At 33.0% G+C, this 120,529-nt stretch overlaps 8 protein-coding genes and 1 long non-coding RNA gene across 9 annotated transcripts; 4 read left to right on the top strand and 5 right to left on the bottom strand.

Moving 5' to 3' along the window:
- Window positions 1-2,831: 2,831 nt before the first annotated feature.
- Window positions 2,832-7,840, bottom strand: LOC105345807 (hypothetical protein). Its single transcript, XM_011454113.4, has 4 exons — window positions 7,734-7,840; window positions 7,385-7,627; window positions 3,395-3,581; window positions 2,832-3,256 (listed from the first exon to the last, which is right to left on the bottom strand). The coding sequence occupies exons 1-4, from the start codon at window positions 7,767-7,769 to the stop codon at window positions 3,144-3,146; spliced, it is 579 nt and encodes a 192-aa protein (XP_011452415.4). The 5' UTR covers window positions 7,770-7,840; the 3' UTR covers window positions 2,832-3,143.
- Window positions 7,841-25,884: 18,044 nt separating this feature from the next.
- LOC117680386 (uncharacterized) lies at window positions 25,885-28,934 on the bottom strand. Its single transcript, XM_034452921.2, has 3 exons — window positions 28,669-28,934; window positions 26,438-26,624; window positions 25,885-26,308 (listed from the first exon to the last, which is right to left on the bottom strand). The coding sequence occupies exons 1-3, from the start codon at window positions 28,870-28,872 to the stop codon at window positions 26,196-26,198; spliced, it is 504 nt and encodes a 167-aa protein (XP_034308812.1). The 5' UTR covers window positions 28,873-28,934; the 3' UTR covers window positions 25,885-26,195.
- Window positions 28,935-30,782: 1,848 nt separating this feature from the next.
- LOC105346066 (lanC-like protein 2) lies at window positions 30,783-38,333 on the top strand. Its single transcript, XM_066073425.1, is given in 12 exon segments — window positions 30,783-30,808; window positions 31,697-31,755; window positions 32,696-32,912; window positions 34,185-34,341; window positions 34,682-34,822; window positions 35,405-35,449; window positions 35,452-35,598; window positions 36,240-36,390; window positions 36,393-36,421; window positions 37,827-37,875; window positions 37,878-37,898; window positions 38,192-38,333. Coding segments are annotated over 12 exon segments (1,122 nt in total). The 3' UTR covers window positions 38,272-38,333.
- Window positions 38,334-44,517: 6,184 nt separating this feature from the next.
- LOC105345818 (uncharacterized) lies at window positions 44,518-51,014 on the top strand. Its single transcript, XR_903123.4, has 4 exons — window positions 44,518-44,675; window positions 46,435-46,555; window positions 46,767-46,941; window positions 50,382-51,014. It is a non-coding gene; the product is annotated as an uncharacterized lncRNA (long non-coding RNA).
- Window positions 51,015-53,387: 2,373 nt separating this feature from the next.
- On the top strand, window positions 53,388-56,946 carry LOC105345825 (Protein yellow). Its single transcript, XM_011454145.4, has one exon. It carries the CDS (start codon window positions 53,701-53,703, stop codon window positions 56,083-56,085), a length of 2,385 nt encoding a protein of 794 aa, XP_011452447.3. The 5' UTR covers window positions 53,388-53,700; the 3' UTR covers window positions 56,086-56,946.
- Window positions 56,947-57,101: 155 nt separating this feature from the next.
- Window positions 57,102-73,372, bottom strand: LOC105345835 (transmembrane channel-like protein 7). The gene is given in 19 exon segments (XM_034452922.2): window positions 57,102-57,275; window positions 57,986-58,064; window positions 58,738-58,905; window positions 59,463-59,668; window positions 60,770-60,883; window positions 62,746-62,820; window positions 63,144-63,220; window positions 63,222-63,243; window positions 65,255-65,341; window positions 65,718-65,799; window positions 69,525-69,622; window positions 69,894-70,041; window positions 71,120-71,256; window positions 71,421-71,593; window positions 71,716-71,788; window positions 71,982-72,057; window positions 72,379-72,566; window positions 72,963-73,061; window positions 73,240-73,372. Coding segments are annotated over 18 exon segments (1,878 nt in total). The 5' UTR covers window positions 72,978-73,061; window positions 73,240-73,372; the 3' UTR covers window positions 57,102-57,215.
- A 23-nt stretch (window positions 73,373-73,395) lies between these two features.
- On the top strand, window positions 73,396-77,351 carry LOC105342337 (probable DNA double-strand break repair Rad50 ATPase). The gene is made up of 8 exons (XM_011449254.4): window positions 73,396-73,544; window positions 73,773-73,866; window positions 74,371-74,634; window positions 75,111-75,292; window positions 75,428-75,574; window positions 76,131-76,215; window positions 76,438-76,772; window positions 76,897-77,351. Exons 1-8 carry the CDS (start codon window positions 73,479-73,481, stop codon window positions 76,918-76,920), a joined length of 1,197 nt encoding a protein of 398 aa, XP_011447556.3. The 5' UTR covers window positions 73,396-73,478; the 3' UTR covers window positions 76,921-77,351.
- A 657-nt stretch (window positions 77,352-78,008) lies between these two features.
- On the bottom strand, window positions 78,009-82,613 carry LOC105342336 (uncharacterized). The gene is made up of 2 exons (XM_011449252.4): window positions 82,456-82,613; window positions 78,009-79,221 (listed from the first exon to the last, which is right to left on the bottom strand). The coding sequence occupies exons 1-2, from the start codon at window positions 82,505-82,507 to the stop codon at window positions 78,245-78,247; spliced, it is 1,029 nt and encodes a 342-aa protein (XP_011447554.3). The 5' UTR covers window positions 82,508-82,613; the 3' UTR covers window positions 78,009-78,244.
- Window positions 82,614-88,849: 6,236 nt separating this feature from the next.
- LOC105324148 (uncharacterized) lies at window positions 88,850-113,531 on the bottom strand. Its single transcript, XM_020065389.3, has 7 exons — window positions 113,226-113,531; window positions 103,340-103,409; window positions 100,006-100,186; window positions 98,009-98,220; window positions 94,533-94,775; window positions 90,632-90,700; window positions 88,850-90,253 (listed from the first exon to the last, which is right to left on the bottom strand). The coding sequence occupies exons 1-7, from the start codon at window positions 113,226-113,228 to the stop codon at window positions 90,006-90,008; spliced, it is 1,026 nt and encodes a 341-aa protein (XP_019920948.3). The 5' UTR covers window positions 113,229-113,531; the 3' UTR covers window positions 88,850-90,005.
- Window positions 113,532-120,529: the final 6,998 nt, after the last annotated feature.

Genomic DNA, 120,529 nt, shown 5'->3' with positions numbered 1-120,529 from the left:
TCAAAAAATAATGATTCAATGCTTAAATAAAAGCAGTAAAATTTTCTTAAAAATTAAGACATTCAGAATAACAAAATAAATAGTGCCTGTTTGGGAGGATAACAGTTGAAATTGACACCCCGAGAAAACCATTGTCAACCTCCGCTTCGGTTGGCAATGGTTTTCTCGGAGTGTCAATTTGAACTGTTACCCTCCCAAACAGGCACTATTTATATAGTGTTACCCATTGCCAAGTATGCTGCTAACGCTGAGGGTAATAGAACGAATTATTAACTGCGTCTTAACCAATCAGATTCCAGTATTAAACATAAAAGTGTAATAAAAAAAATATGTGATCTAATTGTTTAAACAAAGATATAGCCACAGAGGTGGAATTTCCTCAGGCTTTAAAAGTGAACTGCTCCATAACATTTGCAAGCATTTGAAGTTTTCAACTGCACTTAAAAATGTCGACTGTAACAAATGTTTTATTTTTAGTCTGTAAACATGCACAAATGCCAGCATAAAAAAGGCAGACGAGTTCTGCAAGAAGTGTGATACGGATCCGTAGGGCTGATAACCTGTATCAGACACGGATGCCGATAGTAGTTGTGTGATGTCATCTGTATCACATATGCCAAAAACCAGTATTTATTACTATATGTATGTAATAAAGAGTATCTAATTTACCAAACATCATATACACTTGTCTAATTTTTAAAATAATTGAACCGTTTCCAAACAACTTTTTAGAATTGCAACAGCCTTAAAACCGCGCTTTGGCAAATTTTTAACTATGGAAATTTTATTATTATTCTTTCATGTTTAATACTAACGCGGGTTTTGTATTTTTCTGCAGTATCGCCACCTTAATTTCCCGCATGGGTCACCAAAGAAAGCATTTTACTTTTCAACTCAATTATAATGTTGTAAATCATATTATTCGTTCACTTTTTACGCATGCACTGTACTTAGGTGCATATGTCCTCTTCGTCAGCATTAACTTCCATGACTTGTCATTGCAGTACAAAAGAACTAAATATTGGTTATGGATTTTAACTTACATGTTCATTGTTTTATTTTACATGTACAAAATTATAAACAGAATAGCAATATTCTTTGAATGAAATCAGAGCAATGTAAAATGCCGGTATATTGTGTACTCTTGATCAGTAATATACATATATACATATTTATCGTTTTGATTTTCTGGTGAGAATTATGATTAAATAATTGTACATGTAAAATGGCGACGTTTACTCAGGTCTCGTTATCACTTGGATTTTTGGACCAACTATTTTTAACAACAGAATAAATATGACTTAGCAGACATACAGTTGCACATCGATAAAAGGCAAACTGTTCCATTTTTGTCTAAAATATCAAAAATGCTATTTCTTAAAATTATTCAAACCGTAATTTATATTTTAGCATCCAAACCGGAATATTTCGTTAATCCAAACCGTACTTTTTATTTAGCAGAGGCATGAAGTTATTGCTATTTTTATACATAATAGTGTATCAAAAATATATTGAAATGATTTCATTTGGTTAGAGTAATCTTTCAAATTCATTTTGGCTGCTTCGGATATATGGTATGTGTTTTATTATCTACGTAATCTCAAATAGTTCTTGGTTTTTAGCGTTAAATGACACGTTAACGATTGGTATTTCTACAAATAAGTCGTTTTTATTTCCGATGAACATAAATAACACTCACATTTTTTTCAACTGCAAAACCGTAAGAAAAATATGAACGACTATAACAATGTTTTAATTAATATTTACCTCATTGTCGATAGAAAAAAGAACACAACATGCATTGTTTTTACAATAGATACGCCATTTTCACGTAATCCAAACATGTCACTACCGGCGCGGATACACGACAGTGATAAACGGAGACAGTCGACGTTTGGTTGAACAAAACTAGAGTTCAATCTTGCCTGGATCCATACAATTTCTCAGAAATATTTCGATTACTGATACTACTTGCCATGCAAAATCACATATCGCTGATTTTAAATTGAATGATTAATCGATAAAATTAACTCCCGTCAGTACTTTGATTTTATAGGGTGGAAAAGTTTCAATGTAATGTAATTACAGGTATGTGAAAGCTATAACTTTACCATCGTCGCAAGCCACGGATTTTGTGCCCATTCTATGAATAGAATGGACACAAAACCCGTGGCTTGCGACGTAACTTTACACGTTTTTATCAATGATTCGTGTAAGAGTTTTTTCCGCAAGTTTAATCCGTTCTGATACGTCAGGCCCGCAAATTGTACATGTGTTCTGGTTTAAAGGGCTCTAGACGAAATTTTCAAATTTTGTTTTTCAATTTTTAATGTCTAGAATGGTTAGCATGGGTATTTTTAATGCTTCGTTAAAATTTTGACGTCAAATATCCAGTTAGGCCTACAAGCAACCCAGTTTAAAATTCTTTGCTTTGATTATTTTTAATGAAAAGGCAGATCACTCTAAAATAGTATCACGGAATTCAATTACAACCGCGAGTTCTCTCACGGAAACCGCTCCTTTACCAAAGGATCTAATGATACTAGTAATCAGATTGAATTTGATAGTTTGGATTTTCGGTTGGACGTAGCTATCTATTTCATTCATCAAAACAAGTTAAAAATGACGCGATTTCAGGCAAAATCTGCACTGATTGCGTACTCTTAGCTCAAAAGCCAGACAAATCTTGTTGATTTCAAAGAGCCATGGCTGAGTGGCCAGCAGTGAAATAGGCCTACGTCACATTGCTGTTTGACACAACTACCCCAAGTCCAAGCTCTTGTTAAAATGGTTCTAATGTCCTTACGTCAAGAATAAAAATACAACAAAAATTTCATCCATCAGTTTTATTCAATCTACATGTACTTGCGTTCTTTAAGATCTATGGTTTCTCAATGGAGGTTTCTTATATTGCTGCTTTGTGTAAATCCATTTCATAAATTTGTAAAAGGCACATTAAATACACAAATATTGTATGGAACATAAAAGTAAAAAAAAAACCAACCATACATATACATAAAAAGTTAAACTCATCAGAAAGGAAAGCGAACGCCCCACCCACCCCACCCAACTACTTTTTAACACTAATATGCACAGTGATATGTAAAAAATGACATCCATACAATCGATGCTGTTATAAACGTTTAGGATTTCACAGTAGCGAAGAGAACCAGCACAAATGCGACCCAGACGAGGACTGCCCGGATGTAATGGCGGGAGATCCAGCGTTCCACGGCCTCCTTCACCCACTGATTCCCTGTCAACAGAACACGGTCAAACATTTCAATAGTCATCGTCACATGTATAAATCAAAACTAGGTTTATTAAATCGAATATATTATTAAAGAGAACATTAAAAAGAAACCTGCAGGGTTATTGTAAGTGCCATTTTTACCTTTCTTTGTAATGACATCTTTCTCCAAAAGAATATTAGTTTCCGGACGCATGACGATGAGGGTATAGACAAACGAGAAGAGAGAGAAGGCCACTGGAGCCAGCCAAAGATTCCGCAGCTCATCAGAGGCGGGGCTTAGGTAGAACACGCCCCCAGAGGACGCAGCCATACACAGCAACATCACAGGCTGTAATATGAGGCAAAATTCAACATAAATACATGACTTTTGTACATTGCAATGAAGTGTAATTTATTTTTTAGTGGGCTGCTCTTTCCAGTGCAGTGTACAATTTTGTGATTTCACCTTAAACATAAAAATATATGCTTCGTGTGATTTTAGTCATCAATTAAAAAACCACCTAATTCAATTTACAAAATAAAATCGCAAAAATAAATTTTAAAAGATTTAACGGCATAAACAAATCAAAGTACTGAGAGTACTGAAAGACGGGGTCTTGAAAGTTTGAATTTGTAATTGTACTTGATTTTCTCGAATATGCTTTCAAAAATTATGAGTTTGAATTAGTTACTTCAATTTATGTTAATTCGGCTTTTTTTGCAATTGTCTGATACTTTGTACTTTGCCTAAATTTTACTCAATCCCGGCCTTCATAATTGTAGAAAATTGACACAACGGTATTTTATGTAAAATAAGACCCCAAGGAAAATTTTTAAGAATTACTACTAACCGGGAAAATCAAAACAACTATATCAAGGAAGATAATTTAAATCATTAGATTTATTCAATTTTGTGATACAAGAGAATATCCACAAGTCGGACGGTATCCGTTTTACAAGGTTTATGAAAACCTCTAAAACTCTCAAACTGCTGAATTAACAAACAAAGTGAACATTTGTATACCGATAACAAACACAGGAACCTGACGTTAGAAATATTTCATTTTACAATAGGATCCCAAGTACTCTAACAATAAAAAGGTTTATCACGGTCGCCATTTTGATTTTTAAGACCGACTTATCTGACACAATTTTCTTGCAAAATTAATAGGTAAAAATAAATCCGTTCGCCACTTACTACTTTTTGTGTAAACTCGAACATCACCTACACGAATTACGATACAACCGCTCCGTTCATTAAAAATCATTCTACGAAAATCAGAGACATAAATAACAGAGATTGGCAACTCCGCAATTAGCGTGTAAATGTTACGGGACCAGCCTTACTTTGGGCACTACAAGTGCAACAGGAATCTTATATAAGTCATTAAATTTGAACCTGATATTAAACATGAACCTGTCAATATGTTAAAGCATGTTTTATTTATGAAACATCTACAAACACTCTTTTTTTAGCTTTTAATTTACTTTTTTAAAACTTATCGACTTTTCACAAAGTAATGGTAATGGCAATGTATTACTTTACTCATGTAATGGTAATGCAGTGCATTACTTCAAGAAAATGAAGTAATGGTAATGGTAATTTAATGCCCTAATTCATGAAAAATGGTAATTTAATGCATTACTTTACAATGTAATTCACCCCAAGCCTGATTCCAACTAAACCGGACAACATCAACATAAACAGTTTACTTGGTTCTTCAATCGATAAGACTGTATATATTATTTGATGTATTGGTCGCCCAAAACGTATAATGGTACAAGTATATAGATTTTGCTTACAGTCCATTGTTCCAAATTTGCGCGAAGGCAAATTCAGACTTGTTTTTATTTTCTGTGTACAAAATTCCTTCAAAGACGAGCAGCAGTCATACCGCAAGTAGACTGGAAGCCAATGAAACACCTATTTAATATGTAAGACATTTTTGTATAATCCGTCCTGATTTTAACTTCGGCTTGCGCATGAAATTCGGTAGTATTCAGGTGAAAGATTGTCAAAATAAAATTCACGACTTTTCAAAAATGGCACATTGCGTTTGGGAACTTTACTTTCGATTCAACCTTCAACATCCTCTATTGATTAATGAACTTATACACCAACTGAATCGTCAACGGCGTTGTGCATTCAGTTACGTAACTCATTCCACATTTGAACCCGAGCAAGAATATTTTGATCAATAAAACTATTTGTTTAATTTCTAAATAAAATTTGGTTTATACACAGAGGACTTAAAGATTTAATGCGTGGTTTTATAATATATATTTACTGAAATGCATGAAAACTTTCTGCACTATTTTCGCAGACTCAATTCATGTGTTCTACGCGTGCATTCCGGTTTGAGACTTCGGCTGACAGTAAACTAATAGACGGGGTCACGTGACCCCGTCTAAAAACTTATATTGAAAAGTAATTTAAAACTCTCTTTAAAAAAGATGTACAAAATTAAGTTTTAACATTCTTGTAGCTGGAAATATGTCATCAAATATATATTTATTTATATTTATTTATTCACCAATCAAGGGCCCTCGGGGGGCATATGCATTAAAACAATCAAACAACATGGTTATAACAAATAAAGAATGTCGGATATGTCATTAAATATAAAGAATGTCGGATATGTCATCAAATATAAAGAATGTCGGATATGTAATCAAATATATAGAATGTCGGATATGTAATCAAATATATAGAATGTCGGATATATAAACAAATATAAAGAATGTCGGATATGTCATCAAATATATAGAATGTCAGATATGTAATCAAATATATAGAATGTCGGATATGTAATCAAATATATAGAATGTCGGATCATTAATAAAATTAAGAAACGTGCGTCTATTGTTTACTAAGTTGCATTGCATGGACAAAATTTTTTTAATGTACAGGTTTGCAATTTTCAGTAAGATAAAAATTTAAATAAAATATCATTTGAATGTTTGCATACTCTAATGTTTTTTTATTTTCATATATTTACATCATCCAGGGTCTTTGTCTGTGATAACACTACGTATCGATTTTGTACTATATAACCCATAATACAAATGACGCCAAATTGAGGCGCCGGCGGGGTTTGCTTATTTATAGTTAAAGATTTAATTGTACGATGGCTTAAAATTATATAAATATAAGTAATAAGGAATCATTCTCTGAATATTATGAGGTGATAATTTCGGTCGGGGCGTGATCAAATCTATCATAAAGCCCTTTGGGCTTTATTGGATTTGATCACGCCCCAACCAAAATTATCACCTCATAATACTCAAAGAATGATTCCTTATTCCTTATTTATACATGTTTATTTCAAATAATACTTTGGTGGTTCTTAAGGGTACGAACAGAAACAGTATTGTGGACATTTCAGGGAAATACAAACCCGTTTGAACGACAAAGGTTTTTTTAAACACATTTTAAAAAAATAAAATTTTATATTGAAAAACTCACTGACACTTGATGTGACTTCAGTAAATTATAGCATACTGCATGGTCCATATCACAGGTTCTAAAAAAATCTTCCTACTTTAAATAACGATCAACACCAATCTCTTCATACACATTCAGGGGTTTAATCAGGTACTAGCTCTATTTATAGTCATATATATGTATCATAATTTACATTTTTTCTATGTGATATTTTATCCTTGTATATCAATACCACAGGGAAAAAGTCCGTTTTAATATTACAAGTAATATTAGGATTTACATTGAAATTAATGTTATAAGCGGGCTTGGCCCTTGTGATCAATACACCAAATATTGTTCAATGATCCGCCCCTTTACAAAAAGAAAGAAAGATCGTATGCACTCTACCATGACATTTATTCAGCGTTGTTTACAGTTGATTTAGGCCTATTCTCTTTTGAGAAGTGGACAGGCATAGCCTACATGTACATCCAGGCTATGCCTGTCCACTTCTTAAAAGAGAATAGATTTAGGCCCATTTCTCATGTTAATGCATGTAGTAAACACCAATAAATAATTCGTCAAATAACACATATTTATCCATCTTCGCTAGCCAAGGGTTTTCGGTCCACTTTGCTCCCCATTTATGGGCCGAAAACCATTGGCTAGCGAAGATGATATTTATCAGCCCGATTCCGTGTTTACAGATTTGCGAGAATGTGACTTACGATAACTTTGGCTGCTCTGGTAAGGCTAGTGGACCATTGTTCCCACAGAGAATGCAGGGGGAGGTCGGATCGACTGGGAGCTTCTATCACTGCTGCATACACACTGCAGCCCGTGTAAATTCCCGCTAACATGCACGTGAAAACCTTTAACAGTTCCACGGGGGATATCGGCATAATCATGATACTTTTAACAATATCATCCATTTTTCCTGGGTTTACTTTCGTTTCCGTCTTTCGTTCCTCCTGCAATGATGTAAATAGAAGGCGTATAGAAAATCTATATAAATTTAGATTATTCGTGTTATTATATGGGGGCGGGGAAAGCCGTATCTCTAAAGAACAATCTTACCGTGACCAGGCAACGGGTCCGTAGGACATCCGTCATTCGTTGAATATTGAAAAATTTAAATAAAATAATAATAATAATAATAACTAGACGCTCGTTGCGATCAACAAGCGGTCTTCCGTTTGAATACAATAAATAATAAAATTTAATCAATATCAAATTATCAATATTAATGAGAAAAACGTTCAAATTATGGTATGAAAGGATTTTAATGATGTAATGGCGAGTGTCTATATTGTCAAAACTTAAGATAAGCATGGTACAGTTTACACAAATGAATGTCGATATCGATACAATATGGCCGATATTGACAATAAATATGAACAGCTTTTGTTGTGTACATATGCCAATCGATATCGATTCGATATCATCGATATCGACATTAAAATATGGTAAGTTTTAGTATTGACGACATCTACATGAAATATGGACAACTTCAGTTGTAAACAAAGGAAAACGATACCGTCGATATTGATGTCAAATTAGTCATGTACATATCCAAATGGATATCGACACGATATTGTCGATATCGACGTTAAATACGGACAACTGTAGTTGTGATCTAAGCGATTCGACATCGATACGATATCGTCGATATCGACAATATCGACATTAATCTTGACAACTTCAGATCTGAACAAAGAGAAATCGATATCGATACGATATCGACGTTAAATATGGACCGCTGTAGTTGTGTATATGCATTTAAGTTCTATAATATTGAAAGTAGTGAATCGATAACGAAGCAACATCGTCGATATCATCGATATCGATACTACATCGTGTATTGGACATAACTCTTGAATAAGTATAAGTCTAGGTGTAGTGTGGTTCCTTAAAATAATCGGATTAAGAATTTAAAATATATAAATAATTAAAATCATTTAAACAATTGCAGTTAAACTGATATCTCAAATACAATAGATATGTCGAAGTGATTTGAAAGACCCAGCCCCTTATTCTTTAAGAATTTTCCTCTGGATATCTGAGTTATGTTGAATATCGTCATAGCTCAATGGATAAATAATGGGCTTATAAACCTAGATCTAAATCATTCTAGATCTAAAACCTGTATCATCATATTGATAAAAAACCAGCAAAATTTTTTTTGAAATAAGATTCAATGATGAATTGATACAGACATTTATCAAGCAAAGATTTTAGTTTGAACCCATACGAAAAAAATTGAGAAACGCAATATTTCATTAGACGATCTATTTTTAGTCCAATGTAGAGAAAATAAAATGTTTTCACTGGCGTCGGAAGCAAATTGAAAGTAGGGGGGGGGGGCTAGACTAATCCTCAGAGATATTGAGGAAAAAAAACTAATTTCCAAAATCATGGAAATCCGAATCCGTGTGTGTGTGGGGGGGGGGGGGGGGGGAGTATACCTATACTTCACAAATTTTTTTTTTACCTACCAAACCATCCCCCCCCCCACCCCCAACTCATCAAATCAAATTCCTAATCCGTGGGGGGGGGGGGGGGGGGGGGCTAGTATGCCTATTACTCCAACTTCTCAATCTTTCAAGGTAAATTTAGGAACAATTATCTTTGCTGCGAGAAAAAGTGTGGGGGGGGGGGAGGGGCTGAACCCTCTTTTATGCTATGTCCATGATGGTTAGGTCTAACTTTGCAAAAAAAAGTGGGGGGGGGGGGGGGGGCTTAGGCTTAGCCCCCCCCCCCCGGTTCCGACGCCTATGGTTTTATTATACTTTCATGTTAAATACTGACACCTGATTGGTTTAGACGCAGTCGATAATCCGTTCTATTACCCCCAGGGTTAGCAACACACTTGGCAACGGGTAACACAACGAATTGTTGCATGCGCGTTAATTATATGCGTACGGTTCGCCGTAGAGTTCATGTCATTTCTATATCAAAGTAGTAAATAATTCTCTAAAATTAAGACATTCAGTATAATAAAATAAATAGTGCCTGTTTGGGAGATTAACAGTTGAAATTGACACCCCTCGAAAACCATTCAGGTTGGTTGACAATGGTTTCCTCGGGGTGTCAAGTTCAACTGTTACCCTCCCAAACAGACACTATTTATATAATATTAACCTCCTGGGTCACCTGCATTTTTACTAGATTGCCTGATTTAAGCCAATCGGAGAGATAAAAAATGATTAATGATATATAAATGCTTTTTATATTACAATAATCATATCACTTCATGATTATCGTTCGTTAGTTATCACACAATCTTTTGAAATTATCTAATGTGTATGAGTGTGTATGTTTATTTTATATTATTTATTAACAGAATCGTTCAATATGCAACAATTGCATCATATTTCTAAACACTTGTGTGGACTCTGTTTAAAGGATGTGTGCACAATTTTATAGGGAGCAAGACTGGTTGCAGTATTCATAGGCCTCGGAACCGGAGGGGGGGGGGGGCTGGGGGGGGGGGTCTTGGGTCTTAGCCCCCAAATTTTTATGGGAAAGTAAGACCTAACCATTAGGCACATAGCATCATAGAGGGTTCACCCACCCCCAAACATTTTTCCGCAGGAAAGATAATTGTTCCGAAATTTACCTTGAAAAGATGGAAGTATAGAGATGTTGGAGTCACAGGTAAACTAGTAAACTCTACCCAACCCCACGGATTAGGAATTTATGATTTGTGAGAAAAAAAATTGGTAGTTAAGATTTTTGTGTTTTTTGAACTATTTGTTTTAACATCCCCCCCCCCAACGTAGTAGGAATTTCCAACTTTAAAGTTGATTTTTCCAACTTTAAAGTTGATTTTTCCAACTTTAATCTTGGAATTTCCAACTTTAATCTTGGAATTTCCAACTTTAATCTTGGAATTTCCAACTTTAAAGTTGGAAAAGCAACTTTAAAGTTGATTTTTATTATATTTGTATATATAGATAGATATATACTATGATTTTTTGTTCAGTGTGAATTAGGCTTTACTCATAAAAAGAAGAACTCAATATAATAATACAACAACTCGAACTCACTGGAATTAATAGAACATGTCATAATTATAATTTCAATTTTATTTTTTGAATTCCATGAAAACAATAACTACTGCTTTGTCATAATCAATATATATATGTGTATAAAAGGTTGCTTGATTGTATCATATACATATAAAATAAATTTAAAAAATCCTCAATAAATAAAAGAGTTAAAAGGAGTAAGCATAATGAAGCATAGTACTGAAAAACATTAAGGAAAGTAATTATATGTAAACAATAATCTATTCTGCAAGTTTCAGTTAACACATACATATACGGTAGTATGTGCATGATAATCTTGAACAATTAATAAATATGTTGAATTGAATCCCAAGATTAAAGTTGGAAATTCCAAGATTAAAGTTGGAAATTCCAACTTTAAAGTTGGAAATTCCAAGATTAAAGTTGGAAATTCCAAGATTAAAGTTGGAAATTCCAACTTTAAAGTTGGAAAAATCAACTTTAAAGTTGATTTTTCCAAGATTAAAGTTGGAAATTCCAAGATTGAAGTTGGAAATTCCAAAATTCCAACTTTAAAGTTGGAAATTCCAACTTTAAAGTTTGAAAAATCAACTTTAAAGTTGGAAATTCCAACTTTAAAGTTGGAAATTCCAAGATTAAAGTTGGAAATTCCAACTTTAAAGTTGGAATTTTAAAAAATAAAAAAATATTTAGAGTGGCACTAATACGCTTCCGTACCATTTCATGATTTGTGGATTTTCAATTGAATGATTCGGGGATTTTCAATTCAAAAAGCACAAACGAAAAAAAATGGACGATAGGCAGATTGGGTTTGATCCTAAGATCTCAAACTTTGCTCGTCTTTTGTTGAATATTTCCCTGCGCTTGACTCCTGAGGACTTGTCTAATATCAAATTATTCCTAGAAGTGGATGGAGTTCTTAAACAGAAAACTCTAGACTCTCTACCGAATACAGCAGATTTGTTCAGGTTACTCCATTCAAGGAAGATAATTAATGAGGACAACCTTAACCTACTGCGGAAAATTCTCAAACAAATCAATCGCCATGACTGTGTGAAGCTTATCAAGGAGTTTACAGAACCCAGAACAAGCAGGATTATACTCCACACTACCGAAAGTTTTGGTAGTGTGGATTTTACAGTGTTGTCAAAATATTCCTCAAGATCTGAAAGAGAGGAAACTCTGACGAACATTTTGCGGGGCAGCAACTGTAGCGATGATGACAAAATACTGTATGAAAAACCCATATATTATTTTGAATATTCATATAGGAAGCCCAATAGCATGACAGACAAGTACGACGGCACTAGTAAGAAACCTTATAACACTAAAGACAAGTACGAGGATACTAGTGAGAAGCCCTATAGAATGACAGACAAGTACGAAAATACCATTGGGAGAAAGGTACGAAGGGAAGCCCTGTTGCTTGAAACACCAGTATGAAGATACTGGTAAGAAGCCCTATAGCATGAAAGACAAGTACTTGTATTAATAAAGAGATTGATGCAACAATTCCATTTATTTTTATTGTAGTTGAATTCTTTGTTGGAAATTTTTAAGCATTTCTAGATATATTTAGAAATCATTCATTCTCAATATTAAACTTAATGACTTAACATCCAAAAATGTTTCAATTGTAAGAATATCAATAGCATTGTTACAAAACAGCTTCATTTCAGAATAAAATATTCTAAAAATCATACCAATTGTTTAATTTTTTTGTAAGAGCAACATACGAAATTGTGATGTTAAACCAGTTTACAAAAATATCTTGTGAATCTAAATATCTGAAGTTTAGTTAAATAGCAACTAATTTCTGTTCAAGTTTATGCTTCCACCACTGTTTGCTTAATGTTTTAATAATAATAAATATTTTTGTGCCCAACCTACTTTCATTCACTTCAACAAACAAGGGACCAATGGGGCACATCACTCACATAGTGAGCATCAATAGCCATGACTAGACGCTCGTTGCGAGCAATAAGAGGTCTTCCGTTTGAATACACATTTACATTGTAATAAGCTATCGGGACAGCTGCTTTCATTTATCAACACCTTCTCGTATTCCAGGCAGCCTCTCTAAGGATTTCAACAGAATATCATAAGATTAGGAAAGGGCGCTGTTACTGCGATTTGTGATAAAATTCAAACAAAACATATCAAAATTCATCATTTCAGGGATAACATTCTGAATCGAAACACAATTAAGGAAGAAAAAGGAGTCGGCACTCGGGGATTGAACCCGGGTCGCCTAAACAAATGTCTACCACTCTAATGTGGATCAATTTGAGAACAAAAATACAAATCCTGCATTCATTAAAGCGTCTGTATTGTAACGTCGCAAAAAATTATTTTAAAACAAGAAAAGTTGAAAAAAAACCGGTTTCTGCTTTCTTCCGGTGACGATCGGAAGTGACGGCGGACGTTCGGATGTGCGAAGTGCACTCAAGTTAAAGAATAACAATCATCACTTATATTTTGAGAAACAGAGAGATATAAGCTAGTAGGCTTAGCGAAGTTAGATAACTGAATTCAAAATCCAATTATATTCCGCAAAATTGAGAGAGATTTCATAGTGTTTTATAGTGCTCAGGAAATCAATACATATGTCAATAAACGCATGTATACATGCATGTGTGTATCTATACATGTGTAGGGAATAAATACTAATCACTCCTCCTTTTTAAGCCGTGTAGAATAAGGTGGGTGCATTGCTAAATATTGTGTACATACAGTCATGGAGATGGCAGCATTTCTTTGATGCCGGCAAAGCGACCCAGTGAACTCTAATGCAATCGTACTGCAGGGGCGCTTTTGCGGCATGTCTTTGATTAAGGGATTTAGAAAATTAGGGAAGACCTTAATAATAGTGAAAAAGAAAGAAGGTCTTCCGTTGGAAATGGAAGACCTTAATGATAACTAGACGCTCGTTGCGACCAACAAGAGGTCTTCCGTTTGAATACACCTAACGCTATTTAGATACTTCTGGCAAGATTGGAAATATACAATTTACGTCAATTTAACCTCATACAGTAAATACATTTGATATGGACGGGAACTGATTGACGCGGACGTCTGAGAAAACGTTGGATTGGAACTGTTGTTATAGGAAGTGTACTTTCAATTTACCTCAGCGTTCCTAACTTGCTATATGTATATAAGTAATGCGATCAAAACACATCTTATTTAGTATCAACAAACCAATGGAAAACATTTATTATTTTCATCAATAGGTATATAATCAGCAAAATGAGAAGATCACAAGACAAAACATTCGCCACTGATACATTTCCTATAGCTACAGTTCCAATTCCATGTTTTCTCAGACGTCCGCATCAGTTTGTTCAATTTGTTGTTTCAAATGTTTTGCATTTGACTGTAACCATTGAAATTAATGTGTGAATTTCAAATTTTGCCAGTTAACGTTCCGCAGTCTTAATAATACAATAAAATGTCGGGTTTTAATTTAACATTATAACACCTACGGCAGTATACATTAGAAATTTTGAACATAATCAGTGAAACATTAAGCGGCGTAATTTTTTGCATAATTTCCACAAATAATAAAAGGATCGAAATTAAGGACTGATGTAAGAGGCGCAGTCGTTTTCTTAAAACATCGTTAATTTATGGATTTACTTTTTACTTCTAAAGGTTTCAGAAATAAGATATATAAAATGCAATACGCTAAAAACTACATATGTATGATGAGAGAGAGAGAGAGAGAGAGAGAGAGAGAGAGAGAGAGAGAGAGAGAGAGAGAGAGAGAGAGAGAGAGAGAGAGAGAGAGAGAGAGAGAGAAGAGAGAGAGAGAGAGAGAGAGAGAGAGATATGGATTAATCAGAAATCGATTTGATCAAGAAATTTATAATTGTTTTGCAGAATTTTTTATCACACAGTAGTGGTCGGCAAGGATAAACTTACTAAAATTACTAATTTCTTTACCGAATCGATTTTTGATCAGCTTAATTTCTTTTATAATTTCAACATATTCTAATAATTTAAATATTGTGACCACTAACCAATCTTGTGGTTGGCTATTTGAACACTCCCTCTTTTCTCTTGATGACAGCTGTACAATTTATCAAGAAACATTAAACTGAAAGAATATTGCTTAATTGTGAATCTACTTGCCTTAAAATTACTATAACTTTTAGTTTAATTTATGTCCAATACTTCTTTTCTTGAATGACGATAGGCTGGTTCTTAATTTCCTTACAATAAATCAATGTCAATAGTTTCCATCTTATTGAGCAAATATGCTTGACTTAACGTCGTAATAAAGGACTATGTGCGGTTTTATGCATTTTTTGCCCCCCAAATCAAAGTTTTAAAAAGAGCTTTAAAAATAAGGTGAAAGATAGTTAAAATCATATTGGAAATAAAGGTGTAAAAGGTTATCACCACAATGACGTCATAATGTAGAAATGACGTCATGAAGATTGCATTATTTTGATAAATTGTTGTTTTGTAGCAAAATATGGGTGTTTCCGATGGTTTTTCGACTGGGAAACATCGAGCGCAGGCTTGCTAAAGTACCATTTTTTAGTATAATGTGTATAACTATCTGAAGAAAACTTTATGTTAAAATTGCACTTGAGCAGACCTGCGCTCTATACTTCAGAATGCAAAATATAGAGCAAAAATGAGAATATTTCATTTGTTTTCAAAGGACTATATATGATAAAGGCCTAAAATGGCCCCCTAAAATGAACATCATCATTTTACTATCATTCTTTGTTTTCTTAGTACAGATATGTATGTGATGTGTTTACATAATATTCATTTTGGTTCAAGTGCTCACAATTTAGAAATGCGACATTGTAAAGACAACCTTTTCCCGCCATTTTTGCATTTTTAGTGTAAAACAGCTTGTTTTCAAGCAATTTTTCCTTCCGAAAACATAGAGCGCATTCTTGAACAAATAAAATATTTTAATCAGAGATGTATCTAGCCAAGACTAATAAGTGAGAAAAAAATTTTCCTTGTTCAAGCATGCGCTCTATATTTCCCATTCGTAAATAGATAAGAAAAATGTCAATTTTTGGCTGATTTTGATTGAATTTTAGAAATGGCGTCACTTTTGACGTCATATACTGCCAGTGAGTGCAAATAAATCAAATAAATAGATGAAAAATATATTTTATATCATCTCTTCTAAAAAATTAATTAACATTTTATTGTATCCGAAGCACTTAAAAAATGGCCAATTATGGGGGCCAAAATTAACTCTTATCATATATAGTTCTTTGCGGGAATTAGGTCATTTAGATGACGTCATAGATAAACAGCGAACGAGCAATGATGACTAAAATTAAGATTAAAGTTATAGGCATCCTCTATACAATGATTTGTGAAGATTTGATTTTTATACGACACTATTTAAAAATTGGTTGAAATCGGGGGCAGATATTTGACCATACCGCACATAGTCCTTTTGATCATATTCGACCAAACTGTTCTCATTACATGTAAATGATTTTGAAATGGGAATACTGTGTAAAGGTAATATACCAATACAAATTCAAGAGTTAAATCTATTTGTTTTAATGTACGCAGATGACATGGTAATTTTCTCAGAAACTGCACATGGACTTCAGGAAATGTTAAATACATTATATATTTATACGTCTGTTTGGGATCTTACTGTAAATGTACAGAAACCCCTCAAAATTGTCATTTTTAGAAACGGTGATAAAATTCACAATAGTGAAAAGTGGCATTTAAATGGCGAGCTAATTGTGAGGGCCTTGTGATGTACTGTCTGAATGTTTTGGCGTTTATAAACCTCTTTTTCTCTCTCTTTCAGAATGAAAGAGTAAGAATAGCTTACATACCAAGCCCCAGGATTATAAAGCACACTAAGACTTATGTCAAAACTTGTACACTGCCTTGATGTCTCATGATTGAAAACACTGACAAATTTGACTGTTATTAAAAGTGTCTTGATATAATGTTTTTTTAATACAAATTTAAATTGACATATTAGGAAAAAGAATTATTTTATAACTTAATAATTTAATTCTGGTTGTAACGCGCTTTTTGATTGGCTAAAAATAATTATTTTATATCGTATAAAGAATGTTGCCTACGTCATAGTAAGTCGTATGTCAAAAATGTATCAATACGCCTGACGTTACGTGTGAATTTTGTGCAATTTTACGTCATTTTAAAGGTCAAATGAAATGATCGTTTTTATCTAGAATGAAGAGTAGAAAAATTAAATTATAATCAATAAATTCAATTTTTATTAGTTTTATACCATATAAAATGGTTTGAAACAGTTTACGCTTTTTTATAAACCGATTCGCGGTTTATAAAGCGTAAACTGCTCCAAACCTTTTTTAATTATATCGTATACAACACACAAATATTGAATTCATTCCTTAATTAAAAGTTTAACTTTAGTCTGAAATTGTTTTACGACCCTGAGGCCTGGTCCCTTTGTTACAATATAATGGAACGTTTAACGATACACAGAAACATTCGGCGAGTGAGAAAAGAAATGTTTTCTTTGAAGTCAAAAAGTCAATTGTATCGGAACACAGAAACAATTTTGTCAATGATACTTATTTTGCTAGTACATGTATATTAAATTATAGCTGTGAGATATATGGGGCATGCAAGCATGCTGCAAATGATACAGAAAAAATACACATAGATTACATTATAATGTGTTGAGTGTAAAGAAGAAATATACAAAGACTGCAATTGCAAATTTTGAAACTGGGAGGCTACCTATGAAAATTATACAAATGTTTTGTATTAAAAATTTGATTCAAATTGTTACAAAGTCAGAATCGTAATTTAATTGCAGTCCTGTTAAAAATGCTGTATAATGAGAGTGAATTGTTTTTGGCACATGATAAAAATTGAGTTAGTATAATTCAAAACAAGAGATGATTGTGAAACACGTTTGCCCCATTCCTTGAAGACATCTGTGAAGAAAATGACCGGAAGGGGCATAACTCTGTCAAAACTTGCTCAATCGTACCCCAAATCGAACTTACCAGGGCAAATATGGTATGAGCAAGATTATATACATTGTGCAACTTATTTTCTTACAATTAAGCAAAGATTCATTGATCATTTTATTCAATTACTTGTAGAAAAGATTTATTCCTCATCTCGATGTTTTTATACGCATTTTAATGAGACCGAAAGTAATGGTATTCACACCGATGCTCTATCTTGCTCTCTACGAAGATCAGAAAAAAAAAACCCACGAGAACAAGAAACTAACGACTGACAAAACTGGGGCATTCATACATGAGACTTAAAAAAACAGGTACTACACGGTCAGACTAAAAGACCCTAAACTCAGAAAAAACCCCATATCGACAACATACACTAACACTACTCATCACAAATTTTCAACAATTAAAAGGAGTTAATGCTGGTGGTTCTTATCTAAAATGTGAAACTTAAAGTGATTGCATGTGTATTTACTTAAATTACAATGTTTTTAAGCATCTGATATAGTATGCATAATTACCGAAAACTAATTAACTACTGATAAGGTCCATTTGCAGCAAAAGTACATTAGTAAAAGGGTGAACCATGTAAAAGGCAAAAACATAGAGTTCATATTGCTTTATAAAAGAGATTGACACTCTTTCACTATTTGATTCGTGCGAATTAAGAAGAGTTCATTTCATGTATAAAGGCCAGACTTTGGGATTGTTTAGAAATTACTTCTCTAGAGACCGATTTCACATTCAATCTAAGCTCAAGAAGAACATTGCTCTAAATAAATCCATTACTAAACTTGCAATTGGTTAGATTTATGCAAGTCCAATTCATTAATTAAATCATATTAACATACTAGATATGATCTCGTTGCGAGCAACGAGGAGGTCTTCCGTGCGATTTTTTAAGGGTAATATGACCCCGACCTTGATATTTGACCCTATATCTCCTTATCGGGGCAACATAACAAAATTTTGATGGTTGAATATTGTTAGGAATATCATTCTCAGCATTTTTTTTTATTCTACATTGATTTTCAAAATAATGCTTTTTACAATACTTGTTCTGTTTGATATATGTTTTGGATTTCTGGTCCCTTAAAACCCCTAATTACGGAACGCATGACAGAATAATTATAATTTATTGTTAAATAAAAGTGAGATAAACATTTTTGCTACCTAAACATATAACAAAATATTTTTCAGTTAAGTTCTATTGAATAAATCCTTTAGAGCTATTTTGGACCCTTATTTGAGGGATCAGCCCTTTTTTCTTGATATCAAATGAAAGGTCTTTTCATATTTAACAACTTTTGTTCAACAAGTGTTTAAAATTTGTTACCGGTCTTTTGTAAAGACCGTTTTTGGGGCTGACCCTTTATTGTGGCCATATGACAAAATTTCGATGGTTGAATAAGCATTTATTATTCCATATTGCTTTTCAAAATATTTGACCTTTTTGGGATATGATTGATAACGTAATAACGTAACGCATGATCAAGTTTTTATAATGTATAGTTCAATATGTGTAAGATGAACATTTTTGCTTCTTAAACATATAACAAAATATTTCTCAGAAAAGTGCTATGGATGAAAGACTTTAGAGCCCCTTTGACCCCTTAAAAAAGGACCAGCCCCTTTTTCCTGACATAATATGAAAGATCTTTTGATATTAAACATATTTTATTCAATAAGCGTTTAGACATTTGTTACCGTTTTTTTTTAGCTATCTGGGAAAGGACATTTTAGGGGCTGACCCCTTATCTCCTTAATGGGGCCAGATAACGAAACTTTTATAATTGAATATTATTTAAAACATCATTCTATGCATCTTTTATTCTATATTGCTTTTAAAAAAATTTGTCCTTTTTTGAGATATAATTGATCGAAGTTTTAGACTTCTGGCCCCTTCAAACACCTCATTACGTAACGCATGATAAAGTTTTTATAATGTAAAGTTTTAAGGTGCCAGCCCCTTTTTCTTGATGTCCAATGAAAGATCTTTTTTTAAAAAAAATTGAATTGTTCTACATGTCTTAACAAAATATTTTCGATAAAAAAGATACATAAAGAAAACCAAGAAAAATCACCACATTTTTTATATCTCAATTTTCGGATCCAGGCGAGCTTCGGCGCCTTTTGTGCCAAACATAAATGATTCACTTTAGACAAAACTACAATTATTCGTCTATAATTCCTGAAAATTTGAATTTGATATCTTAAATTGTCATTAAGGAGTAGTACGGCGGACAAGCTGACACTCTAAAAATCGCTTAAACGTCAATATCTCTAAAACGGAAATGAAATCATTAAAATAAAAATTTTCCAACGAGGTTCAGATCAATATCTATCAGATCTGAAAGTTTTATGAAAATCGGCCGAGCCATTTCCGAGAACTCGCGTGCACAAAATTTGTAAGAAAACAAAAATAACTAGATCGTTCTCGTTGCGAGCAACGAGTGGGTCTTCCGTCTGATTTTTGTGTAGATAAGACGACTTTTAATACGAAATTGTTAATCTACGCAAAAAATAAGAAAAAAAAATTTGGACACTCGGGGCTTGAACCCGGGTCGCCTGGGCCATGTCCACGACTCTATCGACTGAGGTACTCGGACTCTCGCTCCAGGACTTTGATGCTTTATTTTTGGAGAATGCCTTGATCGATTTTAAAATAAATTACATATTCTGAATCAGTAAATGGGTCTCTATCAACTGTAAAAATATAAAAACGAAATATTAAAAAAAAAAAAAAAAAAAGTAAAAAAAAATAATTTTTGAAATTTTCTTCTTTTGACGAGAGGAAGTAACGGCGGACATTTTCTTGAGTGTGTTGCACCAGAAAAATGGAAGATCTATCATCTCTGAAAATTTCAGCCTTGTATCTTTACTTGTTTTCGAGAAACGTCGCAGAAAAAAATCACTTTTAAAAATCGTTTATCGACGATAACTTCCGACCGGAAGTGATTTTTTGAAAATTTAAAAAACCAATAAACTTTAGTAACTAACGCGTTACTGGGGAAAATTTGAATGAAATCTATTGAGCCATCTCCGAGAAATCGTCTGCACAAAATCAGTAAGAAAAAAAAGGAAAAAATAATAACAACTAGAGCAAAGCTCGTTGTAAAGCAACGAGTGGGTCTTCCGTTGATGTCGAGAGTAAAGCTTGATGCTCCTGCAAGAAGCATAGTTGTTATGGAATCATTTATTATGTTCAGTTATAATCCGGATTTATATTTATCTCATACGTGTGGTGTATATTACCCGTGTGATAAACCTTTGCTATATCACACGGGTGATGCTATATCAAATACTTCCGGTCGGAACTACTTTTGACACAACCCCTCGCTTCAACGACCTATTTTCGAAGATTTGCTAGTACTTTCAACATAACTATATCTACTACAAAAATTAATTTAAAATTGATTTTGTCAAAGATTTAAATTACAAATATGAAGGAAAACACATAACTGCGTAGCACAGGCGTCGGAACCGGGGGCCTATTGTGAGGTGGGGGGGGGGGGGGGGAGCCCCCCCCCCCCCCCACACCTTTTGTGCAAAGTTATTCATAACTGTAACCACAAGACCCTTTTTTCGTGTTTGTCAAGATTTTTGATAAATTTAGCCCACTTCCAACTTTCAATTTGCTTTGTGAAGTTTATAAAACTACAAGTTACGTTAACTAGCATGGAGTTTATCCTGACGACGCGATGAAAACAGAGCGCTCTGGTTGTGTTTATATACAAGAACTTACCGAAATAATGTTTCATGAGACTTTTATTCCACCACCAGTAAGCATCCTTATTCACTATTTTCAATTTTGAATCATAAGGCTAGCCTAGTGTTTGTTTTATTAAACATCATGCATCAACAACTGTTCCTCGTTCGAGTCAATTCAAACTAACGAGCATTCGCAACTTTGTGTAGGCCCCCTATGTCAACAAAGACTGATTATTCAAGTCTTCTAATCGGAATTTCCATTTAATCAAGTGAATAAGCTATAAGAAAAATTATCTAGAGCTAAAAAATTATTTTAAGGTTTATTTAAGTGAAACTTTACATTAAAACAGTTAGATTTATATCAGGAATGACGTACTAAATTGTATTGCGCAAGGTCACAATAGCCGCATAACACAACGTTGCATCATCGTTTTTAATCTTTGGAAAAAAAAACAATTTGGGTCACACAAGGGACTGTCTCAAAAGCTTCATAATATAAATCAAATTGTATGAGATAAATAGAACATCTATAATTGTGTGATTTTATATTTGCTTTATCCAACGAGTTGAAATGGTGTATATATTCGCGAGGCTTGCCGAGCGAATATAACCATTTCAACGATATCCTCTATATACATAACCGGTTCAGAGTTTATAGTAGTACCTCCGCTCCACGAGCGCCATGCACAAATTCTCGGAACCACGTTCCTTCAGTTTTTTGGTGACGTAGAGACCCCACAGTGTATGTATTTTTGTATTTTTTATATAACATATAGAGTTATGAACAGTATATTTCTTTCTTCTGCACTTTGACTTGTATAAAATTCCATTAAGGTATATTTTACGATTTGAATGGGCTATGTGTACTTCGTGCAGTAAACAAACATGTTTTGCATATCTACGATATGTATTGGAGCCTTTACTAGATTTAATGTCAGTTAATTCACATGACGTTCAGGGCATACTTGTTTACTTTCATGCTTACTGGTTTATATATATTGTGACAAGAAAATGAATAGAGTTAAATAGATAGACCTTTTTACATATGTGTAACGGTCTCCCCAACCTATATTATGTAATGACAAGTTTATGCAATTGTGTAATAAGTGATTTTGTTTATATTGTAGTATCTACAGTTTATTCCTAGTGAATAAATGATGTTTACTAGCTGTCTGTGACTCATTTCTGAACATGGGACAGCAAAATAGTGTTTAAATCAATAACAAGTGCAATTTAACTAAAAGATTAAAAAATCGAATAATTCTTGGCACGACTTAACAAGATACGAATGATAATATGTATGAATTAACATCTAAACGATTCCAAGAATGACTTAACAAAAAAATTCCGAATGTATCAAAGTACCTAACAAAAATCGAATTATTTTTGGAACGAGTTAATTTCACTTTGACCTTTACGCTATTTTTGAAACCAAGAACGCGGAATCAAAATTTCCGAAAAAATCAACTTTTAAACCCCGATATCTCTGTAATGCATCGTCCCATTTAAAAACGGATTTTAGTTTCGTACTCAGCATGAAAATAACCGTAAGATACATATGTTTAATTTTTAATAATGAAAAACATGAAAACTAAAAAAAAAATGGTTTTACTTTCGGTTTCGACTGGAAATGTCCGAATTTACTTTCCAAAGTAAAATGATAGTTCTATCTTCTCTTTTAATCTCATAGCTTTATCATTAATCAAAATGAGATTTTTAGATCCGGACAAAATCACTTTTTAAAACGTGAAAAACGTCAATATGTGACGAATGTGATGACGTCATCAAATAAATCTTTTCATATCATAGAGATCTTTTAAATACAAATATAACCTGTGAATTTTAAAGCAATCGATGCAAGCGTTTTTGAAATATTTATATATATATATATATATATATATATATATATATATATATATATATATATATATATATATATATATATATATATATATATATATATTTAAATAAAAAGACAAGGATTTGATACATAACTCTGCGATTACCTTAACCTTATACCTGTGAATATGGTTCAAGGTCACTGCAAACCCTTTACCTAACGGCACTATGTGGGTGAAGTATGAGCCAGATTGAGCCAAAGGGAGAGAAGCTATGCTCCGGATAAGTGATCTTGGACGGAGAGACGGACAGATGGACAGACGGACAAACTTATCACTATAGGGTACCCGCATAAATATGTTTTTCTATCTTACCGTGAAATAGTTTCTGTGCTATCTGTCCATGGTATATAGTCATCAAAACCATTCACAAGCAGCATTCATTCAATTTCCCTCATTTTCAAACTCGGAACACCTCTGATGTAATCCGATCGCTGCATTAAATTCTTAGTCCGATAACTCTAATTTATTTATCATAAAAAAAAATTCTGCATTGCCGACAAATAAAGTTTTTTTTTTATAATAAAAATTAATACATATTTACTATTTGGACAATAGTAAGTTTATTGTCCCCCTCGACAGCAACTTTATCCCTCGGCTTGGCCTCATGATATAGTTGCTGTCTTGGTGGAAAATAAACTTGCTACATCCTCATAACCAGTAAAAAGGTATATAATGTCCCATTCACCTACATTCCGAGTTATATAACCTCCCATTTGTAAACTGCAATATCACTGTGCAGTCAACACAACAGTCATAGCCAAAAGTTTCAAAATTTACTCCTGCTTCTCATGCACTTAACATTAGGAGCCTTCATATTGCATACCAATTCAAACAGGAGACATCCCGATAACTAAAGATAATCATAAAATTCATTTCATGAATCATTAATCACAACACTCATAAGCCTTTAAGTACAGCAACTCTCAATTTTACAAAATTATTTACGGGTACTTTATTCGAAACTGTGCCTTGCTACCTTTAACTTAGTACATTATCATTCAATGAAAAAATGTTTTGTCTTAGACTTAGAAAGCTAACGCAATTCTGAGAAAAAGTATACCCCATATTCCCAATTCCATTGAGGTTTCAGAAAAATATGGCCATTGAAGTGAACCCACCATTTCCACTTTCCTCTATTTAACACAGATTCATAGGGCTCTCCATAGTAAAACATCTTTGCCAAACCTTTTAGAGGTCAATTGATTCTCAACCTCCTTCAATATAAGAATTTTTTTTCAATACAACATACATCTACATCTACATGATATTATCATGATAAAAGCATCACACTACTTAGAAATGCCCTTACATGTACACTGTATACCCCCCCTCCCCCCCCCCCCCCCCCCACACCCTACCCCCGCCAATCTTTGATTTTCATGATCGAATACTAGTAACTCAAAAAACAGGATACTAGTAAATGAGAATACAGAGTCTCTTTAATGTTTTTTTTTAAAGGTAGAAGTTGACATATCTCGTTTGAAAAACTATTATAATTATATAACAGACGCAATGATGGAAGAGGAAGACGTCAAAGTGAACAGCAAATATACTGGTACAAATATTTATACACATTTTGAAAACCCGTTTGAAGATTGGGATTCGACTCAAGAAAAGGACAGTGAAAGGGTGAATAGAAGTAACTTCCTTAGATAAATTATGCAAGAGAGAGAGAGAGAGAGAGAGAGAGAGAGAGAGAGAGAGAGAGAGAGAGAGAGAGAGAGAGAGAGTTTGTGTAGAAGTTAATTAAATTATTAAATTGCAAGATATTTTTATAGGGTGGAAAAGTTTCAATGTAATGTAATGTAATTACGTGTATGTGAAAGCTATAACTTTACCATCGTCGCAAGCCACGGATTTTGTGTCCATTCTATTTCCACAAATAAAATAGGGAATGTGGAAGTAGAATGGACAAAAAACCCGTGGCTTGCGACGTAACTTTACACGTTTTTATCAATGATCCGTGTATATATAAGAGTTTTCTCCGTAAGCCGTTCTGATACGTCAGGCCCACACATTGTACATGTGTTCTGGTTTAAAGGGCCCTAGACGAAATTTGAGCTGAACATTTTCAAATTTTTTTCTTCAATTTTTAATGTCTAGAATGGTTAGCATGGGTATTTTTAATGCTTCGTTAAAATTTGAACGTCAAATATCCAGTTAGGCATACAAGCAACCCAGTTTAAAATTCTTTGCTTATTTTTACTGAAAAGGCAGATCACTCTAAAATAGTATCACGAAATTCAATTACACCCGCGAGTTCTCTCACGAAGATCGCTACTTCACCAAAGGATCTAATGGTAATCATATTGAATTTGATATCATAGAACCTTAACAAGACTTTGGACTTTCGGTTGCACGTAGCTATCTATTTCTTGCGTCAAAACAAGTTAAAAATGACGCGATTTCAGGCGAAACCTGCACTGATTGCGTAGTCTTAGCTCAAAAGCCAGACAAATCTTGTTGATTTCAAAGAGCCATGGCTGTGTGCCCAACAGTGAAATAGACAGGCCTACGTTACATTCCTGTTTGACACAACAACCCCAAGTCCAAGCTCTTATATTAAAATGGTTCTAATGTCCTTACGTCAAGAATAAAAATGCAACAAAAATTTCATTCAAAAGTTTTATTCAATCTACATGTACTTGCGTTCTTTAAGACCTATGGTTTCTCAATGGAGGTTTCTTATATTGCTGCTTTGTGTAAATCCATTTCATAAATTTGTAAAAGGCACATCAAATACACAAATATTGTATGGAACATAAAAGTAAAAAAAAAACACAACCATACATACATAAAAAGTTAAACTCATAAGAAAGGAAAACGAACCCCCTACCCACCCTACCCCACTACTTTTTAACACTGATATGCACAGTGATATGTAAAAAATGACATCCATACAATCGATGCTGTTATAAACGTTTAGGATTTCACAGTAGCGAAGAGAACCAGCACAAATGCGACCCAGACGAGGACTGCCCGGATGTAATGACGGGAGATCCAGCGTTCCACGGCCTCCCTCACCCACTGATTCCCTGTCAACATGACACGGTCAAACATTTCAGTAGTCATCGTCACATGTATAAATCAAAATTACGTTTATTTAAACGAATATATTATTAAAGAGAACATTAAAAAGAAACCTGCAGGGGTATTAATTTTACCTTTCTTTGTAATGACATCTTTCTCCAACAGAATCTTAATTTCCGGACGCATGACGATAATGGTATAGACAAACGAGAAGAGAGAGAAGGCCACTGGAGCCAGCCAAAGATTCCGCAGCTCATCAGAGGCGGGGCTTAGGTAGAACACGCCTCCAGAGGACGCTGCCATACACAGCGACATCACAGGCTGTAATATGGGGCAAAACTCAACATAAATACATTGCAATGAAGTATAATTTACTAGTATATGTTTTTTAGTGGGCTGCTCTTTCCAGTGTAGTTTCAAATTTTTTATTTCACCTGAATCCTAAAAAATAAATATGCAATAAAAAAAAATCACCGTAATTCAATTTAGCAAATAAAATCACAAAATTAAATTTAAGAATCTAAACGTATAAAGGTGTAACGGCATAAAAACACTTGTATTGAACCGCTTTAAGAAAAGATGAGTATACAGAATTAAGTTTTAACACTCTTGTAGCTAGAAATATGTCATCAAATATATAGAATGTCGGATCATTAATAAAATTAAGAAACGTGCGTCTATTGTTTACTATGTTGCATTGCATGGACAATTTTTTTTAAATCAGGATTTTAAGAATAAGTAATGTCTGTACAATGTAATGTACAAGTTTGCAAATTTCAGTAAGATGGAAATTTAAATAAAAAATTATTTGAATGCTTGTATGCTCTAATGTTATTTTATTTTCATTTATACATGTTGATTTGAAATAATGCTTTGGTGGTTCTTTAGGGTACAAACAGAAACAAGTTTGTGGACATTTCAGAAAAAAAACCCACAAACCTGCTTGAACAACGAAGGTTTATTATTACAAACTTTCAATATAAACACATTTAAAAAAAAATAATTTCATATTGAAAATAAGAAAAACTCTAGCTCTGACACTTGATATGACTTCAGTAAATTTATAGCATATAATATACTGCATGGTCCATATCACGTTACCTGGTTTTATATTTTTATCCTAATAAACAATCTCCCTAAATAAACGATCAACATCAATCTCTCCATACCATACACATTCAGGCTATACATGTATGTACAGGGGTTTAATCAGGTACTAATTAACATGCTCTATTTGTTCTGATGGGCTCTGCTATTATATAAATAGTGCCTGTTTAAGAGGGCAACTGCATTGACACCCCGAGACAACCATTGTCATCCGACGCAAATCGGAGGTTTTCGAGGGGTGTCAATTTCACCAGTTACCCTCCCAAAAAGGCACTATTTATTTTATTAGACTGAATGTCTTTTTTAAAATTTTAAAGAAATGAAGTGAATTCTACAGCAAACCGTACGCGCATAATTTACGCTCATATAACAATTTTTTGTGTTACCCGTTGCCAAGTGTGTTGCTAACGCTGGAGGTAATAGAACGGATTACCAATTGCGTCTAAACCATTTAACATGAAAGTATAATAAAACTATACTCGACAAATTTAAAAATATTTATATCTTCAATATATTTTTAGTCATATATAATATTATATAAATAGTGCCTGTTTGGGAGGGTAACAGTTGAAATTGACACCCCGAGAAAACCATTGTCAACCGACGCGAAGCAGAGGTTGACAATGGTTTTCGAGGGGTGTCAATTTCAACTGTTATCCTCCCAAACAGGCACTATTTATTTTGTTATACTGAATGTCTTTTTTAAAATTTTTAAGAAAATTTTACTGCTTTTATATAGGAATAACGTGAATTCTACAGCGAACCGTACGCGCATAATTTTCGCGCATGTAACATTTTTTAATGTTACCCGTTGCCAAGTGCGTTGCTAACGCTGAGGGTAATAGTAAATATTATTAACTGCGTCTTAACCAATCAGATTTCAGTATTTAACATGAAAGTATAACAAATAATTATATAATTTACATTTATTTATTTTACTGTGTGATATTTCATCTTTTTATATCCATACCACAGGGACAAAACCCGTTATGATTACATTGAAATTAATGTTAAAACGGGCATAGCCCCTGTGATCAAATACACCAAATATTGTTCAATGATCCGCCCCTTTACAAAAAGAAAGAGAGATCGTGTGCACTCTACCGTGACATTTATTCAGCTTTGTTTACAGTTTTGAGTTTATCTAGGCCCATTTCTCCTGATAATGCATGTAGTAAACATCAAGAAATAATTCGTCAAATAACACATATTTATCAGCCCGATTCCTTGTTTACAGATTTGCGAGAATGTGACTTACGATAACTTTGGCTGCCCTGGTGAAGCTGCCGGACCATTGTTCCCACAGAGAATGCAGGGGGAGGTTGGATCGACTGGGGGCCTCTATAACTGAGGCATACACACTGCAGCCCGTGTAAATTCCCGCTAACATGCACGTGAAAACCTTTAAGAGTTCCACGAGGGATATCTCCACACTCATGATACTTTTAACAATACCATCCATTTTCCCTTGGTTTACTTTCGTTTCCGTCTTTCGTTCCTCCTGCAATGATGTAAATGTAAATAGAAAATCTATATTTAGATTATTCGTGTTATTAGGTTATATGGGGGCGGGGAAAGCCATTGATCAATATGGAAAAATAATAAATAAAAAATTTATGTATATAGTGGCGCGACAAACACTATGAATAAGTGATAAATATTTCATTTTCTTGATCGAATGACTCAAAAACAGGATAAATGAATAAATTTTTAAAAAATTATCCGGAGAATATTGAGTCTCTTTAATGTTTTTTTCTTTTAGGTAGAAGTTGACATATCTCGTTTGAAAAACTAACTATAAAATAATAACAGACGCAATGATGGATAAACATGTTAAAGTTAACAGCAAATATTCTTGTACAAATATTTCTACACATTTTGGAAACCCGTTTGAAGATTTGGATTCGACTCAAGAAAAGGACGGTGGAAAGGTGAATACCTGCCATTTCGTTCATTAATTGACATTTTATTGATAAGAGATATGGACGTTGGCACGGGCCCTGGAAGTTATTGTAGATATATTGCATGTGCATGTATAAAAAAGTAAGGGTAGGACACTCTTTTCGGGGCGATATCGGGTTTGACGAAGTCTGGGCGTTCCACAAACGAAATTGCGCGATAAATCGTTCAAGTATACTTTACTTACGACATATGTATACAATCGTTCTGCTCCAATGCTGTTCCGTCGGAGAAAAATGTGTTTTTATACATCCAAGTGCCTAAGAATTTCGCTAGACTGGTTTACATCCGGTTAATCACAGTGAATCAAAAGGTAAGTTTATTTTTTCAGTGTAGACTGACAATTTTAAATTATCTTCTCCAGACTATCGATCCACTTCATAGCAAGTGCTCGTTAAATTGCCAGTCTCCATTGAAGTACAATTTCAATTTTTCAATTTCTTTATTTACCAATTAAGGGCCCCCAAGGGCAACATGAAGATTGTACATACAGCATCCAATGTACATAAAACATTCAATAAACATATACAAGAGGGAAAGAGTTGGATGATTGAAAGAGCTAGGACAGACATGAATTAATTAATATATATGTATGTTTCTATACACTCAATACAATGTCTTCTGTATATTTATGATAAACACCATACATAAATATGTCAAAATACAAATGTACATACAAATCTGAAATAGTTTATCATATGATTGAAAAGTTAAAAAACCAATATTTGACTAGGAAATACAAATTAAGGCAATGCTTTTTGTAAAAATTTACCAAGAGAGTACATTCTCTATGGTAGCAAGGGACAGTTTCGGATAAAGAACCCGTCAATATTTTTGTAAAATTGAGAGTTGCTGTACTTATAAGTGTTGCTGAAATTCATCAAATGATTTTTAATGATTATCGTTAGTTAGAGCAGGGACGTATATACTAGTATATACGTCCCTGGTTAGAGGGGTGTCTCTTGTTGAAATTGATATGCAATATGTAGGCCCCATGTGTTAGGTACATGAGAATCTGAAGTAAAATGTGAAACCTGTGAGACATCTCAGGATGAAACAAAATAAGAATGATCGAGACACTTCAGGGGGAACTAAAATAGTAAATAAACAAATTAAAAGTGGACCATCTCAATGTGAAAAAAAAATAAGAGTGACCCATCTCAAGTGGAAATAAAATAGTAAACCCTCTCAGTATAATACAAAATAAGAGTAAAGCACTCAGGGTGAAACAATATTCATGTAGTAATTAATATATTATTTAAGGATAAAACAAAATAAAAGTGAGTCATCTCTGGGTGAAAAAAGAGAAGAGCGATCCATCTCAGACTAAATACTATAGTCTCTATGAGCCAACTCACAACAAGCCATTAATTCTACTTACTAAACTTTCATGTTGTTTGACTGTAATAGAACATGATCTACATGTACAATGGACTTAGGTAGTCCATCCATAACTATCATATTTCATATCTAATAAATTGCAAGTTTGATCACTAAATTCTTAGTGTTATTTTAAGGAGTTTATTAAATAACAAAGATTCACCTTTGAAGTGTTTAAAAAAAATCAATATTAATAACTTTATCATATGTTGAAGTTAACATTGAAGTCTATGGGAAAAATGCATTTTTAAATATATTTCTTATATACTAATAGTTTTCTCACATTTCTCTTGGTAAAAAGTTGCAAAAGCGTTCCCTCTCTTCGAATATGCTAAAAACTTTCATAGTTTACCATAAATATTTTCAGAAAATGATTTTTTAAAAATTTTCCCAAAGGGCAGATAACTCTTTTAAAAAGTTTTAAGTGCAAAATGTTCATTTAACTGACTACATACATACGCACGAGTTTGGTTCATGTCAGCCTCATAATAGCTTTAAAATACATATTTGATGCAGTATAGATCAATCAAAAGCGTTAAATTTGCCTTAGTTATGGATGGACTAGCTACCTTAATGCTATAACACAACTTCATGCAACTTGGCATGGAACAGTCATGAACTTATGATAGTGTTGTGATAGCTTGATGGAAATTTTAATGAAATGGTGTTAATAAGATGGTTAGTTAAGTAAAAATATGATAGACATATATAAAGAGTCTTTGTCTTAAGGCGTTTTTTTTCATAAATTAAATAAAAAATGCTACAAAATGCATGCATTTGATAAAAAAAAAACTTATTTGAGAAAATTTTGACATTGCAGATTATCAAAATAGTTAATTGTATATATAATAATCAGTGAAAATATTTTTATATTAAATTTTCATTGTTTCAGCTACTTGAACCATATAAAGATAAATTTACAAAAACATATGAGGCAATGCTTGAAGAACTGGAAGAGCAAACGCCAGCGATGACAGAAATTACGATGTGTACTCCGGAACTGCAGGTTTGTCTATCTCATTAACAGTATGTTGAACCATTTTCATTTCATAGAATGAGGGTTGACAAAGGGGAACAAACAGCTCTTGTGAATTGTTTCAAACACATGTTTATTACAATGGTCATTCATGAATATGACTTCGATATATACTATTAAAATGTATGAATGTTGGAGCATAGAGATTGTTTGATAACTCTTAAAGACAGAGAAATGGGCTCTTTGTATGAATTAATTATACCCCTGACAAAGACAGAAAAATGTGCCCTGTCTGTGAGTTCTACCCCTGACAAAAGCAGAGAAATATGCTTTGTCTTTGAATTCTACCCTTGTTGACAAAGGCCGAGAAAATGCGTTCTGTCTTTGAATTCTACCCTTATTGACAAAGACCGAGAAAATGCGCTCTGTCTTTGAATTCTACCCTTATTGACAAAGACCGAGAAAATGCACTCTGTCTTTGAATTCTACCCTTATTGACAAAGACCGAGAAAATGCGCTCTGTCTTTGAATTCTACCCCAGGGCTGATAAAGACTGAGAAAATGGGCACTGTCTATAAATTCTACCCCCAACAATCATGTGAACTTCGTTTCCAGATTAGCGAGGGGATTGGATTGGGTAGGGTAATGCATGGATTGACACTGTGGCTCATTTATCTACCTATATAACGTTCAAAAAGATTTATTGATGCATACTGTATCTTTGAACCACCAAATGTACCACTACCAGTAATAATACACTATTCTTGAAAATTAAATTATATAGATTAAAAATGTTATTTTGTTAGTGAGATAGTAGTAGTAGTAAAAATATGAATTAAAAATGTTTTTTTTGTTACATAAGATAGTAGTCGGAGTAAAAGTTTTATTGCTTGCCAATTCATAGTCAATGAAAATTTCTGTTTTGATGAGAAGTTATGGAGACTTGTATTATATTTGTATTCCTTTACAGGTTATGCCCTACTTTACTTGCATCTCTATGAAATCAATCCTGACAAGGGAGACCACTCGTATCTACACAAGCCACTGGATTTTATCAAGGGACCCATTGATAACTTGAAGGAACAAAAAGCTGGCTTCCTCTGTGGAGATTCTGGCCCATATGCCCTTGCTGTTGTCATATACTCACTTCTTGGTGATGCCCAAAATTACCAAAAATATCTGAAAAAGTATGTGAAATCTTCATTTAAAATGTAAATGTTGTACATGTATTAGACAATCTCATCTGAAAATAATGATTTAATTTAAGGAATGAATTCAACATTTATTTGTTTTATACAATATAAATGGTTTAGGGCAGTTTACCCTTTTAAAAAAGCGTAAACTGTTTCAAACCATTCTATATCGTATAAAACTAAATAATATTGAATTCATTGCTTATAATTTAATTTTTTTACTCTTCAATGTAGATAAAAACGGTCATTTGACCTTTGAATTGACGTAAAATTGTACAAAATTCAAACGCAACCTCAGGCGTATTGATGCGTTTTTGACGTTAGTCTTACTATGACGTAGGCAACATTCTTTATACGATATAGAATAATTTTTTAGCCAATCAGCGCGTTACAACCAGAATTAAATTATATATGTATAATTTATTATATAATTAAAGGACTATATTTGATATTGTCAAATATCTGCCCCGAATTATAACCAATATTTAAATAGTATTGTTGTATGAATATCAAATCTTCATAAAACAGTATACAGAGGATGTCTATTGCATTAATCATGATATTAGTCAGCATTGTCCAATAAATAGCGCTGTTCATCTATGACGTCACAAAAATGGGCAAATTCCCGCAATTTTGTGAACAATTGAAAATATTTGCAATTTTTCCTTTGAAAGCAAAGACCACAGGTCTGTTCAAATACGATTTTGACATATGTTTTTGTTCTTATTGTTATACACATCATAGTTAAAAATGTTACTTGAGCAAGCATGTGCTAGACGTTTCCCAGTTGAAAAACCTTGGAAAAACACCCATTTTTTGCTCCAAAACATTAATATTTCAAAATAAGACAATCTTCATTATGTCATTTACACATTATGATGTCAATGGGGTGATTATTTTTTACATACATGTACTTATTTTTATTATGATTTCAACTATCTTCAATCTTATTTTTAAGGCTTTTTCTGGCAGTTTAATTATGGGGGTGGGAAATGCGTAATACCGCATAGAGTCCTTTCCTAGTACTTAGGTAGATAAAGTTAGCGGATATTAATGGATTACAGAATCCCCCAAGCTGAATGTTATGCTTGATTTAAAATAAGTGCTTGTCTTTCTTTGATGACCTAAACATGCTAAATTCTCATGCTTTTTGTGATTTCATTGCTACATGTTTCAAAAATGTGAAACAAAAATTAAGTAATCAGATAATTATCCAAAACTTTTCAATTGATTATACAGTAATTATTCCATGTTCCTTAATTCTAGATTAATTGACATGACTGAAAGAGTCATATGGGCACGTCTCTTTTTTTTCCCGGCGGGGGATCAACTTTCAAATGGCAGAATGGGACTTCTGTATTCTCTGTTGTTTATTCAAAGAAAACTGGGAGAAGATACCATTAGAAAAGATCGAATTTTTAAGGTATAAACATGTAAGCAGTGGTAGGTGATGATGGACATCAATCATTATGACATCAGTCATATCATGATGTTATGCTATTAATGATATCATGATGTTATGCTATTAATGATATCATGATGTTATGCTATTAATGATATCATGATGTTATGCTATTAATGATATCATGATGTAATGATGAAAATGATATCATGATGAGGGGGGTTTTGGGTTATTTTACTATGTGAATTTAACAAGTGTGAATTTTCCCCGACCCCCTCTAGATCAGTGCATAAGTTACATGTAATATATGTGAAGTGTATATCACCTTCTTGCTTTACTTGATATTATTTTAAACATTTAGATAGTGGATATAACTTTAGATTCAGGAAACCATCTAGCCAAAGAACAGAAATGGAAGCATCCTTTGATGTTCTTTACCCATGAAATTTATGACCTTGGGGCAAAGCATGGAATGGCTGGCATCCTATATATGCTCCTGACAGTAAGTGTATATTTATACATGTTATATAATGTGTAAGATGAATTTTCTATGCAGCTATGAAATAAATGCATTAAGAATACGTGCTTGCATAGTTTTTGCACTATAGATGCATGTTCATTGTTTTCAGTATTTTACACCCATAAATTTTTTTTTGCAATGTTTCTCTACTTTGCCAAACAATGTCCCATGAAAGAAAAGTAATAAACTCCAATGATAAAAGATAAAAGAGTTCAATTAATCTAACTGCTGGTCTGTAGCTCCTGATCTAAAAAAAAAATCGGATGAACGACATGGGAGCTACAGTGCCCCCCATTGAAAAAATTGTGTATTTATTGCGCACAAAAACGTACACTAATTTTTTTTTGTTTTTTTTCAATGGGTGCCACTGTAGCTCCAAGGTCCAAAAAAAAATTTAAATGGAGATCAATTCATACTATAATTTCATTCTTTCCATATTTATTGAAAATGTTATAGTTGTTGATGTAAAACTGGTAAATATGTGTCCTAACTAATTAAAAAGGATAATATATATTCACTATCTTCAGCTGTTCTCAATACTAAAGAGATGCTCTCATGTTTGAGGTCAAGGAACCCTCTCTTGAGAAGAAGATTTATGACCTTGTGAAGCGCACAGTTGTTTCATGATGTCCCTTCAGTTCACCTCGGGAAATTGTCCAATGGCAATGTGTTGGGAAGCTAAAAAGTTAAAACACCCAGGAGACAAAATAGTTCGTTGGAGTCAGGGGGCCCCCGGCTGGATATATATATATGTTCAGGTACAACAGTACACTATTATGGTAATGAAATCATTCTTGTACATGTGTTGCTAATGCAGTTTCTCTATATTTTTTTCAGGTATTTTTTCAAATACATGTATAAAGGTCGTAGTGTATAAATGTGTGTTACACAGGATAGACAAAAAACATAGTCTGCTGTATATAGCTATGGTATAGATGTTGTCTTTCAGGCACTTCATGAAAATCAATGTAAATATAAGTACATGTACTAGATTTAACCTTCATATAATCATGCCATATATCATTTACTTAGTTTTCCAATTTTGATCAATACTTTACTTAAAAATGGAAAAATGTTCCTTTGATAAGATCATCTCATGGTTGTTACATGCAGTGCTATCAGAAGCAAAATCCAAAAATGGGATTAAAATATATATATATTTTTCTGTCCTTGATTTGAATTATTTAGTATTGAAGCTATATTTGCACGGTATTCAATTTTTATGCATGGTGTGTTACAGGACCGACGACATTCAATTAATAAGCATTCAATGCTTGCATTCAAAAGATCATACATGCATATGAAAATTTAAAGTATATATCTGATCAATGATGATGGCTAATTTGTTGACCACCGACCCTCCATAACTTTTATTTATTTTGCAGAGAAGTCCTAATAACAACAACAAGACCAAGTAACCGAGTACCTAGAAGCCGCCAAGCGGTGTGCAGAGGTGATATGGAAACGCGGGATCCTCCAGAATGGTTACAGCTTGAGCGATGGCACCGCAGGAAATGCCTATGCATTCCTAGCCATGTATAAACTGACAAAAAAGAATCTCTACTACACAGGGCTATCAAGGTATGGATGCTATATATAAACAAGGTGTTTTTTTTTTATGATAACTGACTTTATTCCATGAAAATAGGAAGTTGTTGAAGGACTTTTGTAAAATATCATTAAAGAAACAATATGACACAAACTATTAAAAAGCTTATAATAATAAGCTTGGTGTTTGATAATAATAAATTATATTTTTGAAAATTTTTCTATTATTGCTGGTTTAGTGTGATACTTAGTATAAAAAAAATCTTAATCTCTCATTTTATTCTAATGTTAAAAAAACTGTTCATATTGTATGTACCATGACAAACAATGCAGTCCAAATACACCTTAGAAATGTATAATTATTTGAAATGTCACTAATGATGAAAGTACTTGTATATGTAACATGTAAAGCTTTCTCAAACATGGCATAAAACTTCTAGTGTATTAAATCATACAAAAGATAAGATCATCATTATAAACTGCTGTAAGCATAGCTGCGCTAACTAATAACTAATAATAATTTGTGATATGACCTCCAGTAGTGTTGCAGTTTGTGCTATGATTAGCATTAAACATGTAATCTCTGATAATGTTGCAGTTTGTATTATAATCTCTGGTAATGTTGCAGTTTGTGTTATAATCTCTGGTAATGTTGCAGTTAATGTTATAATCTCTGATAATGTTGCTGTTTGTGTTATAATCTCTGGTAATGTTGCAGTTAATGTTATAATCTCTGGTAATGTTGCAGTTTGTGTTATAATCTCTGGTAATGTTGCAGTTTGTGTTATAATCTCTGGTAATGTTGCAGTTAATGTTATAATCTCTGATAATGTTGCAGTTAATGTTATAATCTCTGATAATGTTGCAGTTTGTGTTATAATCTCTGGTAATGTTGCAGTTTGTGTTATAATCTCTGGTAATGTTGCAGTTTGTGTTATAATCTCTGGTAATGTTGCAGTTAATGTTATAATCTCTGATAATGTTGCAGTTTGTGTTATGATCTCTGGTAATGTTGCAGTTTGTGTTATAATCTCTGGTAATGTTGCAGTTAATGTTATAATCTCTGATAATGTTGCTGTTTGTGTTATAATCTCTGGTAATGTTGCAGTTAATGTTATAATCTCTGGTAATGTTGCAGTTTGTGTTATAATCTCTGGTAATGTTGCAGTTTGTGTTATAATCTCTGGTAATGTTGCAGTTTGTGTTATAATCTCTGGTAATGTTGCAGTTAATGTTATAATCTCTGATAATGTTGCTGTTTGTGTTATAATCTCTGATAATGTTGCAGTTTGTGTTATAATCTCTGGTAATGTTGCAGTTTGTGTTATAATCTCTGGTAATGTTGCAGTTTGTGTTATTATCTCTGGTAATGTTGCAGTTAATGTTATAATCTCTGATAATGTTGCAGTTAATGTTATAATCTCTGGTAATGTTGCAGTTTGCAGAATGGTGCTGTGACTTTGGTGAACATGGCTGTCCAAAGCCTGAATTCCATGCTCTCTTTTTAAAGGTTAGTAAAACATCCATATTAAGTGTTTCTCTTTTTGTGGTGAATTTCTGATGCTATATTCTACGATTGTTACCAGGTATTTCGAACCAAAATAGAATGGTAAAACAATTAGAATAGAATAACATGTTCCATGATTTCAAGATGTGTTTTACAGTGAATACAATGATTGTGCCTGAATGATAGTATTTGTCATGTTTCAAATAACATCATAATTATTCAAATATTAATAAATATACTTGCATGAGTTTACTGTTGTCTTTTATCTCTGTTTATACAAGTATATGCTTTTTCAGGTTTGGCTGGAGTTATATATTTTTTGTCTGATATCCTCAATCCAGAAACGGCATGTTTCCCAGCTTTTGATTTCACATGAGTGGACATAATCACACAGCTTCTTTGGAATATCCCAATTCTGTGTGTCGGAGTAAACGTCACGAACAGGTATAGACGTTTATCAAAGTACCTGTACAGACGTGGCCAATCAAAACCCCAGTGTTAATCACGTGGGTACATTGACACTTGCTTACAGAACACAATTTGTTTGATTTGAGTTTATTTACTACAAAATTGTAGAATTTGTAATATTTTTACAAGTGCGTTGAATATCAGTTTTTGTATTATTCTAATAAATATTTTTACATTCTGCAATGCTTCTGTGGTTTTTGCTCAAGGACCTTGAGGGTTAACTAATACCAAATGACTGTTGGCATAAACACTAGTCCATCGGTCAAGAACCTTGAAGGTTTACTAATACCTAACAACTGTTGGCATGTACTCTAGTCCATCGTCAATGCACAAATCTAAAAGCCGAGGTATGTGGATGGGGGTGGAAGGTGGGGGTAATCAATTGGTCGTATCTTTCAGTTTGATTTTTACGTTAAGTCTGTTGACTCAAAACCGCAGTCTCCCACTATGCATAAAATATTGACTGTGTTCTCTAGAAGTAGATACTTACATTGATTCAGTTTTGTATCGTATTATGATAAACGATATTTTGTCAAACCACACTACAATATCCACTATTTTGATATAGATCATTGGCTATGAGTTTCATATAATATGATAGAGGTGGTCTCATAAAGGTGATGCCTCGCCTCGTTGAGCACTGTCATCTTTGATTACCTATGTTTCTTTTATGGAATATATTTCCCCGGCGACCATGAAAGACAACGTCAATATAATCCAGATGATACCGTTCAAGGACTGCTATAAAACTAATCAGCTTATCAGCATTTAATTACCCTCTGATGTATCATGTAATATGACTGCCCTGTTGTTCAGCTGACATTATTTTAAAAGCTCTGTAGGAATGAACTTACTCATCAGTAACATCCTTCTGATATCCGTGTCTGAGGGCTTTTTGGGGTACAATCGATACAAGATGTGAACGAAAGCTTCTAGTCTCTCCATAGAGATATTTTATTCGCGTTTTCTTAAGGTTTAATTGATAACAATATCAGTCCAAGAATTACCCTCACCTTTAATATTACTAAATAACGTTACATTTCACCTCTAGTAGTTAATTACTAATTAATGTTACAACTCGCCTGTTACAAATGCGTGTAAATGAAACAGTCAAATTGAATGCGGATTGGGGAGGCATTTGTTAGAATTCCGAAGGTATAGGGAACCATATCAAAGTCGATGCTTCATAGACATAATACCTAAAATCTTGCTAAGTATACTCTGTCCCAAGATATCATGGATTCACATTTGGCTTAATTGCTTGATATTTATATAAACCTCAGGGTTCAAACGATGTTCATTGAAAAGTGTGAAAAATTTCCAAGATTTCTCAGTCGAAACGCCCCTGTTAGCTTATCAGGTTTCAATAAAATGCTAAAAAATGTTATGTCTACGGAGAATTTGTATTGCAGCAGGCCCGGATGATAACGTTGAAAAATTACGCGATGTATTCCGAGTGTATTCCGAATGGAGAAAAGATGTAAACATTCCCCATTATAAATCTCCGTAAGGAATCTGTTTTCGTTCCTGTGAATTTTTCCGAGTGAAAGATGATAATGTGTCAATGAAATTATCTTGGAAAATATCCCTTTAAACTATTTCAATTGCACTTCTTTCACAGGTAGTTGTATTTTTATTAAAAATCGTCTAAATGTGCTGCATAAATATCTTGGGACAGACTATAGTATCGCCCTTTTGAAATGTATTTCTCCTAGTTTTAATCTGAAAGATTCAAGCATAAATTTTTTTAGATGAAAAAACTTTTTTTTTAGAACGGTAACAAAATTCGGAATATGGAATGACATATCTAGATTCGAAGGAAAAGTATTTATGCAGATAATATGCATGCTAATGCGATTCAAGCCAACAAACAATATACAAAACAATGATGGCAAGTTTAGTCAATGAGAAATCTGTTATAACGGATTTACACGTGATTTGTCTTGGACAAGAGAACTGTCAATTTAGATAGAAGATGTCTTATCTCAGCGCCACTGATGAAGGAGCATCACGGTAATTGTTTATGGCAAGCAGAATCGTGGCGACACCTTTTGCAATCTGTAATTACGTAGATTTGCTTTTAAGACGTATTTTGTCTTTTGTGAGATAATTGAAGTCTCCAAAGAATATTTCGGTTTTTTGTGGGTACAACATGTCCGACGATCAAGAAAATCAAACTAAAATGTCCTTGTAGATGATTTTTTGTTAAACTTCTTTATAGAAGTTCAAGTGAGGCAAATATGTCCTATGTAAAATCGTACGTAAATTCATTTTGTTATAATTTTGTGATTATTTAATTGATTGCAAAGTACATGTGTTGGATTACAAGAAAAAAGTCCAACGAATCTGGAAAGTCTGTCGGCCAGTAAAGATAACAAATGAGCAGCTACTGAAGCATGCCCCCCCCCCCCCCAAAGAAAACAAAACACCCCCCCCCAATAAAAAAACCATCAGCATGGATTAGCCACATGACATAGAGAAAACCCCAAAAGGATTGGCCACGTGACATGGAGAAATCCGCAAAAACAATAAAAGCAGAGATGCATTGGACTCGAACCCACAATTAAGGTCATAGAAAACAGGGCGACCACTGCATGCATAGCTGAAGAAGAATAAGAATAAAAGAGCTGGAATGAGCCAAAAAAAAACAACCATACACTGAGTAAGATGGAGGGCTGCTGTAGCAAACCCATACCCACAACGAATGACGGGGACTAAGTAATTCATGTATTTACATGTAATTTCTCTATGAAATGTAATATACACCGTGTCTAACAGATTTAACACACCTATACAGTTCTGTAAGGATGGTTTGATGCGTTGTATCAGTAGTGATATTAAATCAAATTATAACAAGCCTATAAATTCACGATATTCGACGCCGTAATCCTATTTCAGTGCGGTAGTTTTTAAAGGTGAAGTAGCAACTTTTTGGTATTCACAGATTTAAAAGATATGGACACTTGTCAGAGTTATCAAAAAGTATCAAATGTTCGAAAAAGCATGAAAGCGTAACCTACATAAATCTATTTCTTATTTATTGCCTGTTATGCTTATAATCATACATATCATTGACAGAGTGGCCTTTAATCTAGATTAAAACTATGTTAAAAGACATAAAAACTTGTCAAATACGAAATCAATACCCGGCAAATTAGGAAAGGTCTCAGTCCACCCGATTAAGTTACGGATGGCGAGTTTTTGGATTGTATTTGGATGCGTATTTTGTCCTTTTTCATTCGATATAGATCCGTTTATTTGGTTTATTCGCCGCTTGCTCTAGATGCAAGAGGTTCGTTCTATGCGGTAAAAAGATTTGAGCCTTTTCAAAACCACAGTGACCGAGTGTCCGATTTTCCCAATAGCTGCAATGTCCGTTGGACCAGAGATACAGTACGTCGGACATTCGTTTGTGAAAAGGGTAACAATTTTTCAAAAATCGTTATAATAGTTTCTTATGCTTTTTGCATTTGCAGGGGTGGATCCAAGATTTGAAGTAAGAGGAGCGTCAGTTTTAAGCAGGGGGCCTGGGCCGCATTGAGGCCCCCAGTGGGTCCCGGACAAAGCGCTGGTTGGGGCTGGGGGGGGGGGGCGAAGCCCCCAGAAGCCCCTGGGTTCTAGAGATTTTGTAGAGTAAAAATAAAGTATTCAAAATATTTCTTCTCGTGATTATACTTATAAAGTACTGAAATTATTTACAATATTTAAAGGTTTGTAGATTTACAACCTGCAGTATCCATTCAAAGCTATCAAATCCCATCAGAAATATATGAAATATTGTTGTAAATGAAGTTTAAAAGAAAATGACCATGCCAGCTTGTATTATGATAACATGGAAGAGTCGTTAAAAACACTAGCTAGTATAATCAATTACTTAAAGGTGGGTGACTGGTCACATTTAAACCCAAGCACAGCGTAACCGAAATGGGCATTTTATGTACATGTACATGGACGTCACACCATTAAACCCACGGTTTTTTTTCATACTACACCATTGAAATCAGTCTAATGTTGAGAAATCCCGAGTTTCCAAAAAGTTGAAAATTATAAGACTCGCAAGTTGTACGTTTTCTTTACCATACGGAGTATAATTTAACTTAACTTTGACAATGTTAGGGGAGAGGGCGCCAGGTGCCCCCCTTAGAATACACCACTGATTTTATTTTAATATATTGTTTATTACCCAAACATTGTAATCTTTAGGTTGACAATGTCTTGAACGATGTCGTCCAAGACGTTGTCAACCTAAAGATTATACCGTTTGGTAATCGCACGGTTGATAACTTGATACACTAAAGTACCTGATCGCTAAGGCCTCCAACAACGGTTTAACGGACAATCATTATAACGGGCACCATTTTGATTAAATTTTTAAGTTGTAGTTTTCCCCATTGGAAGTCCGTTAATGTTATTCGGAGAGGTATCACCGGGGCATTTAAGAGATATGAGATCTCATTCATTTTTAACTTGCTTTCGTTGTAGTATTATGGGTTTTTTTTTTCTTAAACCAATAAATTGTCATTTCAATTTTTATATTCAATTCTTTATTCACTCAAGACCAGTTCACTGGTATTTGAGGTTCAAAATCAGTATATACAAATGTACACGAATACAGTCAAGGATCACATGTACAGTAGGAGTAATAATGACAAAAAAAAGGTTAAAATCCCAATACAATAGGTTGTTAAAGTTGGTTTCTGGAGGAACAGACTTTGAAAATTTTCTTAATAAATATTGACAAGTTTTTTAGTTTTTCTACATTAAAAGTATTCATTAGCTCGTTAAATTTTATAATATTTGGGTTTTCATAATATCTCTTGGGTAAAAACATTTTTCTGTCGTTTACAAAATGTGTACATTCTAAAACATAATGAAATTCATCCCCAATACTATTATTTTCATTTTATTGAAAAAAAGAGTGAACTCTAAAATGAAAGAGAACGTAGATCCTCTTTACATTAATAAATCGAATCAAAAGGACATGTTTATTATATAAACAAAATTCCTACATATACAATTATCTATTAATATTAATCCCCAGAAGACAAAAAATGGTGTTGTTGTTGACAGTTATCAAGCTGTCATTTAGACACGTGTGTGAGCGCATGCTCTTCTGTAGAGTCCAAGATTACTCGGTGCATTTAAAAACCGATTTTATTTATGGATATTCAATGGACATGTAATCTTAACCAAGTTTACACTGGATTAGAAAAACAGCTCAGAAACGCTCAAGTTCGTTCGCAAAGTGCATTGTCACATATAAGAAAAAAATGTTTGGTAATTATTATCTTAAAAACGAAACACCTTAAAATTTAAGCACTTATGTCATCTTCAAACCATGTAATTCTTATGAAAATTTGTACATCAATTAGAAAAATATTTGATTTGGTTGGTCATCCTATACATAACAACTACAAAAAAAATCATTGTTTACTATTTTCTGTTTCTCTTTTGTAAATCCTGCTTTTCTTATACTTTTGAATAATTCTTCTGCACCTCATATATACAGGAATAACATTATATGTTACTAGACTTTGACCCGTGCGTGCACGGGTTGACATTGCATATGATATTGCATGGACATTTGCGGAATAGATACATGCACTGAGTTACAGTTATCTCCCGTATTTCCTATGATGATCAGAATATATGACAAATTTTCAATGAAAATTTACATGTATTTGTAATATCGTTTCTGAGTTTATCCATGCAAATGTGATGTTGTAGAAACATAAACTAAAGAGCATCCCGTGATTTAGCGTTAATGTAATGCGCATGCGCAAGATTGTAAAATCCAAAAAATCCAGATGATTTCCGGATTTTTCAAAGAAATTTTCGTTGATTATTAATTAGCGAAGCTTGATTAAGAAAAAATAAAAACAAATTGGTAATCTTCAAGTACCAATGATGTTTATAATGTATAAAACAAAAGACAGTGCTCTTCCAATTTCTCGGTATTAAAGCCTAAAAATACGAGTCTATTATTTTAATATAGTAGTAAAGATGAGTAAAAATAAATGAACTTGAAGTATGTTAGGGGTAAGCGAGTGACGTAAGCAATTTTATTATCGATAAGTGATTAATAATTGCGATAACGACAGTAAATATCATCACCTAATTATCACAATTTACGGCTGCCACCTCTGACGACACGCTCTCCTCACCTACCTATGGATACCAATCGTCGCAGAGTCGGTGCGTAGTAGCAGAGGCTGAGGAATCAACAGGACTCGCGTGTCTACTTATTGACTTTAGGCTTTGAAAACTCGCACTGGATTTACATTGCAAGGACTTGGACACATCTTAAGACAGGTAAGGTTACAATAAAGAAAACTTAAAATAATTTAAAAAAAACAACAACATTTAGTTATTTGCTATTAGATATCGGCTTGATTTTCATCGCGGAGAAATTAATCTAGTATCTAGAGTACAAGTAAGTAAACGATTTATCTATTTAATCAGCTTATAAATGTTTTCATCAAATAAAAGAAAAAAAAGTACTGTGATTTTACATTGATTAACATAAATATGTAAACAATTTACATTTTGTTTTAACCTCACTGATTAAAGCAATCACATCAGTTAATGCACGCAAGTCACTCGGTTATTTGGTTGATAAGCTTTATAATAAAAAAAGAGACGTGTGTAATTATTTCATGTACACATATCAATATCATTCATTTTTGCATAAGAACGGCTATATATATATATATATATATATATATATATATATATATATATATATATATATATATATATATATATATATATATATATATATATATATATATATATATATATATATATATATATATATATATACACACACACACACACACACACACACACACACACACACACACACACACACACACCGGTATTTGGAACAATATATATATAAGCATTTTTACAAAACACCTATAGCATTGTAATAGATTGTCTATAGTGGCTTTTGTGAACATATAATCAAAAAGACTAAACAGTTTCATTGTCTATCTAATAAATAGAGATGAGAGAATTAAAAAAATATGATACAGAAAATAAAGTGAGATGAAGTCACAGTATTTTTATATCTTATGTCATTTAAATCAAGAGAAAAGACTTGTCAGGGGAATATTTTTCTACTAAATACTAATCTATCACATTCATGACGTATCTAAGACCTTTGACCAGTTCATTGCAGTAATTTTATCTTAGGCTTCTAACTAGTCAAGTAACCTTATATTATCTTACGTACATGTTTATGATTCAAGTGTATTTTACCATTAATTAATGGTCATAATCGGTTTTTCCGGAATCTGAGACGGACTGGATCTGTATTTTTTTTCCGGTTTACAAAGAAGTAAATCTCCATTAATTGATAGGTGCGTTTTGAATAGGTCTAATGTTCTTGATGACTTTAAATCAACTTTCAATCACTGCTGTGTATCGTATCTTAAAAGCCTTTTACGAGGACAAACTAATTCGATATAAAGAATAGTGTTGTAAATTATTCAAGGTAAAAGGATTAACTGTGTTAGAATACGCAGACGACAACGTCTATGTAAATGTACTGTATTAACCCAAAGGGAAAGCTTTTTAACAGCCTGTTTTTAGTTTCCATAGTTATGCGTGTGATTTAAATTCAAGTATAGAAGGGTCATATTTTTTTTTTATGTAAAGTGATTAAGGTTCTCAATGAAAAAAAAAAACCCTAGAAAGTTTGAGACTTTTTCACATTAGTTGTTGATTTTCCCCGAGAGAGTCGGATCTTGTATGAAGAATATTAGTACTGCAACTGATATTAAAAGTAAAGTCATGTATCCAAATAAATAGGCTTACACTGGGTTTGAACTAGATTTGTGGGTTTTTTTTTAATATGAGTTTGTAAACATCGATTTCTTGAAAATCGTTTTTTATCATGATAACTCCCTTTAGTTAAGGCTTTTTTATATTCTAATCCATTGAAAAGACGAGGATATTAGAGTAAATTCGTGTCTTTTGATTTATGTCCATTGAACGTCATATCATATGTGTTGCATATATGGTTTTCTTCGTAGACTATATTCATTGAGTTAACGTACTTCTACAGGACAATAATGAGAACTGAGACGTGTGTCACATGGGTGGTTTGTAGTCTCTGTCTAATCACCTTGTCTGTCTGCCGACCAATCAAAGACGACGAAAGAGAAGCTTTTGCATCAGACAATGAGGTATTTAGAAAAAAATGATAATAAAAAAATAGTATAAAATTGTACTTTTTTGTATTTTTGTGACTTTATATCCTTTAAATTCAAAATGTTCTACAAATTAGTATTTTAGACATTATCTCCCCCTAAATAGAAAATATTTTTTTGAGTTAAAAGTTATAATTCATCACTTTTTTGCGGGAAACGTAAAGAGCAATGGATGTCATATTTGTAGGAACGTCTCCTGTTAGCAGCCAAACTTTTACAACAGAGGCCACAGAGGCAGTATGGCATACGATACTATCCCAACATCCCAACACACAAAAGGAACCTAGGGACAGTCGATTCCTTGTACAATTTACCAGATCTCCTCTACAGAGGGAAAAGATAGTCAGACAGAGAAGCTTAAGGTAAGAACAGACTTTTGATCTTCAGCTCTTCGTGAAAAGAGTTTATTGGGTACATGCTGTCAAAGACTGTACTTAAGTAGAATTTAATTAAGTACATTCATAGACTTTTGACCGTAACTAAAGAACCTTGTTTAGCGAGGACAAGTTAAGCAAAACGTGGATGGCCGTCAAAGCTGTCTTTAGGAAGTATTCAATACGTAATATACAGTTTATACAGTTATTAACCTCGGTATTAATATCTATGTCATCATTCAACTTAAAAGTTTAATACATGTAAGTAAAATACTTAAATACCCATAATAAGCTAAGTAACATTTTCGCTAAGGAATTTCAAAGCATGTAATCATCGATTTTCTTTGTAAAAGGGCTAGTTTGCTAGTCCTGTTAACATTGTTATGAATATATATAATTTGATACACAAACAAAATGTCTGTTAGCACCAAAGGAATAGACGTCGGAACCGGCGGTTCCCACTTTTTTGCAAAGTTAGACTTAACCATTAGGCAAATAGCATCATAGAGAGTTCACCCCCACCACTTTTTCTCGCAGCAAAGATAATTGTTCCTAAATTTACCTTGAAAAGATGGTATACTACTATATACTACTAGCCCCCCCCCCTCCCCCACGGATTAGGAATTTCATGATTTTGGGAATTAGGTTTTTTTTTTTTTTGCTTGTTAAGATTTCTGAGGATTAGTCTATGCCCCCCCCCCCTCCCCACTTTCAATTTGCTTCCGACGCCACTGAAATGCACACCTACTTGTAAAATGTGTTTGATAAATGCATCATTTATTGAATCTTTGGTTGAATTAAAATCAAAGGCCCAATTTGATGCACTTTTAGTGTGCAAGTGAAGATTTTAAAATGATTAAATAGATTTTAAAATGGCAAGAATACGCTTAATGCCGTGTTTGTGCAATATCGAGAGGAGCCAAATAAACATTCGTCAAAACATCAACTCTCCAGGTCACGTGTTTTACCCATTGACAATGAAAAAACTCAACACTCTGCAAGACACTAGTTACTTTTTTGGTGAAGGATTAAGTCATATTATCACAGTACCTATAGTACTAAAACTTTGGGTTTTTTCTCTATGTATACGTATATATTTTGTTGGAATAACTTTTGAAGACTTTGAAGGGGATCTTCGGTCGACCAAAGAGGTCTATAAGGCTGTGTCTTCCTATGTTTTTTTTGGGTCAAAACTCGTTTTTCTTTATGTTCAGACATGATCCTGAAAACTGAGTATATATGTGTAAAGATATACCCTGAAATAGATTTTATTAAACATTATAATTATTCCTATTGCCACAATTTACGACACCATGAATATTATTAATTACCTATGCCCACATTTTATAGTAAAAACCCTGTATTATTATCTAAATAACCAACCAACGGTGTCAGAGACTAAAGGACCTTGTGAACAATAATGTTATTTTGATTGATTGAAAACCGCGAAAATAGTCAGCTGCTCCCATTGTGTAAGCATTTTTCAAAATAATTTGATTTTAATCAAACCATGACCATGGCCTTTTGATTCCATATTCTCATATAAACTGAGTAAATTAATGCGGTAATATTGCACTTTCTAGAAAGAACTACTTCGAGGTATGTTAAGTCAACATTGGGCTGACTTGCATTGTAGCTACATGTAGTACTAGTTTATCCAATTTAATCAATTTAAGAAAGTACACTTTTATCAAAAGTAGCAAAAAAGAATGGTATTTTTTCTCTAAATTTACTTTTCGATGATTGGCAGAATTACCTTAATAGTGTAATGAATGGGAGGACTTTTCGCCATGTTTAATGAATCCCGGTGAAGAAAGCCTTCCCATATCTTTTGTATACACATACTACAAAACTATGCTGAAACAATATGTATGCACCTTTAATATACTAGTAAATGAATTTGATATGCATTGTGTACACAAGTACATGTACCAAAATTAAGCAGTTGCGCTATAAATAGGATAAGAATAAGAATTTTAAAAAAATGACTTTAAAGAATGAACATTTAAGTATATAGATCCAGTGTTCTTTGATGGCACACTTTTTTGTAAAACTTTGCATTCTTTAAAACTTGTGCAAGATAGTTTAATATATTTCTATGTAAATATGATCACTTGGTATTATTGAGAAGTTAATGAAAGATATTTTCGCAGTTAAATTTTAACCTAAAGTTTTAATTCTTTATGTACAATAAATCTATGCTAAGTGGAAATAACTCTTTTTCTGACTTACCTCCCAGTTGTTTGACTAAATACTATAAGTTTACTTATCCGAACTATCAAATTGAATTTTATAAAATGATTGTAGTTTTAGTTTTCTGATACAGTTGACAATAAAATTAAACATGATAAACAAGTTTCTGCCTACAAAGATTTTACTTTTAACAAAAAGTACGATTTTCTGATGCAAAAATGTGCTTTAGTTTGTTTATCTGACATCTCGAAAAGTGGAATGACAGGTAAATTTTCCCTAATAATTGATGAAATTCAAGTCTATTTAGTTGAAAACAGTTCTGTTTTCAATCTTTCATCAGAAAATTTTACGAGCACCTTAGAGTTACCTTAAGGTGCAGTGACAGAAAACAAAAAAAAATTGTCCGATCCTGTCCTCTATTGATCCATACATATACTGTATGTCAATACTTGCAATCATTTTACAGTAAACAACTACTTACATCAATCTACATCTAATCAAGCAAACCCACGTTATTATGTTTTATGCGGCACAGTAAATAAAAGTAATGGATACATGCATTTGTAATAGGTTAATCAAATCGTATTATTCTAGATTTAAAGTAATACAGAATCAGGACTACATGTATATTGGTATAACCGTAGCTATCATAAATATAATTATAAAGCGTAAACAAACAGCATGATTAGATAACTAACTATGCTTGTAATGATTAGATAACTAACTATGCTTGTACATCATGATTTACCTACTTAAGACGAATATTCACGTAACATTTAAAGGTCACGAGTACCATGTTCATTATACAGCCTCTTTCTGCAGAAATACATTTCCTTTCATATATCATTATGCAATTACTAAAATTTAGTTTCTTGACAATCAAAATCAAAACAGTCATATAATTTTGATTATCAGGAATCTAAAGTTTAGCATGACAATACGTAATTTAGTATTTTAATCAGCTGTAAGCTTTTTTTTTTTTAGAGTGATAACAGGTTGAATATGTTATTATATATTTTATTTAAAAAAGATGTAATCTAGACATAAGCTAATTAAACTGCAGTTGTATATGAAATGAAGTCTTCTATTCCTAATGCTTATTTGTCAATCGGACTAACGTTCTGCAGCATCATATAATCATTTACAGTAACATCTTTCGGCTGTATGGAACAAAGTAACATTGTTTTAAAACAACTATTTTATATGGATATCATCATCGTTTTTATTTACTTCAGAACAAATCGTTACGGAGAAGATGGATGAGACCCCAACAGATGGAATACTCGCTTTTCAAAGCTTACGCAATAACCTTCGATGGCCATGCTATCTAACGAAGTGGAGATGATTCAACTGCTTTTCACTTCTTTATTTTAGAAATACGGAAAATTATATATAAATGAATCTTTTAAAAACTTACATTGAAATAATTCGCTGTACTTTAGATACGGAATTTGTAAACGCGTTTAGAAATTTCTTTCATAATGAATACATTGTAGATTGTATATGATATTTCATGTTACATTTTGTACATGTACCAATTATGTGAAAGAAATTATATATGATACGTAATCCATTATATGACAATTAAATCAAAAGTTAAAAAAAAAATGCAAAAAAATGCAAAAGCTTAGACAAAGTTTCCTTTAAACTTTCAATGGAATATTCAACTGATGGAAAACTTAATTGTCCTTTTTAATGTTAGAAGGAAAATAGTATTTTTTTTTAAAATTATAAATCAGTTATATTCGATATTGCGTAGGACGTGTTATATTTCAATGAATAATTCACTTTTGTAATTTTTAAACTTGATTTGGACCAATGATATACATTGCAACCATATAATTGACAGGGTTGCTATGATTAAACAGATATTAAATTTTCTTTGTTGGGTTTGTTTTATTGTTTGGTTATTTATATTTAAGAAATACAATTGTAAACACTTTTAATGGTCTCTTGATTAAGAGTAAATATTTCATTTACCACGGCCATCAAAATAAATTTTGATTATTTTATAATACGAAATATGTTTTGTTGATTTAGATACCAGAACGTAAGCAAATATTTAACTAGCGAATAAGCAAAAAATAAAAAGATTTAAAACAATACATCATATACACCTATTAATTGTTCAAAGATTAACATATCATATGCCATATATATCTGTAAATTAAAATCAAGATGGTCTGTGTTATATTTTTATATAAAGAAGAATTCTGTTTCTTTTCGCTATTAGAGAGGTTAAGCATTTAAACATGTACGTCTACGGGTACGTGTGAAGATACAAGTCTGTTTAGACGTACACGTTATATAACTGGAAGTGTACGCGTACGTGTAAAATAATTAGATTCAACGTTTTCAACATGTTTAGTCTACTCTCATTGTTTATGAAATAATTCTATGACTTTGATGAAACCGAAAACATATGATAGTTGTCCTTAATTTATCGTCTGCTTGACATTACACAACATCTGTTAAACACTTAGTCTATATTCTTATCAAAAAATGCTACAAGTTTCTTCTACGTGTACTTTTGATTCTACACGTTTTGTACAACTTGTAGAATTACGCGGTATACGGAAAATGTGACGTAATACACATAAAATTAGAGGATTCCCCTAGTTACACGTACTCGTACACGTTGAAATGCTTAACCTCTCTATTATTTGATTTGAAACAAATCTGCAATATGTTCTTGCTTGGCAAGACTTGACACTTTTATAGCATACACTTTTTATTTGTTAATAAGTTCACGTATTACTTAAGTTTGAAATGAAACGATCCACGCAAAATTAGTTTTTTTTATGGCTGTGGCAAATAAAAATTAACCTTAAATTTTTGGAAATGTGCAAGATCTTTTCAACCAGTGATCAAATAATTTAAATAAAAAAAAAAGAACGCATAGAAAAAATATATATCTATATTACATTTTGTAATGTTTAGGTTGGTATCGATCCGGCTTACGGACTGATAAAAGTCTTCTTGTTTACTTTTACCTGTTACACCGAAGGTCGTAAAACTTATATTAGGCCTACTTCATTCTCTTTTTTTGTCGATGTTTGCTAAAGATGAAAAGTTCAATAGTGCGATAAGTTTGAATATGTAAAATCAATATCTCGAATAATAATAGAATATTAAATAAATTTTCAATAACTATAAGTAACATGTAATATTACATGTACTATGACAATTGTATATATTGTATGTATTATCATTAGGAGAGGAACTTGTAAGATGTAAGAACTTGTTTCCGATCCTTTTGTGTTACTTACACAATAAAATATGTTCAAATCAAATGATTCGGCAAATGCGAAATGATTTATATCATCATCAATGAAGCAATAAGTTAAGTGTAACTAAATTCATTTTTTAAGTTCTCTAGTGTATCATATAATGATATTACATGATAAGATTAGGGGACTAAAATTTCAGACAAAATTGGTACTGGTTAACACTAACAGTGATGTTATTGATGGGAAAATATAAAGATTATAACAAGGCCAGCCGTACCTTTTTCATAATAAAAATGTTTGCTTACATCATGCCAGGTAATACTTAATCACTGTCCATTTCGACTGTAATTTAAGTCACATAGTATACAATTTCTAGTTTTGACACCGTCATCCCAATATTCACATTGTTATCTATAACCTCCATTGACACTATTGAATAATGACACTACAAAATAATTTTTAATCTACCCCCCCCCCTACCCCCCAAAAAGTACTAGTACTTTAGTTATGAGACAAAGAATGATAAAGGTAATACGTACTTGAATTCCACCTGTATGTACATTTGCCAAATAATTTGGTTCTTTCCAAAAATCACTTGTCATTCAAAATGCCTTAGTAGATCGAAGCTGAACAATTCAAAGTTACACATAAAAAATTAAATGTATACAGATAAGACTGTTTTACTACACTTACCGGATATTAACGGCCTCTCAAATTTATAGTTAGCCTTAAAGACATTAACACGAATAATATATTGTAAAGTACAAACGATTTAAATTTTATAAAGATACATTGAACAGATAATGCAACAAGATCTCCCTCTAGCTGCAGAACAAATAAAGTGTCACCAAAAAACTCACAACTTTTTGTTCATTATTCAATCAGTTTATGTGTTGTTCTTAGTTTATTTCTGTACCTAAAAGCAACGTATTATGATGTAAAATTGTCGATATGTATTGATAATGTGTCATTTGCATGAAAACTCGGCTAACGAATTCTGTGATCTCGAACTAGACTGTCTCCCAGCGGTTCCTGTTGTTCTGATTATTCGTTTCACCGTCATTTCCAGCGATTACTTCACCAGTTCTGCTGACAGTCCACAGAGCAGAATGCAGGAATTTGCTCGACTTTTCAAGTAGTTTACAACGCGTTCGTTCATTCGTGGGATATTTAAACCTACTTTTTCCCTTTTATGACCAGATACTATTGTTACTCAAACTTAGTCGACAATTACACGTCTGACGGTGAATCAGCTGTTTCTTCATGCCTTAGTGAATAGTTTTTTAAACGGACATTCCAGAGGAATAAACAAAATTGGATTAAGATGGCGTACAAAAATATCGTTTTTGGTTTGAGTTTGATTTGGAGTTTTATCGCATGCGTTTCTTGCAAATGTTTGCATCATGAGGAACAGCTGGTGTACCAGTGGGTGGCTGTAGAATTCAAATGGCCGAATGATACCATGAAGCAGGAATACATCAACTCTAGTAAATACATATTAGAAAATAACGCCATCAACGGAATAAAACTGTATAAAGATGATGTTTACTTGACAATTCCCAGGCTGAAGGATGGGGTCGCCGCATCGCTAGTAATTATTGATAAAAACGACAACAGCGAATCTCCGATGGTTGATGCATATCCCAGCTGGGAAATGCATATTTTAGGAGACTGTAATACACTGCAATTAGTACAAAGCATGGAAATAGATCCGGAGAGTGGGTTGATGTGGATTTTAGACACAGCTTACGTCCCAAGTTCATCAATTGAAGTGGCTAAAAGATGCCTCCCTAAGATCGTGGTATGGGACATTAACCAGAATAAAGAAGTTTATCGGTATGTTTTTTCTAAAGAAGTCATAGAGGACCCGTTTTATCTTAACGACCTCGTCTTAGATTACGGCGGTCAGAAAGAGGTTGAATTCGTGTACATAAGTGACACCCTTGGAAGAAAAATGGTTGTTTATAACCACATAAACAAAACAGCTTACACATTCGTTCATTCCAGTTTTGAAAGAAAAATGCAGTATGGAAACATTACCATTAATGGTGAAAGCGAGATGGTTCCATTGAGTGTTAACGGCATAGCGATGTCAGATGATTTCCGATACGTGTACTATTGTCCGATGGCCTCATTGAGTTTGTACCGAGTCCCCACCTCTGCCCTTAGAAATAAAGACGCCAATATGGACGCGGTGGTCGAAAGCCTCGGTAGCAAAGGGATTCAGTCAGACGGTCTCTATCACGGAAGAGGAAGCTCACTATATTATTCCACCTTAGGACAGAATGGAGTTTACCGTTGGGATACGTTAAAAAATACAAAAGAAGTCTTGGTTAAAAACACCACAATTGAATGGGTAGACTCTCTAGGAATGGACGGAAAAGGGTACTTGTGGTTCACATCTAATGATTTACACAAGTATTTTAGAAACGGAACTATACCCGGCAAATCCAATTATTTTGTATGGAAAGTTTACGTTGGAGAAAAAGGATACCTGGACACCCCTAAGGGAGGTCCTGTTTTTGGTTGTAAAGAAACGGGATCAAAATCAGCATCTATCGCTGAAAAGTGGGTTACAGTTGACTTTGAATGGCCAACATGCAAACAGCGAGAAAATGCACTAGCTTCGAACAATTATATTCCTGAAAATAATGAAATAAATGGAATAAGTGTTTACAAGGATAAAATTTATCTAACAATTCCCAGAACCAAAAATGGAGTCGTTAGTACGGTTGGGATCTTAACCGAACACTCGATTCAACCTTACCCGTCACCTGAGATGAACACCATTGGTGACTGTAATGCTTTGCAATCTGTACAAAGCATGGAAATTGATGTTAACACGGGCTTCCTTTGGATGTTGGACTCGCCATCTGGAAATTCATGCAAACCTAAACTAGTTGTACATGATTTAAACAAAAATACTGAAGTCTTCAGGTACGTGTTTACTGAGAGTCTGCTGGGTCAGAAATATTTTCTTGAAGATATTGTTTTAGATTACATTCATCAAACCGCTTCGTTTGCGTACATATCCGACTCTTCGGGTGGAAAGCTTATCATTTTTGACGTCGGTAATAAATCCGCTTGGAGCATAACGCATCTATCAATGACCCATAATACCCAATACGAAAATATAATGGTATCAGGAATACAAACAAGTACTCATCAGAAGGGAATCAGAGGAATTGCTTTATCTCCAAATTTCAAATATTTGTATTATTCGCCGCTAGCTGGCGTTAAACTGTACCAGATCGAGACCTCCATTATAAGAAACAAGGACAGTACCGCCACGAACATTAATACATCTGTCAGAGAAATAGGAAATAAAGATTTCCCGACATCAGGGATGTACAGTACCAAAACCGGTCTCTACCTGACTGATCTGAGCACCGGCTCTATTGTGAAATATAGTTACTCGGCGACAGGGAATCTAGTGAACGGCAGCAAAACGGAAGTGACGAAGAACTGCTTGATCCAGTGGCTAGACAGTCCAACTGTTGATGCAAATGAAAACCTTTGGTTTACCTCACGCAATGTCGAGCCTTTCTTTGGCAATTCTACGATGACTGAACATTTCAATTTCTTTATATGGAAGCTTAACATCGGTCAAAGTAAGGATACCTCTGCCGGCACAATTTTATCCGGCAGTACGTCTGTTTATTTGTTACAGTTTTGTTTGATCATGATGCTGTATTTCCATATTGTTTAAACCAGCAATAACTGCTTAACGATGAGGAACGATTTGAAGGAATGTTTTTAAACTGTACCTCTACGTGAGATTTTAATGTTAACACAGCATTCCTTTTGTATGTCAAATGAATGATGTGATTTAAAAAAAATTTTACAAGCTAAATTACAGTCAACAACACGCAATGGGCTAGTGTACAGAAGAATTTTCTTTATATCAAATGTACAGAATAGGTATAAAGTCTCACGATTTATAAGTAAAGTATATCGTTTACAGCTGACTCCTCCACGGTTTATAAACTTAAAAAGACAAGTTATTCAAAACCAAAACCACCTGAGTGAATTTTGGCCATTGTTCTTCTTCAGTTCGTTGTTCGCAGATACAAAATTTAAACTATTATGAGGACACAAAAAATATTTCATTTTCAAGACACGTTGAGTGCCTCTTGATATTTGACGTACACGTAACGTGTTGTAAATTTAGTCTCATTGCGAACAATTTAAAATATATAAACCTTGAACTTGAACTCAGCCTGATGTAAATAACCATTGATAGCCTTTTACTGGGTCGCAGATAAGCAGCTTTACAAGTAATGTTCAGGACACCGCAACAAGTGAACCATACATTTCATTCAAACATAGACACGATAAAGAACGACAAAGACTGGGCTTTGTTAAATTGTATGCCTTATTCCCTTATCATATATTGAATACACAAATTATATTTCTGTAAATATGTTATCATTAATACGCCATTAGTCTAATGTTTGTAGATATCTAAATCATGAAATAACGCATAAATCATTGCTGCATTTTGTTGTATTAAATAATATTAATGTCGTTGTATGTTTTTTGAATGTGTAATAAATAAACAGCTTACTAAACCATATAACTGGTGCTTCTATCTATCTATCTATCTATCTATCTATCTATCTATCTATCTATCTATCTATCTATCTATCTATCTATCTATTGTAATATAAATACTATTATAGAATTTTGTACGTATTCTCTATTAGCTCAAGATAAATAGCTGTGAATCGCTAAAATCTTTATTAATATGTCCCTCTTGTAATATATTAATTTGACAAAACCATGGAAATAATTTCTTTCAAAGTTTGTCTAAAACTTTGTTTTAGAATTAATTTTAATTCAGGAGTAACTCGGGTGGCCTTGTATTTTCCCAAGAAGTTCTGCATTGTCCTCAGTTTCCTGTAATACAGAAAATGTCCTTGATATTAATAATAGGAAAAAACCGTGTGACAAAAGTGTATACATGTATCTGCGTGAGATAAGAATTTCGTCATCTACAGAGTTGCAAAAAGCTCTACATTATTTTAGAAATAACTGAAATGATATTGCATCAATACAGGTAGCAACATGATGTGTTTTGGACTTAATACCTAAGAAGGTTTTGATCGTAACTGCATTGTTTAGGTAATAAATTGCAATTAATTAAAAAAATTCAACTTGTTTGGTCACGTGATCAGATTCTGTGCAGCCCGAACTGTTTCTCTAAAGTCTCTTGTAAATGTTTAATGTTAATCTTATTATCATAAAAAATGAAATTCGACGCTACAGTTCTAAAAAACCTGGTTCTAACTAATGATTCTATCAATTCTACAGATTGTGTTATATAAAACGGAAGAATCTGAAAAGAAGCACAAGGCTCTGCATTTTGATTAATATCAACAAAAAATATCGTATGTCAGGAAAATGCGATATAATATCATCATGTATCTATAACTATAGGCAACCAACTGAATTGTCAGCACTTCGAATTCCGAAATCAAAGCTATTTATGTAAAAAAAAAAGCGTTATTTTCACTTAAATATACATGTAATTAAAAGTGGAATACAAAGAGATATAATCTGAAAGGAAATGAATCTTCCTCCGATAATGAATCAGAAAAACGGTTTACCTGTAACAGCTCCGCTTGGAGTACCAATCGATGTCTTTTCTCTCCAGAAATCAGCACTCTTTGGTAAAATATATAGGCCCTAAAGTAAGCATGTTCTAATTATAACGATTCTTATTCAATGATGGATTCCAAATTAAATATATATAATTATGCATAAAATGTTCTACAATGTTGCTCGCTACTTAGAATAAGATAAGCTTATGTAACACTGAAAAATCTCTCCTATAAGATAAATATACTTTTCCAATTATAATGCAAACGTTATTTTTGCCTTTTTGTTTGTGATAAAGCTATTTTTTTAAAGAAAACTTTTTCTATTATAAGGTGTCATTCATCGGTTATTTTCTCTTGATTATCATAAATTTACTTTTTTTTTCAAATACATGTATACATGAAATCAAGATATGAATGCGAAAATAGCATAACTGTATTTGTGTTTTATTAAAACATGTCGATAAACCAAAGTTTATTCTTGATATTGACCTTCGTGGAATTCTATATATAGACAAAGAAAGGGATATTAGTATAAACTTTCAGGTGAGTGACAATAACAAAACATTACAAAACAGCAGTAAAGCATTAATGGTGTAATGTACTTGAACATAAAACACGTTGCTGAAATTTAAAAAAAAATTAAAGAAGAAATAAAATAATCATTTTTCTGATCAAAACGGTTTAAGATAAAAAAAAATCAACAACAAAACATTGCATAAAATCCAAAAAGTACGAAAAAGGGGGGGGGGGGGGCTCACAGAAGTAAAAGAAACAAGGGAAGTAAAACGCTATCCGACACTGCCCATTGCATTATCTGTTGTAAAAGTATTGGTTGTTGCTGTTGGAACTTGGTGTAGACTGAGGTCGGCTTCTCCTGTCCAAAGGGTCCACAGTCAGAGCTCTGGCCCAAGTTAATAACCTGCTGACTACAACATTACAGGAATATTAATACCACACAGCAACTGTTTATGTCAATGTAAACCGGGGGCTAAGGGTTACAATGATCACCTAAATACATGTACGACAAATTTTTCCTAAATTATAAAAATGGCATTTTTTTTTGGGATGAGGCGGCACCACACCCAACTACTTTCAAAACGATGCTACGTGACTAATATAACATAATTATATGAAAATCAAAGTATTGTGACTTTAATTAGAATATAAAATTCCTATTGAAAAGTTTTATCTAGTATATTATTTGTACTCTCTATGTTAAAATCCGACTTATTTCAAACTTGTGTGTTAAACAATGTTTAGATTTAGGTCACACAGTATGTAAATGTAAATGAACTGCTCGTTCGGTGTTTGCAGCAGTCCCAGAAATAATTTGTCGACACATTTTCTCCCAGTTGACAAAATTAGCCGTCTCGAACTCCATCGCCTGAGTGCGGTATGTTACACGTACATATTTATTTAATTGATTTTTATCGTTTGGGATTAAAAAAGGCCGATGTACGTGTGTTCAGTGATATATACTTACCTTCCAATAACAACAGATATTGGGATTATGATCAGGATAAGTGTAACCAGCAGGAAGGCTGTGAGGAATGCGGTGTTCCTGGACTGGCTCCAGCGCTTCAGGGGCGGGCGACATGTATCGCAAACAATGCGGTAGTTGACATGGAAGAAGACTAGGTTAGAGAGAACCCCGACCAACGGAAGAAGTGGACAAGCCAGTGTTCCAACCTGAAACCGGACACTGGTTGAGAGATAGGTCCAATAAAGTTTCATTACTGAAAGCCTATTATATTTTGCGTGTACAATATACATTTAGTGCATGATGGTGAGGGAGATATGTGGATTTATTCGACAAAGAAAAATAATATTTTCCGAGGGCATCGCCCGTAGGGAATTTAAATTTTCATGGAGAAATAAATCTTCATATCTCCCGAATATTTATTGTACCGAACAACAAAATATTATACAAAATACATCGTGTCATAATAGTTTTTCAACTTTGAAAAAGCAAAAACTTTCTTGATCCGGGCAAGAAAAAAATCCCCCGTAAGCCCCTCCCCCACCCCCGGATCAGCACAGGTAAGCACACGTAAATAATTCGTCCATATATTTTGTATTATTTTAAAGACTCAAATAAAACTAAAGCAAATAGGTAAAAGCTAGGTATATTAAGTCATGCAATTCACAAATGCTGTATCTTCACATGATATCCAAATGCCCTACATATTCTGTCTGTGTGCGTATTTACAATCCAAATTACTTTGACATGATCTAGATATCGGTTTCCCGTTCTTCTTTTTTTAGAAGTGGCGGTTCACAACCTACATGTTTACTGTTGAGTTTAATGAGGATAAGACAGCTATTTGGATGTCTTAAGAGTTTAGATGATTTTTAAGAGGCATCGTAAATTTGAACTTCTCAAGAAACTGTCTCAAGATAAAGATGTGTCCTAAGATAAATCCGAGACATATCTTAGTCTAAGACAGCTTCAGGAACATGCCCAAAGTTCATAATGTCTACTCACAATTTAGTTTTAACTAAAAAAAATCTTTAAATTGTTATTCCAGTTAAAAGCAAAATTTCAATACTTAGATGGTTTAATTGATATCATTTCTTGTAAACAATAAACATAACTTATATGAGTATGAACTAAAAAGATGTGATTTTTATCCAGTTTATACAAGTCAGTTTGTGCCCTGTGGTATGTATGACACTACGGTATGTCTTGACTTACACATAGCAAAAAACATTTTTTTTTTGGTTTGTCTCTGAAACAAAAAAAAACCCAATACAACTGAATCATATGACAAAAGCACTAAACGTAATTACCCAAATAAGTCCTTGTCGATAAATCAAAACCAATGCCGGGCCCGACATTACAAATTCCGATTTCTCCTGAGTCCAGAAATATCTAATGTAGTTGATGCCTAGTTGCCCTATTAGCTAGAAGAATAGAAAATATAACTTAATCAGACAAATGACACATCTTCTACGATTGTTTACAAAGGTGTGTGTGAATTATCGTCATCACTTTACAGTTTCTTGAGGACGTGCAATTCTATAAGATAATATATGACGTGATTTGACATGAACATTGTTGGGTACGTATACAAAGTTCCCATGATAACAACACAACATCCTCACGAAATATAATGATATTTTCATCATAAAGCTTTCAGTTTGATAACCTTTTTTTTTCTTACTGGAAACTCAAAACTTCCAGAGTCTATCAAGAAATATGTAACAAGGTCAGTTCTTTTTTATCTCCAAAATGAGAAGAGTTTGATGAACTTAACAGTATAGGGTGTGGACTAAAACCAGTACTCTAAGAGTAAAAGAAAGCAGACGATTATAATTTCAATAAAAGAAGCAGACTTCGTGATGTAGTTCATATAAAGAACGCGGTACATGTACATGTACCATACTTACCATACTGAGTCGCTGTAAGAAGATTAGGAGGCAGTCCAGTAATAAAACGCGAAACCTTCGCTTAATATATACATATAATTTATACATGAACGAGAGAGAGAGAGAGAGAGAGAGAGAGAGAGAGAGAGAGAGAGAGAGAGAGAGAGAGAGAGAGAGAGAGAGTACTACATGTATACAACAACCCTACAAGCTTATTATTAAAAAAAACGATTTCCCCTATTTACCGAACAGTGAAAAGCGATTATCGCTTTGTGTTTGTACTGAGCGCTATTGACATCATTCTAATTGGTTGTACATGTAACTAAATTTATACATTTCCTCCTTAGAAGTCACGGAATACCAATACTCTTCTATTTTGCCATAACAAATTAGGAGGTAGATAAATAGAAAAAAACAATTGATTGTTTCAACAAGTGCGTCATGACGACTACCAGTTCGCGTGGCAGTACATGCATTATTTTTGTGGCATCCCATTTACATGTATTAATATGTTTGCTGAGGTACTTAAATATGCCAATATATTTGTACATGTTTAACAAAGCATTTTTATGCGTAAGTAAAGAAAAAAACCCGTTACGACATATAGGCTCTTTATTATAATGACAGTTTAATTCACTTTGACAACATGATGTATTTATGTATTACATCGATAGTTCTTGATTTCTATAAATTTTGTATTCACAATACAACCATGCTCATTTCACCATGACACTCTGTTATTCGTCTTTGATTGACAATTACATCCAAATGCAATAACCATTCCCGTTTGTATGTCCCGTTGAGGCGCTTTTTTTTAAGTTTTGAGTTTTGAGCACTAACAATTAAATACTTCAAAACTCCGATGCTTAAAATACTGGAAACCTCATTAAACACTCATTAATTAACGTATAAAATTTAACAAAACTTTTTGCACATTTTTGAATTAGAAATCCGTTTACAATTTTTTGAAATCATAATAAAATTAAACTTATCCATCTAGAAAAATGATATTCTGTGTAGGCATGTGCGTTTGAACTAAAGACAAGCGTTTAGTGCACCAAGAGCGATGGCTATGAAGCAAAAAGGGATCCCAGAGTACTGAACGGACAGCACTTAATTTCCGGGCAATGTCCAGAGCTAATAATCTGACCCTTGACCTTAGTTTGTTCTTTAAAAAAGGCCGTCTCTCCTTTATTTTACCAAGTTTGATATCTGACCAAGCAAAGAGGGTCTAAAGATATTGATCGAAAACACAAGTAGTTTGGTGTACCAGAAGTTTATAAACACAGGGTCCTTGTGTACACAATCTTTTAACTTTGAAACAAACGTCAATGATCTTTTAACACCCAGTGTATAATCAGTATGCAGGTGTGCTTGCAGCTGACATTGAGACTTACGTGAACAAGCGTATCCATGACAACCAGTTTATAGAGCTCTTGTCCAATAACAGTTCCTGTGCAGTCATACGGTAACTGGAAAAAACAACATATTGATGGAAACAGGGTGTATGTTGCTATCTATTCTCAAGAGAATGTTTTTAATAATGTTCAATCATTAAAAATAATAGGATCATTAGATCAAAATTATACATGCGTTAGTGATGACGGCAACCAAAATGATTTTTCTCCATCCTTTGTCTGTGATTATATTTTTACACTGACTCATCATAAAACCTGGCATGTCACCCAACACAGCATCTTAACAGTATTTGAAGCCATTTATTGTCTCTCATTATCATTTAGATATGAGAGAACTATTCCTGATGAGATTTGAAACAACAGATGTGGAGATGTACCTTTGTGAGACGACTGTATAGAGTAACTATCAGAGCAAACAGGTTGGCCATTCGTAGGCAGAAGACCCGGGCCACTGGGATACCTCTCCATCGATGGTAACTGAAGTCAGACAGATTTAATATAGGTACAAAGTACAAAATTCACATCATCATATACTTGCAAATGGGGGGGGGGGGGGGGGTGTCTAAGGAGACATCACTAAATTTTGTATTATCGGATTATTTCGCTATTAATCTACACTCAGGAACATTGACAGCACCGACAAATAAAAGGACCTACTTCAGACTTCCTAATGCAAGTACATGTAGCTGTAGCATTAAATTCATATATTGACAATAAAGGAAGCGAAGTTAGGATAATGTATTTTTCCCGCAAATATTGCTACCTTTGTAGTCACTAGAATCACTAGTAATTTATCTTATTTATAATTATCAAGTTAATCCCAATGCGCATACTTTTCAGGAGGGCAATCTTTTAAATGGATATATATTTTCATGTGATTTATTCATTTGAAAGTCGTTTCACGGAAAATTAATGGGTAGTTCGTGACCTCCACGGCAAATTATTGAAAATCTTATATGCAAGATTTCAGGGGGAAATAGTTAATATTAAAACATGTGTATCTAATTTCAATAATAGTTACACTGGTTATGGAATTAAAACAGAGATTGAAAAATAGCTACAGTCTCTTAAGTCAACCAAACTGAAACTCTCTCCACATTTTTTTCTACAACCTTATAATTTTCTGGAAATTGTGCATAATGGTTGAATCCTCTATACAAACTGGGGTGATAATTCAGTGATACAGTATGTATAAATGGTAATTTTGTTTATTTTAGTCTTGGTGAGACCCACGTAGATAGGGAATAATATGCAAATTGAATCGCACCCAGAGCTGTAAATGATGATATACAGTTCATCACAAAGTTACAAGGACAACGGTCATTTTTTTTCAGCAACAGGGCAGCAGTACTTGCTAGAGGGTTTACAAAATATTTTTAGCGCTAAAACAACACCGTTATCAGCTTTACTTAAAGCTAACACTGACGATAACATCAAACAATGTGATTCTATTTCCTATCAAAGTCGGTTATAATGATCTGCGTTGAAGTATTTTAATTGAAATGCAACCAATATCAGTATACCCGGTGCCAAGGAAGCCGATTTGAAACTTTTTAGAAAATGTTTTTGAACTAAAAAGTGGATTCAATTTTCTTAAAGTTTAGACAATTCGTACGAAAACGTATACATAATTCAATCAAATTCGTTAAAATAATAAATTCAAAAATAATTCATTAAATAATAAGTCTTAAATCTTCCTCCTAATTGTGTTTCTTTTAAGTGAAATCAACGAAGTCATGTAGGCTTTATCAGTGCATTTTCGTAAATAAATTTTTATATGGTATAAGATACTACGTATCTGTTTGCATAAATGTAGATTAAAATTAAAGAAATAAGCGAGTAAAAAAATCCCCAAATTTTATTTAACATGGCAGAAATTAATCAGTGAAGATTGCATCAATGTCTACAAAATAATTGGTTTTTATTATCAAATTGAAAAATTCAGTAAATGAAGATATAAAATGAAGAAAATAAATGGCATGTTGGAATTTTTTATTCTACCTTATTGAGAAAGTTGGGGTGGGGTTACATGGACTTGTCAAGAAAATTGATTAGGGCATACAGCCGCATACTAAATATTTACATACCGATAGTTTTAAGTAATTGAACATGTCTGTTGTGCATTCTATTTTTTTTTTTATAATAAGCGTCATTAACATTACATTTCTTTTAATTGGTTGGATGACTTCAGGGAACTATATTACGATTGGTTGATCTAGTATTTTCTAGTAATTGTCTAGACGCTAGCATTTCTTTTGATTTTTGGTTGGGTTATAAGTATCTATGATGTGATTGGCTGGATGCTTACCTTTGTTATGATTGGCGGTGCATTTACAGGTAAAAATGATGTGATTGGCCAGACACTGAGTCTGTGTTATGGTTGTTAAGTGTTCATATGTAAATATATTGCGATTGGCTGAAAGCTTACATTTGTTATGATTGGTGAAACGTTTACGTGTAATCATGTTGTGATTGGCTGGTCGCTTACCTTTGTTATGATTGGAGGAACAAGCATATTGATGAGACTGAATACGATTGTGGTGCCGTATACATGAACAAAATCACTCTCTTTTTCCTGGATAAAACAATTCAAATGTTAATAACAAGAACCATAGCTATATGAATGCCAGTCAATTTTAAATTAATAAATTGTTCATTAATCTTTCTCAATAATAAAACATGTTTTACATTAAATTGTAGAAGGGGTGATTAATCAGGTTTATATTAAGTTACAATACTAATAAACCAACATCCAAGTCAACTTGATTTTAACAATATTTGCATCAAGTGGATTCAATTTGTATAATTATGATTATCATATGGAGACATATTTGAGGCGACTTTTTTTTTGGAATCCATTTTAGAGAACATTCATGAGCAATGCTCATCAATTACAGAAGTCTAAGTGAACTTGAATTAAAGATTAGAACCATTAGATAGAGGTGTAATACCCTTGATCCTGTTGACTGGTCCGAGAAATTGACATAGACGACCAGAAACACAATTGTTGTACACGCTCCACCGATTATCAGTCTGCAAAAATATCAAAGTTGGGGAAAATAAAATATAACATCCAGCTACATGTAGTTTATTTATATGTTCTAAATAAGGTTGATCAATAAACACGCGATATTGTTTGTTTACAAAATATTTACAGAACATAAACATGTGTATCAAATAAACATTTTCTCAATTTAAACAAGAGGCCCATGGGGCCACATCGCTCACCTGAGCAACAATGGGCGTTCAAACCATATTGTGTCATATGGTCCCTCGGTAGAATAACAAAAAATAAATATTGTAAAGTATTCGAATTTTACACTTATTTTTGTATACACGTAATCTTTGACATTGTACCTTCATGAAATACGATTTTTTACCAGAATAAGAAAATCCTACGCAAGATATAAAACTAAACATTTGGTAGTGGTACACTGTTAAGTTGTTAACTTCCAATTCCCTATATTTTCGTTCTGCCCCCCCCCCTCCCACTTTGTAAAGCGATCAAAATATATGAGAGCATATAGGTACATTTTTTCCATTAACTACTTACTAGTTATTGTATTTAAAAAAATATATAATTGTTATTGTTTTTTATTTAAAAAATCCTACATGTATAGATGTGAAGAAGAAAATTGTACCTCAATGTGCTCAATTCCTCAAATTAAAAACATTCAAAAATTTTATTTGTGTTCTCCATTATAATTAAATGACTGTTATTTACTTCGCGTACAAACCAGGATAATTTTCCGCTGTGATATTCTTAGGAATAGCGATAATTACATTATCCCCGCAACAGAAATGTGTCAGAAATATGGAAACTGTTTTAAAGATGTCGTTTTTATTTACTCATGTCTGAAAAACATTCAAAATTGATATAGATTTCACATTATTTATTGTCTAAAGAGGGGGCCCCAGAGAGTAGTTATATACAGAATATCATTCTTTTATTTTGTTTGTACAAGTATTTATCGTACTCTAATTCATAGAGAATTTCTAATGTTCAACCAAAATTTCAGCGTCAATCGTAGAATTATAAGCAAGATACAGAGCTCACAGTTCGCCTAGGTTTGAGTCATATTTTGTTCACATGAGTTTATTACATTCAGCTTATGATTTTTAACTTGGTATTTCCTATTCAGCATTAAAAATGGGGAAAAAAATGGCCTAAGATTTTATATTCTTTTATTCACTCAAGACCAGTTCACTGGTATTTTAGGTTCAAAATCAGTTTATACAATGTACACAAACACAGTGAAGGATCACATGTACAGTAGGAGTAATAATGACGAAAAAATGTTAAGTTTACAATACAATAAGTTGTTAAAGTTGGTTTCTGGAAGAACAGACTTTGAAAATTTTCTTAATAAATATTGACAAATTTTTTACTTTTTAATCTTTAGTTTTTAAGATCTGTGTACAAACATAGAATTGTGAGCAAATCTCTGTATCTTGCTTATAATTTGAAGCTTAACACTCAAATATGGTTAGTAAATAGAAATTGAAAACAATTAAACACAAGAAACATTCACTATAACAAATAAAGAACACAATTTATTTTTTCGAAATGAATCATACATATACATGTATATACCTACATATTTCCGTCAGCGATATCAAACTCTATTTAAACTGAATAAACTCGAGAAAATGCCGAGCATCGCAACAAAACCTATTGCATTAATCTACCATTACGCAAAAGATAATGGCAATGCCGATCGAATTACCGATAGAATGAATTGTATTTCAGTACTTTTTTGATACATCAGATTTTGCTTAATTTGCACAGGTAAACAGTTAACTGTTTGATTTACCGAAGTCTCTGTTTGATTTGATACGTAAAAATCACGAAATACAGACGATAGTTCCAAAGTTACAAAGCAGAAATAATGAAAACGAAACGAAAATCAGAACAAGCTAACACCAACGTCAGGTGTGAAAACTGTCAACGCATTGAAATTTTTAGCCTCAATTTACTTCACAAAATCGGCAACAATATATTTTGCATGTTTCAAAAATTTCCCTTCATACGCGAACTGTTGCACAACAAGCAAATTCATCATAGTCAGATCGACCCTTTTTCGTATAATGTCATGGCTGCTTTAAACAAAGAACCTCGTTTTAGAAGTATGGAATACGAGTCTTGGTAAAATGGGTATATGCAAACCCGGGCCGTGGCAAAATAAAAGCCAAGGCAGATCGACAATCGTCAATTCCAAATACGCATTTTTTTGCAGCAATATTTACAGCGAATACAAATATACTGGTCCATCAAATATCCTGAAATTTTAAAGAAATTGGCAGATTGATAACTGCCAATCTTTGTTTTGCCCAGGCCAAGTCTTGCCTACCCATTTTACCGGATGCCGAACCCGAAGCTATTTTAAAACTGATTGAAACACGCCTTTCCTTTATCATTATTTTCGTAATAACTCAGATTTGAAACAGAATTAGCACTTAATTTTTGCAATTTATATTTTCCTTCCCATAAGGATAATTTATGCTAAACTACGTTGAATTGGAATCAGTAGTTCTTGAGAAGAAGATTTTTAAAAATGCACCCCCCCTTTTTCTACAGTTTCAAAGTTTTCTCTGCTTTGAATGCAGATCGGACTTTATTTTTGCAATTTATATTCACCCTCCCATAAGGATGCTTTGTGCCAAATTTGGTTGAAATTGGATAAGCAGTTTTAGAGAATAAGTTCAAAATGTAAAAAGTTTACAGACGGACAGACGGACGGACGGACAGACGGACGACTGACAAAATGTGATCAGAATAGCTCACTTGAGCTTTCAGCTCAGGTAAGCTAATAAATACTAGACTAAGTATTATTTAATGATAATATATTCACAAAACAAAGGTTTCAGACCCTAAAGATAATCCGTCGTACTGTAAAGATGAATCAAGACATGGAAAGCGAACTGCATCTGTGTGCCTTATTGAGGCATGGAACGCCATCATATTATGACGTATTATTCTTAATATTTTTCTTGTCAAAAATAAGCAATGGGATAAACTATTAATACTATAAACAAGCTTATCTTTTAAAAAGATTGGTGAGCTCGCGCTGTAGACATCATAAACACAGAAGCAGATTTCTAAAACATTGGCTTAAATTAATTAACAATAGTAAGGCACGGTGTTATACTGAAATTATGCTGGAGTAGGATCTCAATTTAGAATTGTGAAATTAGAGTGGGCTTCACATCGGCAATGGCATAGCTCATTGCCAGTGCCCTAATCATTATGTATCTACTGTACAGAATTTCATTTCGAGGTGAAATTTTAAAGAACTTTTGGTACTCTTTCGTAGCAATCGTATCTTCTCGGGCCTTTCCGGCAAGCTCGGAAAACATGTATCCGAGGTTGTTTTCTGAGCTTGAAGGAATTTAAGATAAAGCTAGCTATTCATTACAATATTTAAAATAACTTTGCAATATAAGACCTGGGCTACTTTTACTTTTTGACATTTACAATAGAAAACAAAACTTCATGTGAAGATGATAAAACGAAATTCAAATGGTACAGTTTATCTACAGTAGTACAGTATTCCTAGAATCCCCTACTATGGAGTCGAGCATGCGTATTCCAGTGAAAAAGAGCGCTTGCAATAGTCTTAACGAAAAATGCGCCAAATTACAGTGAATATATAGAGCAATAGTTTGCTTTGCAGATTACAACTGTTTAAAATCGGTGTTTTAACAAGCCTAGTATAGAGAGTATGGTCTTCCACTAGTCTAATCTACTAATGACTTACATGGTAATGATCCAAGCGAGGACTCTCAGGGCATATATCTTGGTTTTATTTGTAAATTTATCCGCTGCTTCTTTAGCCTTAACTTCATATATGTGATCCTGAAATGTACAATTCACCATCAATAAAGGTATGGTTTACTGTAACAGGAGAGGTAACTCTTACTATTGTTATACTTAAGATATATAAAATTATCATTCTTGGGTATTTTTAATCTATCATACGCGAAACTTTAACCTTATCCTTACCGGTTTTAGAATTATTATGAAAATATTTTCAGGGATATGCCAAAATATTCTCGAGGAATGTTAATAAATTTAAGGTTTGAAATTAATAGAATTTGATCTCATCCATAACTTGATCTGCACGTACCTTGAACATACTGACAATTCCTTTAGACAAATTGATACTAGCTTCCGGTGACGTCACAGAGTAGTCCCACGAAGACAGCGTCATGAGGGAGAACTTAAATCGACTTTCGGCAGCTGTACTGGACTGTGGGGACGCGGCTCGTGCTACACTAAAAAAGCAGCATTTGTTTAAAATTTCAAACTGTTATAAATCAAGATATTTCGTATGTAGTTGATATTTAATGAATGTAGTAGTTCGGGCTATATGGACCATGTGGACCGTGGTCCAATCGCAACTTCTTGGGCTTCTGAAAAACACGAGCAAGAAGTTGCGATTGGACCGTGGATATCGGCCTGGGTAGTTCAGTAGTAGAGCAATTGACTAGAGTTGCAGCACTTGCAGGGGTCCCGGGCACAGGTGCTTGTTTCAAATAGGAGGTCTATTTAAAACTATACACAATATGTATAGTTAATAGACCTCCTGTATGAAACAAGCGCCTGTGATCCCGGGTCCGATTCCTGGTCCAGCCATACGTTTTCAATGTACATGTACATGTATTTATATGTTCATTCCTCCTTTCCTACTATATGAGTACATGTATTACCTATAGCAATACAAGTAGTATATATACTTGGTTTCTACATGAGTTATATTTTTTCAAAATACAACAATGAGGACGCGTTCTTGTTCTCCTTTTCATTCATTGTGGAGTTTAGTTAAATTTTGTATCATAAGATTAAATAGTTCAGTTTCCGCAATATTTCCATAACGTAAACCTTGTGCAAAACTCGTGCTAAAATACCCACAATATGGAAAAAGTTTATAGATAAAAGACTGAGTCATCATTTTTAATTCCTTGTAGTGGTCTGAAAAAATTTCCATGCAGGTTGTGAAAAATGTAAATTAGCTAGTTTTGATATAAATGCGGTTGTTTATTCACTGGTAAAACAGGCCTCCCTTTTGTCAATTTCAGTTACACTTTTTATCGCACTAAGTAGTAACTATGGATGTAATGGAACGTTCTTATAGTTTATCGCGTTTTCATTTATTCCGGAATTGCCCAGTTTGTTTAATATTCCATACTATCCAGTCATATCTTTGTTTATCCGTTAACACTGAAATCTTATACTATATCACGAACACGTTCGTTAAGCTCAGTCTACTTTTGCAATAACTGATGGTAACTTTGTCATTATTTTTTTTTTTTTTGTGTGTGTGAATGAGTATATTATATATATTATACATACCTTTTCATAATAACAAAAAGCGTGCCAAAGTAAGTGAGGATGATAAGGAACAGGTAGGCAAGGGCGAGGGGGTACAGGCCCCCCAGGGCGCGGTACTGATAGCCCCCGTAAAACATCCACACCTCTCCCAGCACTCCCTGCAATCAAATCAATTGGTTTTTAAAAAACTATCCTTCTTACTAAAGCGGCATATTTGGCTCTATATGTTTTATATTAATGTATAAACGTTTTAATTTGTACGTGTAAAAAATAGATTTCTACAAAGTAAATACAAAACACGTCAATGAAATCATATAATTACCTGACCATCCACTATATTTCCCAAAGCAAACCCTTGTGTGACATTACTATAGGGGAATGATATTGCCATGGGAACGACAACTAGACTGATCCAGAAAACAGACAGCACCAGATTTGTCATCAAAACCCATCTTGTGAAGACAAAGAGGGCTCCAATACTGGAACCAAAGTTACCTAAAACATAGAAGAACGAACAACACACGCTTCGCAAACGCAACAATAACTATTCATTCAATGCTATAACATACACCATACTAGTGTAATCTTCATATCTGATACAATTTATTTTGACTTACTCTCGATTTCTTTTATTTCTCGTCTGAAAAACGGATCCTCTATTTGTTTATTTTTCCATCGCTTTTTCCAGATCTGGAAAAAGAAAGTCTGATTTTGTCAGTTTGAAAAAAAAAACATTCATGCTAGAATATTATTCAAATTTTTTTTTGTTTTGTTTTGTTTTGTTTTGTTTTGTTTTGTTTTTTTTGTTTTTTTTTTTCAAAATATGTAATTTCAGCCTTTTCTACCACTGGATTCGTCGAGAAGGGATAAGCATACTTCTAACCTTGAAATCATGGAGAAGGAGTCCAAAAAATCCCAGGTTAGCTCTTATGTTCGTCTTCTTTTTAGTTGAATTAGAACTTTCATAAAAAAAATATTATGTGTTATGTTTTTGGTATAATTTGATTGATTTTATGTATTTTACAAAGTTATTACATCCTGGAAGCTGTCTTTCCGAGACATAAGCTGCACAAAATCTGCCAGAAATTAAATATGGCAATAGAAAAAGATGTGTAAAATGATCGACTTAAAAAAAACAACAACCAGTAATCACTGGAATGAACTTGTGTCAATTCTTACAAGTATAATTTGAATGTATGACATTATGCAACCATAACAACAGACGAGTAGGAAGTCATAAACGCTGGCTCGAATGGTCCGTCCATAAACATCCGGGTTACCTGCTCTCCGCGGGGTGCATCAATTCCTCCAGGTACATATCGTCCACCAACTCTCCCTCGGGGGACTGGGGCTGGATAAGTCGACCTTGACCTCTCATAAGTGACGTAGTTGAGGGTTTGGACGCCTTGCCCATGATAAGAGTGTTTGACACTATTTGGGCGATAGAGGACCGTCTTCGTTCAACCCCCTAAACAAAATGCAGTATACGATTTGTGAAAAATTTACTATACATGCGATAAAAATCCACAAAACACGGACTGTGTTAAATTCAAGACTTATCCCAAACATCCACGGGGTGGGGGGTACCTTTATATCTATAACTTCAATTTCACTCAGTTTCCTTTTCATTTCATTTTTATATGCTCCTAAAAAGGAGGGAGAGGGGGTAGGGTACTACAGGATAAATCAATTATATGTTAATTTAACAAAAATGTTTGCTGCTAAATAAAAGCGGATCCTAACGTGTCCAAAATGTAAATATACTTATGTGAATATACTATAATTTAGAATTTTCCATAGAGTGGTAGGTTCTGATCCCCGCATGTGCATTTTAAACATTTATAACAAAACTCATGGAACTTACCAGTTGACTAATCATTCTTGATGGGTAGTTTTGCATATTTTGTCCTGTCGAATACTAAACAATGTGGTTTTTGTTGATTGTTGAATTTGGAATATTGAGCTGAAGTCAGAGTAAAATTTTAATTTTTTATATTATGCATACAATTCAAAACTGGAAAGCAAATTAAATGATCAAGGCGTGTTCAGTTCTTATTTCATTTAACAGTTACTTGAAAACAATGAATGAATAAACGTCTAATATTTTAAAATCTAGTTTCTAAGACATAAATAAAACATACCCTTTCAAGCCAACTTTGTTATTTCATTTGCATAGTCCTTTTCGGATAGCTTTTGTATGAATGAGTGTACACAATACAGAAAAATGTTTTAAAGGCATCGGGATCGGACTTCTCGTCAAAATCCGGTTTACCTCCCTTCGAAGCTCTTCAGTAAATGTTTTTATTGACAACGAAGTCGAAGGCCAGATAAACTATTTGTTTTCTTTTTATCTTTAGTTCTTATTGATAAATTCACGAGAATGGCTTCAGCTGGTAGAGGAAAAGCAAGAACAAAACAGGCAACAAAACATGAAATAGCGGAAAGGGTGAGATAACTAATACATTTGTACATTCATCATGATCAGGTGATTTGCAAATGTAACAAAATAGGTTTTTTTTTAAATTCCTGGATAAGGAGCATTATGAAATCTACGAAAATTAAGCAACCACAAATTCTTTAAATTTCAGTGGAGTTTGAAAATACTGTAAACATGTGAACATTTATTTTTATTAAGTTGCAAACAACAATTTTATTCCTAATTTTATTAAATCAGGTTCAAGAGATACAAATGAGGCAGAAGAATTGGATGGAACAAAGAGAAGTAGCTTTGAAGACAAAAGTGAACTCTGAAGGGAAATCAGCAACAAGTACAATTAATTTATTGATAAGTTTTTCTCTTTGTGGATGGCTATATCACTAAACCACTAGGCTAGTTAAACTTAAAACTGACATTAATTCATAAATACGCATAACTTCCCTTTGATCCCTAACTTTTGCCATCTATTGTAATGCTCATGCATGTGGCTACTTGTAAAAATACAGGTTCATAAGCCACTATTGTTGCGTCACAGTAAAAACATTTAGTGCCACTGACAGTAAAATTCCCAAAGTAAAATCAACCTCTTTTAACATTGTTTAATACAAAGATAATTATGTTCTAAAGTAACTGCCTAACTGGTAATTTTAATATGAAAAGAATACAGTTATGTAGATGTAATACTAATAGGTATTTAATGCTTGCATGTATAAATGATAACTTTGCTTTCACTCTGCCAGGTAAATTTCACGTCAAACACTTGGTTTAATTTGTCTCAGTTATTAAAACAAAAATGAGAACTTTTGAGTAAAGTTTTAATATTTAAAATCTTCAGTTGAAAAGAAACCTGAAACTAGATTTGCACCATCACCAAAACCAACTAAAACCAGAGCAGAAAACATTACATCTACCTCAAACCATCAAATGTCTAAAGAAAGGTTCAAATCTTGGATGGTTGCCAGAGAAAGAAAAGGCAAGATGGATCATGGAGACTATGAGGAGGAAGACAGTGCAGATGTACTTAAAGTCTCAAGTTCAAGGACACCTGGTTATGCGAGTCCAGAGCCAGAGTGGGAAGAAGAAGAAACAAGTTACAAAAGTTAGTACAATGTACAAAATGTCTTCAGTTGATAAAAAATGCAAAGGTACAGTGTATTGCTGCATTGATTAGGATTTGATGAGTTATTTTGATTTAGTGGAAATTTTAAATCCTTTAGAAAGCTAAGCAAAGATTCTGAATTAATTGAAGAACTTAACAATTTTGACAATTTGATGACACTTTATGTCAGTTATTCACTAAAGACAGGCTAGTATAGTTCATGATTCTTTCATCTTGAGAATTTTTTTATTTATAATATAACATTTATTCATGAAAAAGATATATGGATAAAGGGCCTGGTGCGTATACTGATTGCTAATGTCAGTTCAACAGTATAATTGAAGCAAATGCTGCGCTGATTGTAATATTTTACTGGAAGGGCTTAAATGACAAAATTTATCTGTAAACAATAATTACTTAAAAGAATATACAGTATGTTAACGACTGATTATAGAGTGCCGGTATCTTAATTACAGACTACCAACAGTCTCAGATCATGAATCAGATGATGTCAGCAGAGGACTTTGATGCCAGAGCAGACAGCATTCTGACACGTGTAAAATATGGATTGGACAAACAGGACAGTTCAAGCAACAATAACAATTCAGGTGCCTCGGATCTATCAGGTCACTACTGCCCAGTGTGCAGAAAACTCATGGTATACATCATAAAACATTAATTTCTATATTATTCTTGAATGGGAATTCCATTGAACTAAATGATGTTAAACTGTGTTTTAATTAGCTTTAATTCAAAAAGTTACAGAAGGTTTAATTTCCAGTTCTGTTTGTAGAGAGGAGATCAGAACTCTCCACTGATTTATGTGCCATGTGGACACAACACCTGCATTTCCTGTTCAAAGGGAAGAGAACTCTGTCCGTGCTGTGGATCCCAGGCTTCCTCCAAAACTAGAAATATTATGTTGATGCAGATTATAGAGGTCAGCAAAAACAAAAACAAAACAAAACAAAAAAACATTATGGATAGAGATTACCAAATGTCAGGTCCTAGTGTTTTGCTTTCTCTCTTGTTCAGAAAATATTTTCATTTTTTTTTCTAATTCAGTTGTAAAAATTATATAGCCTTCCACAGTTAATGTTATTCTAACAAAATTCATTTCACTGGTACTTTTATCATACATGTTATGATGAATACATGTATTTAGTTTCCAAAAACTGCTACCAGTATGTATACATGTTATTCTATGTGTGATTTACACAACTGCTGTTTAATAAGCCATTTCAATTCAAACATATGGAAGCTGATAGAAAACCTGAGCTGACTTTTTGCTACATGCAGAAAATTTATTATGAACAGTAAACACATGCATGGTCAACACACACCTGTAAACAAATCTTCACGTGACTAACAAAATCTCATTCCTACACTCACGCTCACGCTCGATTGGCAATGCGAGCCAAATGTAAATACACAAAATATGAAACTTTTAAATAACTGTGCCAATGATCTAGCTTTCAAAATCTTTTTCATTGCAGGACTATCACAAAAATTTACATAGGGTCAAGGAGAGACAAAATCCAGAGCTTTCTAATGCATCTGAAAAAAATCAAAAGAGGAATAGTATGTTTTATTTTATTATTACCTTATCATAAACACCTGACATTTATGTATCAAATTCAGAATAAAATGAAGTGAATTAATTCTTAAAGTTGTCCCATATTCAGCCACAGGCATGTAAAATCATGAATAAAAAATCATTGTTACTAAAAAGAGTACATGTATTAGTTTATGTTCAATTTAATTTATATTGATATGTTAGACTAATTTCAAATTAATTTTTAGGAGGAATCAACAAAACAAAATACAGAGAAGAATATGAAAATCTGAAAATGAGACAAGAAGTTCTGAAAGTTGAAATAAAAAATATTCAGGGTGAAATAAACTCTTACGTCAAAGAGATTTCTGATGGAGAAAAACAGATTTCAAAGATAAGACATGAAGAAAATAAGGTCATAGGTCAGATCCAGAGCCTCCAAGAAAAGCTTCATGCACTTGAACAACATCGAGCTCAGTACGAGACTGAGTGCGAGAGTACTCGGCAAACTCAGAAGGAGGCCAGAGGAAAGCTGCACCAGACGCAGGATATCTTACTAACAGTTGAAATACAGATGGAGAAGGTACGCCCAGTACAGATTGATAAATTTACAGAGCATAAAAGTTCAGTAGGCTTCAACATACAATGTGAATCTGACACAAAGTAAAGGCACGCTGACTGATTTATATCATTTTACTATGTTTCAGGCAAGGTTATTGGCCGAACAGTAAGCCTAGAATACACAAGACACTAGTCATGTCCGAACTGAAGTCGAACAAGAAATAATCAGCTGATAAAGACATCACTCGTATTGTAACTGAGTGAGTTCCAACGAGGAATACCGGTGGCTCAGATTACTACTTGACCATTGAAAATGCTGAATACATGTATTAAGAGAGACTATTAACAAATACTGAGTATCCAGACATTATTAGAAAATGTAGAATATCTAGCTTACTCTCCGTCCCTATACATGGTCACTTAAAGTGTCAAAAGGGAAAAAATCAAGTATTCCTCATGTTAATGCTGCCAAACATTTTCCTAGAGCAGTTACTAAGCAATGACTGAATGAGTTGTACACATTTTGATTTGAAGGAATCTTAATTTTTGTAAACTTAAGGACAATAGCCTCTTCATCGGCCAATAAAACGAGACGGGAACATATTTTAGTGTCATTCATTCATGTCAAAGCTGCAAAACAAAAATTACAAACTAACTAAAGGTTATTGTAAGTGACCTTTGGCTTTTCCTCAAAGATGGCGGCCAGGGGACATGAAGGGAAAGTGGGGGTCAAACTGTACAAGTACCTTGATTGTTCTCAGTCTATGGATCTATTTATTGAATCATTATTAACTCTACGCACATGCTGATCGATGTCATATTCCAAGAAAAGAGCGTGAGTGACTGACCGCGGTACTCCATGCGTGAAAAGAGACATTGCCTGATTTAAATTAAATGGCATCGCAAGAACAGCACAGAACTGCAAGACAACATAAATACTGTATAGGTTTGACAGGTGCGATAACTTGGTCAAAAAACTAATATTGCGTTATTTAATGTCAATTTATCGTTATTTTGAGTCTCCGAAAGTAAATTAGTCAGCATTAAAATACACTATAAGTATTTCCTGATGATAATTATAATCATGTTGATTCAAACATATTGTCTGAGATGCTATGTATAATTACATAAACCTAAAACAAAACATGACAATGTTAAAACCCCCCAGTATTGCGTAACATAAAATTATCATAATGTTACATGTATTCATTTGTCTGCTCAGTCATCCTTCTCAATGCTCGAGCACGTTTACAAAGTATCAGTTTTTGTTGTCAATTTGCATTTGTACATTTATTTGTAGCTGCCGTCTGTTACATTCATAAAAAAGAGAAGTCACATTCACATGGCATTTCTAATAAGCTTATATTTAAGAATCGTTCTTTGTCTGGTGTCTCTTCATTTATAAATGCCATATGTTTTCCAATTATACAACATGTACAGTTTAATTATAATAAATGTCATTCTAGGGGCGTCATAATTCAAGTAAATAGTTTTTCAAGGTCCAAAGGTTTCAAAATTCCAAAATGGTATTTCCGTGGTTGTTTTTGGGACCCCTTTTGAATTAACATTGTCCTCTTCCTGTCCTGTTGCTGGCCGGTTGATAGCGAGCGCCAGTTTTGGCGGTTCCTTGCCCCCAGCGTTAAGAACGACATCTAGCGGTGCATGATCGTGAAGTTTCCCGCTTCCCGCCATGTCGTTCGGTTCTAAGCACCAATCAAATGGACACATTTTACATTCGCCGTCCAATGCGGGAATAATAGGAGATTCGATACAGTTAGGCTGAATTTTACTAACATCCGGGCATTTGTGGGGATCTATCCAAGAACAGTAAGGAATGGTGTGAATCGGTTTTGGCGTTCCTACTGATTTCATTGTCACCGTGACTCCTGTGTAAGATGTTCGTGAATCAAAGTCTGTTTGGAATGTCGAGGGTTTAGTGGAGACTGTTGAAGAGTCCAGATGAGCATGCATTTCGTGAGTCTCTCTTGTGGAAGGAAGAGGGTCTAATTTTAGTTCATTTCTCCACATTTCATCATTATTCAGTTGAAGCGATTCCTGCCATCTAGGATATTTATTGTCGATTTTTAAGAACGTATTTTTCATTTGAATATTTTTCACTGCACTTTTCGTCGTCGACAGTTGATTTGTGTGTAACGGTATGATTTCGGATTTCTGTAGTAACTTTTTTTCGTTTTTTCTGTCTTTTGATGCATCGAACTGAGGTGTGTTCGAATTGCCTTTCTTGTTCAGAAACAGATGCTTTGGGGTTCTAAATGTCTTTGGTGTATCAGTGACTTGTTGAAACTGTAATATTTTTGAGATATTTAATTTCTGGACACTGGCTCCGTTAGGGTCTTTGTTTGTTTCTTTTAGAAGCTTTTCAGCTGTAAATGTTCTAAATGTTTTTTCGTTGTTTCTTCCTGGGGGTTTCTTGAAGCTGAATTCTGGTAACATTGGCTTTCTTCCTCCAACTTCAAAACAAACAAATAAAAAGTGATAATTCATTATTCATCAAGTAATCCAAATCATGGAAATTGTCTTTGAAATACACATACATGCACCTGTAGGTTTAGTATACAACGCGTCCTGTAAAACGGTTGAGAGTAGTTTAGCGAACTTTTTACATGTAAACAAACAATTAAAAAGAATGATAGATATTTCATAATTTTGAAGTTTTTTTTTTTTTTTTACATTTATTTATTCAAAATGACAATTGTTTTCCTGTGTATTATCAAAGTATTTAAACGGTTTAATTAAGTCCTTCCAATTTATATGACGGGTCCCAAACATTCGCGTACTGCGATTTTTATGTTTGTACCATAGCTGTCGGTGTATACACCACGTTTTCTTTGTTTAAAAACGTGGTGTATATATGGCAAACCCACAGTTCTCTATAGCGGGTATATACACCTATAAGAGAGCTTGAAGCTCCGCCCTCTTATAGTCTAGGGAAAAAAAACCACAATCATAAATAATTACTCTTTATTACTGTACAGAAATAAGAATAACTGAGAATTAATAAAGTTGAATAAATAATTCAATATATACTCTCTCTCTCTCTCTCTCTCTCTCTCTCTCTCAACCGTTTTTATGGCACAAGAACAAAACTCAAAATTAATTATATTTCCCCCTCTATCTCCCCCTCTCTCTCTCTCCCTTTCTCTAAGTATAACAAATCGTTCACAATGTAATTATTACGAACACATATTACTTGAATAACCATCATCTTAAAATCCACCGAAGTTAAATGTGCAGTTGGTGAATATTGGTTTAGTGGCTGAGTTGGCAACATCCATGGAGCGTGGTGAATCAAGGGAAGTTGTAGTAATCGTAGAGGTAGGCTCATCACTTTTCCTGAAGCGCTTAGGTTCTAACACGGCGGACACTTCCTTCATCATGTTGTCTGACGCCCTTTTGTATTGGCGAACAGATTTGATGGAACGGTGACCCGTGCGGGCCATAATCTCATGCTCCTCTACCCCCGCCTGATACCAAATAATAACCACCCGAACACGTGTCTTTTTGTGCGATACCTCATGCCAGTTTAATCGTGCGTGACAAATCGATTGGCAATTGTCAACATCGGCTTCTTTGTCTTATTTGTTATATAGGTCAGAAAAATACTAGTAACTAATGTGAATGTCTTGAGAAAATTAAAAAAGAAATTGATTGTATTTATAATTGTTACGCAAAATAATAAAATCTCTCTCTCTCTCTCCTCTCTCTTTCTCTCTCTCTCTCTTTCTCTCTCTCTCTGACCCGCTATATTTAGTAACAACATTTTGGCGTAGCTATGGTACAAGCAAGTTACCGATATACTTTTCTATTGGTTTGCTTTAGATACCCGATGACATTTTGAAACGCCCACTCGGGGCGTTGCCCCTCGTGGGCGTTTCAAAATTGTCATCGGGTATCTAAAGCAAACCAATAGAAAAGTATACGGTAACTATAACTTACACCCACCAATTGACAATAATATGACACATGAATGGAGAATCCCATGCTTCAGAGCAGTCTCTTGTGTTGAATGACAAATGAAAGCTAGCGTTCGCTTTTATATAAGAGAGAATTCAATATCAACTCAGTTAAGAAAATGGTCATGAGTTGCGTTCAGCTTGCGACCCCCCCCCCAAAAAAAAAAATTCTTAGACGATATTTTTCTATTTACATGTATATGAACCAACCCCCCCCCCCCCCATCCCATAAAATTACACCAACCAACAACATCATGTGTGAGCGACAGATAAACACGACTGACGATGACGTTGGAATATACATATTGTACGAGGGTTGTCCCAAATTAGCGTAATCAGAACACATAACTTAAAATCTGTTCATTGCAATTTCATTAGATTTCTCTGTTGGAGACCCTTTGGCAAACAATACTGAAAAATTCAAATCTGTACTTTATTAATTTCTTGAGAAAAAACAAGTTTTGTATGGCGGCGCAATGTGCGACGTCAAAAATTTCCAGTCTTAACGTAGTTGCTTCACCCTCCCCATCATTTACGATAACATCTAGGTTTTATTTTCCAAAAATATCTTTAAAAAAATATTTTCTTTGAACATGTACCCTGAGTGCACATTCAACATACATTTCTAGTTTCGTTTTTTTTTTAAATATTTACTAATTACAAACGATATTCTGACTCCAAACGTGCCCTGTATTACTTGTCGTCTAACGTTTGTCCTACCGAAATGTGTTATTCAGCATTTTCACGTCCATTTCTATCGGTCTGGGTTTCTTTTTTCTCTAACTGTCATCATACTCGTCCAAATATGTTCAATGTTGTTGGACTACTAACTCACAAATTGCATTTCTAAGCGATTTTGTTAATTTCATTTACTTCAAAACCCGCTTATGATTTGTTTCAAGGTCTATAAAAAAAAAATTCCCTTACCGCTGCGCCGCCTCAAACGCTGACGTCGTCATTTCATTACGAGTCAACAATTCAATTTGTCACAGAATGCGCTATAAAATCTTTAAACGCTTTGTTATAGCCAAAACAAATTCTGGGTATATAATTGAATTATTAACAAATATAAATATAATTTTTATTTGAAGTTTTTCATTCGAAAGATACTTTTCCTCGTAATTTTCATTTCATCATGTTGATTTTAACTTTTCGTTTTTGACATTGCGCCGCTTGTCGAATTTAAGATTTAACATTCTTTTATTTCACTTATTTAATCTCAAACAATATTTAATTTTAAAAAATAATTTAAATCCAAATCCTAAGACCCTTTGTGGCACAAGTTTTATCTTTCTGTGTCTTCGATTAACTGAATAACGCCACTTGTCTACGTTATTTTGGGACAACCCTCGTACTATGTAGTTATTGACATCTAACTGACGGACGACGCGGCAATAGAATGCCAAAAAATAAACATGAAATGATCTGACAATTTGTTTAGGGTCTATTAAAAGTAAATGAGAAAAACACTTTAAAAAATGTTAAAAACAGGACTAGGATTTGATCAAAAATTACAAAGTCAATTACATGTATGTTCATATGCTTGAAAAATTCGCCGTGAATTGAATTTCTCTTCTGACTTTAACATCTACAACTGTTAACAATATAGACACTGGTCCTATATTCACGCTGTAGTAATGAATTATAAAGTGACACGTTTGTTTAAATGACTCTAAATTCTTTAACAGAAAAAATGAAGAAGGTTTAATTGAAAAAAAAATCAAGACTTACCAACAGGACAGAGTATCCAGATAATCAAAGCCGCCAAAATACCTGGTTTCATTTTTAGAGGAATCCGAACACTTTCATGTAACACGGCAGTCTAGAGATGCTGTATCGTGTTTACACTTGTGAACGGTGGCCTCGGGCCAACAGAAGTGAAAGAATTTAACAGGTAATTTATTTAGGTAATTAATTTATCTGGGTTAATTAACACGCAGTATAATGAAGTCGGTGTTCGCGTTATGATCGTCGCACAACTTACATGTATATCTGTCTCCAATAACAATGCCTTAGGATCTACATGTAACTGAGCTGTGATAATTATATTGTTTATATACTGTTATATAAAGGTGATATTCTTCTCTATGTTGTAATAACAACCAAAGAGATAAGTTCAAGTTCTTTATTCCGAGAGACAAATGTCACATAGGTTATACATATGAACATATACATATTAAATAAACAGTAAGAAAAACAAAGTGTACATAATCAATTTGGATAATTCACACGGAGAGTTCGTTGCTTGTTTGCATAATATAAATATTTACCTAAATTACACAGTTCCTTAGTATTAGAGGTAGAAAATAACTGTATAACTTTATAGACAATTGGTTTTCGGGAGTAGTATTTTTTAATATACTTATAATAATAGATAATATTCAGCTATTTTAAAACTTTTATAAAATTAAAGGGTAATTAAACATCGAGCAACTACAACCAGTTTGAAAATTTCTCTAAAAAATGTGATTCTTTCGCTACCTGCCATTTAGTGTTCATTGCCAATTGGGCAATTAAAAAAACCATGACATAAAGAAAAGATGTACAGTCAAAACAATAAGATTGAAAAATAATGTTTGGAATGGTATGGTGTTCGAAGTGGCCCCATCGTTGATTTCAGCAGGTTAAGGAGGCTCGGTGGTAAACATTAACCATCAGATCTACCTTAAAGCTTAAGATATGATTTGTTAAGCTATAAAGTTTCATTTGGTAATTAAAAGAAAAAAAATCTATAAAATTCAGCTTTAAATAAGTATTTTCCTCTAAGACTATCTTTATATAGAGCTCTTCTGATGAAGGAGATCAATACAGTCCAAATACGTCCACAACTATTCAGCCCTCTTAATAGATTCTATGTTAGAAACATAAATAAAACTTCTATTGTTTTTTTTTCAACCTTTGGAATTTAAAAAAAAATTAACATAATTTCATAACAAATATCTATATCCAGCATATTTTAGAAAACTTACCCATATAGATTTCTCATCATGATGCCTTTCTAATAAAGTTAACATTTAATTTTAAAATGATTCAAGTTATTGGGGCCCTACCACCCCCTTCTAATAAATCAAAATGTTTTAAGGGGGTCTTTTCAACATTCATTTTTATATCATTTTAATTAAAAAACAATGTACATCATTTAAACGTACAAATTATAAACAATTTTAATTCACCGACAAGAATTTTGATAATCAATTCTCCCAAAATCCTAATGGGAATTTAAAATGAGGAAATGTAGCAACACTACAATACATTCAAAACTTGTCGAAACTCACATGTTCAAATTTTTATTATCATGGTTATTACATCGAATGAAAAGTGGCAATAGAGTTTTTTCATCAATATGCTGCTTTTTGTTTTGAACAAATTTTATTGCCTTAAATTATCAAAAGGGTCGAAAACAAGTTCTTGTTAATTGCTAGTTCCTCTCCATTAATAATTCAAATGGCTGTCGATCGTCTATTCAAAAGAACTTCATTTTGTGCTCGAGTCATCGTTACGACCTGAGGAGTCACACTGCAATAATGTTTATGATCGGGACAATGTTTGAAATAATTAATATAAAATTTTGTTGCACTCTATAATATCTTCTTTTTGCTCTCTTTAATTTATATGATTATATGATTTACAATAGGCAATTTAAAAAACCCTATCCTGATAGTTAACCGTCGTTCGTAGATATAACACTGTTTTTCCCCCCAGGTTTTTCTTATTCCTAATAGTTAACCTTCCTGTTTAGTGCATCGACAATTCCATAAATTCATGCATTACCATACCTCCCAGCTATCTTTGTTTAACCTTGTTGGGCGGAGACAATATTTAATGACTGAAAAATAAATAATATACCAACTCATCAAACCAACAGTAAACGGACTTTTTAGGTTGTGATATTTGTTTCATCTGAATTAATATATTATTTACAAATACAAATTCTTATAAAAATGTATAATTGTAAAAAATGTTCTCGATTTCTTCCCCTTTATTCAATACGTAATTTTTGCCATATTTCATTTGAAAATGATCATATATTTGAAGATTAGAATGTTATTTCATAACATACTTGCATGTACATGTACAAAAATAAATATTCATATAAAGTATATTAACATGTTCAGTTTAGTTTACCATATTTATAGCATTGTTATACCAAGATAATAATCTCTAGCTGTATTTTACTACGTAGAAATGTTTTGTTTTTGTTTTCCTTTTACAAAATCGTAGCATGGTCCATCACAGCCGAGGTCACGGTGTTTTAAATAAGCAATATATATAAGGTACGGTATATTATTGTTGTTGTTGTTTGCATTGTTAGCGTGTGTCGTTTAAGAACATGTGCCAAACTTAATATTTCCTCCCAGGAACAATAAATTGTCAATTAGAGCATTTATTAGACTAAGTCAAATGTCACTTCCATGTAAGTTGTTACTGTCACAAAGTGATGGGACACCACTATATATATCATGTTAAAGCAATATGAGCTGTATTTGTTTAGAATTTTACTTTGCTGCAAAAACCTGCTAGTATGATAAGTCTGCATTTAACTTAAACTTTCATGATAAATAAGGTTTGAAAAAAATCATTAATTTTTGTCAAAGGAAATACTTCTCTTCTAAGGAATACAATGTACATGTATATAACAAATCAATTTATGAACAGGACGACAATACTTCAATTTTGCTCCAAATAAGGCTTCTTTACGGCCTTTTCCACAAAAATATGGCTAACAGAAATTTAAAAACCATGATATTTTTGTCATTTTAGTAGAAAATGACATTTTAGTAAAAGAAAAAAAATTCAACATGATAAATGCAGCTCATATTGCTTTAACTTCTGATTGTTTGACCATTATTTGCCGTTTAATGTTTGTTCTCATAAGACTTCGAAAAAATTTCTATGTGTAATGGAAGAAAACTAAAATATGAACATTTAGCAAGGATTGATCGATATATAGTTTGCGTTGACATTTTGTTGAAAGTTGATGATTTCATTTTGTTTCAATCTCATCTTGCAATACTGCATTACAATTCATAATTAAACACTTTTTCAATGATCAACTATTGCCATTGTTAGAATCTGGTAAATTATTCAAATGATGTCTTAAAATCTAGGAATAAAACTAATAATCAAGAAAATTCAGCTGCTTGTTCGCTTGCACTTGTAGAACAAACCACGTAATTGTGTTTATCAATAAATCGACCAGAAGATAATAATAATGATATTTAAAACTCAAATCCGTTGTTTTCAAATTCTAGGGATTGAAATTGGGAATAAGCCAATGTGTTTTTGATCTTATAACACTGCAAAAATTATCTATGGAAGAAAAAATCGGTTTCAATATTAAATTACGTTTAAAATGGTACATGTATCTGTATGCAAGTAAGTTTCCTTTAAGGAATGAAATTAAATTCGACCTTTATACAATATATCAAACAACTGACCGTCTACAGAAATGTGTCGAGTTAGACAGGCCCATAGACGCCAGGCCCATAGACGGCAAGGCTTTCCGTAGTCAGTTAGAAATAATGATTATCATCGTCTACATCACGGTATTTTTGGAACTGTGTAATATTAATTAACCTTCTTGTGTACATGCAAAATAATTGTTTACTTTTTAATTTGTATTATATATGTAACTTTCCTACATTTGATTATGCAATGCTTTTCATAGAAAAACTGCTTGTATTTACATTGTATAAATGTTTTCGTTGTGAACAAAAAATCGTTGTCTATTAAAATGATCTCATTTTTAATTGATTTATTTGTCGGTAGGATTTGATCAATTCAGATCATCATATTACCATCGAAAACAGAGTGGGTCATAACTGAAGCCTGTGTTGTCTCAATACTATACAAAAATTGATGTTTTTGAGGCCAGTAAGATGATTAAGCTACCCGAGAAGTACAGTATTCACCGAGCCGGAGGCGAGTTAAACATTGTACTCTAGGGTAGCTTAACCATCATATTGATCGAAAAAACAGCAATTATATAATTATTTTATTATATGATCCAGCGACGATTTTATACAGACATATCAAACTGCGTTGTTATCAAGCGAAAATTTTAGTTTGAAGCCATAGCCGAACAGATTGAGAAACGTGGTATTTCACTGGACGTTCTATTTTTAGTCCTATGTAGAGAAAATCAAATGTTATATTGACCTCCTAAGTCACGTGCAGGTGAACATAACGTTCTGTTTTTTCTAGATAGTTGGATATGAGCCAATCAGAGAGCGGAGTTAATCAATCTTATAATAAAACACAATAACATTCATTTGTATATTAAACCATTGTCTGCTTTAATACCAAAATAATAACAACGATAGATATATATTCAAAAACATGATATTTTTTCAAATATTTATATACATGTACATGTATTAACATGGCATTTAATCATAATAAAGTGCAATTACAAAAAAACACTTACTGAAAAATGAGAAATGAAACTATTTTGATATTGTATCGTGTAAATATAACACATGATAAATGGAAGTAAAAATATTAAATATCACAGTAAAAGATATATATATATATATATATATATATATATATATATATATATATATATATATATATATATATATATATATATATATATATATATATTCTGATATAAAAGATATCCAGGTCATAGACTGTTTGTCAAGAATGTTATTCAACAGTTTGTTTAAGTTTCTAGACATTTTTATTTATTTTAAGAAGGCTGTGCTGTCAGTAAATTACCAGCCAGACTCACCTTAACAGATAAAAATTGATTGCACCCCCCCCCCCCCCCCCCTTACACTATGAAACTGTGGGAATGTAATAATCTTATATCTTTCAATTTCCACTTTATTAAAAAGGTTCCTGTAAAATAGAGGGTTAAAGAGTAAAGAAAAATTATTAATTTTGATGATATTGCAATCATTGTACATGTCGAATTAATAATAAAGAAGTTACAGCGTATATGAGTTCGTCGAATAATTAAAAAAATATAATTTTGTTGTTATTTTCTAGTTAGGCAATAAGAGATATATATTTATTTTGATGTCATACGCCTACAGTTCACACTAAGTACCTCTCAATCTTAAAGTTATACAATGACATATTAACATATTGAAAACGAGTTGCCTCAACCTACAATGCAATTTTTAATGTAAATTATATGATTCAACAAAGTAAAAAAAATCAATTTCTCATCAATAGCTTGTAAAAAATGAAACAATGTTTCATGAAATAAAAAACTCTCAAATTTTATACTGCAATTCACACTCCAGAATGAGCGATCATTTCAACATGGAAAAACAATATTGTAACAATATTGTAACAAATATTATGTAGATCTCTATGAAAGGATTCAAATTTTATTAAAATTTCAATTCAAATTTAAATAACAATTATACACTGTCGTGTTCAACTCGTAACATTTCAAATCTAGAGGAAAAACTGCAATATTTGGTAAGTAAATCATGCTCACAAAAGAGTTCAGTATGATAGATAATCCAAAAAAGACAAATATTTTTTGAGTTTCACGGAAAAAATCAGCCAGTTGACCATGTTCAATATATTCAATCAAATGCAATACTGACCATGTGCTATCAACAATCCGTAATTGTTTATTATTTAAATCAAGTTAAACGTCACTTCCGTTTTCAAGAAACTGGTAGAGAAACTGGACGTTATCCCCATTATGTACGTATTTTTACAAGAATGGTATCGTTTTGGGTAAATTTGATACACATAAATGATAACATAATGTAGAATTATTTATATACATCTGTATAATAAATATACTAACAAGAGGCCCTTGGGGCCACATCGCTCACCAGAGCAAGAATGACTTTAAATGGGCGTTCAAAAGATATTGTGCCATATGGCCCCTCGGTATTCGAATTTTACACTTATTTTTGCATACGCGTAATCTTTGACATTGTAACTTTATGGAATACTTTTTTATTTACCGAGAATAAGAAAATCCTACGCAAGATATAAAACTAACCATTTGGTAGGGGTACAATGTTAACTTCCTATTTCCTATATTTTTGTTCTGCCCCCCCCCCTCCCCCACTTCATAAAGCGATCAAAATATATGAGAGCATATAAGTACATTTTCTTCCTGAACTACTTAATAGTTATTGTTTTAAAAAAAAACCACAAGAGATGTTTGTGAAACACTTATGCCCCCTCCCTTGGAAACACCTACAAAGAAAATGAACGTTAACTGCAAATAATTGGATTTTTTTAAGTCAAAGGGGCATAACTGTGTCGAAAATTGCTCAATCGTACCCCATATCTATCTTAAACTAGATATTATCATAATTAATCCGTATACCAAATTTCACTTCAATATGTGCAACTTCTGCGAAGAAAATGAACGAAAACTGCAAATAAACAGAATTTATTTACGTCCAAGGGGCATTACTCTGTCGAAAATTGACTTGGTTATGATAAATATATTGATGCATAAGAAGTATATAAATGGGTGAAAAAGTATGCAATTTTGGATAAAACAATATTTTTTTCCACAAAATTAAATTCAGTAAATATAAACAAATGCTCGGAGTTGATTCGAACTCATGATCTGCAGTTCATAAGCTTAATACCATAACCAATTAGCTAAAACAATATTCAACTACATCTATTGATACAATTTAACAAAACGTCGTTCATTAAATTTCCCTTTTGTGACGTAGTGTCTTAAAAAGTATCTATAATGAATAATAAATTCGGTTAATTTTATACGTTCTATATAGAGGACATTAATGTTAAATCGATGTGTTTTGTATCAATACATCGTAGGCACAAAATAACATTGCAATGTATAAACACATGTACATCTAAAATGGGGCAGGGAAAAACGATAAATGCAAGTGCCTATTCTCCCACCTTCTGCCATCAGTTTGTATTATAAAAAAATTACTTATGTGTTTGAATGAATAGTTTATCTTGTATAATATTCTGCTCTACATATTATATGTTGAAGTTGGTTTTAACATATGCTTTTTACAGTAACGGTTACAGTATTTTGATTTTTGTTCTACTTGACTTATTGGTATGTACTAGATATAATGTACATCAATGTTTATATTTTTTGATCAGGATATAATCATATTCTGATCAATAAAAATTTTCAACACATTTGTGAGTTTGTTTGATGTGTACACTGTAGGTAAGAGAATGAGGAGGCATAAAATGATACAATTGTATAATGTAACACGTAAGAACTTGTCGGACCTTTTTGTTAGGATCCTAATCCTAATGTAGACGGCTGCAACCAATGCATTGGAACCTGTTTGAAATATTCAGCTGTCCTCCGACCTTTTACATTTGTTTTGGATTCCTCTGACGACGTTGATACAGTCGGATAACATGATGACTCCAAACACGACAGAGATGACCGTCACCCCGACGATGCCGATGTTCTTGGCCGACTGCCGCTCGTCGGGGGCGCTGGTTAACGTCCGGATATACTGGTTGGTCTCCTTCTTGTTCACCGTCAAGTTTTTTTGAATGTTTTCTATTTTTTCTTGTATGATTTCTTGGGTAATCTCTATTCAAAGAAAAAAAACCTAGCAATATAACTATAAGCCCTTCCACCACAGCTTTGGTATTGCTCAATATGCGAATTAATGCACCGGTGAATCAATAGTTTTGTTCGCTGGCAAATAGTTAAATTACCACAGTTTATTATGTTAATAGCATACTTAATATTTTGGCAATCATTTCAAAAACCCTACAAATACCCAACCCCATCTTATCAATCTGTCCCTCAAAAGAGGAGATATCGTCAAACGGCAGTGGGCGATTGCTCTCTTTACCCAATTAATTTAAAATATTTTATAAGCTCCAATAACATTTTTTAGCATTTATTAATGCATAATGTAGATAAGCACTTTAATAGGGACAAACAGATCAGTTTTCGTATTACCTGGACACCATTCTTTAAATGGTTTAGCAGCGGCCGGCGATGGTGGGGTTGGATGGTAAATGAAGAGTCCTTAAAAAGAAAGAAAAATTGACATATTTTGTGCCAAGATATGTTTAAAATGATTCACATATTTAGAAAAGTGGAATATTTATAATGTCTCAATCCTCGTACATTGTACATGTATCAACATTCAGACACATGAACTTCAAAAAGCGTGTGCTGATAAGTTCCTTGACAGATTGTTGAATCTGAAACTGTTTTATATGTATTTACTTCATAATTTTAACGAGGGAGTGAAAAAAAACTTAGTTAAAATGTATATGGTTATGTCATTCAGAAAAAAGGAGCAATATGTCACATTAGTCGGTACCAAGTTGACATTTTTACGAGACATTTTCCAAATAATCATATATTAGGCCAATTGATAGAACACTGCTATGAGAGTTAATATCTACTTCTGTTTTTAGTGTGTCTAACAGACAGTTGAGAAATCTACATTAAAATATATATACCCATTACTTTAAAAGCAATATAATTCTCCTAACGCATGAATAAAAAATGACAATAACAAACTGTCAACCATCTCGAAAATCCAGAAAGCAAGATACAAATTCAAAGCAGAGCAACACGGGCCTCTGAAAAGATAGAGATGGGATCAGGTGCCAAGGAGGACTAAGCATGCTCTGCCGAACGGTCGCACCCGCCGTGTGCTCATTGTCAAGGGCATAAAAATCGGAAGAAACCGTAGTCTGTTCGGTGAATAAATAATGGTTTAACAAAGATGGACAACGTCAGTCAGGATGTGTCTTATTGAAACATTAAACTAGCTGACAAGGTCATTGTATCGACCATAGAAATTACGTAAAGATGAGTTTAGTTGAGGTTCTTGATATTCTTGTTTCAACAACTTGTTTGTTAGTAGCTTACCTCGTTTAAGAAACTCTTCGTATTTAGAGCACGTTCTTGCATAACAAATAGGCTGAGAGACATAAACCCCATAAGCAGGTGATGATGGTAAATGTCTACATAAGTAAAGGAAGTTGACGATGGAAAATCTAAAATCATCACGTTTATCATATACAGTTCTGTTTTAGGTAACTTTTAGCGTCTTTTTCTACCAAAATATCAAAGTATAAAACTTGTGGTATCTTTTAATATTTCAAGGTCACTGGGATATATTGAGTTAACAACTGTACATATCCGTACATATTTTATCTACATATTGCTTCATAACCGATTCATACTTTCAACAACCTGTACATGAATCTGAATGCCCGGTTATTTCATAAAAAGGGGAACAAACAATTTTCTACATTAATGCGAACATTGTTTTGAACTCCCTTGTTCAGAAGAACATATTTTATCACAATACAAGTTTATAATTAGTTCATAGCTCTACAGAAACAGCCAGACTGAAATCTACACACCCTGTTTATGGATTGATCGAAACCTAAAACGACCTAAAAAAAAATAACGGGCTGCACGAAATACTCGGTAATCATAATGATGTCAGACTCAAAGTCTCCCAGGAGACGATTTGGCTGTATCTTTTAGCTAACGCTCTTATGTACATTTACAGTAATTAAGTGAATTTTGCTTATTTTTACACTCACTTCTATTACTTAGTGTAAAGAAAGACGTTTATATAGACAATAAAATGCTTTCTTTAATAATTTATGCAGGTTATGAGGGTAGCGATCATTGCAGAAAAAAATTACAAAACCAGCTTATGTGGGTAATGTATTTTCTCTGAAATTTCGCTACCTTCATATCCCGAATTAATCACCAAAGAAAGCATTTTATTGTTTAAATGAATTGTACTGGTGAAATTTAACACAGCATTCTTAGATTTCCAAGGTATTAGTGATTTTTTTTATAAATAATATTTATCGAAAATGGCGGTTTTCAAGAAATTGCCTGATTCTAAACGTTTAGATTAAATTCATTCTGTTTTAAAAAGGCAGTTTTTTTAACTACATGCAATGAGGAATTCTTTTTTTTCATAAAGCGTGAAGTCCGCCACATTTGTATGTGGAACCATTATCAAAATTATTTCATGGTCGTATAAAAGTTACTACATACTTTCCTGATAAAATTCTACACTGCTTTATGTACAATGATGCATGCAAAATAAGATTTACACCGAACTCTTTAACTTCGAATTTTTCCATTTTATGTTCAACAATTTTAGGAAAAATAGCATAGGAGCTAAAACACCTTCTTTAATATAGATTCCAAAATTCTTAAAGCTAAGTTAAAGTCTGTTAAAACAGAGACTAACTTTAAATGACACCAGATATTTTAATGACAATGAGAATCAGAGAGAATGCTAACTCGTCGCATATTTTTTCTTTGTGCTACCTATTTCCCGTATAGCAAATGTTACATTATCCTCTTTGACATTCCATTTCATTCTTTAAACTTCAACAACAGCGTCCTTGTCTAACACCTCATATTTTCTGGCATATTCCTTAAGGACTTATTTAGTTTGAGCCCCATGTTTAAACGTTGAATCCAGCCTTGGCAAATATAGATCGAGTCTGACTGTAGGAAGAATTAAGCACTTCTTTTTTCCGAAAGCCTGAACTAATGTTGTCAACATATAGATCTTCTGTTTTCTTTGGTGTCAATATAGATGTTTTCCTTTAAATTCTTCAGCATATCATTCAAGATAAATGGAGAACAAATTGCTCCAAATATACAGATCTAAATCTGTAGTCCAATAACTATCCATTAGGATTTGTTGTGGGGGGGGGGGGCATCAACCCAAAAGAATCTTGTAACGTCTCTGTCTTCTTGTGGTTCTACATTAAAAAATGCTTTTTAATGTCCGTTATCACTGCGTATTTGCTGAGACGAAATCTTAGTAATATTGAAGCAATATTGATGAATTGGTGAGGAAAGTTCATCAAACATGCATTCAGAGTGCAGCGTATCACTGCAGCGTATCACTACAGCTACAGTCGTATTGTCCTTCTGACATATTTTGATTTTAGCATTAAAAATATATATCGAAAGGTTCATTTCATACCACACTTACCAGTGGAAAAGGATCCAGTCACTACTTCCATACGAATAGCATACTGCCCGTCTAACATATTTTAGTTTTAGCAAAAAAAATGCATTATGATTATTTAACTATGCATTATGACTACTCTAGTATGATTATTTAACTATGCATTATGACTACTCTAGTAGTCATAATTCATATATATATATATATATATATATATATATATATATATATATATATATATATATATATATATATATATATATATAGTCATATCAGATCTTTTGAGTTAATCTTTTAAATAAATCCACATCTCTACTTTTCAGCAATTATTTCTCCATGTTGGAACAACAAATCTGGTTCTTTCTTAGGGCGATCTATAATATTGATTGTTCTTTGATACGCCTTGTTTTTTTGTAGGCAATGTAGGCTGTGTTATAGGCCTCTTGATCACTGTAATGGATGATATTTACATTTTCCAGTGTCTTTGTCTGTAAAAGCACTGCAAATCAATCTTTGTAACGAATTTTCAAATACATTTACATTTCATCATTTCTGACGTATAGTTGGGCACAAGCGTGGCTAGCATAATCATACGAAAAGTAAAGCTTTCAATACATTGAAATTTAATATTTGATTGAACAAGTGTTATAAAATATATAGATGTAATAATATGGCACCATTTTTTAATATTAGGTTATTAAAAACAGTCGGGCGTGATAAAATGTATCATTATGATTAAACCTTTTTGGCGTTTTTGGATTTGATCATCTCATAATACTAAAAATCATTTTTTTTTATCCTTATATAACCACAACGATTTTAGAAGAAGTCATGATTAAATATAATTATTATCCAAGGTAGATGCTTAACAACTGAAAACCATACCTTTGTGGTCGATAAACACCGTTCCTCTTCCAAAGTAACACCGGGATGTTTCATGCTTGTACATATATTCTTTGCAGAATGATGAGTATTCTATAGCATAACATCTAGATTCTTTCAAACAACCCGATTTGCACTCTTCTAGGGTTATTAAAGAAGCGTTCTTACTCCTCAACTCACATATTCCATTCGGTATATCACTTACGACCGATGTTATCCCATTTTTCATCATACAATTTTCCAAATCTGCAATGAGAGTAACGTTGTTAATAATTAATTTAATTACTGTAACAGCTCTTGGAAGTTGCTTTTCACCCATTGAATGAAATAATAGGTTTATAAGTGTGTTTAAATGATTTTTACTTGTTACACAAATACCACTGTAAATCAATATCAATAAAGACTTTTATCTTACAATCATCAGTTTAAACAATAGAGTACATAAAGGATGCATATGGCTATTTCTAATAGCAAAATATTGCTGCTACATTGTTCTCTAGCTGTACATCAGCCAGTATGTTACCCGAGTTACTCAGACCTGCCCCATGGGAAGTGAATTCCAAAATAAATAACTAGTAAACAAAACAACTTTAATATACATACATGTAGTTGTCTGATGAGCCGACATGGCTGAAAGCGCTACAGTTAACAATTTATTTAATTTAAACAGTCGTAATTTTTGCCGTACAAGGACTTAAACAAATGTAAAAAAAATGGGACAAATCAATCACTTGAAGAGAGATGAATCCTTAACAGAATTTATCTGGAATAATTATCTTTTTACATACAAAGCAAAACAATTGTCCTTTAAATACGATTAAATGTGGTATTTTATTTGCAAAAGATACGTTTGATGTAGATGGGAATTTACATGTTGTAAATTATTTTTCATCATGGAGAAGAACATTTTTTTTTTGTGAGTAAATTATGATAAGAACTTTTTTTAGGAATTATATAGATAGATTTGATTAAATAAGTATATTGTTCATATGCAAAATACATAAATGTACAACAAAATGCAAGGTTTTTCTTTAAAGTTTGCCATAATAAAAAAAAAAGAATGAAATTTTATTAATTCTATTTTTGTGAATATAAAATTTAAGAGATCTGTATTGAAAACAGATAGAACAAATTGTTTAATATCTATCGGCTGGAAACATTAGGAAAAATATCTGTCATCAAAAAATAAAATACATGCATGATAAGAGAGTTGCTAAATTCAATTATAAGTTATTAAACTGTATACTTTTATTTAATTTTAGTGTAAGTAAGTGAAATAAAGATGTATCAGCCGAATGTAAATTTTGTCAAATGATCGAAGACTTATTTAGTTGTAAATTAGTAAAACACACATTGCAAGAGGTGGAATTTTCTTTTCAATTTTGAAATATCATGGGAAATATTAGTTTTAGGATTCTATTATGAAAAGAATGTCAAAACATTGAATAATATATAGAATATTTAATTTTTTGGGGATAAATCATTTAAATCTGGAAAATTGTGTTTTTAAAAAAAGCTGGAAGCAATACACTTACTGATTATATGTATTTTGATTTGAGTAATTATATGTAACTTTATGTTTGTTAAGCATACATAATTTTCATTCTACTTTCTGGAGGCTAAGACCCTCAGTTTGAAGACATGGGGAGAAGTTCAGTGGACTCTAGAGTTGACTTTAACCCTTTGTCTGCGTGGAAAAGATTATACGATGTATTTTGTATACAGTTCTGTTCCGTTACATTTTCGATTTACAGTTTATCGATGATTTGACACGAATTTCCATCCCGGAATTTAGTAGAATTTTATTCCCTTCTTCTATGTAAGCACATGTACCACATCCTCAGATCGCCGCATTTTTTTTAACGAATGGAACTTCTTCCCGCATTGTAAATCGGGCATTGGTTAACAAGTGTTTAAGATTCGGTGCTTGTCGTCGGCTTCTGATAATGACTTCCGAAGGTAGTAAATTTTTCATATTTTCTAACTGTTCTAAAATAGAATAAAGTCTTTCTGCGTCTTTTAGAACAGCCCTATTCGTTGGATTGTGGGTTACAGCAAAAGCAAGTTTCCCCTCGTTGTTGGAATCATTGGAAAACCGGCAAACATAGAATTTGTGATGCTCTTTTTATTCTAGCGTTAATTAATTTTATCGAGTATTTCTGTCGTTGAAGAAATATATTTAATTCTTCCAAATGTTTAGAACGTAAGGTTTTGGCCGTGATAGTTTTATAGATTCTCCGTGCCATGTTAAACGGAATATTGCGTTGAAAGTGGGACGGATGGCACGATCTAAAATCCAGACATTGGTGCGTGTCCATGGGATTGAATTATAAATCCGTTGTATTTAGGTACTAAGATCGGCATCCAACACTGCTGATATTCTTTCAAAAAGAATTTTCTCTAAATACCCCATCACTAAGTTGGCATATTATATGGGCGCAACTTTTGTCCCCAAGCATAGCGGTTTATTTTATTTGCAAATAGAATTCCTCGTCAATGTTAGTTATTGTTCTCCTGAACTAATTTTGGTCCTTCAAGAATTGTCTAATAATAAGTATAAAAAATGTCAGTCAGCATACAACCCAGACTGACAAGGTCACAAGCATAGAACTTACGAAAAGTTGACTTCAATCGAGACTGTTGATAGACCTTAAAGTCTTAAAGTCTAATTTTTGCCCCCTCAACAGAGTAACACTTTTATTCTTAAAAATAATACTAAAGAGAACTTATTTAGCAGTAAATAAAATTCAATAAGATGATTAAGAGCATGATTGTGTTTAATTCACAATAACGCATTTTTTATTTCTTTACGTCAAGCGAGTTCTTCAAATTTAAAGAAATTAAACAAAGATATAAAAAAAATATTTACCAGGTTCATTAGAATCGAACACCAACTTCAACATACTTATTTTCGAAGAACTCCTCGATAACCGCTACATCATGTTTTAACCATTTAAAAAACAAACTTGATCATCTTGAAAATTGAAAGAAGAAAACTTACTTTTTACCATAGATTGGGTCTTGGTGCCATTTTTTGGAAAATTGAAAAACATAAACTTTTCATGCTTTATCAGTATATGTTCTTTAAAAAATGGTGTGATTACCCACTCTATAAAATAATTTGGTCTGAACATCCGATTTCATCAGCATTTCGTTGCTAAATAAACGTATAATATCCATATTTTGATGTCTAAATATCAATTAAATTTGAAGTAACATTTTTAAGATTTTTGCAATACTGAATGTAAATGAATACATAAGTTTAACAAATGTAACAAAAATGATATTCATAAGAAAAAAATATGTGGATTTTTCAAATGGACTTAGTTGGTTTTATCCCTAGGCTTATTCCCCCACGTTCTTGGGGTATGGTTGTATAAAATAACTTATATTAATAATTTATTACACAAAAAAAAAACCAAAAAAACTAAAAAACACACAAAAGAAACCAGCAAGCTGGTCAAATCGCTATTACTCACCAGTAGTCATACTTTCACAAAGAAACGCCCTGTCTGTACTACAATTATCTGCATAGAACTTTTTGTCTGTGTAGTTATAGTAGAGACATAGTATATCGTCCTCTGCTGCGGTCACTATGTTAAACGTAGGATCTAGACTCCGACAGTTTTGTTGCATGGTTTCATTGTTGGAAGACCGTCGAAACCCCTCAATCCATACGCCTTGTAAATCTCTATTCAAATAAAGTCAAAACATTTCAGATTCTACAAAAGTCCTTTTTTAATAATAATAAACAAAATATATCGTATATTGCTTAATTAGTATTGTCTATTCCAGGTTCTCGTTCCTAACAATATGTTTTTTTCTAAACTACATTCATTCAGTAGAGTTATTTAAACAGTAAAATACTTTCTTTGGAAGCTAACGCGGGTTATGTATTTTTTTCTGCAATGTCGTCACATTCATATCCCGCATGAAACATCATCTCTTATAACATATTAATGAATTGATCGTAATAGGTAGGTACAATTAGCTAAATTATTGTTAATATTCATCAGTACGTTAGATAAAAGAAAAAGTCAAATCGTCTCTTATGGGAATTTCGAGTCAGGCATCATGATTACTTCGTACAGTCCGTGATTTTTCTGTTGCTGAAAGTTTCGACGAATCGATAAACGGAGCATACAGATTTCAGTCCTGTCAGTTTCAACAGAGCTATGAAGTACAATCATTTTTTAAAAAGAAATTTAGGGAATCATACTTGGTGGATGTAAATACACTGGTGCATATATCGTGCCACGTTTCCTATATCACGATTCGCGGCACGATTGAAATCGCGGTTTTAATCGTAGAGTAATCGTATCAAATCTCAAACGATCTTGAGGTATGTCGTGGCAATCGTCTTAAGCGTAGAACATTTTTGATCGTCAAAACAAAATCCTGGGATTAACACGGTTAATTTTCAATCGAAATTATTCGTTATTATCGTAATAGATCGCCCTACATCGTTTTTAAGCACTTCACGTCGCATTTTATCGTGCCCCTAATCGTATTGAGCAGGATCAGTCTTGATGAAGGCAAACACTAAGCTGCGCTGCGTTCATTTGCGATTTGCTAATATTGTCAAAAAATGGTCAGGGAGGCGAAATGAATTTATTGTTGGGTCAAATGGTAGCACATATCGTGATCACCTTTAATCTTGATCTTGAAAAGAATTGCCATCATTATCATTCTGCATAGCAACAAAGCATATCATGTCCTGCTAAATGTATCGTAACGTATAAAAAAATATACACGTAGACAACCCTCTCAAATCGTGATGTTCGGATCATATCGAGATCCAATAGGGAATTCTGTCTTGACAATATCATCTGAACATATTTTTTTTTCGAATCAAAAATATTGATAAGATCGTGACAGATCGCGTCACCTAAAATATTTCTAGTACTGTTGCCTTTTTCTATCAAAGCTCAACAAATCGCATATGGACGTATCGACTCTTATCCCCTCATACCTAATCCTAGAGTTATAGATAACGATCAGTTATAATACGATTTGTCAGTCGTAGTTTCGTAACGAATCGCACGACAGTGGGATTCCAGCATTGACCCAGCAATTCTTTCTTGCAAAAAAAAACAGCTTAAAAAGTCTTCGGTGAATTTGAATTGCAAATGACATGGAAGTAGTAAAAAAAAGTTGATATTATCTTCCGAGAACGTTCAAATGGATAAAAGAAATTAGACTTTTCCATTGTATATCCCTGTGAGAAACTTGTGTTTCACTCTTGTCAATATCTCCGAACAACTGGAGATGAAATATCAAAGAGGCTTCTTTGACTTTTTTCTTTTATTGTTTTAACTTCAAATATTCTAAGCTGTAAGGTGTGCTTGGTTGTATTTTTTTTTAATCAAATCATCAAGAAGCGATGGCAATGGGAATTCAGGACAGACTAATAAAATATAAATGTTTAGGACGAAGAGTTCTTAATTATAATTATCAAATTAAACGATGTACGTACGTTTTCACCTCAAGCTGTTCGATAAGTTTCTCTACGTCTAACAACACTAGATCTACAAGCTGTATTTCTATTTGGGAAGATATTTTCGCTAAAGTTTTGTTTTCTCCGGCACACACGTCATAAGCTGTGTGCCATGAAGCCTTTGGAAAATGCACCCGGTAACGGCATTTTGGATCTGATTCTAAAAAAAGAATACAAATATTATCTATAAGCGTAAAGAATCGATACATATCAGATGTGAGTATTATTTGCTTTAAGCTCAAAACAGCATTTTGTCAGCTAAAAATTGCATCCAGCTAAAAGTTTTATTGCGGGATTTGACCAGAAACATTAATAATCAGGACCGATCAAAAGTATAGAGTTAAATACAGCAATCGAGTTAATATGAGAAGGCAAGTGATTTAGCCTTAACTCATTAATTCATAGTCAGATTTTAATTTTAGGTGTTTGTTTTCTTCAAAATTATTAAAAACATACATCGTCAATAGTTATCGAATAAACAAAAATCATTCTACATCTTACATTTATTTAATGTGGATTGCATTTTTCTTAATAAAAAGAATAAAATGTTATTAAACACTATATTTTGGTTTATTAAGGTCTTCCGTTTCCAACGGAAGACCTTATTGTTATTCTTCGGTTTCTTTTTCCCTATTATTATTATTATTTTAATTTTTTTTCTTACAAATTTTGTGCACGCGATTTCTCATAAACAGCTCGACCGATTTTCATGAAACTTTCAGATCTGATAGATAATGATCTAAACCTTATAGGTTTTTTATCATATTGATGACGTCACTTCCGTTTTTGAGAATTTGACGTTTTAGCGATTTTTAGAGGGGTCGCTTGTCCCTCTACGTTCTCCTAAACTATAAAAGATATTGAGTTCAAACTTTCAGGGATAGTAGACAAAAGATTGTAGATTTGCAATTTTATTTTCATTTTGATCTGACTTAAAAGGCCCCGAAGCTCGCCTGGACCCAAAAATTGAGATGGAAAAAAAGTCGTCATTTTTTCCGGTTTTCTTTGATTATCTTTTTTCTAAAAAATATTTTGTTAAAACATGTAAAGTAAAAAAAAGTTTGTATTTACAAGACCTTTTCTTTGAAATCAAGAAAAAGGGGCTGGCCCCTCAAATAAGGGGACCAAAGGGCTCTAAAGTCTTAATCTGTAGCCCTTTACTGTAAGATATTTTGTGAAAGGTTATAGAAGCAAATATGTTCATCTCACAGTTATGTATCCAAGCAATGTAATGATTTTATTATGTGTTACGTAATTAAGGGTTTTTAAGGGCCAAAAGTCCAAAATTTCGATCACCCATATCTCTGAAAGAAAAAATATTTTGTAATGCAATACAGAAGAAAAGTTGTTCAAATTAATGTTTTTAATAATATGCAACCTTCAAAATTTCGTTAAACGGCCCCTATACGGATATAAGGGATCGGCCCCTAAAACCTTCTTTCTAATATATCTCTAGAACGGTAACGATTTTCTTAACAATTGTTGAACAAAAATTGTTTAGAATTAAATGTCCTTTCATTTAATATCAAGAAAAAGGGGCTGGCCCCTTAAAAAAGGGGACCAAAGGGCTCTAAAGTCTTTAATCTGTAGCCCTTTACTGAAAGATATTTTGTGAAATGTTATAGAAGCAAATATGTTTATCTCACAGTTATGTATCCAAGCAATGTAATGGTTTTATTATGTGTTACGTAATTAAGGGATTTTTGAGGGGCCAAACGTCCAAAATTTTGATCACCCATATCTCGGAACGAAAAAATATTTTCTAATGCAATACAGAAAAAAAGTTGTTCAAAAAAATGTTCTCAACAATATGCAACCTTCAAAGTTTCGCTAAATGGCCCCTAAAAGGAGATAAGGGATCGGCCCCTAACACCTTCTTTCTCATATATCTCCAGAATGGTAACGAATTTCTATACACTTGTTGAGCATAATTTGTTCAGAATTAAATGGCCTTTCATTTGATATCAAGAAAAAGGGGCTGGCCCCTCAAAAAAGGGGACCAAAGGGCTCTAAAAACTTTAATCTGTAGCCCTTAACAGAGATATTTTGTGAAAGGTTATAGAAGCAAATATGTTTATCTAAAAGTTATGTATCCAAGTAATGTTATGATTTTATCATGTGTTATGTAATTAGGGGTTTTTAGGGGCCAAAAGTCCAAACTTTTAATCACCCATATCCCAGAAAGGAAAAATATTTTGTAATGCAGTACAGAAGAAAAGTTGTTCAAAATGATGTACTTAACAAATGCAACCTTCAAAATTTCGTCAAACGGCCCCTTTAAGGGGATAAGGGATCGGCCCCTAAAATCTTCTTTCTCGTATATTTCCAGAACGGTAACAAATTTCTTAACTTTTGTTGAACAAAATTTGTTTAGAGTTAAATGGCCTTTCATTTGATATCAAGAAAAAGGGGCTGGCCCCTTAAATTAGGGGATGAAAGGGCTCTAAAATCTTTTATCTATAGCCCTTTAATGAGAGTCATTTTGTGAATGGTTATTAAAGCTAGATTAGGTATAATACGTTTATCTATCCTAACAATATAATGATTTCCTCTTGTGTTACCCAATAAGGGTTTTTAGGGACCAGAGGTGAACATGGTTAATCTTTTTCATCTAAATTGGAAGAAATGCAAGTATTTAAAACAGCAATGTAAGAGAACCTATAAAAAGCGATACAATAAAGCATTAGTACTTCACTCTTTTTTCCATATCATGTTTTGTGGTCAAAAATCAAAGTCGATGATGTCATATTTCCTTCTAAAAATCGGACGGAAGACCTCCTCGTTGCTCGCAACGAGATCGTATCTAGTTCTTGTTATTTTCGTCCATTTATATAGTTCTATTGTATGTTATAGCGAAAAAGTTCTGTAAGTATAGTGTTATCAATAGTTTACAAATTAAAGTGGAGCCAGGAAAATGCTATTAATGACTATTCAAATTAGCCAATTACATTGTTATCACAAACATGCTTAAATCGAGATGTTGATCAATACAAACTACCCAATATCCACGATCCTGATCAAATGCCTCTATTAATTAGCTAATGATGTCATCTAAATGTAACTCAAAAGTAAAAAAAACCAATCAATGCACAATAAGATAACAGCGTGACATGCATTTTCCTTCATCAATAATCAACATTTTGCATCGACATCATTTAGCATTTAACACTTTAAGTTGAGCCAAAACACCATTTATGCAAACCCTCAATGTACGAGCTTGGGGAAGATCGCGTTGTTTACAAAACCAATGGTTTAAGTCACATACATTACTGACACTAGACTTTTCCTCGTGTACTATCTAGGTTTTACGTACCTTGTAGATTACTGAGCGCTTTTCGTCCAATTGTACATAAAATCAACAGAACAGGAACAACGTCATACATCTGTAAACAATGAATGTGTTCATGTATATGCTAAACAACAAATTAACTTTCAATTTATAATCATATGACAAAAGTCAAGCTTATTATTTATTATCCAATTATCGTTTGTCTTGTATACAAAAATATCAATAATATATCACTCTGTAAACTGGTAAATTATACTGTATAATTTATTCTATGATTATTTTATAACACCACTTCTTGACTTTGTATTTTGGAGAGGGTTTATATAGGCTTTGCCTGTTGCGTAATCCATTTGATTACTCAAAAAAAAAAATGTTTAAATTAACATATCTGTAAACAGAACCAAGACATAGAATTCAGCACCTATTTTATTGATCACAATTATATGCAGTAAAACACACTTATAACGAAGTGCCAGGGACGGGCGATTTTACTTCGTTATAAGCGTAATTCGTTTAATCTGCCAAGTTTACAACATATATTAAAGTCACTGGGAATGAAAATCACTTTGCTGTAAGCGTCAATTCATTATAAGCGTGTTTGCAATAACCTTATTTTACTATATAAATAGTGCCTTTGTGGGAGGGTAAATGTTGAAATTGACATCCCAAGAAAACCATTGTTAACCGACGCGAAGCGGAGCTTGCCAATGGTTTTCGAGGGGTGTCAATTGTATTTATTGCTATTTATTTTATTATACTGAATGTCTTATTTTTAAAGACAATTTTACTGCTTTTATATAGAAATGGAGTGCATTCCACGGCGAACTGTACGTGCATGTAACAATTCGTTGTGTTGCCCGTTTCAAAGTGTGGTGCTAACGCATAGCAATAAATCGCGTCTAAACCAATGAGATTTCAGTATTCAACATAAAAGTATAATAATGTAGAATAGCAAATTTTAAGACGATGCAAGTATGATTATACAGTTATCAAATGAGTATGATCATATATGAGTATGATTATACAGCTGGGTACAAGGGCATCAATTGATATGTTGGAACTGTAATGCATGTGTTGCCCAAGACCGAGTGCCACGTTTTTGTCTGAAGGTCCAACAAATCATATGTAGTGCGAATCCAGTAAACAACTGTTTTGTTATACCCTTCGCAACATATGCTTATGTAACGTTTTTGAGTTCTTTTTAATTCGGCTGCTCTACCTGAGCTATGATAAATATAATCAATTTTCTCAATCACAAATTTAAATCAACAATATGTTCACGATCCCTTTCTTCTCTCTGGAGTGCGAGCGCCTTTCTATTGCGCTCTTATGTATTACCGCACTATAAAAGTGCACAACCCCGAATAAAATAGAGGTAATGCCAAATCGACTATCTTATAGATACAAAGCTTTATTTTCAGGTCTCGAAAGCCTTATTCAGGCACGTAAGACATAGCTTTTACTATTACCTTATTTTCCTCGTTCACCAGTCGACTTCGACTCCAAGACTGACTCTCAACGTCTGTCTCCGCTTTATATACCCTTCTGTCACGTGACAAAAGACTCGGAGAACAGTACGGAGTTCAGAACAGGAAGTCACAAAACATACTCTAGAGAACAGAAAGGGATTATTGCTTTTCATTAACTACTTCCGCTTCACTTATATAATTTAGGTAGCAGCCATTCATTCATGCTGCTGGGTCATTCTGTCCCGCTATAATCTGACTAATGTATTAGTTCTGACGTTGAGGTCCAACACTGTTTATCTTCTACCGACAGATCTGTGAAAACTACTTGAATATTTATAAGCATACAAAGATAACGAGTAGTTAATTGTTTAAGTTGGAGACTGTCTCATTAAACATTTCCAGTTACTAATAATTCATTATCTTTTTATACGTTGAGGTCGAATATATTGCTATTTTAAGGGGCATGGTCACGATTTTAGATTTTAGTAAAATATTATTTCAATTTTTGATTTTAATGTTGACAATGCTTCAGTAAAGCATTTTTAGTAAGCAACCAAAAATTTGAGTGTCATTCGTTGAGTTACAGAGCTAACAATTCTTTTGTATGTAAACAGACCTTTTGTTTACATTTGGAATGTTGAGGTAAATATTCAAGTTTAAGACCTAAAATAAATGTGTTAAAATAAATAAGAAAATTGACAAATCAGCTTGAAAAAACATGACACGCGCCTTGTTTATATGCCAAAGAATTGTGAGCCTTGTATTTTGCTTATAATACGACTGACTCTCAAATTTCATTTGATCGTTAAAATGCATTTTTAAAGCCTTGTAAATGATAAAACAGAAAATAAGAATTTTACCAAAATCGTGACAATGCCCCTTTAAAACTTCTCATTTAAAAGTCTATAACTATGAATGCTTCTAGGATATCTGATACACAATCCAATAAATATACAAGTTAGAGGCAAATAATCGATAAGGTTTTTTTTAAGTCCAATGGTGCGTTTAAACAAAAAAGAGACTGAAGAAACAATCGTTAATGACGAATGCAAAATGTAAATGCATTGTGCACCAACAACCATTATAGCCTCGGCAGTTTGATTTCCGATTTAAGGTGAACCATCCTTCCACGAATACGTGCTGGCTGGGTTTGTCAATTTGCCTATTGAGGTTGGGAAACTATCTGAAGGTTACTTTAACGGAGTGGTAACAAACTGATCTTCAAACGGCGCACAAATCCTTTTCTCTGTATGCACGGGTTTATGTGTCTCAAGCGGGATACGGGATTCCCTTTGATTGCACCCAGTGTACAAATAAGTCATTTTTGAGAGAGTTCTGCTTTTAGAATCAGATATGTTTTTATATGCATGCTCTTGATTCTGTTATGGTGGATATAATGATACCTAGACCAGCAAACGTGAATAAGCATTAATTAAGTTGATAAAGTTACTATTTTATTTGTGTGTTTGATATTTGTTCTTTTCCTTTATACTATGTATTTATATAATATGCCTCCCACCTGTACCCACATTATTGTAAAGTACTGTTAAATTGTATGCTATGGCAATGTATGTAATGTATACGCCAACGAACTACTACTACTAATTAAATAAATGAAATTATTATCGTCGCCTGTAAACATAAAAACATCTATGTAATTCCTACAGTTTTAATATCAAATTATATTTTTGTCAACATGTTTTTTTTTATAGCTAAAGTTCTTTTATTCATTTATAGAAATTGAAAATAAGATTCAAGAAATGGTATCATTTGCTAAAAAACTTATTAATCCCAACATAAGAATTTTCATTATTATTATTTTTTACATATATTGTTTATCTTGTGTCTTTTGCAGTATTTCAAATATTTCGGGACTTAATTTAACCGGCGAACGGATAATGCTAAAGGTGGTCGCAATAATAAGGCTCAACTCTATAATTATGTACATGTACAAAAGCATACTGTTTATACATTAATTGAAAACTACACAAATAGTACTAGTATGGTTAACCACAACAGGTTTTGTATTAGTCATTCTTAAAACAAACATTAAAAATCTCATTACATAATGTCCTTAATAACATTAAATGTTTGGAAGATGTTTTGTTATTTCATATGTATACATGCATTCATAATACGTGTTTAATATGTGAGATTAAGGAGGGTCCTCAAAACATTCAAGATAATTTGCGTGTTTGTTGCAAAAGTATAAAAAATAAAAAGAAATATGAATAATAACATGAACATAGCAGTCAATAGCAGATATGTCTAACATGTAGTATGTGTTATTAGTCAATAGCAGATTTGTCTTAGTATGAGTTATTACTCTATAGCAGATATGTCTGAGTATGTGTCATTAGTCTATAGCAGATATGTCTGAGTATGTGTTATTAGTCTATAGCAGATTTGTCTGAGTATGTGTTATTGGTCTATAGTAGATATGCCTGTGTATGTGTTATTGTTCTATAGTAGATATGTCTGTGTATGTGTTATTAGTCTATAGTAGATATGCCTGTGTATGTGTTATTAGTCTATAGCAGATATGCCTGTGTATATGTTATTAGTCTATAGCAGATATGTCTGTGTGTGTGTTATTAGTCTATAGCAGATATGCCTGAATATGTGTTATTAGTCTATAGCAGATATGTCTCAGTATGTGTAATTAGTCTATAGGAAATACATGTATGTCTAAGAATGTGTTACTAGTATTGTTTACCTAGACTATGCATCTATTTATATTTTGCCTCTAAGCCGTTTGGTTTTGAGCTTATAAGCTCAACAAAAATCAGCAACACTTTCATTACCATGAGATCGTCAGTATGATTTCACGGTACGCTGACTGATACATCCCATTATCGTGACAGACCCGTTTGTTACCCGATATAACAAGATGAGCTGGAATCATTGAGAGATATGTATGTAGATTTTATGCATTTGATGCATTTTGTACAAGACACTGAGCGTGTCAGAATGAGAAAACGTATTCATTATAATCACCAAAACGAAAGAAAGCCACATCGCTTGATCAAACTCTAATTACGTTGTATAATAATGCGAGCGATTTTTTCAAATGAAACATTACTCGATAATTTTTGCACTTTCTGACTAATAAAATGTGTTTTCTAGAACTTTTATGATATTTAATTTGGTTGCTTATTACGACACCATCCATCTTTCTCATTCTTCTGTTGGTCTATATGTTTCATTATTTAGCCATAGTGTTTTTATCTTTCTAGTCACTGTATTCGATCTTTCTTTTTTTTTTATCAAATAGTCTTTTCCGTCAAAGAGACAAATATTGATCAACAGTTTACATGCTGTTTTATTCTTCTGATGTTCAATTCATTAATACAATTATAAACACGTGTCGAACAAATATATTAAAGAAATGTGAATTAAAGATTTGGCAGAAAAGGCTCTTTCGAAAATAATGAAATACTCCCTTTATGTTTTAACCATTTCCAAGCATTTTTCAAGGAATTGGCAAGTTAAAAACTGATATGCTTTTAGGCCTACATGCGGGTAAATTTGCCTTTAAAAATCTTCCACAGTCTTAAATTCTGTGAAAGACTTTTTGTAAGATATTAATGTCAAACCTATTTAATTTAACATATTTTTCTTAAATCATTTAATGTAGCTGTTTCTGCGTGTGTTGTGCGACCATGAGACTGTTGCTCAACGTGTCTCATGTAATCTTGCAACGTTTTACTATCATTGCAAGATTTATCGGTTTCAGTTTTCATGCTTCGCCAAAAGTATATACTGGATATTTGGTTATTTTCGCCCCGTGTAATTTTCGCTTTTACTTACGGTTTTGCCTCGTCTTGAATTCGTCCCAATTATGTAGTGGTTAAAGAGAGATACTTGTAATATGAGACATTGGAATTTTAAAAGTCTTAATCCGCTTACTGAGAAAAAGATCGCAATAATCGAAAATGAAACGGGGCAAATACCCCTTATACAGTAAACACTGTACAAGCATATCTGTTTCAGACCACAATTGACCTTGATTTTGCTTTTGTCATCTTCTTGAGCGGTATCTTCTCTTGCATCCTACTGACAACGATTTCTACTAAAGAGCGTCGGAAACGGGCGGTGCATGTATGTACCAGTATACCCCCTCTGACTCGTACGAGCATTCGTACGATGAAACGCATGATCGGATAAGCCTCGCTCGTCCTATCGCACCGGCGCACGTTCAGTCGTCCGATCATCTGGTCTTTCGTGCGATCCTATCGCATTATCTTGCAACACTCGCTTTCATTGTAAAACAGTCGCATATAGACGCAAGATATATCGCAAGATTCGAATTCAATGCGTTTACATCACACAACGGTCGCTCTGAATCGTGCGAGTTTCGTACGAGTATTTTTTCATATGCGATTATTTTGGCAATAGTTTACGAACCATATCTAATTTTTTCGGTTGCACGAATATTTTGTCGCCTCTGATCGTGCGCCAATTGTGAAAGAGGCTTTACCTGATATTAAATGGTTGTTATATGTATTTCCTTTTTTATGAATTGGAATCCCAATTTAAAAAAAAGAAAAGTTAAATCAACAAAACGAACACCTTTAAAAAATTACAGGAAATTCAAACTATGCATTAATATCTTTTCTCCTAATGACGATGGAAAAGAAGATAAATGGAAGTTAATCAAATGTCTTCTTTTTATAAGAACTAGAAAAGAGGATTTAAAAAAAATTAAGAATTCGTATCTGCAATTCTTGATAAAACTTTCGCAATTGACATTTCTATTATTCTTGTAAAAGCTTCACGCTTAAAATTAAAAAAAAATTACCATGTAGTTTACATAACATCTTCTTCTGAGAACAAAACAAAACGTTTGTTATTATGTCCGTTAAACTCTTTACAAATAATGTAGAGGTCATGGCCTTCTGTGCCTGTTCAGGTCTTAAACTCTGATATGTCCGTATAGCAACCATCTTGGTCTTAGTAAGAATTGTTTTGTCCACTCTCAGCAAAGTAAGACGAACTCTAAATGCAAGGTTATAATGTTTACAGAGTTCTCTATCAAGCTTTAGAAAATACTGGCCCAAAATAAGGAGTTTGAATCCTGGATGAGACCAATATGGCAATATACTGAACATGTATAAGATTTGAACATATATTCTTTTCTTCTTTTATATGTAGACAAGTTGGAAAACATCTTTCTCATTTGGATGAAGATCATTTTCCGAAACATGTTTTATTTTAAGCAATGGTCCTAGATTTCATAATACCGATGGACCAGCCACTGAGAAAATTTGATAACGACATATCTCAGATATATTTTTGAGAATTATGAAAATAGTTTGTTCATATTTTATTTATACTGTGGAGTATGGGCCATTAATTCAAGAAATTAAGGGCAGTGATCCATGTACAGTGTACTTTAAGATACACTTGAACTTAATTTACTCGAAGATGTCGTCTTTGCTTTTTTGTGACAAGCAATGAAATGTCACGTTTTTTGTGTGTGGGTTTTGTTTATCTCAGTGTTGGATTTCTCTTTATCTCAATGTTGCATTTCCAGCTGCCTCATATAGAAATGAACTTAAGCATATGAAATAATTTATAACATGCATATTGATCAGTTAGATTGTACAAGGTAGGGCACAGTTATAGCAAATTTTAGAATACTCAAGCCTACAATAAAAATCGATCTGCATGAGATATTAAAAGATATGAAAGATAAACAAATAAAACTTTAATTTGCGTCTGGCAATGCATAACACGGTATACACGTATTATAGATAAAATCAACAGAAATGATGAGTAATAAATGTTATTGTTTTACGAGTTTTTCTCATGTAATGAACTTTGTGGGCTAATTAATGCTAATTTATTTTCATTTTATCTATATCAGCAATAAAAAGATTCGTCTTTTGTCAAGTGTAACAGCCGCTCTTTTTTCCTATAAATTTTACAGAGTGATATGTCATTCAATGAAAATAAATTACGTTACGTAGCTACAAGTGAATTCAATATATTTCATATATTAACAAGCATTCTGAGAGTATTGCATAAGCAATACACGTCCCCTACCGGTTTGTATTATTCTATGAAAGCTTCCAAGCACACAACTATTTCAGAGCTATTGTAAACGAGATGTCATGCTTTAATCAGTGTTAAAGAACAGAGGAAATTAAAACTATATAGTTGATAGAAATTAAATACAAAATAGGTAAAATCATCTCCTGTAATTTCGCCAAGCCTATTCTGTATTCGCTGGTAAAAATTTGTGAAAACAATGCACTGTTATGCAGAATATCATTTCTTACCGTCTTCTGTAGCTGTACCCCGAATCAAACCAAACAGTTAAACAGCCTAACCCGACAACGAACCCGATTGTAATAATACAAAAAAAACCCTGCCGATAAATCTACAACACAATGCTTGACACTATTTTACAGAATTTATTTGTTTGTTAGATATGATAAAAGGAATGGTACAAGTAGCGCACGATATTATTACTGACTACATACTGGCCTCGTTTATTCAATACACACCGAACCCGATAACGAACCCGAACATTAAAAAAATGGAATATAAAAAATTAATTTTCTCGAAAATATGTCAATCAGACGCTACAAAAGTGTAAACTTGATCTGTAGTTTTACATTTTGAAGCTGTTCAGCAAGTTTCATATTATTCCTCAATTGCATAAAGAAAAAAAGTGTGGAAAACTGAAGTGGGACAGACAGACGAACGGACGGACGGACAGACAGACGGACGGACTGACGGACGCAGATTAAAAGGTATAGTCCCCTCCGGTGAAACCGGAAGGGGACTGATAAAGAGATAGGCTAGCGTTTTTGACGTGTCTGGATATGAAGAGTGTACACTGTGTGTCCGTTGGGTGCATTTGCTGATGAGGAAACATTGCTTGCATAAAGTATTAACCATTTTCATGGCGTATTAACAGTTTGCATTATGTATTAACAATCTGCATTGCGTAATCACAATTCGTTATCGAGCTTAACCTTCCTCCCAACATTACACCGTTGATCGATAACGTATATTCTCTCTCAAGAGAATGTTACTTGATTCTAACGCCGTAATCTATTTCAAATATCATATCATGTTTAATAATTTGAATACTAGCATATGACAATTTTAACTAAAAAAAACAATCAGCTACATTTAAATAAAATTATATTGATTGTTATTTCTGATGGCACACTGTCTGACTTAATGTGTCGCTATAGTTTATTTTCAGTTTGAACGCGCATTTTCACTGGTCAGATATGAACAAGTTTACCTTGTAATCGTAACACTAGTTGGTTAAAACGTTCCAAGATAACTTATGTTAACCAAAAAAAGATAATACTAAGGGATTCCTATCTTTTGATAACCACGCAGTTTTCAATTTTTATAATAATTGGGACTGGCATTTGAGCAGTATGTAATACATGTACAAACGGTCATATGGCAACACCAATGATATAACCATCCCACTGGAAAATACTTATTTCAAACAAATTAATCTACAAATAGTTTCCGGCTGTGCCAAAAAAAAAAAAAAAAAATACGAAGCTCGTTCGAACCCCTGATTTTTTCCGGTTTCTGTGGCTTGCGAAACTGCTTCATTTACTGCGGTAGGTGGTTTGGACATTTTTAAAATGGATTTTCATTTCAAAATGTCTCAGACAGAGAAGACAACATTTGTGACATTTCTCTCTCTCCTCTCTCTCTCTCTCTCTCTCTATTATTAATACTAAATAGGGCTGCTTAAGCATTAGGAGGAAGCTTAATTTTGATATGCTACGCAAATGTAATGATTATTTTAGAGACGACAGATAATGAAATGGTTGCGACTTAATTTATTCAATGCATATTGTATGTATTTGTACATTAGATTAACTTATTTATCTCATACAAATGTTACAATATCCTAGTATTTGATATCTTACAACATTATATGTATACTTAAAATGACGTTTTCTTTTGTCTACAAGATTTACAATTATTCACAAATGTTTTCATTGATATCATCATTCTAATTCTAATTGGGGGAAAAAATAAAAAAAATTGATTGCAAAGCTCAATTTCCGAGTGTGGGAATTTAAGACTAATCACACCAATAATTTTCAAACTTGTCATGCCACATATATCTCTAAACAAACAGTCCCTTGATTGCATAGTTAAGTACCTTGAGTGAGGGAATTAAAAAAATATTAATAATACCGTGTTAAAGTGTCAATTTGAATTTAGTGGGTAGGTAAATAATACAAAATTTAAAGTATGACAACTATTGAAAATTGTGTATCTACACTTATCCCATGTACCCAGAATTTTACAGTTTGATCCACGCTGTAATTTAGAACCTTACTTCGCCTTCAAGTAAAGTTTATATCTCTCACCAAACAGCTTCCGGACTCATTCTATAAGTGAGTGAATTAAAGGAAAATGGTACACACTATAAATAAGAGACTTACCATGTCACCGAGATATATCACTGATCAAGCCGCTGGACATCAAAACCCTTCGGCAAAGCTACCCACTGCACATCTCATACAGCTGCAATATACATGGTAAAACTCCTGCGATGTGAGACAATCGGGCTCTGCAAGAGGGTAAAATTTTAATATTTAATGTTATTCATCTCTCTGTCATACTTCATAAATCATTCGACCATTTCCCGCGTGTAGTCGATAATTCAGAAACCGAAAAATACTATTTCATTATTTTGTCTTCGAATTGCTATAAATGTTCACATGAGCGAGTTGCTTTCAGCGTGTTCAATTATTTGATCTGAAACGGCTGTTTCTGTAATACAAAACGCAATTTGTTATGGGCAATCAATATCAAAGGATTCTGTGTTAACTAGAAATTGTAATTGCGAATTGATGGTGAATCTTCCGGAACAAAATTTTGTCATGAATAAAAAATAAACAATGCAATAGTTTCCCCATTGGTACTAAATTAGCATACAAAAAAAAGACTTTGATACTTTATGCAATTGGCAATTTAGACAATAAAACATTATATATTCTCTTTCTTTAAATAAAGAAATCATTCTTGATTCGCCCATGCGATGTATAGAAAAATTTGATTAAATGTCGAACTTATAAAAAATAAAAACGTCAGTCTACTTAATTTTCTATTTATTGGAACAAAAGATGTCGGGATATATGAACCTCTAAATGATTTACAGGATAGGAACTCGATTATACTTTTTTTTTTGCTGCCAGCGGATCGACTTAAATTTGACACTCTCTATAAAATAGTTGTTTTGTTCCGAACCAATCAATATCAATCCATTGAAATATTTTTTTCTTACAATCAATTTGAGAATGCTTTCATAACGAAGCAAGGGTGTATCCCTTATTTCCAAGTGTGGTTTTGAAGAGGTTCATTACTTTTTTTTAATTCTAAAGTAGATAATGGGGTTCTTGTTTTTAAAATACAAAATCTAAAAAACAAAAGTCCAATTTAGGAGTGGCTTATCCATTTGTGTGTCAACATTTTATGGCATGGTTTTAACAAGCTTTTCGAATTTAAATCGGACGACTCTGTAACTATTGATCTTTGAAAACGTGGTGATAATTACTCGCAATGTGTTTTATGTGCTTAGCTTAAACTTTGAAATAACACTTTGCATTGTAGTATCAGTCAAAAACATTTTACCTATATAATAAATCTAGGATCTTTATTCAAATATTCATTCTTTTATTTTTATATCAAATATTGTTCTTTTATATTTCATGTCTAAAAGATAACCAAAAGATTTTTAATTTTTATTTATGCCAGCCTCAATTATAAAAGACATATCTAATGAAGTTTAAAGGAATCAAAATTATGGTATTCAACTCAGTTAAATATGAACTACCTTAATGTACATATTTGTATTTTGGCATGCGTTACTCTATAACAACATACATTGTTTTATTGTGCTGTCAGTGTTTTTTTTTTAATAATAAAATGACGTTTTTCATAAATACGTTTTAATTAATCCATTTGTATGTGCTTATATTTGCTTTTTCATAATGCTTTGTTTATTTTCTGTTAAGTAGATTACCAGGAACTCCTAATGATTTATTTTTTGCGTAGGCGGCGTTTAAACATATGATACCATCTTATATCTTAATAAAGGAAGGATGTCAACAGTACTTGACTATCGCTCGGCAACACCAATCATCGACTAAAATTTTTTTAGTCGATTTTCCGTTATAACGGGAATAGAATTTTAAAAATAGTATATATTTTTTCTTAACGAAGCAGTTTTTGGGGCTATAAATGGAAAAAAAAACAGTTTTCTTTTCTCGATATGTTTAATCCATATACCCATAAGTAAGTTTCACTCTTTTCCATCGGTGTCTTTGGTGTATTTTTGAGGCGGCTTATAATTGATCTCATTTTATTTACTTAAGTAGGCATGTACTTGAGAACAATTTGTGTTTGTTCTTTATTTAAGTTATTTATTAGATTAGGCGTTTGTTAAATCAAAAATTTAATCAGATCAATAATTATCTCCAAGACGTTTGTTTTCAAAATAATTTATATTCGATTGTTGATTATTAAGCACGGACAGTATGACTTACCGTGGAACATGGTCACATTTAATTTGCCTAAGATGATAGGCGGTTTAATTATGTGTAAGTGTCATAAGAAGAATAGAAAAAGCCATGACGTTTTCTAACAGATATTTAGATAAAATACTCTTTAATTTAATTTAAATCAAATACATTTACTATATATTCTCATAAATGATTTTACTTTAAGATAAGATGTATTTGGCAGTAGCATTTTTTTTTTTTATTTTTAACGACTCATAGTTTCAAATAAATCATCAAGTACTCGACTATTGCGGGGATTGGCATGGGCGTTAGATAAATTTCATCATTTATTTACGTGAGTAAATAGCGTAAATTTTGTATGCAATCTCCATAGCAGATAAGTGTAATCTTCTTCAATCTATGAATATTATTGATGTCAAGACCAGACAAACACGACGGTCCACGCAGACGATCTCCAAGACCTTTAACAAAGTTTGAAAATATGGCGGACAACGACACCAGTTTGATTAGTGGTTCGGGTAGCGGTCTGGTGGACAAAATGACGGCGATCGCTGATGCCGTTCAAGAATTACAGAAAGGCCAACAATCCTTGCAGTCAATGGTTGAAAGTAAGTTGGATAGGTTTAAGAATGAATTTCTAGCCAATATCGACAACAAAAACAGGGAAACGTAAGAAAGAAATGGACAATGAGACACTTTCACAGAACATATAAAGTCTATTCTTACACGTGGAAAACGGAGAAAGGGTTAAACATATAGAACGAACTTATCCTACATGTGTCTTCGAGGGGTTTCGTCCCATATCAACAGACTTAAAGAGACAGAAAAAGAAAATTGTGTGAAAATTGTGGACGAATTCTGTGACATCAGTAACCGTAATCAGGATATTGAAAGAGAACAAAGGATTGGAAGGAGGAGATCCGGCGAATTCAGACCAGTGGTAGTAAATTTTTTATCATTCAGGATCAGGGAAAAAGTCCGCTCGAACGCTTCCACATTAGGAGGAACAAGATTTGGAATCCAAAAACAATTCCCTAGACAAATACATGAACAGAGAAAGCAACTTAACCCAATATTAAAAGATGCCTGAAAACGGGGGGAAAGGGCAACACTTGTCGTAAATAAACTGTACTTTGATGGTGTTGAATACCGAGGAATGGAAACACTAGATATTGTTATACTTTCATGTTAAATACTGAAATCTGATTGGTTAAGACGCAGTTAATAATATTTACTATTACCCTCAGCGTTAGCAACGCACTTGGCAACGGGTAACATTAAAAAATGTTACATGCGCGAAAATTATGCGCGTACGGTTCGCTGTAGAATTCACGTTATTCCTATATAAAAGCAGTAAAATTTTCTTAAAAATTTTAAAAAAGACATTCAGTGTAACAAAATAAATAGTGCCTGTTTGGGAGGATAACAGTTGAAATTGACACCCCTCGAAAACCATTGTCAACCTCCGCTTCGCGTCGGTTGACAATGGTTTTCTCGGGGTGTCAATTTCAACTGTTACCCTCCCAAACAGGCACTATTTATATACTAGTACCTGGGGCACAAAGGTGCTACCTGTATGGAGGGATAGGATGATGTGGAGAATGTTACATGTATAAACCAACATCGCTGTGAAAGACTAGAAATCATTTGTTGGAACATAACGGGGGCTTCTCTACAAGAATTAATGACCAATTGTTTTCAAAATTTTTTATTGACTTATGACGTGTTTCTATTAACTTAATGTTGGCTTCAAAAGGAATCAATGTTCATTTGGATAAGTTTGACACTTATACTTTTCAAAACGTAAGAACAGAAGCACGCAAGGGGTGGGATTGTTGTTTAGATCCGTAAAAAAAATTCATAATGTTATATCAGTGGTAAAAAATGAACATGGCGCTGTTATATGGCTGAAAATTCATAATATTCTTTTTAAAAAATGACAAAGACTTATATGTAGGTTGTGTTAATATCCCACCAAGCAATTCCATGTTTAACCATCTCTGATTGTGACCTTTTCAATGATTTGTTCAATGATCTGGAAAAAAACATTGATCTAATTAAGGAAATATCATTATGAAGAATAATTTATTCGTTGCGAAATTTTCTCTATACTATTGATCATAAAGAATGTTAAGTTACATGCAGTTTATCAATATTGAAGATACTTCAAATTGGCACTAGTAATAAATCGGGCTAATTTAGATTACTTTAAACGATATGTTCTTGTGTAAAATGGCTAAAATTTACTTATTTGTTAGTGACTATTCTTATATTGTATTTTAGAAAATATTTTGAAATTTGCAACTTCAAACTAACATGTAACTTAAGTGGTTTAGTTGCGTTCGTTGCATCTGTACAATGTGAAACAATTAAAACTAATACAACTTTTTTTTCGTTCTTGAAGGCTTTTACAATTTCTCGTACATGCTTTTCTGCATTATAGACTTCAAAATTCAGCCATCTTATACACAGACGGCAAAACTATGGGTTGTTAACCTTTTACAATACATGACACTATACAATATCGGACTATTTAGAATTTTTGGTAAGAAGAAGTGTTCCTGCTATGTTCCATGCTCTGTTTGAGAGAGACACCATTGGCCCTCTCTACTATTCTTAAAATGTTTCTCCGTTTAAATGAAAATTGTTAATCTGTTGTAAAAGCATCATACAGAGCATTTCAGGTTCTCTCATCTTAATTTTACATACGATGTTTTTTCTATGCGTTATCTATATTTCAGTATTGAAAGGTAGTAGATTTCTCTTAAAATTGACCTAACATTCAAGCCTTTTATTAAGATCTCACACAACTGAAATCAGACTTAAGAATCTATCTATCTATCTATCTATCTATCTATCTATCTATCTATCTATCTATCTATCTATCCATATCTCTCTCTCTCTCTCTCTCTCTCTCTCTCTCTCTCTCTCTCTCTCTCTCTCTCTCTCTCTTAGATTAACAATGAACATGTTTTCCAGTTTTACAGTATATTTTTTAAACAATTAAAGTCTACTGAATTTAAAAATAAACGACTTAACGAGTTCTAACAAATCAATTTGTCGATAAGGCTTGAAACAAAGCGATTGAAGTTTAAACCTCGATGCTTAAGAGATCAGATGTTGTAGACACGTGGGAGGCTGTACACTACACAGACGTTAATGATGATTGAACTTCGCGGTCATTATCCTTTCACGACTTGAGTTCATAGATATTATTATAACGTAAAAATTGGAATTAGAATTACTGTTAATTACACTAAGTAATTAGACTAAGTTGTTAAGTCTTGATCATCGACAAGTAGGAACATCTTTCATCAGGGACATCAGCGTCAGTAATTTTCCTCATCTAAACCATCGTTACTTATTTGGTATCGTATTCATGACCAACAAATTGTGTTGAGAACTGAATTAAAACGGAGCCACGCCAATCTGCATTCAGGGTCTTTTATCGTGCCAGCACCTACCGTTGTCTGTTTCCTGTCCTACTTAAAGTGATTATTTGCAGAGCATTATGGGTAGGTCAGGGAAACAGGCTAACACCTACATTAACCGGTCAAGTACATGAAAATCATGAGTAAAATGCGAAACTTTGGGGTATGACTGTTGTGTTGACTTTGCACATTGAAATTACAGGTAAAATAAACGAAAGGCAGGTGCATGTGACATTGTAAATCTACATTGATAAGTTCCTGAAATGTGATGGTGCAACATGCACACGGCATGGAAGGTCAAAAAATTACTACACATACAAAGCAAAACAGAAAAAACCTAACAAACCACCATTTTTCCTCCTCGAACTTTCTCATCCAATATTATGGACGGGTCAGTTAGTGCTGTCAATTATAGATACTGTTTATCTTGATAAAAAAAAAAGTTCATAGAAATAGTTAAATTCTTTTATGTTAATATTTAATATATTTTTAACGACCTATTTTTGAAATGTCATTTTATTCGTATGATAGGTTGTCTGAAACAGTTTATACCCGGCAATATTTACATCCATTAAAATTGCATTGGAAATCTGCGACGTTCAATTTCCTGAAAATACACAGAGCCGATTCATGCGCCATCAGCACAAATTTAAACGTCACCGCGTGTTTTGAGTATAATAATTATTGTAAAATTAAATGAAATATTCAAACTTGCAGTAGCAATTTGATTTATACATTATACTAATGGGAAAAATCGTTAAATCTTCTAGTAAAGAAAAGGGTTTTTTTCTCGACAAAGTTCCTTGCACTATGAGAGAATAGAACTAAACAAGTTGCTGTTCTTTAAAAAAGGACTACAATACGTGGACCATTTGCATGTGTTTCCAACGAAAACGTGAAAGCCTTAAGAATATCAGAGATTCCACCGACTCTAGCCCTCTGCTTTTAACCACTAAATTTGTACGTTGTATTACGTATACATGTATGTATAGCCCTGACTTTTTATCTCAGAATTTAAAGGATTCATACTTCTAAAATAATTATGATCTATCTATGAATGAAGTTTGCATGTATAGTATCAGGCATTTGGTGAATTCTACTATTTGCGCACACAGTACGATTCGCTCTACTCTGTTAACTATTCAGTGACAGCTTTGTGTAAATTAAAATTTCATATTTTGATGCATTTTTCTTGAGATTTAAACTTTTATGACATAATAATTCAAACATACTTAAATGCTCAAAAAAATTTAAGCGTGAAGTTCTCTAGCCTCGCCTACTATAAAAGTAAAGTTAAGTTACATGTGTATTCGCCACTATTCGGAAAACAACAAAACATTGCAAATTATGCTATTTGATGCATGTTGTAGTTTCGGAATAACAGTAACTTATTTCATAATACTGATAGTTCATATCACAGGACAATCGTTACTTTGTTTCTGTGCTGTTTACCGACAACTTTACAATTACAGCGCCTTTGAACTTATGTGTGCATATGGCACGGAATCCCGATCCCGATTCAGATAAACGTGTGCCAGCCTGGTTCCCTGAGCTACCCATTACGCACTGGAACCAGGCTAGCTCATGCGCAGGCTGAATGTTCCCCATAGCATCCGGTTTAACCTCGCTTATATATTTTCTGCGTGGACCTCAGGGTCCACGCAATAACCTTTTGATATGCATTGCTCTTCCATGTATGTTTCACAGGGACCAAGCCCGTTTTAACACAAATTTATTTCAATGTAACCATCTTTATTTATGGTTACATTGAAATAAATGTTAAAACGGGCT

The sequence above is a fragment of the Magallana gigas genome, chromosome 10 (genome assembly GCF_963853765.1).
Source record: "Magallana gigas chromosome 10, xbMagGiga1.1, whole genome shotgun sequence".
Taxonomy (NCBI): Eukaryota; Metazoa; Mollusca; class Bivalvia; order Ostreida; family Ostreidae; genus Magallana; species Magallana gigas.
This window is presented reverse-complemented; position numbering and strand designations above follow the sequence as displayed.

Coding starts and splice junctions, on each gene's coding strand:
- LOC105345807 (XM_011454113.4), bottom strand. CDS start 7,769: ATGACGGATGTCCTACGGACCCGTTGCCTGGTCACG. Junction 7,628..7,733: donor GGACCCGTTGCCTGGTCACG/GTAAGATTGTTC, acceptor ACATCATTGCAG/GAGGAACGAAAGACGGAAAC. Junction 3,582..7,384: donor CCAGAGCAGCCAAAGTTATC/GTAAGTCACATT, acceptor CTCATATTACAG/CCTGTGATGTTGCTGTGTAT.
- LOC117680386 (XM_034452921.2), bottom strand. CDS start 28,872: ATGGATGGTATTGTTAAAAGTATCATGAGTGTGGAGATATCCCTCGTG. Junction 26,625..28,668: donor CCAGGGCAGCCAAAGTTATC/GTAAGTCACATT, acceptor CCCATATTACAG/CCTGTGATGTCGCTGTGTAT. Junction 26,309..26,437: donor AGATGTCATTACAAAGAAAG/GTAAAATTAATA, acceptor TCATGTTGACAG/GGAATCAGTGGGTGAGGGAG.
- LOC105345825 (XM_011454145.4), top strand. CDS start 53,701: ATGGCGTACAAAAATATCGTTTTTGGTTTGAGTTTGATTTGGAGTTTT.
- LOC105342337 (XM_011449254.4), top strand. CDS start 73,479: ATGGCTTCAGCTGGTAGAGGAAAAGCAAGAACAAAACAGGCAACAAAA. Junction 74,635..75,110: donor AGAAGAAACAAGTTACAAAA/GTTAGTACAATG, acceptor TCTTAATTACAG/ACTACCAACAGTCTCAGATC. Junction 76,773..76,896: donor TTGAAATACAGATGGAGAAG/GTACGCCCAGTA, acceptor ACTATGTTTCAG/GCAAGGTTATTGGCCGAACA.
- LOC105342336 (XM_011449252.4), bottom strand. CDS start 82,507: ATGAAACCAGGTATTTTGGCGGCTTTGATTATCTGGATACTCTGTCCT. Junction 79,222..82,455: donor CTGGATACTCTGTCCTGTTG/GTAAGTCTTGAT, acceptor TTTGTTTTGAAG/TTGGAGGAAGAAAGCCAATG.
- LOC105324148 (XM_020065389.3), bottom strand. Junction 100,187..103,339: donor AGCGCTCAGTAATCTACAAG/GTACGTAAAACC, acceptor TTCTTTTTTTAG/AATCAGATCCAAAATGCCGT. Junction 90,254..90,631: donor ATTTAAAGAATGGTGTCCAG/GTAATACGAAAA, acceptor TTCTTTGAATAG/AGATTACCCAAGAAATCATA.